At 41.7% G+C, this 144,179-nt stretch overlaps 1 protein-coding gene and 1 pseudogene across 1 annotated transcript; both read right to left on the bottom strand.

Moving 5' to 3' along the window:
* Positions 1 to 12,647: 12,647 nt before the first annotated feature.
* LOC138427329 (pregnancy-associated glycoprotein 1-like) lies at positions 12,648 to 21,564 on the bottom strand. Its single transcript, XM_069566682.1, has 9 exons — positions 21,512 to 21,564; positions 20,279 to 20,429; positions 19,185 to 19,302; positions 18,969 to 19,087; positions 17,587 to 17,780; positions 16,550 to 16,666; positions 14,681 to 14,822; positions 14,495 to 14,593; positions 12,648 to 12,797 (listed from the first exon to the last, which is right to left on the bottom strand). Exons 1-9 carry the CDS (start codon positions 21,562 to 21,564, stop codon positions 12,648 to 12,650), a joined length of 1,143 nt encoding a protein of 380 aa, XP_069422783.1.
* Positions 21,565 to 29,273: 7,709 nt separating this feature from the next.
* On the bottom strand, positions 29,274 to 96,378 carry LOC138426645 (pregnancy-associated glycoprotein 1-like; annotated as a pseudogene).
* Positions 96,379 to 144,179: the final 47,801 nt, after the last annotated feature.

A 144,179-nucleotide genomic window follows, 5' to 3' on the forward strand; every position in this document is an offset into this window, starting at 1 on the left:
GAGAAGGAAGGAGGAATTCAGAACCCAGGAACCAGAAGGTGGGCAGGTTGTACAGGACCCAGGCGGGAAGGAAGAAGCACTTGGAAAAGAATAGTGCTTACATGAGGGCCAGACCTACCTGAGTCTTCTGGTTAAACTTGAAGGTTATGTCCTTCCTGGTGAAATTCCTGCTAGAGAAGTGGAGGGGAGAGAGCTCTTCTCACTCCTACTGAATCACGGAGAGAGAGACAGCCTCCCCCAGAGCCCTTTGATTCCACTATAACTGTGGGTATCATCACAAGCAGAGAGCAATGGCAGGTCATGTATGGCAAAACCAATACAATATTGTAAAGTAAATAATAATAATAATTAAATAAAAAGAAAAAAAATGACCTACTTTAAATAGTATTTAAAATACTACAAAATTTGTCTAAGATTCCTGGCATATCTAGTCCCCCGAGTTTTTTACCAGAGATGATTCATCAGCCTAATTTGGGTTTCTGCTGAGGAATCTACAGACTTCCCCATGGGAACTTCTGACTTTTAAGTACCTGATCTCATCCCACAAAACCGTGGTGGATTCATGTCAATGTATGGCAAAACCAATAAAGTATTGTAAAGTAAAATAAAGTATAAATACATTTTAAAAAATGATGGTAAGTTCCACTGGTCAAGGCTTCTAAGGTCCTCGATGTCACAGCAGCTGTGTGCCAAATAGTCTACCACTCCCAATTCTGATCCCAGGACCCATGAACATCACCTGATAGTTACAGGCCCGTGCCCACCAGAGGCAACCACAGCATCCTCAGCAAAATGAGCCTCGTGTCCACTGACTGGTACTGAGCTTCAGTCGAGAACAAGTGCTCTGGAGCAAGTCCAGTCTCCCTCATCCAAGAGGTGGGAAATTGACCTTGGGTTGTATGACTCACTCTAAAGCTGCAAGTAAGTTAGTGAAGACTTGGGACCCAGGAACTCTGGTTCTCACACCAGAAGAATTTCAGGAAGGGAAAGATGAGAGAAACTCAATTGCATCCACTGAGGGGAAGCTCTCAGTTATCTGCACGGACCAGGGTGGAAGTTCCTTTCCTGTTGCCCCTCAAGTCTGCTTCTGATTTTATCAGCAGACCTGCCTTCTTGTAGCAGCAGGAAAGCAATATTTCAGGCTGCTTCTTCTGAGTTCCAGGAACAGTGGGGGAGCCCCAGCTGTAGACCCAGGAGGCTGACATGCCTCATTGCTGTATTTTTTGAAGGCTTGCTGTTCAGGATTTTTTAGCTGATATAAGCCCAGCCTTTAGACCAGGTTTACTATTCCCCACTAGTAAGGCAACATTGTCTTCAGGGCCATAATGATGTCATGGGAATAATTAGTAATTTCCATGCAGGTGGGTGGGGACATCACTGGACCTGGCGCAATTTGAAACTCAAGGGTTGTTCCCTATAATTCTGACCAGTACTATCAACACTCTGCTGACAACTAGAAGGGTATCACCTGTACACTCATACAGTTCTCTGTGTGTAGCTCTCTCCTATGAACTTTAACTATCTAGAGTCTCAAATCTGTCTTCCTGGGGATACCATTTGTCTCTGCCTAGATAGCCCTTCCATGTATGTGTTGGAAACCATTTCTAGAGTTGGGGCAGTTGTAGAACTCACCTTGCTTGCTCCCCGCCTCAGGAATCCATTCTCTGCTGCCTGACATTTGATGTAAAAAGCTGCTTTTTCATTTATCTCCTCTACTTTCAAGTTGTTTGAGACAGGAGGATGAATGGGTCTTTGGTTCCTCTATGTCTACTAAAATGGAGGTTCCACTGCCAAGAGAACTCACTGGATGCCTTGTTAGTGCTAGGTGGTGACTTCTGTGCATGGGTGCAGACTAACTAGGGATATGTGTTGTGGCTTTGGGGAGCCCTATCTTGCTGGAGAAACATGACAAGTACAAATAGCACATGTTGTAGGGTATGTTCAGTTCAGTTCAGCCACTCTTACTCTTTGCAACCCCATAGACTTCAGCATGCCAGGCTTCTCAGTCCTTCACCAACTCCTGGATCGTGCTCAAACTCATGTCATCGAGTCAGTGATGCCATCCAACTGTCTCATCCTCTGTCATCCTCTTCTCTTCCTGCCTTCAATCTTTCCCAGTAATAGGGGCTATTCTGAGTAAGTTGTTCACATCAGTTGGGCAAAGTATTGGAGTTTCAGCTTCAGCATCTGTCCTTCTAATGAATATTCAGGATTTTTCTTTTAGCATTAACTTGTTGGATCTCCTTGTAGTCCAAGGGACTCTCAAGAGACTTGTCCAACACGACGGTTCAAAACTTTCAATTCTTCATTACTCACCATTCTTTATGCTCCAACTGTCACATCCATACATGACAACTGGAAAAATCATAGCTTTGATTATACTGAATTTTTTCAGCAAATTAAAATCTCTGTTTTAAAAAATTCTGCTAGGCTTGAAATAGCTTTACTCCAAACAAGCAAGCATCTTTTAATTCATGGCTGCAGTCATCATCTGCAGTGATTTTGGACCCCCCCCCCCCAAAAAAAAAAAGTCTCTCTCCATTTCCATTGTTTCCCCATCTATTTGCCATGAAGTGATGGGATGAAATGCCATGATCTTCATTTTCTGAATGTGGAGTTTAAACAAAATGTTTTACTCTCCTCTTTCACTTTCATCAAGAGTCTCTTTAGTTCCTCTTCCTTTTCTTTCATGAGGGTAGTGTCATCTGCATATTTGTGGTTATTGATATTTCTCCCAGAAACTGTGATTCCAAATTGTGCTTCATCCAGTTAGGCATTTTACGTGATGTACTCAGCATATAATTTAAATAAGCAGGGTGACCATATACAGCCTTATATACTCCTTTCCTGATTTGGAACCAGTCTGCTGTTCCAAGTTCAGTTCTAACTGTTGCTTCTTGACCTGCAGACAGATTTCTCCGAAGGCAGGTAAGGTGGTCTGGTATTCTCATCTCTGGAAGTTTTCCACAGTCGGTTGTGATGCACATTGTCAAAGACATTTGCATGGTCAATAAAGTAGAAGTAGGTATATTTCTGGGATTCTCTTGCTTTTTCTCTGATCCAACGAATGATGACAATTTGATCTCTTGTTCCTCTGCCTTTTCTAAATCCAGCTTGAACATATGGAATTTCACAGTTCATGTACTGTTGAACACTTGCTTGGAGAAATTACTTTGGTAGCATGTGAGATGAGTGCAAGTGTGAGGTAGTTGAACATTCTTTGAAATCGCCTTTCTTTGGAATTGCAGTGAAAACGACTTTTCCAATCCTGTGGCTACTGCTGAGCTTTCCACATTTGCTAATGTTAAGTGCAGCACTTTAACAGCATCATCTTTTAGGGTTTGAAATAGCACAACTGCAGTTCCATCACCTCCACTAGCTTTACTCATAGTGATGCTTCTTAAGGCCCTCTTGACTTCACATTTCAGGATGTCTAGCTCTAGGTGAGTGATCACACCATTGTGTTTATCTGGGTCATTAATGTGCTTTATTGTATAGTTCTTTAGTATATTCTTTCAACCTCTTCTTAATATATTCAGCTTCTCTTAGGTCCATGTCATTTCTTTCTTTTATTTGGCCCATCTTTGCATGAAATGGTCCTTCCCTACCTAATTTTTTTGAGCAGATCTCTGGTCTTTCCCATTCTATTGTTTTCCTCTATGTCTTTGCAATGATAACTTAAGAAGGCTTTTTTATTTTTTTATTTTTATTTTTTTGTTTATTTATTTTTCCCCAAGCTTTCTTGGATTTTATTTATTTATTTATTTTTAATTTTTATTTTTACTTATTTTAATTTACAATGCTGTACTGGTTTTGCCATATATTGACATGAATCCACCACGGGTGTATATGCATTCCCAAACATGAACCCCCCTCCCTCCTCCATGTGTATAGCAGACTTTTGGACTCAGAGGAAGAGGGAGAGGGTGGATGACTTGGGAGAATGGCATTGAAACATGTATACTATCATGTAAGAATCGAATTGCCAGTCTATGTCCGATGCAGGATACAGCATGCTTGGGGCTGGTGCACGGGGAAGAAGGCTTTTTAAAAATCTCTTCTTGCTATCTTTGGAACTCTGCATTCACATTGGTATGTGCTTCTTTTCTCTTCTGCTTTTTGCTTCTCTTCTTTTCTAAGTTATTTCTAAGGTGTCCTCAGATAACCATTTTGCTTTTTTGCATTTACTTTTTTGGGGATGGTCTTGATGAGGTACATACATATCCAAAAACGAAGATCACTGCATCCAGTTCCATTATTTCATGACAAATACATGGAGAAACAATGAAAGCAGTGACAGACTTTATTTCTCTGGGTTCCAAAATCACTGCAGATAGTGAAAGGTTGATGTTAAATTACAACGCCACGATTCTTGATCCCGGAGGAGAAGAATTCAATCCGGGCCAAAGATGAGGCTTGATCGCTCAGAGCTTTTGTGTAATAAAGTTTTATTAAGTATTAATAACCTCAGAGATGCAGATGACACCACCCTTATGGCAGAAAGTGAAAAGGATCTAAAAAGCCTCTTGATGAAAGTGAAAGAGGAGAGCGAAAAAGTTGGCTTAAAGCTCAGCATTCAGAAAACGAAGATCATGGCATCTGGTCCCATCACTTCATGGGAAATAGATGGGGAAACAGGGGAAACAGTATCAGACTTTATTTTTTGGGGCTCCAGAATCACTGCAGATGGTGACTGCAGCCATGAAATAAAAGATGCTTACTCCTTGGAAGAAAAGTTATGACCAACCTAGATAGTATATTCAAAAGCAGAGACATTACTTTGCAGACTAAAGTCCATCTAGTCAAGCCTATGGTTTTCCCTGTGGTTATGTATGGATGTTAGAGTTGAACTGTGAAGAAGGCTGAGCACCGAAGAATTGATGCGTTTAAACTGTGGTGTTGGAGAAGACTCTTGAGAGTCCCTTGGACTGCAAGGAGATCCAACCAGTCCATTCTGAAGATCAACCCTGGGATTTCTTTGGAAGGAATGATGCTAAAGCTGAAGCTCCAATACGTTGGCCACCTCATGCGAAGAGTTGACTCATTGGAAAAGACTCTGATGCTGGGAGAGATTGGGAGCAGGAGGAGAATGGGATGACTGGGGATGAGATGGCTGGATGGCATCACGGACACGATGGACATGAGTCTGAGTGAACTCTGGGAGTTGATAATGGACAGGGAGGCCTGGCGTGCTGCAATTCATGGGGTCGCAAAGAATCGGACATGACTGAGCTACTGAACTGAGCTAAACTGAACTGAGAGTATAAAGAAGATAGAGAAAGCTTCTGACATAGGCATCAGAAGGGGGCAGAAAGAGTACCCACCTGCTAGTCTTTAGCCGGATGTTATATAGTCACAAGCAGCCTTTCAATGAAATAAAGGAATGTCTCAAAACTCAGAATGGAACCAGGCCCCTCACCCATAAGGTGTATTTTGGGATAATCTTGGCTCCAAATGGTTTATCTTGGGCCATAAAATGATTAAATTGAATCTTGAAGAAAGGCAGAGCACCAAACAAATAGTTCTATTTACATAGATTAGAGGAATAATATCGGAGTATAACATGCTGGTTTATCAAGTAGGTTCTGAGCCCAAAAGTCGGAACTGACTTGAAGACAGAGTTTGGGGTAAATGCATAGTACACTAGCATAGCTTAAGATAAACATTTTCGTAAGAAAAAGACAACGGTTAACTTCAAGTAAAACTAGGTGTCATTATGGGAACACAGAATTTTAAGAGAAACTCCTTTTTAATTTGTATAGAGAAGGAAAAAATGTCGCGTTTGTTTTCTCTTGCCGCTTAAGAGAGATAAAAATTTCTGACACTTTCAGGCTATTTCCTCCGTTTGGAGACCCCTGGCCATCCTACCTGTTACCCTCTCAATAGTGACTGCAGCTTTGAAAAAAAAAAAAAAAAGACAGTTGGTACTTGGAAGAAAAGCTATGAAAAACCTTGACAGCATACTAAAAATGAGAGACATTACTTTACCAGCAAAGGTCTGTATAGCCAAAGCTATGGTTTTTCCACAAGTAGTGAGCAGATGTCAGAGTTGGACCATAAAGAAAGCTGAGCACCAAATAATTGATGCATTTGAACTGTGGTGTTGGACAACTTTTGAGAGTCCTTTGGATTGCAAAGAGATCCAACCAGTCCACCCTAAAGGAAATCAGTTCTGAATGTTCACTGGACCAATGCTGAAGCTGAACCTCCATTACTTTGGCCAATTGATGGGTAAAACTGACTCATTATAAAAGGACCTGATGCTGGGAAAGATTAAAGGCAGGAGGCAAAGGTGAAGACAGAAGATGAAATTGTTGGGTGGCATCATCAACTTGATGAATATGAGTTTGACCAAGCTTTGGGAGTTGGTGATGGACAGGGAAACCTGGCATGCTGCACCCCATGATATAGCAGAGTTGAACATGACTGAGAGATTGAACTGAATTGATGTACAGAGTACAATCAGGGAGCAGGCAGAAGTCTTTAAGGAAGCTGGAAAGAACAATTCCTGGACAGGTGACAATTTGGGGTCAGCAGGCCGCTTCAAGCTGGAAAAGCTGTAGGGAAGCAATTCTATGCCAGGTGGAGAGAATGGTAAGAGAAAGGCCGGGTGGCAATGCTGGGATTTCCCAGAGGACTAGATCCCTCTTCTATTAAACTTTATCAATGTTCATTATTGTCAGGTGATTGGAAACATGAGTTTTGTTTTGGAAGTGGTAGAGCAATATTGAATGTAAGGACTGATGATGAAGATGAAGCTCCAACACTTAAGCCAATGATGTGAAGACTCAGCTCATTGGAAGAGACCCTGATGCTGGGAAAGATCGTTGACAGAAGGAGAGGGAATAAAAGGATGAGACTGTTAGATAGCATCGCCTACTCAAAGGACATGAGTTGAGGAAACTACACGAAATAGTGAAAGACAGGGAAGCCTGTTTTGTTGCCGAACATGTAAGCACAAAGAGACAGATATGACTTAGCAACTGAATGATACTAATGAGAACACAGGGTCCAGTGAAGGCTTTGGTCCTGGATGGAGTGGAGAAATATTTTGTTGGAAGGGGAGGCTTCCCAACCTCTGGTGCAGGTCCTTGTATCCAAGGCAAGGAGCACAAGATTTTGAATGTGTTACCAAACATTGTTTTCTAAAAAACACAACACAACAAAACAAAACAAATCAAACAAATAAACAAAAAAAAAACTGTTTTCTCAAGGAGAGAGAGCTTTGACTGAGTTGTGCTCTAGATGTTACTGAGGGATTTTAAAGGGATCTGGAGTGGGCTGAGTCTGCAAAAACCAGGTGACCAGTTGCTGGAGGACGAGGCTTGTGATAGACATTCTGCATTAGGTGGAAAACGAATCCAGAAAAAGTGACCTTTGTGGAGTGTGCATGCCAATGTATCATATTTTTTCAGTAGATCAGTTCAATGTTGTTTTGGGGCAAGCTTGAAATGTAGGATGGGTGGTTTGCTTTTGTCAATTCCTGTGGGTAGTTAGATGACTAAATGTCTGGTTACTTCATTGCTTTTTTGGAATCATGCTTGGGAAAGAAAACTAGATCATAGCCACACATATTTGGTCGTTAAACAGCAAGCATAGGAAGAGTTCTAAGGCAACTGTAGGTAATTTAAACATGAGGGGCCAAATGGGGACAGTTTCATTTAACAGGCTGAGATTGGACTGTACAGGTTACCAGATCTGTTGCTATGACAAGTAGCCATAACAGCTACTTCTTGCTACACTGGAGATGTGGGAAATGGAAAAGAGACCAGAAGTGTTACAACTCTCCTTGCAGAGTGATTTCAGTCTAGAAGTAGCTGACAAGGAGAAGCTGACTGGTAAGGCTGGGAACAGAGCAATCTGAGCCAGTAATCATTAGCTCTTGTTGGCGCCCGGAAAATAGAAGCATCAGCTCAGTCAGAGTTCTGGGTCAAGGTTCAGAAATAGATGTCATTTGGCTTGAATCAATAGTTAGCCTTGGGGATGGAAGCCATAACTTCTAAACAGAAGATTTCCTTCTCCCCAGGTGACAGAATAATTCATATTTGTTCCAGACTCAGGAACCCAGAAAACTCTCTCAGGGCCAATTGTTCTTAGCAGGCACACATGCATCTAGAGGTGAAATTATCATCATGGTGCCCATTGTCCAGATGAGAAAACTGAGGTTAAGGGACTTGATCAAGTTCACACAGCTAATCACATGAAAAGCCAAGCCAAAATCCAGGATAACAGTTCTCAAATTGTGTGATTTTGCTCCACACCTGCTGGGAGCCAGCATGGGAGATCCCACCCATGACAAGGTTATGTGGAAGAGAACTGTTAAGCAAGGCTTCAGGACTCAAGGGTCTCCCCGGGCCTGTTCAAGCATCTATCCCAAGACCAGAATCAGTCTGTTTCACTATCTTGTGTCTTTCACCAACTTTCCTGACATACAGGGGGCTATCTCCGACCACCTTTCTTTGGAGAAAATCAATTTAGGGTCCTAGCTAATAAGTCTCCTGGACATGAGAAAAATATTTCAAATCAAACCCCCTCTGTTAGTATTCTAGCTCGCTTGGTGGGTTTATCCAAACTCTTACAGCTCTGCATGTGTTTTTTTACAGCCTCCCAACTGTGAGAGGCATGGGAAGCCTAAAACATAGAGCCTTTCAAAGAGTTAAAAGTTATTAGAGTAGTGCTGGTATAGGATTTCATTATTGGGCCAATGCTTGTTGCTAAGTTCCTGTATCTCTTATCCACTGTGCACCTGGGAGTGCATAAGTTAACATAGTTGGAATGTAAGAAAAACAAGTGTAGCCTTGAAATTAACCACATCAGATCTTTGAGCTAATTGGTTCTTTCTTGTAACTCACTGCACCTTTGCTCCATGAGAAATATAACTCTGTTTAACTTTTTCTGAGGCTGACATAGATTAGAAATATAAAGTAAAAGCATTTCAAGGGAAAATAAGTTTTCTGGTTGAGCAGCCTTTATCAAAAGAGGGCCATAAAATGTTCACAGGTCTCCAAGGCCAGAAGATAATGTACACAATATTGTTTATGGGAAAGGTATGCAGAAAAAAAACCCTGGTTTCGATAAAGACAAAACAGATGTAATATTTGGGCTGACTCTGTATGATTTTGCAACTTTCATTTCCCTCTATGTACAAGCAAAGGTATAAAAGGCCCCTTTGAAAATAAAAATAATGGGCCTCGCTCAAAGAAGCTTGGTCACCCAGTCTCTCTCTCTCTCTCTCTCTCTCTCTCTCTCTCTCTCTTTATTTTATTTTTTTCTTTCTTTCTCTTTCTTACTCTCTTTCTCACGCTGATCCCTTGGAGCATAGAGGCTCCCTGCGTTCACTTATCTGCCCGGGTTTCTAAGACCAGAATGGGAAGACGTTTTGCATCTTCACACCTTCGGGAGACTGGGAGGGCACCTGTGGCCTCCATGAACTGGGCAAACTCCTTGTCTTGGAGTTTTATTGGCTTTCTATGTAAATTAAGGAATATCAGCCTCTTTCTCTCCTCTATTTTATTATCTACAATATTCTTTCCTTATCTCTCTCTAAATCATGTGCTGATGCCATTTTTCCTTCAGGTTCCCCTGGATCTTGTGGGGGCTGGACCTCAGTACACACTGACTGGGAGTGGTGGGTGGTGATCTGGCAACAATGCTTAGGCAGAAGCAAGCAGTATTCAGGCTTAAATTAAAGTCAATAAGGGAAACCAGTAGAAGATTCAGCTATGACCTAAATCAAATCCCTTATGATTTTAGAGCAAAGATGAAAAATAGATTCAATGGATTACATCTGTTAGCCTGAAGAACTATGGATGGAGGTTCGTAACATTGTATGGGAGGTGGTGACCAAAACCATCCCCAAGAAAAACAAATAGGAGAAGGAAAAGGGGTTGCCTGAGGAGGCCTTAAAAACAGCTGAGGAAATAAGAGAAGTGAATGGCAAAAGGGAAAGGGAAAGATATACTCAATGGAATAAAGACTTCCAGAGAATAGGAAGGGGATATAAGAAAGTCTTCATAAGTGAACACTGCAAGAATTAGAGGAAAATAATAGAATTGTAAAGAGTATAGATTGCTTCAGGAAAATTGGAGCTACCAGAGGAACATTTTATGCAAAGATGGGCACAATAAAGGACAGAAAAGTCAAAGACATAACAGAAGCAGATGAGACCAAGAAGAGGTGGCAAGAATGCACAGAAGAACTGCACAAACATGGTCATAAAGACCAGGATAGGGATGATGCTTGCGTCACTCATGTGAAGCCAGATATACTGGAGTATGAAGTCAAGCAGGCCTTAGGAATCATCACTACAAACAATGATAGCAGAGGTGATGGAATTCCAGCTGAGCTATTTGAAAATCCTAAAGAATGAGGCTGTAAAAGTACTGCATGCACTATGTCAGCAAATATGGAAGACACAGCAGTGGCCACAGTGCTGGAAAAGGTCAGTGTTCAATACAAAGTTAAGCTTCAACACTACAAGAACTGAGAACTTCCAGATGTACAAATTGGTTTGAGGAACCAGAGATCAAATTACCAACATCCATTGGATCATAAAGAAAGCAAGGGAATCCCAGAAAACATTTCTGTCTGCTTCATTGACTATGCTAAAACTTTTCAGTGTGTGGACCACAACAAACTGTGGAACATTTTTAAGGAAATGCTAGTAGCAGATCACCTTACAAGTCTCCTGAAAAGTCTGTATGTAGGTAAAAAAGCGGCAGTTCGAATTAGACACAGAATAACTGAAAAATTTAAAACTGGGAAAGAAGCATGACAAGGTGTACATTCTCACTCGAGTTATTTAACTTCTATACAGGATACATCATTCGATATGCTGGACTGCATAAATCTCAAGCTGGAATAAAGATTGCTGGGAGAAATATTAACATCCACAGATATGAAGATGACACTGCCCTAATGGCAGAAAGCAAAGAATTAAAGAGCCTCTTGATGAGGAGAGGAGATGCAAAAACTGGCTTAAAACTCAACATTCAAAAAACTATTCACAAAAATATACTCAATATTCATGGCATCCAGTCCCACCACATCATGGCATATAGATGAGGGAAAAGTGGAAACAGTGACAGATTTTATTTTCCTGGTCTTCAAAAACACTAAGGACCTTGAGTGCAGCTACAAAATTAAAAGACACTTACTCCTTGGAAGGAAGAAAGGCTATGAAAAACATGCACAGTGTATTAAAAAAGCAGAGACTCACTTTGATACAGAGGTCTCTAGTGTCAAATCTATGATTTTTTCAGTAATCATGTACAGATGTGCGATCTGGGCCATAAGAAATGGTGAATAGCAAAGAATTAAGCTTTTGAATGGTGGTGCTTGTGAAGATTCTTGAGAGTCTCTTACACAACAAGGAGATCAAACCATTCAATCTGAAAAGAAATCAACCTGTGACCCCTGCTGACTCGGCTGAGGCATCTACTGAGGGCCTCCAGATGGAAAGAATCGATGCTTCCTCTGCAAAAGTGCCTAACCATGGCAGCTCCAAGCAAATAGTTTGTAGCCCCACCCATGGAGAAGCTCAGAAAGGCTGAAGGCTCTGTATACTCTGGGTCCCCCGATACATGTGTTGCATTTTCCCCAGCAGCATTGAAAGCCAAGGAAGGGGCATTCTGTGTCCTGGAGGAGGGGTATGGCTCAGGGATCCACTGGGGCCACCACTTACCAACTAGGACTGGAAAGGACAGAGAAGGCATATGTGGCAGAGAGCTGGTGATTGGGGTGTGGGGACAAGAGGGAATCTTCTCTGCATGAAGTACCTCACCCAAAGTCCCCTGGAGGAGAAGCCCGGTGATAAGATCATCTGAGATGGGACAAAGAGAGACTATTTCATTGCCCCTTTTACTTCCTCTGAATGAAGAGGTGGTGGAGTTGGTGGGTCATCACAAACTCTTCCAGGGCCTAGACCATCTGCCGGTCGCTGTCCTTGGGGCTGCCTCTCCCCAGCTTCAGTTATGTAGTTCTGGAGGAAATTGACAATCATGTGTGCTGCCTGGTCAGGGCCTAAGACCATGTAAAACCAGTGATAAGACCCCATCTTCCTACCAGGTGGCTGATCTGGGGCTGCACATGTGATCTGAGGTGGGTCATTCAGAGAACACCCTTGAACTCTGATGTCTGCAAGCTTCTTTCATTACTAGGTGATGCCTTTGTAATTTAAAACCCTAGGGCAGGTAGCTTGGACTCCCTCACTAGGTGTAGAAGCCTTAAGGAAGAAAGCTGCCAGGCTAAGACCATCAAAGAAGTGTGAAGGGAAAGAGTGAGAGTGAGAGAGAATTGATGACTTCTGATTTCTTGGGTCCAATCACTGAGATCTTTGTATTTGCTCTGATTCTTGTATCTTGGATTCCCAGAATCATTTCAATAAGTCTCCCTTTTCCTTAAAGCCATTTGGAGTAGGGTTTCTCTCAATTTTGATTCAGACTTGGTTCTAGATCCTTCACTCCCAGACACAAACAGAGGTAGCCATTTTCTTCAGCACCATTACGAGTGAAACGCTTTATTCTTTACTGAGAATAGGGTGTGAAGACCAACAAATACAGTTCACAGCATCCTGGGCAGGAGTACCCCAAGTGTGATTTAGTGTTTGCTTGGAGCACCCTTACTGATTCCTGAACCACACCAAGCATTTATACTGCCTGTGCTAGGCCAATCCTGTCATTTCCTCGATCAAAGACTGAGAAATACACCCTCAGGAAGACTTCTCCCAGGATCCAGCTCTCTGTAGATTGACTCAAAGGGTTCTCTTGAAAGGTGGTATAGCAGTGGCCTCTAGAATCCTGGGGGAGTTGGAGACACACATCAGTCAGCATGAGCCCTTACCGGTGACTCCCCCCAATATCCAGACCAAGCACAATTCTTTGTTTTATTTCCCTCTTTTGGTAAGTATCAAGGGGTTTTCTCAGCAGCAGGAAATATGAGAGTTCATCCAAAACCAAAGAGGTCAAAGACATGAGGTTGTCTTGTGGAAGGGTGTGGTGAGTGGAGGACTAGGAGTTGGGGAAACAGAGGAAGGAAAAACAACAAAGTCCTACTGTAGAGCGTAAGGAACTATATTCAATATTCAGTGATAAACCATATGAAAAACATATATATATATGTGTGTGTGTGTGTGTGTGTGTGTGTATATAACTGAGTCACATTGTTGTGCAGGAGAACTTAATGCAACACTGAAGATATGCCACACTTCAATATAATTTTTTAGATAAGAACAAATGTGTCCCTAGTTCCCCTCACTCTCTGTTTCTTTCCTTCTGATTCCTGCTCCTTGTTTTCTGTGCAGAGAAAGCTGATCCTCCTCCTGCAAGCCACAATCCATACTTTATTGAAAAATATTATTTTGTATTGGAGTATAGCTGATTAACAATATTATGAATTTCAGGTGGACAGTAAAGGGGCTCAACTGTACATATATGAGTATCCTGGTCCCAAAGATAGCCCTCCCATCCAGGCTGTCATAAAACTGAGCAGAGTTCCCTGTGCTACAAAGTAACTTGTTGGTTATCCATCTTAAATAGAGCAGTGCCCACAACACGTTCTTGCAGACTTAACTCAGGAAATCTGAGAAGCATTCTTTGGCTCGGCTCATACTCGCCCTCTTTGGCCCCTCCAGGCTTGGTTGGATAATGTACTCTCGTTCCCCATTCCCACAGGTCAGTCCATAGCCCTCATCACCCCTAGTAAGTTCCCAGTGCCCCAGTGCAGACAACCTTGAGATGCTATTTGCATGGAATCCACTGCAGTTTTGCCTAGAACCAAGCAACCCTCCATATGGCTCAATGAGTTTGTGGTTTTAGAATTCCTGAAATTCCCTCTCTTCCTCAAAGTCTTTGAGCCCATCAGCCTGCTCTGAACTCCCGCAGGGAGCTTACGTGAAGCCTCCACCCTGTGCTGGGGCTGAGCAGTCCCTGTGCACCCTTCATTCTTCTTAGGATCCAACCTCCCCACAGAGGGGCCAGGTACCCCGACTCACAAAGGAGGCACCTGGCCGGAGCAAGGGGAAGAGGAAGCCGAAAACTAGGCTGAGCATGTAATTTATCTTCAAACCAAGAAAACTTCAAGAAGGGAACAGAGACTGTTAACTTATGCTGGGACATCACACTGGGACTGTCCCCAGCCATTCTCCTTGTAACATGGCCTATTTCCGGGACTGTGAGAGCTGAATTTCATGTTCATGCACGTACATGTTCAGAACTGAAGCTCTTTGAGAACTGAGGACCTTAGTGATCCCCTCTCCCTGACTCCCACCATGCCATATGGTGTGGCATCTCCACATTTATTTCAGGAAGATCAGTGTCCCACACAGCCCTTTTCTCTCAAGTGATTGTATTTGTGGGAGGCCCTGGCCCAGCCACAGGGCTCAGCAGCATCTGCAATGCTGCGACATGGCCTCCAGAGGGCGCCCTCCTCCCAGCATAGCCAAAAGGGTTCCTACAGGCTGCAGTTTGAGAACGAACCCTCAGTGTTGTCCCCTCACCTTGAGGATGTAGGCTCGACCTGGCACTGGGTAGTTGATGCCATTGATGGTGAAGATGATAGAGGGCAGGGTATTGACCACAGAACAATAAACGTAGTGCTGTTAGAGAGAGAGGGCAAGAGGTTGGCTCTGGAGATCCTTGTTGTGTATGGAGACTGGGAGTGACCCTGGGGTATGACCCTTTACCTTGGAACCCCGTGGCCTGGCGCCGATGAGATTCTGTATGTTATTGACCAGTTTTCTTGGGCCTCGGATCAGTGATGTCCCGGTGTCAACAATGGCCTCGCAGCCACTAGAACAAGCAACAACCTTTCTTTTCATGGTGATGCTGAGAGACAAAAGAAGAAAGCTGGCATTAAGGTCACTCTGAGTCTCCCCAGAGTTGTCCCCTTCCCGACTGTCTCCTAAACAGCCCTTCCTCTCTGGCCCTCTTTTCCTTTCCTCTCGACACAGCATCTTTCTTGACATCCTCGAATGCAGTACTTGAATACACCAGGATATTTTGTACCTTGACACAAGCTGGTCTTCATTCCTAGAATACTCCACTCCACTTTGACAAAAAAAAAAACAAACAAAAAACAACAACAAAAAAAAAAACTTCTAAACTTCCAGATCCCAGTTTAATTGTACAGTTTTTGGGAAGTCTTTCCCCCAGTATTTATCAGTCCCCTGTCTTGGTCAGTCTCTGTAGACCCTCCCTCATGTCTGCTGCTGCTGCTGCTAACTCACTTCAGTCATGTCCGACTCTGTGCGACCTTACAGAGGGCATCCTACCAGGCTCCACCATCCCTGGGATTTTCCAGGCAAAGTACTGGAGTGGGTTGCCATTACCTTCTCCTCCTCATGTCTAGCATGTACCAAAGTCAAAATTCACTATGTGAGCAAGTCACTTCATGTACATCTGCCTTCTTAGATGTGAGGGGGAGTTTTATTCTCCTTGCCTCACTAAAGTGCCTGGCACACAGTGGATGCCCAATGCTTGTCTGTTCAATGAGTGAATGAAAACTTAGAAAACAATAAGAAACCTCCAGAGAGCTGTATCTGGTGGGGAACAAATAACGGATCGCACACAGAGTGAGGATGGAGATTCGCAGGGGCAGCAGATTCTCATAGTAAGGGGAGAGAGGGGATCCTTTGGGAGAGGGTGTCTCCCAACACTGCTCCTACATCCAGCTCAGACCCTGAGATCCTGGTCAAGAAATACATGACTAGCCCACAGAAAAGCCAAAGGATAGGTCAGCTTTTGTCTGAGGGTATCACACAGAATCCTACCAATTATGCCTCTTGTCCTCAGGTCACTCCTGGATCCCACCTTCCTGAATCTCTGTTATAGACCCTGTCCCACTGTGTGCCCAAGAACGTGGGATATCATTTTCATTAGTTGCCTTCACATCTTAAGACTGCAGCCAAGCACTTTTCACTGCTGGGTAGTTGCTCCCTAGGAAGGCCAGTTTTCCCCATATTCTCAGGAATGTCCTTGTTTTTAAAATGACATTTATCTGTACTGAGAACTTTCTATGTCCAAGGTGCCCTGAAAGTCGGTCATCTTGTCATAGCTTTGTTCATACTTGTGAAATTCTCTCCGATCCTCTGTTCACCACATTGTAGAGTCCTCTAACCATGCTCCCCACCTCAAAGTGCAGTGGGTGCAGCCCTCTCCCAGCTGCACAGACCTCTCTGGACCCTTATAGGACCCTTGTCAGAGCCCTGGTCAGAGAGCCTGGGGATTATGAACTCATGGGTTGTTTGTGTATTTATGGGCTTTTGTGTTTGTTTGTATGTGTGTTTGTATGTGTCACTGTGTGTGCTTGTGTGTCTCTGACTAGCTATGCATGTTTTATGTGTCTCTGTGTATGTTTATGTGTGTCTGCTTGTGTGTTTCCATGTGTCTGTGTGTCTGTCTGTCATTGTGTGTGGTGTATATGTCTGTGTGACCGTGTGTCTGAAAATGCATTTGTGTGTGTCTGCCTGTGTCCATTTACGGTAGTTGGAGCATCACTTGGGCTGACCCTCAGAGGGAGGGTCATGTGGACACTCCCGTACACATGTGCTTACCGGTCCATGTAAACACTCCAGTCGCCCTCTTCAAACAATGGTATCCAGTTGAGCTCTCCCTTGTAGTAGCGGTGGTCCACTCCACCAAACATCACCACACTGCCCTCCCGCTCGTCTCTGTAGAGAGAAGTGAGGAGGTGATCCTTGGAGGACAGTAACAACAGCACTGTCTGAGAGCTGCACTTGTCCACCCATCAAGGCCCTAATAAGGTCTTCATGTACAGATGCAGAAATAGCTTCTAAGAGACATTGAGATCCAGACTGTCTGTTACTGACTAATGAGTGCCACAGAGGAGGTTAGAAGCTGAATCACTTGGCTGGACTCCACCCAGTGTGTCTTCTGAAGATGCCCTGGACCTCCAGCGACCTGAATGCTGAGACACTCTTAGAGGAGAGGGTGCTGAAGTGTTTTGGTTTTCTCCTTGTCCAGCTTGTCATTTTTCAGGAAAATCAAAGAATGAGAGTTCTAAGGGTGTGGGTTCAGGTCACCCAGAGTTGGCCTGTGACCTCTAATGTCCAAAGGGCCCACCCTCAGAAAGGGCCCCACCTCTTCTCTCCCTGTCTTTAAATTCCTAATATTTCTTTTACAAAGGGTCCCACACTTTTGTGCCCCAAACTTTCATTTCTCACTAGCTCCATAAATTGGGTAGCTGGTCCTGGGCTCCCAGTGAAATGCAAATGAGGAAGCAAAAATATCCACAATTTTCCATATCCACCTTTTCCTTCCATCCTTATCAAATTCATAAGCAAATCCTAATGCCTTTCCTTCAACTTGTTTCCTGTTGCCTTCCATTCGCCTTCTTCCTCACTCATCCCCCTAGACCAAGTTACTGGTCTTGAGCCCAGGAGTAAGGTTGTATTCAAATAAAATTTTATTTATAAAAGCTAGTGGTGAATCCAGGTAGGGCCTTGGGGCCATAGTTATCCTGGGTTAGATTATCTCTTAGGATACTCTTCTATCAAGTGTTCTAATTTTCATATAACTGAAAGCATCTTACAGCTAATTTGGATAAAGTGATTGTCCATCTCAGACTTACTTGCTGAAGTAGAAGGCAAAAACAGGCTCAGAAATGGCACCTTCATTCTTCAGCTTGTCAAAGATGGGGATGGCCCCTGAGCGGGATAGGTTGGGGTAGTTCAAGCCCAAGATGCCATCAAAAACTGTGCCCTCAAACCCGGATTCTGCCATGCTTAGACCAAACGGCTGGTCAGTACTTACAAGGTCCCCAATCTGTGGGAGAGAAGAGTGTTACCACTTACAGATACGTGAAGTAGGGCTAGGACTGGGCTGGAGTGCATTTTCATTAGATCCTCAGAGAAGAATTGAGGCTGTGCTCTGTCTTAAGTGCCCCATAGATGGTTAGACTAAGCTGGGAGGGTAATTTGGGTTCCTTTTGAGAGAGGCTGTGAATTTAAAAATCTGCCCTTCTGAAAAACACCACCTGAGTGAGTCAAAATTGCCTCCTGGCTTCTCTGCAGGTGGGTCAACCAAGAGTCAGGCCAGGTCCCATTGGTGCCTCCTTATGGACAAAACAATCAAGAGCAAGAGAGCCTTCTCTTTGGCTTCTCTGTGACCTAATGACAGGAATGGACTTCATTTTCTGTAATGTACTGTGGATTCTGCATCTGTCTTGGAAGACAGAAGCCGAAAACACAATCATTTTTGCAGGCGTCTATGCAATTACTGCCTGGGGATTTCACTCTTGGGGATATGTGTATATTTCTGTGAGTGTGTATGCGAGAGAAACAGAGAGAGAGGAATTACTCAAGTATTTTGAGGGAGGCAGGCCATAGGTTTATTAGACTCTCAAGGGTCCTCTAGAGTGAGAATTCATTTATCAGGCCCCTTGACTTCTCAGGCCTCCAATTTCCAACTCTGGATACCTGAAGCCTTGTCTGCCCCCAGGGTTCCCAGATCAGTTTTATCCTGTCCGCAAACACTGCACAGCAACTTCAGCCCTGAAGAGCCAGCCTAACTCCATCGTTTACCACATGTGTGCCCTCAGCAAGGCCCTTGCTGTCTGCACCTCAGTTTCCTCATATGTCTCATGAGCTAACCAGAGTACCTGCTGTGTCGGGTTGTTGCAGGATTAAACCGGTTATCACCTGAAAGTGCCTGAGTCTGTGAATATAAATGTGGGTGCTTTTATCACTTCTTGCTCCCAGCAAAATGAACTTTGAACTGTTCATGGGCAGAGGAGCTGCAAGTCCACAGCATAAGCCACTCTCTGGGTTAGCTAATTTGCTTGTTCGTGTGTCACCATGGGCACTGCCTCCCCAAAGACATGATCCTGTGGATAAATGGCCAATATCTATGGGAGTTAGACTAGGAAGGGTCCTGCCAGATGGTCCTGAATCTGTTTGCCAAGCAGTGGCAGCTTCATAGCCAGTCCTGACTCAGCGTTTGTTACACTGTTACCCGAACTGTGTCATGAACAATAACTCCTCTCATTGTCCCAGATCCATAGTTGATGCTGAAGGTCTTTCGGGTAGACCGGAAGGTGGAAGACTGATGTTGTCTGAACCTAACACGTGTAGCTGTAGACACAAGAGATGAATGTCATCATGTGCCACGGTGGAAATAGGGTGGCAGGGCAAGTGAAGGATGGTCTGGGTATGGGGTGTCTGTACTCACCACAGGCTGGACTGGTGCAAAAGAGGGAATGCACCCAAAAGTCAGCTGAGCCTGTGTCAAAGACAACCTGGAATTCCTGTGGGGGTGTTCCAATGGTGATGTTACCCATGTAGACCAACTACAGGGTGAAGGAGGAAATGGGTTAGTGCAGAACTGTCTACCCTCTATTCCCACACTGATGCCTCCCTCTGGGTGTCACATATCTCTTGAAATCACTTTCTAACCACAGTGCAGCTCACAGACTTTGGTTACACAGGTGTTTGTATTTGATATATATTTACCTGTGCTACATTGTATGCAGGATATTGACTCTATGACCAGGCTTTGAAGTGGTACCTCCTGCATGGGAAGCCCAGAGGCGTAACAACTGGGCCTCCATGACCACGGAACACCCAGGGAAGTCCTGGTTCCTTCATTTGACAAGCTCTGTTGTCCCTTCAAACCCAGCCTTAGCACCCCCTTCTCCAGGAGGTCCTTCTTGATCAACCCCAGATACTCCCTCTAAATTCAGACCACATCCAATCAACACCACATAAGTGATCATTTCATTTGACATGTATTTACTCTTTGCCTATCTCTCAGGCTGGCATGGGCATTCCTGAAGACAAATAAGCCTTTTTCTAATCTAAAAACTGTAAGAACTATGTTAGATTCTTATGGCCATAAACAGAATACAGGCTCAGTAACTTTTTACTGCTGTTTTTCTTGCATCTGTGGAAACTGAATTCCTCTACCTGGCAATTCACAATTACTTTGTAATTGTTTCTACCTTTTGTTAAGTGATGGTTCACTCTTCATCTGTAACTGAGTAGCTCACTTACTTCAGAAGGAAAAATCACCCTCAAACTAATGACACATATTTGACAAAGAAATGGATATTTACCAGCCACCTGTTAATTGTCAGGCCCAGTCACAAAGACCAACAGTTGAGGATGAGACTGCCTTCTCCTCTGGTTAGGGTCCCTGTTTTCCAGTGTCTCTGCCTTCTGCAGGAACCCTAACCCCAGCATCCCACCTGGCACCTCCAGATGAGCCCTATGCTAGGCTAGAGCACCAGGAGGTTTTGTGAGGCACCGTCCTCCCAAAATACTCACATCATAGATGTTTCTCAGTGGGTGAATAGTTAGATTTGAGCCACGAAAAGAAATCTGGGACTGTCTGTAAGCGTGCTTCTTCAAGAAATTATTCAGCATGTTTTTTCCACTGAGGGTGTTTCTCATGGTCTTCACTCTCCTTAGAGGTATTCTTTTACCAAGCATTTGACAAAGAAAACAAAGAAGATGCTACAATTAGCTGTCAGTGTTAAGGTATAACTATCATTGTAATGGCCCTGTGTATTTTCTAATCATTTTTATGAGGCACATTGTTATTATAATTTTATGCATATACCATGGCGAAGACATAGATTTGAATGCAGGTTCTTTTCTCCAATCTTGGGTAAGCCATAGGACCATGTGGTGTCTCAGTCTCTCCTTTGGTAAATGGTGGAATATAACAATACAAACCCCCCCAAATAGAATATCTTGGGGATAAGTGAAGCGATGGATACAAGGTACCTGATTAATAGGAAGTCTCAACAATGACAGCTATTAGCATTGCTGTTGCCATCCCACATATCCCTTCTCATAGAACCTCAAGGAAGGAGGTAGAAGGGGAACTCATATCCTCTTTTACAAGGGAGCAATTTGAAATGCAAAAGGTTTCTGAGTTTGCTCTGGTCACACTGCTTGTCAGGCACAAAACAGTGTATATAAAATAGCGAGCGTATCTTTCTCCAAGTTGAAAGAGAAGAGAAAGTTTAAAGAAGAATCCAAGATATAGGGAAGAAGGAAGGGAAATTCAGAGGCTTGAGAAGGAAGTACGAGTAAAATGAAAAATTAAAAGAAAACAACACTAAAAGAAATAGACTCCCAGTGACTTCCAAAGAGATGGAGAGATAAATAACAGTGATACAGAGATGCAGACATAGGCATATACACACTGAAGTAGACAGGGAAAAAAGAGAACATGTTGAATAAAATCTAGAAAAGTGCTATTCCAAAGGAACACATTTACATCTGCATAGACTGTGCACTGAACAGTTGCAAGGAGTTGTATTTTCAAGTCATGACATGAGTGGATCCCAATTTTGTTCAACCCAATACTACACCAAGACCTTGGGATCCACAGTTCCTCTAGCAAGTTACTTATCAATAAGTAAGAGTTGAACTTTAAGACTCTTAGGGAAATATTTCATTCCCTTCTAAACCTGATGTGTGGAAGAATAATCATATAAAAAGAAAAATCCAAGAAAGGAATATCATGTGACATACAGTTGCTGTACTTACTTGACTATGCACTCTGAGAAGGCCACCAGCCCGAGGAGTACAAGCCACTTCATGCTTCTTTCCTGGATCCAAGTATTCAGGGAAGTTTAGGTTCTTTGCATATAGTGCTGACTGGGAGCCCCTAGTTATATGTGCTCTGATCTACCCTAGTTTTCCCCTTTAGGCCACTAAAACATCTGGAAAAAAAAAAAAGGAAGAAACAAAACAAAACTCGTGATAAAATCTTTACCTTCATCAGTGTCCTTGGTGAGTGGACTTTGAAGCTTTTTAGAATACAGAGAATTGAACTGTCATCTCTTCCTTGATCCTTGGCTGGAAAATCAAACTGATCTTCATGGACATCTAAGAAGACGGAGAACCTTGCCTGCTTGGAGAAAAAACTGCTAAATACATCATGAAAATGGATACTAGGGGCCATGCTCAACACTTATGGTTTCATGTCGTCTTCCTAGCCACTTCATGCTGTCTTCATTGCTGTCTTCATGCTGTCTTCATGCTGTCTTCATTGGAGAAGAGATTGCTAGGAGGATAACTTCTCAAATGGCAAAGTGAAGACTTCAGGGACAGCCCAGGGACATACAACTGGCTTTAAGTAGTGGGTCTAATGGCAGACATCAGGGAAACCTATGATGCCAGTCTATATCATAGATTTAGGGCAGAACAGTACTTCAGTTGTATGGTTTCAGTATTGGAAGAAATGTCATCCGCATCCACAAGATATTTTATATCATCCAACAAATGTACAAGGAAGAACTGTGTGCTAGGCTCTGGGTTAAAGGCTTCAAAGTCAAAGTTGACCAAGACAAAAGTCGTCTTTATCTTCAGAGAGCTAGATGTCTCGTTCTGATAAACTCATAGCCTCTGGAGGCAGGAAATATGATACTAGGACTAGGTGGCCATGTTGGAATCTGGGCAGCACAGGCCTTATCTCTGTTAGCAGCCTTTCCTCCACTTCACCCATGCTGGAAAGCAGGCTAGACTGAATGCATACTAAACATGCTGACTCATTGGAAAAGACCCTGATATTAGGAAGGATGAAGGCAAGAAAAGAAGCAAAAGACAGAGGATGATATGATTGGATAGCATCACCAAGTTGATGGAGATGAGCCTGAGTAAGTTCCGAGAGTTGGTGATGCATAGAGAAGCCTGGCATGCTGCAGTCTATGGCACTTCAAAGAAACAGACACAACTGAAGGACTGAACTGAACTGAACAAATTGAGAACAAAAACTAATAAATCTAATTGCATCAAGTTGTTGACTAGCTACCTATAACAACACATTACTTAAGAGGTTTTAAAATTCAGACTTATGACTACATTCAGAGTGGAATATCTTCTAAGGAAAAACAAAAATCCTGCCCATCAAAAACAAAACCGAAGAAAACGAAAAGAAAAAGAGGAAAGAAATCTGACACTATGTTCAACAACTTCAGTTCAGTTCAGTTGCTCAGTAGTGTTCAACACTTTGTGAGCCCATGAATGGCAGCACGCAAGGCCTCCTTGTCCATCACCAACTCCTGGAGTCTACACATATTCATGTTCATTGAGTTGGTGATGCCATCCAACCATCTCATTCTCTGTTATCTCCTTCTCCTCCTGCCCTCAATCTTTCCCAACATCAGGGTTTTTCAAATGAGTCAGCTCTTTGCATCATGTGGCCAAAGTATTGGAGTTTCAGCTTCAGCATTGGTCCTTCCAGTGAACATTCATGACTGATTTCCTTTAGGATGGACTGGTTGCATCTCCTTGCAGTCCCAGGGACACTCAAGAGTCTTCTGCAACACCAAATTTCAAAAGCATCAATTCTTCAGGACTCAGCTTTCTTTATAGTCCAACTCTCACATACATACATCACCACTGGAAAAACCATAGCCTTGACTACACGGACATTTATTGACATAGCAATGTCTGCTTTGCAATATGCTGTCTAGCTTAGTCTTAACTTTCCTTCCAATGTGTAAGCATTTTATAATTTCATGGCTGCAATCACCATCTGCTGTGATTTTGGAGCCCAGAAAAATGAAGTAAACCACTGTCTCCACTGTTTTGCCATCTATTGGCCATGATGTGATGGGACAGGATGCCATGATCTTAGTTTTCTAAATGTTGAGCTTTAAGCCAACTTTTTCACTCTCTTCTTTCACCTTCATCAAGAGGTTCTTTATTCTTGTTTACTTTCTGCAATAGGATGGTGTCATCTGCATATCTGAGGCTATTGATATTTCTCCCCGCAATCTTGATTCCAACCTGTGCTTCTTCCAGCCCAGCGTTTTCATGATGTACTCTGCATATGAGTTAAAAAAGAGGGTGACAATATACAGCCTTAACGTACTTCTTTCCAATTAGGAACCAGTCTGTTTTTCCATGTACAGTTGTAACTGTTGCTGCATACAGGTTTTTCAAGAGGCAGGTCAGGTGGTCTGGTATTCCCATCTCTTTCACAATTTTCCACATTTTATTGTGATCCACACAGTCAAAGGCTGGCATAGTCAGTAAAGCAGAAGTAGGTGTATTTTTCTGGAATTTCTTGCTTTTTTGATAATCCATCAGATGTGGGCAATACGATCTGTGGTTCCTCTGTCTTTTACAAAACCAGCTTGATCATCTGGATGTTCATGGTTCACTTATTGCTGAAGCCTGGCTTGGATAATTTTAAGCATTACTTTACTAGCGTGTGAGATGAATGCAATTGTTCTGTAGTTTGAGTATTATTTGGCACTGCCTGTCTTTGGGATTGCAATGAAAACTGACCTTTTCCAGTCCTGTGGTCATTGCTGTGTTTTCCAAATTTGCTGGCGTATTGAGTACAGCACTTTCCATAGCATCATCTTGCAATATTTGAAATAGCTCAAATGGAATTCCATCACCTCCACTAGCTCTGTTCGCAGTTAGGGTTCCTAAGGTCCATTTGACTTCACATTCCAGGATTTCTGGCTCTAGGTGAGTGATCACACCATTGTGATTATCTAGGTCGTGAAGATCTTTTTTGTACAGTTCCTATGTGTATTCTTGCCACCTCTTCGTAATATCTTTTGATTCTGATGGGTCCATACCATTTCTGTCCTCTATTGAGCTCATCTTTGCATGAAATATTCCCTTGGTATCTCTAATTTTCTTGAAGACATCTCTAGTCTTTCCCTTCTATCGTTTCCCTATATTTCTTTGCATTGATCACTGAGGAAGGCTTTCTTATCTCTCCTTGCTATTCTTTGGAACTCTGCATTCAAATGGGTATGTCTTTGCTTTTCTCCTTTGCTTTTTGCTTCCCTTCTTTTCACAGCTATCTGTAAGGCCTCCTCAGACAGCCATTTTGCTTTTTTAGATTGCTTTTTCTTGGGGATGGTCTTGATTCCTGTCTCCTGTACAATGTCATGAACCTTCTGTCCATAGTTATTCAGGCACTCTCTATTAGATCTAGTCCCTTAAATATATTTCTCACTTCCACAGTATAGTCCTAAGAGATTTGTTTTAGCTCATAACTGAATGGTCTAGTGCTTTTCTCCACTTTCTTCAATTTCAGTCTTTATTTGATAATAAGGAGTTCATGATCTGAGCCATTGATATGAACCAAGTACAACATATGACTACATTATTTCAATAAACTGTGAAAAGACATCTGCTTTTTGAGAATCAGGGAAATTTGCACATGGATTGGATATAAAATGTTCATTTTCTTGGGGACAAAATATCATTTTTTTTTCATATCCTATCATTCTACCACAAATACTCATTATGTACATTTGGTGAAATGTTCATCTTGTCCCTAAAATCCTTCAGGAAAAATGAAGAAGGGTTAAAAGAGAGAATGAAATGACGGTCTGTCTTGATTTAAAAACAGATAGCTGCTATGCTATGCCTAGCTGCTATGGATTGAATTGTGTCCACCCTTGACTGCCAATGTGATGGTATTAGGAAGTAGGGCCTTTGGGACATATCCAGGTTGACATGGGGTTTTGATGCTTGTCCCTCATGATGGGAATAGCCTCTCCCTCTTTTTCTCTTATTCTCCCTCTTCCTCCTTCCCTTCAACCACCACATGTGAGAATATACTAACAAGAGAAAGACTGATGCAAGTCAAGAATGTCTTCACCAGGAACTCAATTGGCCACCACCTGGATGTTACATAGTCTCCAGTCTATGACAACCAGTGGGACTAAGAGGTTAGATTTGTGGTTATTGATGCCAAATAATGAAATACAGAGTTCATGATACTCTTCTTTATTATATTTCTTATGTTTGAAATATCGTTTTGCAGTAAGAAGTTTACAGAAAGTCCATTTTGAAGTTTCTGTCTTAGTGATAGCCCGAGGAGCCCAAGATAACAGATTCAGGCAGGTTCCCAATGAATGAGTTGTTGGAAGATCACATGTTCCTTATTCCAACTCATGTCTTGTCATCTGAAAACTGTCCCTCACACCTGACACCTTTACCACTCCCCTCTCCCACCTGCATCTCCATTCCTCTATTAAGCTGAATCATCTAGCAGGAGATGTTGATGATTCAGGACAGGGTCTGGAAGCAGAAGGAATACATACATTTTTAGAAAGAATGAACTGGGAACACCCGTCTTGGATTTCGCTTCCTTAGTGCCAACTGCAGGTGAAGGATTGGGCTTGGGTAGGGAGGGAGCCACAAGTGGGACTGCCAAGATATCCTCAAGTGAAGGGAGGAGGAATTCAGAACCCAGTAACCAGGAGGTGGGCAGCGTGCACACGACACAGGAGGGACGGAAGAAGCACTGGGAAAAGAATAGCACCTACCTGAGGGACAGACCTTCTTGAGTCTTCTGGTTAAACTTGGAGGTCATGTAATTCCTGCTCAAATTCCTGCTCCATATGTGGAGGGGAGAGAGCTGTACTCACTGATGAGTCATAGGGAGAAGGAAAGTCTCCCCAAGAGGCCCTTTGATTCCACTTTAAGAGTGGGCATTATCCGAAGCCAGAGAGCAAATGGCAGATCATCCAAAAGATGACCTACTTTAATGATATTTAAAATAGTACAAAATTTGTCTTAGAGTCCTGGAATATCTAGTTCCCAGAGTTTGTTTGGAGAGATGATTCATCAGCCTAATTTGGGTTTCTGCTGAGGAATCTACAAGCTTCCCCATTGGTAACTTTTGACTTATAACTACCTGATCTCATCCCACAGAACCCAAATGATGTAAGTTCCAGGGGGCAAGGCCTCTAAGACCTCGTGTCAAAGCAGTTGTGTGCCAAGTAGTCTACCACTCTCAGCCCTGAGCCCAGGACCCATGAACATCACCAGACAGTTACATCTCCCTGCCGACCATCATCCTCAGCAACAGCTACCTCTGAGCCACTTGTCCAGTGATTGGCATTGAGCCTCAATCTGGAATAAGTGTTCTGGAGCAAGTCCAGTCTCCCTCATCCAAGAGATGGGAAACTGAACCCTGCGTTGTACGACTCACATTAAGGCTGCAGGTAAGTTAGTGAAGACTTGGGACCCAAGAACTCTGGTTCCCATGCTAGGAGACTTCCAGGAAGGGAAAGATGACAGAAATCTCAATTGCATCCACTGCTGGGTAGCTCTAAGATGTCTGCAAGCACCAGAGTGGAAGCTTCTTTCCCATTGCCCTTCAAATCTGGTTCTGATTTTAGCAGCAGACCTGCCTCCGTATTGGAGCAGGAAAGCAATATTCAAGGCTGTTTCTTCTTGGTTCCAGGCACAGTGGGAGAGCCCCAGCTGTAGTGACTCTAAGAGGCAGTCCTGCAGGTGGTGACTGACTCATTCCCAACTCAGATCCCCAGAGCTCCAGCTCCTCATTCACACAACACAGAACCTTGGTTGATTGGGTAACATGAACCTGCATTCACAGCGAGAAATTTTCTCTTAGCCTTCTGGTAACTTAGATATGTGCCTTATGTTTTCTCAGGGAACCACTGACTGAGGGAGGTTGGAGTCTAAGACTAGCCTGATGCAGGTGATGTGTTGTCTCTTTGATGTTCCAAATACACCTTGGAGATTCAAAGGCCTTGAGAGAATTACAATCACCCTTATATTTTGTAGGGACTTTGCTTTACAAATCTAGTTGGAGGAAAAGGACAAAAACATAGGACAAAGCTGGACATCTTTGGGTCCCAGCTGACTGTGAATTGAATTCCAGACACCAGGCTTCTGAGCCAGGTGCTGATGTTATGCACAAGCCACCTTTGAAGACGCAAAAGAGGAAAGAGTTTTGGGCAGAGACCAGTGTGGTCAAAGGGCCATGGGAATCACATGGGGCAAGATTAAACAAAAGTCATTACTTGTTTCTTTGCTATCAGTTCCTTGGCGTTTTCACTCCTGAGACCAAGTATATGGAGATAGTCAGAGGCATTGGTGGTGCCCCTGGCAGGTGATGCTCCTGGGGATAACCAGTTTATGGACACATCCCTGAGTCTAGAGCATATTCAGCCTCATGATAGCCCCAGGTTCTCCCTTCTTGAGAAGGCTGACTTGCCTCATTGCTGCTAACTCATAACTGAAGCATGGGATGAGGTCATGGAGGGTAGCCATTTATTAAACTTGGTTACCTTGGACCTTAGCAGGGGCTACTTACCACATCTACAATGTTTTTCTCCCAGGTTTTGCATGGCCAGGTCCTTCTCAACATTTACCATCATCTCAAATGGGTCTCTCTCGGCTTGCTTTCCCTGGCCACTGCACTCTCACAAGTGCAGACCCTCACCCAAAAAGTACCTAAACCCTTCCCTCCATCTAAACAATAATTATACTTACCAAAGTGGAAAGGTGGGAGAGGGATAAATTGAGAGTTTGAGATTAATATATGTATACTACTTTATTTAATACACAATCAACAAAAACCTACTGTACAGTACAGGAATTCTGCTCAATAGTCTGCAATATCCTGTATGGGAAAAGAATCTAAGAAACAATGGATACATGTGTATGTACAAGGGATTTAAATTCCCATACAACTAATATTAATGAAATGTTTTAAATCAACTCTCCTCCTATATAAAATAAAACCTGAATTTTCTTTTTAACAATGCTTACATGTAGAGACCAATGGGGTTCTTTAAACTCGCAGGATTTCAGACATGATGCAAGAAACGGCAGACCGGTTGCAAAAATCTAGACATTATCTGAGGTTGCATTTTCCTGAGCTTTGGTGTCTTTTGCTTCTAGTGTCACCTTTGATTTGTCTTTGGAGATTCTAATACAAGGGCTTGGAGACACCAGTTAGGTGTTAGTTGAAGGATGAGAGGAAGGCTCTAGTTGGAGAGTGAAATCCCAGCTCCCTAGACTTGGGTTGGGGCACGTTTGAGGCACAACTTACGTCCCAAGTTCCTGTGAAAACAGGCTGTACCTTCCCTCTCCATGACTTGCATGATATCAGACCCAGACTGGTTTCATCCTTTTTCATGTCCTACATTCCATGAGACCTCACTGACTTCCCTGGGAGATTTTTTTTTTTTTTTGAACACTATGTCTTCATTGCGGAGAAGGCAATGGCACCCCACTTCAATACTCTTGCCTGGAAAATCCCATGAACGGAGTAGCCTGGAAGGGTGCAGGGGGTCGCTGAGGGTCAGACACGACTGAGCGACTTCACTATCACTTTTCACTTTCATGCATTGGAGAAGGAAATGGCAACCCACTCCACTGTTCTTGCCTGGAGAATCCCAGGGACGGCAGAGCCTGGTGGGTTGTCGTCTACTGGGATGCTCAGAGTCAGACACGACCAAAGTGACTTAGCAGCAACATCAGGTCTTCACTGCTGCTTGGGACTTATCAATTTTCAGCGAGCATAGTCTATTCTGTAATTGCAGTACACTGGCTTTTCATTCCTGTGCTTCTCTTGATGTAAATTACAGCCTCTAAGGCACTCAGGCCCAGTAGTTGCGGCCCACTGGCTTAGTTCCCCTGGGGCATTTGCAATCTTCACAAACCAGGTCTCAAACGCATATCTTAAGCACTGGGTCAAAAGGGAAAACACTCTGGGAAAAATTCGAAATAAATCACTTTTACATGAAACTTGGCACCATGGCCTATTTATGAGGAGACTGATGGAGGATTGTCCCTGCTTCAGGTAACCTCCTGAGATCAGGACTGATTCATGTTCCCCTCCTAAGAATTCCTACAGGATCTTGAAGCTGTCTTGCCATGAGGTTTTGTTCTTGCTTCAGTTTCTGAATCTCACACTAGAGCACAGCTTCCAGAGAACAGGGCTGTCACTTGACTCAATTCTAAGTATACATCAGTAGATATTGTCTCATTCAGACCCTAATGTCAAGACAATGCTAACACAAAGTTCAGTTATTCTATTATGAGTGTTAGGTTACAGGTTCAACGACTGTAATCAAATCCTAAAAAAAACCAAACAAACAAAAAAAAAAACAAAAAAAACACACAAAAAACCATTGTTTTAAATACAATACAATTTGAATTCTCTGTCATATAATGTTAGTGCAAGTTTCTCCACAGAGATGAGGGCCCAACTTCTTTCTTGTCACATCTTCCACCTGTGCTACTTACCTCTGGTCTAACATGGCTGCTCCAGCTCCTGTCATTACATCTGCCTTCCAGCTAGTGGGACAGAAAATAATACTTCCATTTGGAATTGACATATCACCTCTACTCAAATTCCACTGGCCGAAGTATCTTCCATGGTCATGACAAACCTGGGGGTGGTGGGCACACAGAAGGGCAAGGGAATGTGATCCTACTTCAGAACATTCATGATGAGTAACAAGGACCACCACCTTTCATTCAAGTCTCTGTAATTCATTCTTCTTTGGTTCTCACCACACAGATCTCAGCCTGTTTTGGCCTGCAGATATGGATATGGATGACGTTATAATAAAGGACATGGCTCAGGCTGTACAAATATGGAGAAAACAAGAAAGGAAAGAATATATAAAAGTATAAAAATTCAAAATCCAAAGGAAAGCATGCTTATAATCATACTTTTGCTTTATACAATATAGGCATAATGGTTGATGAATCAATTTATAAAATAAAAAATTAGCGAAATGCAAAATATAAAAATATTCACTAAAACAAACCAAATAATAAAGTTATATCATATTAAACATATAGTAGTAGCAGGATTAAGTTTGAATGCACATTACAAAAAATTAAAACAACAATTACTTTAGCAAGATTAACTTGATTTTTCTCTCTCACTGAAACAAATCTGGAGGTGGGCCAACCAGAGCTTGGGTGGTATCCATCTCCTAGGTTACATGATTGTCCAATACAACTGCAGGAGTTCCAGCCATCACCATTAAAATTCAAGTTGCAGTTAGGAAGAAAGTAGGGAAGGGAAGAGTCCCATCTCTCAGCTAAATCAGCTCCTTAAAACCAGTCTTCCAAGAAATTTCTCTTATAGATCTGCTTGAATTTCTAAGTCGCCAGTCATGACTAAGCACAGGTGGGTAGGAAGTGCAGTCCTGTAGCTACTGGACTCATTGTTATATAACATACTATTTTCAGTTTTGAAATAGAAGCAGAGAATAGATCATTTTGTAGGTAGACCCTAGTGCCTGCCTTAAAGAACAAAATAAAACAACAACAACAAAAAAAGAATGAAATAGGCTGAATGGCTGGGCACAGTGTGGGAGCCAGGAGAAAGGAGCAGCAATGAGAAACAGCTAGATGGATCTGAACTGTGCTCCAGAAAATAGAGGCAAACTGGTCAGTAATGATCTTCTAAGGACTGAAGTGAGGATTATACATACCACATGACCCTATTTGTCTTGAAAAGTGCTTTTTCAACCCAGGTCCTAAATCTCTCTCAATTCTTCAGCTTCTAAATACCTTCTTTTTGTTACCTCACATTCTGACCTACCTGTCTCACCTTCCTTATTTCTGTTCACATCACTTCTCCATGTAATCCACCAGCATTACAAGATCCAGTATTGAGAACTTAGCAACACTTTCTAGGAGTGGATCGAAACACAATGACTATTCCTACTTTAGCATTTGTTTGTCCCGATCAAGGTCTTTTGAAAATACTGAAATCGCAAGAATTATGGAGATCTCACGTTTCCTCTAAAATCCCAACCAAGAATGTTATTTCCTTTGACCTGGAGGGGATGTGTTCACTTTTGTATCCACAGGTCTTAGAAGAACAGTAAGTCCCCTGTATATGAATGAGTTACATTTCAAAAGGGTATTCAAAATCCCAATTTCTTCATAAATCCAGCAAAGTTACTTAGGTAGCCAACTAAGACAAATGGCTATGTATTACTGTAGTTTATTAGCTTTATGATCTTTTTCACACAAATATTACATAATAAACAAACACAAACAATAAAAGAAACATTTTTCATCTTGCAGTACCTGGATAGGGCATGGCAACCCACTCCAGTATTCTTGTCTGGAGAATCCGCATAGCAAGAGGAGCCTGGCAGACTGAGGTCCATATGTTGAAAATTCAGACACAGCTGAGCAACTAAGCACAACTTTAAAAATAGACTAGTAGTACCATCTACATTACCACTGCATTTATGCTTCTTTTCAGAAAGCGTAGGCTTGACATAAAGTCCTTCACTCTTTACACCATACAGTTCTGTACAGCAAAGTACACAAATGCACACCAACTTGTCTTGGATGTGCCCACGACAAAGTGAGTCAGTTCTGTGAACTAACTGATGTGATTGCACATGAAAATGCACTTTTACATGTTTGAAAGTTTTCAACTTGAACGTTTCTATGTAACAAACTTGCTAAACAGGTTTTCAGTGAATGTATGTAGTGAAGGAACAAGAGTGGAGAGTAAGGAGCTGCCTGTTCTTTCCTTTTTGGGTGTATTATGGCCACTCTGAATAGGAATTTCATTGGGTGAGACTGAGACCTGGTGTATGGGAACATGGCTGCAATTGACAGAGAACCAGCATCCCAGGAGGTAGGACAAGAGCCGTGGTTGGTTGAAAAGAGCCAAGTGTGCAAAATAGGAGAAAACAAGTTTTCACTGGTTTATGTGAAAGACATGCAAATGTCATCTGTCTTTGTGTGTAGTGATTGAGCTGTGGTTTAGAGGAGCAGTCCCTGTTGCCCAGGATGAGCAAGAGAGGAGAAGAGAGAGGAGACTGAACCGTGAAAATCAAACATGAATATCCAGTATTGTCTGTGTGTGTCAAGTATGTCTAGTGTTGATAAGATATAAGTCCTGTCAATTTATCTGCTCCCTCCTGAGAAGAATTAGAGTTGTAAAAGAGAGAAGGTCTGCACTATGCTAGCACCTTCTTCTGTCCAGTGAACATTCATTTCTAATGCCATTTCTTTATGAACAGAGGATGTACTTTATATGATTGAAGTCTTCTAATTTACTGTTCCATATAAAATTTTGGTGTTGTTCTGTGCCCAGGCACATGGGGCCCTGGCACCTGGCAGGCTCTGTTTCAGCTGCACAGTGCAGTGTATGGGGATGTCCGGGTTCACCTCCGAGGGATTAACTCTAGTTGGGTTTAATTCAATCATCTTGCTCTTTATCTTCGGTTTTTCCCATGTTCCTTTTTCCATGTCTCTTTTTATCCCTGACTTCTTTGCGACTGAGTAGTTTTTATAATTCCCTTTTATAGACTTTGTCACTTATTAACTGTAACTGTTTTATAAGTAGTTTTAAGATCCATGTTATACTCTTTTATTTGCCAGTCTATCATTATTAAATATGATCATTATTAAATTATTTATTCATTTGTCATTTCTTTATTTGTACTGTGTCTTAGTGTGGGATGCAGGATCTTCCTTGTGGTAGGGAATCTCTATATGAGGAGGACACGCTCAGTATTTGTAGCATGTAAACTCTATTTGAGACATGCAGGCTTAGTGGGTCAGTGGCATGTAGGACCTTAGTTCTCTGGCAAAGGGACTTGATACTTTGATACTTGCAAGTGCTTTGCATTGCAAAGCAGATCCTTAACCACTGGACTACCAATGAAGTCCCTATGTTTACCTTTTAATACGTATTATATGTGTATCATCTTGGGTACTGTTCATTCCCCCTGTAGATTCAGTTTTCATTTGGTTTTAAATTCCTTCTGACTTGAGATCTTTTTCTCTCAGCATTTAAGATGTGGCGCCAGTGTCCTCCAGCTAACATTGTTTCATTTGCCTAATCTGCTGTCATCCCCATTTTTTCTTCTACTGTGTCTGTTTTGCCTTCTGATTACATTTCTTTGGTTGATTGTCTTAAACCATGAATTATGATGTGCCTTATATAGTTGTCATAATTCTTGTCCTTGAATTAATTGAGTTTCTGTGTTAATAAGTTTAAGCTTTCATCATACCTGGAAATTTTTCAACCAGTAATTATGAAGTTCTTTGCTCTATTCTCCTGTCATTCACTTCCTGTGGGATCCCACTTATATATGTTTTAGCACTCTTAAAGTTACTTCAAAGGTCTCTGATGCACAATTAATTTTTTCCCACAGTCTTTGCATTTCTATTTTACATGTCTATTTAACATACTCAATATTCTTCAGTTTCATGAATGTAGGGATTATTGATGTAGAGGCACCTTAATGTCCTTCCCTGCTAATTATGTAATACATATTTTACTTGTGTTTTTGCTAATTGATTTTTCCCTCGTTATGGATATTTTCTTGCTCTATACACATCTGGATTTTTTTCTTTTTAAATTTATTTATTTATCTTAATCAGAGGATAATTACCTTATAATATTGAGATGAAACTAGGACAAATATTTTCACAATTTATATGGAAATTTTAAATTGGATTGTGAATGTGCTCACTTGACCTTTGGATACTGGATATTTTTTAATTTTTTATAAATTATTGCTTTCACTGTTTGCAAACACCATAAATTTCTTCGAAACAATTGCATTTTTTTGAAGGCTTGCTGTAAAGTTTTGTAAGCTGAGATGGAGCCAACCTTAGACCAGGTTTACTATTCGCCACTAGCAAGGCAATATTGTCTTCAGGGCCCTATTGATCTCATGGGAATTATGACTAATTTCAGGGGCAGTCCTATGATGGCTGAAGAATAGGACAGGGGGACCAATTTCTCCCTCAACAAACTCATCAAAAGAACATTTGAACACTGAGTAAATGCCACAAATAAACTTCTGAATGCAGGCAGAGGATGTCAGGTACCCAGAAAACAGCCCATTGTCTTTGAAAGGAGGTAGGAAAAAATGTAAAAGATAAAATAAGGGACAATGGAGGTAGGGATGGAGATCCAACCCAGGAAGGGAGTCTTAAAAAAGAGAAGTTTCCAAACACCAGGAAACATTCTCACTGGCGATTCTGTGATGAGCCTTGGAACCTCAGAGGGCAACATAACTTAGAGGAAAAATAAATAAATAATTTAAACCCACAGATTACATGCCCAAGGATAACTCCCAGCAGAGAAGCAGCACAGACGCCTGCATCCGACACTAGCAAGAGGGGGCTGGGCAGGGAGGTGCAGGCTGCATTGCTTAGAGTAATGAAGGACTGGGCTTGAATGCCCCATAGGACAATCTGAGGGAACTAACTTGAGATAGCAAACCAGACCCTGTGGTAGCTACCTCATTGCAAAGCCCTAAACTAAGACACCACCAGGCCTGCTCACTGAACAAAGGAGCAACCAGAGGTAGCCGGCTGCGGACTGGCCCATACCCTGCCAGGGACAGGGGATGGAGGCCAGCCAGAGCCGGAAGAGAGTAATCGCGGCCCCAGAGAGGCATCATCTACCTACCAAACTGCAAGCAGGCTTCGTTGCTAACCAAGACTTCTTGGGATTCTGGACTGTCAACATCTGCCTGAGAAGGTGTGCCGGTTATACACCCCGAAAACCGAGTGGCAGGGGTGGGAGAAGCGATAAGTCACAGCAACTGTGCTCACCAAACCACCTGGTCACCCGAGCGGCTCAGACCTGAGAAGGGCACAAAACGCAGGCCCAACAGAGTCTGTGCCTTTGAGGAGTACCCGAGTACCTGAGCCTGAGTGGCTTAGACCTGGGAAGTGCATGCAACTCAGGGCCTGCCTCAGAGAGTTCCCCACAGAGCAACCTAGAGCCTGAGCCGTGTAGACTGGGAAAACACACACGCCATGAGCAGGGGCAAACCCAGTGTGCCCGAGGCACTGGGAGCACTCCCCAAACATGCCAGTGATATTTGTTTGCAGTGTTCCTCCTTCCTCACAACACAACTGAACAAGTGAACCTAAAAAACTGTCTACCACCCCCTCCTTGGGTCAAGGTAGAAATTAAACACTGAAGAGACCAGCAAACAGAAGAAGGTAAAACAGAGGGAACTGCCCTGGAAGTGACAGGTGCAATAGATTAAAACCCTGCAGTTAGCACCAATTACATAGGAAGGGTCTATCCATCTTGAGAAGTATAAGCTGGATCAAGGAACTATCTGAAAGTGAACTGACCCCAAACTGTCCACAAGAACACCAAAGAAAGTCCTAGATTTATTTTACCATTTTCATCATTTAAATTTATTTTATTTTATTTTAAGTCCTCTGCTACTCCATTAAATTTAATTTTTATAAACTAATATAACTTTGAAAAAAAAGACCCTATTTCTTAAAGTATACTTCATATATATATATATATATATATATTGCATTTTTGAGAATCCAAACTTTACTCTAGATTTTTAATCTTTCATTTTTGGTATTTGTTATCAATTTTGTACCTTTAAGAACCAATCTTCAGTAATCATTTTTACTTCAGAACAAGATCACTGGCCTGATTGCTCTCTCCCCCTTTGGATCTCCTTTATCTCCACCAGGTCACCTCTATCTCCTCCCTCCCCCTTCTCTTCTTTGCCAAACTCTGTGAATATCTTTGTGTGTTCTGGACTGTGGAGAACACTTAGAGAACTGATTACTGGCTGGAAGTGTCTTTCTCCTTTTGATTCCCCCCTTTATCTCCCTGGCCACCTGTTTCTCCTTCCTCCCTCTTCTCTTCTCTGTTTAACTCTGTGAACATCTCTGAGGGATCCAGACTGTGGAGAGCACATAGTGAAGTGATTACTGGCTAGCTTCCTCTCTCCCCTTTTGATTCCCCCTCTTCTCCTCCTGGTCAGCTCTATCTCCGTCCTCCCTCTTCTCTTCTGTGTGAAAATCTGTGAATATCTCTGAGGGATCCAGACTGTGGAGAGCACATAAGGAAGTGATTACTGGCTAGCTTGCTCTCTCCTCTTTTGATTCCCCCTCTTCTACTTCTGGTCACCTCTATCTCCCTCCTCACTCTTCTCTTCTCCATGTAACTCTGTGAACCTCTCTGGGCGTCCCTCACTGTGGAAAAACTTTTCATCTTTAACCTAGATGTTTCATCACTGGTGCTGTATAGATGGAGAAGCCTTGACGCTATTGTAAGAATGAGACTGAAAAGCAGAGGCAGGAGGCTTAAGTCCAAATCCTCAGAACACCAGAGGACTTCTGACTCCAGGGAACACTAATTGATAGGAGCTCATCAAACACCTCCATACCTACACTGAAACCAAGCACCACCCAAGGGCCAACAAGTTCCAGAGAAAGACATACCATGCAAATTCTCCAGCAACACAGGAACATAGCCCTGAGCTCCAATATACAGGCTGCCCAAAGTCACTCCAATCCCATTGACTTCTCATAACTCATTACTGGACACTTCATCATACTTCAGAATGAAGAAATCCAGCTCCACCCAACAGAACACCGTCACAGGCTTCCCTAACCAGGAAACCTTGATAAGCCACCCGTTCAACCCACCCACAGAGAGGAAGCTCCACAGTAAAGATAACTCCACAAACTTCCAGAATATGGAAAGGCAAACTCAAACACAGCAATATACACAAGAAGAAGATACAGATAAATACCCACCAGTTAAAGGAACAGAATAAATGTCCACCAAATCAAACAAAAGAGGAAGATATATGGGATCTACCTGATAAAGAATTCCAAATAATGATAGTGAGAATGATCCAAAATCTTGAAAACAAAAGGAATTACATATAAATAGCCTGGAGACAAGGATTGAGAAGATTCAAGAAAGGTTTAACAAAGACCTAGAAGAAATAAAAAAGAGTTAATATATAATGAATAATGCAATAAATAAGATAAAAAAACACTCTGGAGAGAACCAAGAGTAGAGTAATGGAGGCAGAAGACAGAATAAGTGAGGTAGAAGATAGAATGATAGAAATCAATGAAACATCTAGGAAAAAGAAAAATGAATGAAAAGAAATGAGCATAATCTCAGAGACCTCTGGGATGATGTTAAATTCCCCAACATTTGAATCATAGGAGTCCCAGAAGAAGAAGACAAAAAGAAAGACCATAAGAAACTACTTGAGATAAGAGCTGAAAATTTCCCAAAGTTGGGGAAGGAAATAACCACACAAGTCCAAGAAACCGAGAGAGTCCCAAAAAGGATAAACCCAAGGAGAAATATCCCAAGACACATGTTAATCAAATTAATAAAGATCAAAGACAAAGAACAAATATTAAAAGCGGCAAGGGAAAAGCAACAAATAGCACACAAGGGGGTTCCCATAAGCATAACAGCTGATCTTTGAATAGAAACTCTTCAGGCCAGTAGGGAACAGAGGACATATTTCAAGTGATGAAAGGAAAAAACAAAACAAAACAAAACAAAACAACCTACAGCCCAGATTACTGTACTCAGCAAGGATCTCATTCAAGTTTGAAGGAGAAATTAAAAGCTTTACAGACAAGCAAACGCTGAGATAATTCAGCGCCACCAAACTGGCTCTGCAACAAATGCTAAAGGATCTTCTCTAAACAGGAAACACAGAAAGGGTGTGTAATCTCAAACCCAAAACAATAAAATAAATGGCAATGGGATCATACTTATCAATAATTACCTTAAATGTAAATGGGTTAAATTCCCCAAACAAAAGACAAAATCTGGCTGAATGGATGCAAAAGCAGACCCCTACATATGTTGTCTACAAGAAACCCACCTCAAAACAAAGGATACATACAGACTGAAAGTGAACGTCTGGAAAAAGATATTCCACGCAAACAGCGACCAAAAGGAAGCAGTAGTAGCAATACTCATTTCAGATAAAATAAACTTTAAAACAAAGGCTGTGAAAAAAGGAAAAGAAGGACCCTACATAATGATAAAAGGAACAATCCAAGAATAAGACATAAAAATCATAAATATAAATGCACCCAACATAGGAGCACCACAATAAGTAAGACACATGCTAACAAGTATGAAAGGGGAAATTAACAATAACACAGTAATAGCGAGAGACTGTAATTCCCCACTCACACCTATGTCTAGATCAACTAAACAGAAAATTAGCAAGGAAACACAAACTTTAAGTGATACAATAGATCTGTTAGGCCTAATTTATATCTATAGGATATTTCACCCCAAAATAAAGAATTTCACCTTTTCTCAAGTGCACACGAAACCTTCTCTAAGATAGATCGCATCTTGGACCATAAATCTAGCCTTGGTAAATTCAAAAAAATTGAAATTATTCCAAGCATCTTTTCTGACCACAAGCAGTAAGATTAGATCCCAACTACTGGAGGAAAACTGTAGAAAATTCCAACATATGGAGGCTGAACAACAATCTGATGAATAACCAACAAATCACAGAAGAAATCAACATATCCATAGAAAAGAATGAAAATGAAGAGCTAACACCTATCCTACTCAAACTCTTCCAGAAAATTGCAGACGAAGGTACACTTACAAACTCATTTTATGAGGTTACCATCATCCTAATAGCAAAACCTGACAAAGATGCCACAAAAAATAGAAAACTACAGGCCAATATCACTGATGAACATAGAGGCAAAAATCCTTAACAAAATTCTAGCAATCAGAATCCAACAACACATTAAAAAGATCATACATCATGACCAAGTGGGCTTTATCCCAGGGATGCAAGGATTCTTCATATCCACAAATCAATCAATGTAATACACCACATTAACAAATTGAAAAATAAAAGCCATGTGATTATCTCTATAGATACAGAGATAAAAACTCTTAAGAAAGCAGAAATAGAAGGAACATACCTCAACAAAATAAAAGCTATATATGACAAACCCACAGCAAACATTATTCTCAATGGTGAATATTGAAAGAATTTCCCCTAAAGTCAGGAACAAGACAAGGGTGCTCACTCTCACCAGTATTATTCAACATAGTTTTGAAGTATTGGCCACATCAATCAGAACAGAAAAAGAAATAAAAGGAATCTAAATTGGAAAAGAAGAAATAAAACTCACTGTTTTCAGATGGCATGATCCTATATAAAAAACTCTAAGGATCCACCAGAAAATTACTAGAGCTAATCAATGCTTTAAGGTTTAGTAAAGTTGCAGGATATAAAAGCAACACACAGAAATCACTTGTATTCCTATACACTAATAATGAGAAAATAGAAAGAGAAATTAAAAGGAAAATTCCATTCACCATTGCAACGAAAGAATAAAATACTTAGGACTATATTTACCTAAAGAAACTAAAAGCCTATATATAGAAAACTTTAAAACACTGGTGAAAGAAATCAAAGAGAACAGTAATAGATGGAGAAATCTACCGTGCTCATGGATCAGAAGAATCAATATAGTGAAAATGAGTACACTACCCAAAGCAATCTATAGATTTGATGCAGTCCCTATCAAGCTACCAATGGTATTTTTCACAGAACTAAAACAAATAATTTCACAATTTGTAAGGAAATACAAAAACCTTGAATGGCCTAAGCTATCTTGAGAAAGAAGAATGGAACTGGAGGAATCAACCTCTCTGACTTCAGGCTCTACTACAAAGCTACAGTCATCAAGACAGTATGGTACTGGCACAAAGACAGAACTATGGAACAAAATAGAAAGCCCAAAGATAAAACCACACACCTATGGACACCTTATCTTTGACAAAGGAGGCAAGAATATACAATGGAGAAAAGACACTCACTTTAGCAATTGGTGCTGGGAAAATTGGTCAACCACTTGTAAAAAAATGAAACTAAAACATTTTCTAACACCATACACAAAAATAAACTCAAAATGGATTAAAGATCTAAGCGTACAACCAGAAACTATAAAACTCCTCAAGGAGAGCATAGGCAAAACACTCTCTGACATAAATCACAGCAAGGTCCTCTATGATCCCTCTCCCAGAATATTGAAAATAAAAGCAAAAAGAAAACAAATGGGACCTAATTAAACTGAAAGCTTCTGCACAACAAAGGAAACTATAAGCAAGGTGAAAAGACAGCCTTCAGAATGGGAGAAAATAATAACAAATGAAGCAACTGGCAAATAATTAATCTCAAAAATATACAAGCAACTCCTACAGCTCAATTCCAGAAAAATAAACTGCCCAATCACAAAAAAAAAAGGGTTAAAGAACTAAACAGACATTTCTCCAAAGAAGACATACAGATGGCTAACAAACAGATGAAAAGATGCTCAACATCTCTAAATATCAGAGAAATGCAAATCAAAACTACAATGAGGTACGATTTCACACCAGTCACAATGGCTGTCCAAAAGTCTACAAGCAATAAATACTGAGTGAAGTAAGCCAGAAAGAAAAACACCAATACAGTATACTAATGCATATATATGGAATTTAAAAAGATATTAATGATAACCCTGTATGTGAGACAGCAAAAGAGACACAGATATATAGAACAGTCTTTTGCACTCTGTGGGGGAAGGAGAGGGTGGGATGATTTGGGAGAATGGCAGTTAAACATGTATATCATCATATGTGAAATGAATCTCCAGTCCAATTTCAGTGCATGATACAGGATGCTTGGTGCTGGTACACTGGGATGACCCAGAGGGATGGTATAGGGAGGGAGGTTGGAGGGATGTTCAGGATGAGGAACACATGTATGCCCATGGAGGATTCATGTCAATGTATGACAAAATCAATACAATATTGTAAAGTAATTAGCCTGCAATTAAAATAAATAAATTTATATTTTTAAAAAATGAGTAATTTTCATGCTGGTGGGTGGGGACAAAAGTAGACTTCATGCAATTTGAGACTCAAAGATCGTTCCCTATAATTCAGAGCAGTAATATCAACTCTCTGCTGAAAACTGGAAGGGTATCTCCTGTACCTTCCTACAGTTCTCTGTAGGTAGCTCTCTCCTGTGAACTCTAACTATATAGAGTCATAAATCACTCTTCTTTGGGAGACTGTCTCTGCCTAGTTACACCTTCCATGTATGTGTTGGAAACTATTTCTAGAGTTGAGCCAATTGTAGAACTCTCCTTGCTTGCTCCCCGTCTCAGGAACCCATTCTATGCTGCCAGATGTTTGACGTAAAACAATGCTCTTTCATTTGTCTTTTCTACTTTGGAATTATTTGAGACGGGAGGATAAATGTATCTTTTGCTCCTCTATGTCTACCAAAATGAAGGTCCCCCTGCAATCAGAACTCACTGAATGCCTTGTGAATGCTAGGCACTGACCTCTGTGCATGGGTGCAAACTTGATTGGGGATATGAATTGGGGCCTTAGGGAGCCCCAGTCTTGCTGGAGAAACATGCCAATTACAAACAGCATTTGCTATGTGGTATGTTCAGTTCAGTTCAGTCGCTCAGTCATGTCCGACTCTTTGCAACCCTATGGACTGCATCATGCCAGGGCTTGCTGTTATTCACCAACTCCTGGAGCTTGGGCAAACTCATGTCCATGGAGTTGGTCATTCCATCCAACCATCTCATCATCTGTCATCCTCTTATCCTGCCTTCAATCTTTCCCAGTAACAGGGTCTTTTTTATGAGTAAGTATTTCAAATCAGTTGGCCAAAGTATTGGAGGTTCAATCTCAGCATCTGTCCTTCCAATGAATATTCAGGATTGATTTCCTTTAGCATGACTGGGTGGATCTCCTTGCAATGCAAGGGACTCTCAAGATTCTAGTCCAACACAACAGTTCAGAACCGTCAATTATTCATCACTCACCATTCTTTATGGTGCAACTGTCACATCCATACATGACAACTGGAAAAATTATATCTTTGATTATACTGATCTTTTTCAGCAAAGTAAGGTCTCTACTTAAAAAAAAAATGTATAGGTTTGTCATAGTTTTTCTTCAAATGTGCAAGCATCTTTCAATTTCATGGCTGCAGTCATCATCTGCAGTGATTTTGGAGGCCCTGAAAATAAAGTCTCTAACTATTTCTATTGTTTCCCCATCTATTTACCATGAAGTGATGGGACCAAATGCCATGATCTGCATTTTCTGAATGTTAAGTTTAAACCAGGTGTTTCACTGTCTTCTTTCACTATCATCAAGAGGCTCTTTAGTTCCTCTTCAATTTCTGCTGTGAGGGTGGTGTTTTCTGCATAGCTGAGGCTATTGATATTTCTCCCAGAAATCTTTATTCCAACTTTTGCTTCATCCAGTTGGGCATTTCACATGGTGTACTCTGTATATAAGTTAAATATGCAGGGTGACAATATACAACCTTTATGTACTCCTTTCCCGATTTGGAACCAGTCTGTATTTCCTTATTCAGTTCTAGCTGTTGGTTCTTAACCTGCATACAGATTTCTCAGAAGGCAGGTAAAATGGACTGGTATTCCCATCTCTGTAAGTTTTCCACAGTTTGTTGTGGTCCACTCAGTCAAAGGCTTTTGCATGGTCAATAAAGCAAAAGTAGGTGTTTTTCTAGAATCCTCTTGCTTTTTCTATCATCCAACGAATGTTGGCAATTTGATCTCTGGTTCCTCTGCCTTTTCTAAATCCAGCTTGAACATACGGAATTTCACAGTTCATGTACTGTTGAAGACTTGCTTGGATAAATTACTTAGGTAGCATGTGAGATGAGTGGAACTGTGAGGTGGTTGAACATTCTTTGAAATCCCTTTTTTTGGGGACTGCAAGGAAAATGACCTTTCCAGTCCTGTGGCCACTGCTGAGTTTTCCACATTTGCTGGCACATTGAGTGCAACACTTTAACAGCATCAACTTTAAGGACCTGATATAGCTTGACTGCAATGCCATCACCTCCACTAGCTTTGCTCTTAGTGATGCTTCTGAAGATCCATGTGACTCCACATTTCAGGATTGTCTAGCTCTAGGTGAGTGATCACATTACCATGGTTATCCGGATCATTAATATCTTTTTTGTGCAGTTCTTCTATGTATTCTTTCAACCTCTTCTTAATATATTTTTCTTCTGTTAAGTTCATCACATGTCTCTCTTTTATTGTGCCCATCTTTGACTGAAACATTCCCTCCCTATCTCTAATTTTCTTGAAAATATCTCTAGTTTTTACCATTCTAATGTTTTCCTCTATACTCTTTGCACTGATCACTTAGGAAGGCTTCTTCTTCTTCTTCTTTTTCTTTTTTAAAATCTTTTCTTGCTAGTCTTTGGAATTCTGCATTAAGATGGGTATGTCTTTCTTTTCAACTTTTTATTTTGCTTCTCTTCTTTTCTAAGTTATTTGTAAAGCCTCCTCAGGCAACCATTTTGCCTTTTGCATTACTTTTTGTTTGGGATGATCTTGATGTGGTATGTACAGATCAAAAAACCAAGATCATGGCATCCAGTTCCACCACTTCATGGCAAATACCTGGAAAAACAATGAAAACAGTGACAGACTTTATTTTCCTGGGCTCCAAATTCACTGCAGATAGTGACCACAGTTGTGGAAAAAAAGAAAAAAAGTCGCTAGCTCCTTGGAAGTAAAGCCATGAAAAAGCCGACAGCATACTAAAAAGCGGAGACATTGCTTTATCAGCAAAGCTCTGTATAGTCAAAGCTATGGTTTTATCAGAAATCAAGATGGGATGTGAGTTGTTACAAAAGAAAGCTGAGTACCAAAGAATTGATGCTTTTAAACTGTGGTGTTGGACAAGACTCTTGAGAGTCCCTTGCACTGCAAAGAGATAAAACCAGTCCATGCTAAAGGAAATAAGTCCTGAATATTAATTGAAAGGCCCAATGCTGAAGCTGAACCTCCAATACTTTGGCCACCTGATTTGAAGAACTGGCTCATTAGGAAACAGGCTGATGCAGGGAAAGATTAAAGGCAGAAGGCAAAGGGGAAGACAGAGATGAAATTATTGGGTAGCATCATCGATTTGATGAACATGAGTTTGAGCAAGCTCCAGGAGCTGATGATGGACAGGGAACCCTGGAATGCTGCACCTCATGATATAGCAAAGAGTGGGACATGACTGAGAGACTGAACTGAACTGATGTACAGAGGATATCAGGGAGCAGGCAGAAGTCCTTAGGGTCCAGTCAAGCCTGTGGCCCTGGTGGAAGTGGTGAAAGATTTAGGTGGAAGGGGAGGCTTCCCATCCTCTGGTGCTGCTCCTTGAATCCAAGGCAAGGAGCACAAGATTTTGAATGTATTACCAAATATTATTTTCTTAAAACAAACAAACAAACAAACAAACAGACAAACCTGTTTTCTACAGGAGTGAGAACTTTGACTGAGTCTGTTCTCTAGATTTTACTGAGGGATGTGGAAGGGATCTGGAGTGGGCTGAGTCTGCAAAAGTTAGGTGACCAACTGCTGGAGGCCCAGGCTTATGGTAGATATTCTGCATTAGATGGAAAACAAATCCAGAGAAAAAAGTGTCCCTTCTGGAGTGTACATGCCAGTGCATTACCTTTTTTCATCAGATCACTTCAGTGGTGTTTTGGGGCAAGCAAGTATACATGATGGGTGATTTGCTTTTGTCAGTTCCTGTGGGTAGTTAAATGACTAAATGTTTGGTTACTTCATTGCATGGTTGGAATTATGCTTGGGAAAGAAAGCTAGATGAAATCCACACATATTTTGTCATTAAACAGCAAGTGAAGGAAGGTTATTAAAGCAAATATAGGTAATTTAAACATGAGGGGCCAAATGGGGAAAGATTCATTTAACAGGCTAAGATTGGACTATACAGGTTGCATAGTTGTTGCTATGACAGTAGCCATAACAGCTACTTGTTGCTATGCTGGAGGTTTGGGAAACTCACCAGAAACCAAGAGCTTTTATGACATTCCTTGCAGTGTGATTTCAGGGGAGAAGTAGTTGAAAAGGAAAGGCTGACTTGTAAGGTTAAGAAGGGAGTAATCTGAGACAGTAATCATTAGTTCTTCTGTGAGCCCAGAAAAGAGAAGCATTGACTCAGTCAGAGTTCTGGGTGAGGGTTCAGAAATAGATGTCTGAACATCTACTGGCTTCAATATTTAGCCTTGGGGATGGCAGCCATAACCTCTAAACAGAAGATTTCCTTCTCCCAGGTGGCAGAATAATTCATACTTGTTCCAGACTCATGAACCCAGAAAGCCCTCTCAGGGCCACTGGCTCTTTGCAGGCACACATGCAATATAGAAGGTGGAATTATCATCATGGTGCCCATTTTCCAGATGTGAAGACTTAAATCAAGTAACTCGATCAAGCTCACACAGCTAAACATATGAAAAGCCAAGCACAAACCCAGGGTAACAGGCCTCAAATAGTGTGTTTTTGCTCCACACCCACTGGAAGTGGTGGGTGGTGATCTGGAAGCAATGCTTAGGCAGAAGCAAACAATATTCACGTTTAAAATGAAGAAAGTAAGGAAAACCACTAGAACATTCAGCTATGACCTAAAGCAAATCCCTTATGATTATATAGTGGAGTGAAAAATAGATTCAAGGGAGTAGGTCTGTTAGACTGGACAACTATGGATGGAGGTTTGTAACATTGTATGGGAGGTGGTCATCAAAACCATCCTCAAGAGAAACAAAGGTGACAAGGCAAGGTGGTTGCCTGAGGAGGCCTTAAAAATAGCTGAGAAAATAAGAGAAGTGAAAGGCAAAGGAGAAAGGGAAAGATATATCCAATGGAATGCAGACTTCCCAGCGAATAGCAAGGAGAAATAAGAACGTCGTCATAAGTGAATAATGAAAGAATTAGAGGAAAACAATAGAACTGTAAAGAATATAGATCTCTTCAAAAACAGTGGAGATACCAGAGGAAAACTTCATGCAAAGATGGGCACAATAAAGGACAGAAAAGTCAAAGAACTAACAGAAGCAGATGAGATTAAGAAGAGGCAAGAAAGCACAGAAGAACTATACAAAAATCATCATAATGACCAGGATAGGGATGATGCAGGGGTCACTCACATAAAGCCAGATATACCAGAGTATAAAGTGAAGTGGGCTTTAGGAAGCATCACTATAAGAAAAGCTAGGGAAGGTGATGGAATTCCAGCTGAGCTGCTTAAAATTCCTAAAGAAAGAGGCTGTAAGTATGTTGCATTCAATGTCACCAAATTTGGAAAACTCAGCAGTGGCCACAGTGCTGGAAAAGATCAGTTTTCATTCCAATTCAAACAAAAGGCATTTCCAAGTAATGTTTTATATATATATATATATATATATATATATATATTTTTTTTTTTTTTTTTTTTTTTTTTCTGTTTATAGTCATTTGCACAGGCGGCTACAAGCCGGCACACTAAGCACTGCTGAGAGGAGCTACCCCACGTCCGAGGTCAGGGGCAGTGGCCTAGACTGCCAGGTTGCGACGGCACAGGAACAGCCAAGAGGAGCTACCCTGCGTCATAGGTCAGGGGTGGCGGCTGAGAGGAGCTACCCTGTGTCCAAGCTCAGTGGTGGCCAGGAGGAGCTACCCCATGTCCGAGGTCAGGGGTGGTGGCCGAGAGGAGCTACCCCGCCTCCCAGGTCAGGGGCGGTGACCCTGAGGAGCCACCACGAGCCTGAGGCCAGGGGCAGCAGCAAGGAGGAGCCACCCACGCCCGAGGCCAGGCCCGGCGGCCGGGAGGAGCAACCCGAGGAGTGGTGGCTTTGCAGGCACAGGAGGGCCTAGAGGAGCTATCCCACATTGAAAGTCAGGAACAGTGGCAGTAAGGAAATACCCCTCGTCCAAGGTAAGAAGCACCGGCTATGCTTTGCTGGAGCAGCCGTGAGGAGATACCCTACGCCCAAGGTAAGAAAAACTCCAGTAAGATGGTAGGTGTTGCAAGAGGGCATCAGAGGGCAGACACACTGAACCCATACTCACAAAAAACTAGTCAATCTAATCACACTAGGACCACAGCCTTGTCTAACTCAATTAAACCAAGCCATGCCTGTGGGCAACCCAAGATGGGCAGGTCATGGTGGAGAGGTCTGACAGAATGTGGTCCACTGGAGAAGGGACTGGCAAGACACTTCAGCATTCTTGCCTTGAGAAACCTATGAATGGTATGAAAAGGCAAAATGATAGGATACCAAAAGAGGAACTCCCCAGGTCATTAGGTGCCCAATATGCTACTGGAAATCAGTGGAGAAATAACTCCAGAAAGAATGAAGGGATGGAGCCAAAGCAAAAACAATACCCAGCTGTGGATGTGACTGATGATATAAACAAGGTTCGATGCTGTAAAAAGCAATATCGCATAGGAACCTGGAATGTCAGGTCCATGAATAAAGGCAAATTGGAAGTGGTCCAACAAGAGATGGCAAGGGTGAATGTCGAAACCATAGGAATCAGCGAACTAAAATGGACTGGAATGGGTGAAATTAACTCAGATGACCATTATATCTACTACTGCGGGCAGGAATCCCTCAGAAGAAATGGAGTAGCCATCATGGTAAACAAAAGAGTCTGAAATGCAGTACTTGGATGCAGTCTCAAAAACGACAGAATGATCTCTGTTCATCTCAAAGGCAAACCATTCAATATCATAGTTATCCAAGTCTATGCCCCAACCAGTAACGCTGAAGAAGCTGAAGTTGAACGGTTTTATGAAGACCTACAAGATCTTTTAGAACTAACACCCAAAAAAGCTGTCCTTTTCATTATAGGGGACTGGAATGCAAAAGTAGGAAGTCAAGAAACACCTTGAGTAACAGGCAAATTTGGCCTTGGAATGCAGAACGAAGCAGGGCAAAGACTAATAGAGTTTTGCCAAGAAAATGCACTGGTCATAGCAAACACCCTCTTCCAACAACACAAGAGAAGACTCTACACATGGACATCACCAGATGGTCAACACCAAAATCAGATTGCTTATATTCTTTGCAGCCAAAGATGGAGAAGCTCTATATAGTCAACAAAAACAAGACCAGGAGCTTTCTGTGGCTCAGATCATGAACTCTTTATTGTCAAATTCAGATTGAAATTGAAGAAAGCAGGGAAAACCGCTAGACCATTCAGGTATGACCTAAATCCAATCCCTTATGATTATACAGTGGAAGGGAAAAATAGATTTAAGGGCCTAGATCTGATAGTTAGAGTGTCTGATGAACTATGGAATGAGGTTCGTGACATTGTACAGGAGACAGGGATCAAGACCATCCCCATGGAAAAGAAATGCAAAAAAGCAAAATGGCTGTGTGGAGAGGCCTTACAAATAGCTGTGAAAAGAAGAGAGGTGAAAAGCAAAGGAGAAAAGGAAAGATTTAAGCATCTGAATGCAGAGTTCCAAAGAATAGCAAGAAGAGATAAGAAAGCGTTCTTCAGTGATCAATGCAAAACAATAGAGGAAAACAACAGAATGGGAAAGCCTAGAGATATCTTCAAGAAAATAAGAGATACCAAGGGAACATTTTATGCAAAGATGGGCTCCATAAAGGACAGTAATGGTCTGGACCTAATAGAAGCAGAAGATATTAAGAAGAGGTGGCAAGAATACACGGAAGAACTGTACAAAAAAGTTCAAGACCCAGATAATCATGATGAGGTGATCACTAATCTAGAGCCAGACATCTTGGAATGTGAAGTCAAGTGGGCCTTAAAAGCATCACTATGAACAAAGCTAGTGGAGGTGATGGAATTCCAGTTGAGCTGTTTCAAATCCTGAAAGTTGATGCTGTGAAAGTGCTGCACTCAATATGCCAGCAAATTTGGAAAACTCAGCAGTGGCCATAGGACAGGAAAAGGTCAGTTTTCATTCCAATTCCAATGAAAGGCAAAGCAAAAGAATACTCAAACTACTGCACATTTGCACTCATCTCACATGCTAGTAAAGTAATGCTCAAAATTCTCCAAGCCAGGCTTCAGTAATACGTGAACCGTGAACTCCCTGGTGTTTAAGCTGGTTTTAGAAAAGGCAGAGGAACCAGAGATCAACTTGCCAACATCTGCTGGATCATGGAAAAAGCAAGAGAGTTCCAGAAAAACATCTAGTTCTTCTTTATTGACTATGCCAAAGCCTTTGACTGTGTGGATCACAATAAACTGGAAAATTCTGAAAGGGATGGAAATACCAGACCACCTGACCTGCCTCTTGAGAAATCTGTATGCAGGTCAGGAAGCAACAGTTAGGACTGGACATGGAACAACAGACTGGTTCCAAATAGGAAAAGGAGTATATCAAGGCTGTATGTTTTCACCCTGCTTATTTAATTTATGTGCAGTGTACATCATGAGAAATGCTGGGCTGGAAGAAACACAAGCTGGAATCATGATTGCTGGGAGAAATATCAATAACCTCAGATATGCAGTTGACACCACCCTTATGGCAGAAAATGAAGAGGAGCTAAAAAGCCTCTTGATGAAAGTGAAAGAGGAGATTGAAAAAGTTGGCTTAAAGCTCAACTTTCAGAAAACGAACATCATGGCATCTGGTCCCATCACTTCATGGGAAATAAATGGGGAAACAGGGGTAATAGTGTCAGACTTTATTTTTTTGGGCTCCAAAATCACTGCAGATGGTGACTGCAGCATGAAATTAAAAGACACTTACTCCTTGGAAGAAAAGTTATGACCAACCTAGACAGTGTATTCAAAAGCAGAGACATTACTTTGCCGACTAAGGTCTGTCTAGTCAAGGCTATTGTTTTTCCTGTGGTCATGTATAGATGTGAGATTTGGACTGTGAAGAAGGCTGAGCGCCGAAGAATTGATTCTTTTGAACTGTGGTGTTGGAGAAGACTCTTGAGAGTGACTTGGACTGCAAGGAGATCCAACCAGTCCATTCTGAAGGAGATCAACCCTGGGATTTCTTTGGATGGAATGATGCTAAAGTTGAATCTCCAGTACTTTGGTCACCTCATGCGAAGAGTTGACTCATTGGAGACTCTGATACTGGGAGTGATTGGGAGCAGGAAGAGAAGGGGATGACCAAGGGTGAGATGGCTGGATGGCATCACAGACTCGATGGACATGAGTCTGAGTGAACTCAGGGAGTTGGTGATGGACAGGGAGGCCTGGAGTGCTGAGATTCATGGGGTCTCACAGAGTTGGACATGACTGAGTGACTGAACTGAACTGAACTGAGCTGATCATGCCATTGTGCACATCTCACTTGCTAGCAAGGTAATGTTCAAAATCCTTCAAGCTAAGTTTCAACAATACATGAACTGAGAACTTCCAGATATACAAACTGGTTTGAGGAACCAGAGATCAAATTGCCAACATCCACTGGATCATGGAGAAATAAGGGAATCCCAGAAAAACATTTCCAACTGCTTCACTGACTATCCTGAAGATTTTCACTGTGTGGATCACAACAAACTGTAGAAAATTCTTAAAGAAATGGGAGTTGCAGATCACCTTACCTTTCTCCTAAGAAGTCTCTTACATAGTCAAAAAGCAGTAGGTAGAATCAGTCATAGAACAACTGAAAGATTTAAAACTGGAAAAGAGAATTTCAATGTGTACATTGTCACTTGATTATTTAACTTATATGTAGAATACATCATTCAATATGCTGGTCTGAATAAATCCCAACTTGGAATCAAGATTGCTGGGACAAGCAACATCCATAGATATGAAGATGACCCTGCCCTAACAGCAGAAAGCAAAAAAGAGCTAAAGAGCCTCTCGATGAGGAGAGGAAATGAAAAAATTAGCTTAAACTCAACATTCAAGAAACTATTCACAGAAAGACACTCAACATTCGTGGCATCCATTCCCACCACTTCATGCCATATAAAGGTGGGAACAGTGGAAACAGTTGCAGATTTTACTTTCTTGGGCTCCAAAATCACTATGGACCTTGACGGCAGTGGCAAAATTAAAACACACTTGCTCACTGGAAGGAAGAAAGGCTATGAAAAACCTGCACAGTGTATTAAAAAGTAGAGACTCACTTTGCTACAGAGGTCTGTAGTGTCAAAGATATGGTTTTTCTGGTAATCAGGTACAGATGTGATATCTGGACCATAAAAATGGTGAATGCCAAAGAGCTGAGCTTTTGAACTGTGGTGCTTGAGAAGATTCTTGAGAGTCCCTTATACAACAAGATCAAACCAGTCAATCTGAAAGGAAATCAACCTCTAATCCCTGCTGTCTCAGCTGAGGCATCTACTGAGGGCCTCCAGGTGGAAAGAACTCCACTTCAAGAGTGCCTAACTATGGCAGCTCAAAGCAAATAGTTTGTAGCCCCACCCATGGAGAAACTCAGAAAGCCTGAAGGCTCTGTGCACCCTGGGTCTCTCAATACATGCGTTGCATTCTTCCCAGCAGTATGGAGGCCAAGGAAGGGGCATTCTGGGCCCTGCAGGAGGGCGATGGCCCAGGGATCCACTGGGGCCATCACTTAACAATAGGACTGGAAAGGACAGAGCAGGTATACGTGGCAGTTTTCTGCTGACTGGGTGTAGGACAAAAGGGAACCAGCTCTCCATGAAGTACGTCACCCAACATCCCCTGGAGGAGAAGACCAATGATAAGTGCATATGAGACGGGATGAAGAGAGTCTATTTCATTACCCCTTAAAATTCCTCTGAATGAGGAGGTGGCGGAGTTGGTGGGTCATCACAAACTCTTCCATGGCCTAGACCACCGCCCAGGCATAATCTTTAGGGCTGCCTCTCCCCAGCTTCAGTCATGTAGTTCTGGAGGAAATTGACAATTTGTGTGCTGCTGTGTCAGGGCCACAAGACCATGTAATGCCAATCATAGGACCCCATCGCCCTGACAGGATGGCTGATCTAAGACTGTACATGTGATCTGAGGTGGGTCATTCAGAGAACACCCTCTAACTCTGATGTCTTCAATCTTTTCTTTCATTATTGGAGATGCCTTCAGGATGTAAAACCCTAGGGCAGGTAGCTTGGACTCCCTCACTAGGTGTAGATGCCTCAAGGAAGAAAGATTTCAGGCTAAGACCATCAGAGAAGAGGGAAGGGAAGAGCCAGGATGTGAAATAGAGAACTGATGACTTCTGATTTCTTGTGTCCTGTCACTGAGATCTTTGTATTTGCTCTGAGTCTTGTGTCCTGGATTCCCAGAATCATTTCAATGAATCTCCCCTTTCCTTGAAGCCACCTGGACGTGGGCTCCTCTCAACTGTGATTCAGACTTTGTTCTAGATCCTTCTCAATCATTGTACATCTCCCAGACAGAAACAGAGGCACCCGATTTTTTCACCCCCATTACGAGTGAAACCCTTTATTCTTTATTGAAAACAGAGTGTGCAGACCACCAAATACAGTTCACCAGCATACTGGGCAGGGGTACCCTAAGTGTGATTTAGTGTTTGCTTGGAGCGGCGCCTTACTGATTCTTCAATCACTCCAAGCATTTACACTGCCTATGCCAGGCCAATCCTGTCATTTCCTCAATCAAAGACAGAAATACAGCCTCAGGAAGATGTCACCCAGGATCCAGGTCTCTCTAGATGTCCTCACTGTGTTCTCTTTAAAGGTGGTAAAGCAGTGGCTTCTAGAATGCTGGGGGAGGCTGACACACACCTGAAAGCCTCAACACTTACCTGTGACTCCCACAAATATCCAGATCCAGCACAATTCTTGATTTTATTTCCCTCTTTTGGTAAGTATCAAGGGATTTTCTCATAGCAGGGGATATGAGAATTCATCCACAACCAAAAAGGGCCAAGACATGAAGTTGATATGAGGAAGGGTGTGGCGGAGGGGTGGACTGGGTGTTGGGGATACTGAGGAATTCTAAACAACAAAGTCCTACTGAAGAGCATAAGGAAATATATTAACTATCCAGTCATAAACCACAGGAAAAATACTAAGAAAAATAATATATATTTCTCTATGTGTATAACTGAGTCATATTGCAGTGCAGCGGAACTTAACACAACACTGAAGATTAACCGCACTTCAATATAATTTTTAGAAAAGAAAAAGAGTGTCCATAGTTCTCCTCTCTCCCTGTTTCTTTCCTTCTGACTCCTGCTCCTTGTTTTCTCTGCAGAGAATGCTAGTTCTCCTCCTGCATCGCCACAATCCATACTTTACTAAAAAACTTTATTTTGTATCGGAGTATAGCTGATTAACAATATTCTGAGTTTCAGGTGCACAGTACATGGACTCAAACATACGTATCCATGAATCCTGGTCCCCAAAATACCCCTCCCATCCAGGTTGTCACATAATTAAGTGGAGTTCCCCGTGCTACACAGTAACCCCTTGTTGGTTATCCATCTTAAATAGAGCAGTGCCCACAAAACGTTCTTGAAGACTTAACACGGGTCTCTGGGAAGCCTCCATTGGCCCACAATCACCCTCTTTGGCCACTCCAGGCTTGGTTGCATAACATACTTTGGTTCCCAATCTCCACTGCTCAGTCTGTAGCCCTCATCACCCCTAGTAAGTCCCCAATTCCCTAGTGCAGAGCACCTTAGGATGGCATTTGCATGGATTCAGGGCAGTTTTGCCTAGAACCAAGCCACCCTCCATATGGCGACTTGAGTTTACAGTTTTAGAATTCCTGAAATTCTCTCCCTTCCTCAAAGTCTTCTTTGAGCCCATCAGCCAGCTCTGAACTCCACTAGGGAGCTGACATGAATCCTCCACCCTGTGCTGGGGCTGAGCAGTCACTGTGCACCCTTTATTCATATTAGCATCCATCCTCCCCACAGACGGTACAGTAGCCTGACTCACAAAAGGGGCACCCGGCAAGAACTAGAGGAAGATGCATCTGAGAACTAGGGTGACCATGTAATTTATCATTCAAACCTAGAAAACGTCAAGAAGGGAAGGGAGACTGTTTATCCCTATGGTGGGACAGCACATTGGGACTGTCCCCAGCCATTCTCCTTGTCACATGACATATTTCAAGGACTGCTAGAGCTGACTTTCCGTGTTCATCCATCTGAAGATTCAGATTGAATTTAAGCTCTTTGAGGACTGAGGACCTGAGTGTTCCCCTCTCCTTGTGACTCCTGCCATGCCAGCATGGCATGGTGTCTCCACATTTATTTTAGGATGATCAGTGCCCCAGATGGCCCTTTACTCTCAAGTGGTTTGTTCTGTGGGAGGCTCTGGCCCAGCCCCAGGGATCAGCAGCATCTGCAATAGTGAGAGATGGCCTGCAGAGGGCCCTCTCCTCCCAGCAGCAGCCCAAAGTTTCCTTCAAGATCCTATTTGAGAACCACCCCTCATGGTTCTCCCCTCACCTTGAGGATGTAGGTTGTGCTGGGCCTGGGTAGTTGATGCCATTGATGCTGAAGATAATAGAGGACAGGTTATTGACTGAAAAACATGAAAAAGTAGTGCTGTTAGAGAGAGAGGGAGAGAGGTTGGCCCTGAAGATCTTTCTTGTGTGTGGAGACTGGGAGTGACCCTGGGGCATGATCTTCACCTCAGAACTCCGTGGCATGGCACTGATGAGCCATGTTATTGACTCAGTCGTCTTGAGCCAATGGTCAGTGATGTCCCAGCATCCACAAGGGCCTCACAGCCGCCAGAACAAGCAATAACCTTTCTTTTCATGGAGATGCTGAGAGACACTGTGACCAAGCAGCCATCAAGATCATTCTGAGTCTCCCCAGATTTGCCCCCTTGCAGACTGTCTTCTAAACAGCCTTTGTCTCTTGCCCTCTTTTCCTTTGCTCCCAACACAGCACCTTCCTTGACATTCTTGAATGCTGTACTTGAATACACCAGGCTCTTTTGCACCTTGACACAAGCTGGTCTTCCTTCCTAGAGGACCCCCTCCACTTTGACTAGCAAATTTCTTCTCATCTTCCAGATTTCAGGTTAATTGTCATGGTTTCAGGGAAGTCTTTCCCCCAGTGTTTATTGTTTCCTTTCTTGACAGTCTCTGTAGACACTTCCTCATGTCTAGCATGTACCAAAGTCACAATTCACTATGTGTGTGTCTCATTTCCTATGCATCTGCCTTCTTAGACATGAGGGCAAGTTTTATTTCCATTGCCTCCCTAAAGTGGCTGGCACACAGTGGATGCCCAAGGCTAATCTGTTTAGTGAGTGAAAAAAGACTGTGAAAACAATGAATGAGAAACATCCAGAGAGCTGTTCCTGGTGGGGAACAAATAACGGGTCAATCACAGAGTGAAGATAGAGATTCACCGGGGCAGCAGGTTCTCATAGTCGTGGGAGAGAGGGGCTCCTCTGGGAGAGGGTGTCTGCCAGCACTGCTCCTACAACCAGCTCAGACCCTGAGACCTTGGCCAGGAAATACATGACTAGCCCACAGAAACTCCAAAAGATGGGTCAGCTTTTGTCTGAGGGTATCACACAGAATCCTATCATTATACCTCTTGTCCTCAGGTCACTCCTGGATCCCACCTTCCTGATTCTTTGTTATAACCCCTACCCCACTGTGTGCCCATGACCAGGGGTTCTTTTTATTAGTTGCTTTTACGTCTTATGACTTCAGCAAATCTCTCTACACTATTCAGTAGCTGCTCCCTTAGAAGAGCAGTTCTCCCCATTTGCTCAGGACTCTCCCTGTTTTTAAACAGACATTCATCTGTACTGAGAACATCTTATGTCCCAGGCAGCCCCGGACAGTTTGCCATTTTATATCTTTTTCAGGATGGAGAAATTCTCCATGATCCTCTGTTCACCACACTGTAGAGTCCTCTAACCATGCTCCACGCCTCACAGGGCAGTGGGTACAATCCTCTCCTAGCTGCACAGACCTCTCCGGACCCTTTTAGGACCCAGGTCAGAGCCCTGGTCAGAATACCTGGGGATTATGAACCCATGGGTTGTTTACATATCTATCTGCTTGTGTTTTAGTTTGTATATGTGTTTGTACATGTGTTTGTATGTGTCTCTGTGAGTGCTTGTGTGTCTCTGACTAGCTATGCATGTTTATATTTGTCTCTGTGTATGTTTTTGTGTCTGCTTATGTGTTTCCATGTGTCTGTGTGTCTCTCTGTGTCGTTGGGGGTGGTATATATGTCTGTGTGACTGTGTGTCTGAGGATTTATTTGTGTGTGTCTGCCTGTGTTCATGTACAATAGCAGGAGCATCACTTGGGCTGACCCTCAGAAGGAGAGGTTACCAGTCCATGTGTATACTCCAGTCACCTGCGTGGATCAATGGTACCCAGTTGAGCACTCCCTGGTAGTAGGATTTATCAACCCCACCAAATATCACCACACTGTCTTTCACCTTGCATGTGTAGAGACAAGAGAGTGGGGGATCCTTGGAGGAGAGTAACAATGGCACTGTCTGAGAGCTGTGCTGGTACACTCATCAAGGTCCTAATAAGGTCCCCATGTACAGATGCAGAAATCGAGTTTAGGAGAGATTGATCCAGACCGAGGTCCATTACTGGCTAATGAGTGACAAAGAGGAGGTTAGAAGCTGAGTCAACTGGCTGGGCTCCACCCACTATAGCTTCTGAAGATGCCCTACCTCCTGTGACCTGAGTGCTCAGACACACTCAGAGGACAGGGTGCTGAAGTGTTTTTGCTTTCCTCTTGTCCAGCTTGTCATTTTTTCAGGAAAATCAAAGCCTGGGAGTTCTCAGGGTGTGGGTTCAGAAAACCCAGAGTTGGCTCCACTGGCCTGTGACCTCTACTGTTCAAAGGGCCACACACTCAGAAGGCACCCCACCTCTGCTCTTTCTGTCTTGAAATGTCTCATATTTCTTGAACAAGGGGTCCCACATGTTTGTTTTGTGTCCCACACTTTCATTTTCCCTGGCTCCTGCAAATTGGGTAGCTGGTCATCAGCCCCCAGTGGTATGCTAATGAGGAAGGAAAGATATCCACCATCTTTCTCCTCCCTTCCTTATCAAATTCATAAGCAAATCATATTGCTTTTTCCTCCAACTTGTTTTCTGTTTTCTTCCACTAGTCTCCCTCCTCACTCACCCCTCTAGACTAAGTTACGGGTTTTGAGACCAGGAGCAGCATTGTACTCCAATAAAACGTTATTTATAAAAGCCAGTGGTGAAGCCAGGTATAGCCCTGGCACTATATTTATCCTGAGTTAGATTATCTCTCAGGATTCTTCTTTATCATGTGTTCTGTAATTTTTGTGCAACTGAAAGCATCTTAAAGCTAATTTGGAGAACGGGATTGTCCATCTCAAACTTATTTGCTCAAGCAGAAGGCAAAAACAGGTTCAGAAATGGCACCTTGATTCTTCAGGTTGTCAAAGATGGGGATAGCTCCAAAGATGGATATGTTGGGGTACTTCAAGCCCAAGACACCATCAAAAGGTGCACCCTCACACCCGTATTCCACAATGCTTAGACCAAACAGCTGATCAGTACTTACAAGGTCCCCAATCAGTGGGAGAGAAGAGTGTTCCCACTTACAGATATGTGAAGGGGGGCTAGGACTGGGCTGGACTGCATTGCCATTAAATCCTCAGAGAAAAATTGAGGCTGGCCTCTGTCTTTTGTGGACCTCAGATGGTTAGACCAAGCTGGGAGGGAATTCGGGTTCCATCTGTGAGAGGCTGTGAATGTTAAAACATCTGCCCCTCTGAAAACCACCCCCTGCATCAGTCAAAGTGGCCTTGTGGCTTCTGTCCAGGTGGGGCAACCAAGAGTCAGGTCAGGATCATTGCTGCCCCCTTGTGGCCAAAATGAGTCGAGAGCAAGGTAGCCTTCTCTGGGATCACTATGACCTAATGACAGGAATGGACTGAATTCTCTGTAAGGTATTGTGGATTCTGAATCTGTCCAGGAAGACAGAAGCCAAAAACACAATCGTGCTTGCAGGGATCTATGAAACTACTGCCTGGGAAATTCACTTTGGGGGATATAAGTGTGAGTGTGTATGAGAAAGAGAGAGAGGGGAACTACTCAAGTGCTTTGGGAAGGCAGGCCATATGTTCTATGAGACTTTCAAAGGCACTCTAGAGTGAGAACTCATTTATCAGGCCCCTTGACATCTCTGGCCTCCAGTTTCCCACTATGGATACCTGAAGCTCTTGACTGCCCCTAGGGTCCCCAGATCAGTTTTATCCTGTCCCTAAACACCTTACAGCAACTTCCATCCTGAAAAGCCAACCCAGCTCCACCATTTACCACATGTATGACCTCAGCAAGGCCCTTGTTGTCTGCACTTTAGTTTCCTCATATGTCTCATGAGCAAATCAGACTACCTGCTGTGTGGGGTTGTTGCAGGATTAAACCAATTATTACCTGAAAGTGCCTGGAACAGTCTGTGAATATAAAAGTGGGTGCTTTTTCCTCCCTCTTCTTGCTCCCAGAAAAATGAACCTTGAACTTCTCATGGGCAGAGGAGCTGCAAGTCCACACCTCAAGACACTCTCTGGGTTAACTATCTGTTTGCTTGTGTGTCACCACGGGCACTGCCTCCCCAGGGACAGGATGCTGTGCATAAGATGGCCAATATCTATGGGAGTTAGGCTAGGAAGGGTCCTGCCAGATGGTCCTGCATCTGTTTTTCAAGCAGGGGTCACTCCATAGCCAGTTCTGACTCAGCTTCTCTTTACACGTTACATGAACGGTGTCATAAGCAAGAAATCCCATCATGCTCCCAGATCCATAGGCGATGCAGAAGGTCTTTTGTGTAGGCCGGAAGGTGGAAAACTTGCAATGTCTGAACCAACTTGTGTAGCTGCAGACACAAGGGATGAGTGTTATCCGGTGCCAAAGGTGGAAATAGGGTGGCAGGGCAAGTGAAAAATGGCCCGGGCAGGGGGTGTCTGTACTCGCAACAGGCTGGACTGGGGCAAAAGAGGGAAGGCACCCACCAGTCAGATGAGCCTGTGTCATAGATAACCTGGAATTCCTGAGGGTGTCTTCCAATGATGATGTTACCCATGTATTTCATCTACAGGGAAGAGGGAGTGGGTTAGTGCAGAACTGGCTACCCTCTATTCCCACACTGCTGTCTCCCTCTGGGTGCTATATATCTCTTGAGATCACTTTCCAACCACTGAGAAGCTCACAGCCTTTGATTACACAGGTGCTTGCATTTGATATTTTTTTCCTATGCTGTACTGTATGTAGGATATTGATTCTAAGACCAGGCATTGAAGTGGTACCTCCTGCATGGGAAGCCCAAAGACATAACCACTGGGTCTTCCTGACCGTTGGATATCCAGGGATGTCCTGGTGCCTTCATTTGAGAAACTCTGTAGTCTCTATAAACCCATCCTTAGCATCCCTTTCTGCAGGAAGTCTTTCTTGATCAACCCCAGCCACTCCCTCCAAACTCAGACCACATCCAATCAATACCACACAAGCGACCCTTTCATCTATTTACTCTTTGCCTATCTCTCAGGCTGGCATGGACTTTCTTGAAGACAAAATAAGCCCTTTTGCTAATCGAAAAACCGTAACCACTGTGTTAGATTCTTATGGACTTACACGGAATACTGGTTCAGTAACTTTTTACTGCTGTGGTTCTTGCATCTGTGGAAACTAAATTCCTCTGCCTGGTCATTCACAATTGCTTTGCAGTTGGTTCTAACTTCTGATCAGAGATGGTTCACTCTTCATCTGTAATTAGTTCAATTCCTTAGTTCAGAAGGATGTGCTGCTGCTGCTGCTGCACCTGCTGCTTCTGTTAAGTCACTTCAGTCGTGTCTGATTCTGTGCAACCCCACAGACAGCAGCCCACCAGGTTCCACCGTCCCTGAGATTCTCCAGGCAAGAACACTGGAGTGGCTTGCAATTTGCTTCTCCAATTCAGAAAAGTGAAAAGTGAAAGTAAAGTCGCTCAATAATGTCCGACTCTTAGCGATCCCATGGACTGCAGCCTACCAGGCTGCTCCGCCCTCGGGTTTTTCCAGGAAAGAGGACTGTAGTGGGTTGTCATTACCTTCTGCTCAGAAGGAACACTCTCCCTCAAACTAATGACACATCTTTGACACAGAAATGGATGCTTACCTGCCACCTGGTAATTTCTGGGCCCAGTCACCAAGACAAGAGTTGAGGATGATAGTGCCTTCTCCTCTCCCAAAGGGGTGTGGGGCTCCTCTGGCCCAGTGTTTCTGCCTCTGGCAGGAACCCCACCCCAACATCCCACGTGGTATCTCCAGATGAGCCCCATGCTAGGTTAGAACACCAGGGGGCGCTGTGGAGCACCATCCTCCCAAAACACTCACATCCATGTTCCACAAGGCATGAATAGTTATATTTGACCCATGAGAAGAAATCTGAGACAGTCTGTAAGCATGTTCCTTGAGGAAATTGTTCAGCATTTTTTTTCCCACTGAGTGTATTTCTCATGGTCTTCAATTTCCTTAAAGGTATTCTTTCACTGAACATTTGACAAAGAAAACAAAGAAGATGCTACGTTTACCTGTCAGTGTTATCCTATAACTGTCATTGTAATGGCACTGTGTATTTTCTAATCATTTTCATGAGTCACCTTATTGTAAGAATTTTCAGCATATTCCATTGGAAAGACATAAGTTTTAATAAAGATTCTGTTCTGTAATGTTGGGTAAGCCATATGACCATGTGGGGTCTCAGTCTCCCCTTCAGTAAAATGGTGAATATAATGATTCAAACCCTCCAAATTAGGATATCTTGGGGATAGTGAAGTGATGGATATAAGGTGCCTGATAAATAGGAAGTTTCAAGAATGACTGCCACTATCACTGCTGTTGCCACCCCACTGTATCCTTCTCACTGAAGCTCAGGGAAGGAGGTGGAAGGGGGATTCCTATCCTCTTTTACAAGGGAGGAATTTGAAATGCAAGAGGTTTGTGATTTGGTTGTGGTCACATTGCTGGTCAGATATAAAACAGTGTATAAGTAGCTCTCCCAATTTTTCTCCAACTTGAAAGAGAAGAGATAGTTGAATGAAGAATCCAGGAGATAGGGAACAAGTTAGGGAAATGTAGAAGCTCGAGAAGGAAGGATGAGTCAATTGAAAAATTAAAAGAAAACAACACAGAGAGAAATACACTCACAAAGACTTTCAAAGAGATGGAGAGATAAATGATAGTGATACAGAGATACAGACGTAGACATATAAACACTGAATTAGAGAAGGAACAAAGAGAACATACTAAATAAAAGGGAGAAAAGTGTTATTCCAGAGGACCACACCTACATCTGCACTGACTCTGCACTGAGCAATTGCAAGGAATTCAATTTCAATAGTTCATGACATGACTGGGCCCCAGCGTTGTACAACTATGAAAATCTACACCAAAAACCTTGGGTCCCACAGTTCCTATAGCAAGGTAGTTATCAATAAGTAAGGGCTGAACTTTAAGACTGTCAGGGAAATATTCCATTCCCTCTAAACCCGATGAGTAGAAGAATAATCAGATGAAAAGAAAAATCACAGAAAGGAAGATGATGTGGCTTACAGTCTCCATACATAAATGACTCTGCAATCTGAGAAGGCCACCAGCCTGAGGAGCTCAAGCCACATCATGCTTCTTTCCTGGCTCCAAGTACTGAGGGAAGTTCAGATTCTTAGCATGTAGTGGTGACCTGGAGCCCCTAGTTATATATGCTCTGACATGCCCTAGTTTAGCCCTTTAGGCCAATAACAGGTCTGAATAAACACAAAGGTCTTGATAAAATCTTTACCTTCATCAGTGTCCTTGGTGAGTGGACTTTGAAGCTTCACAGAATATGGAGAATTGAACTGTAATCTCTTCCTTGAAGTTTGGCTGGAAAATCAAACTAATATGCATGGACATCTAAGAAGATGGAAAACCTTGACTACTTGGAGAAAAAAAAAAAACTGCTAAGAACATCATAAAAATGGATACTAAGGGCCATGCTCGACATTCATGGTTTCATGCCATCTTCCTAGTGACTTCATGAGATATGCATTGCTGTCTTTATCGGAGAAGAGATTGCTAGGATGATAAGTCGTCAAATGGCAATGTGAAGACTTCAGGGACAGCCCAGGGACATACAATTGGCTTTAGGTGGGGGGGGGGGGGCTAATGGCAGACATCAGGGGCACTATGATGCCAGTTTGCATCAAAGATTTGGGACAGAGCAGTACTTCAACTGCATGCTTTCAGTATTGGAAAAAATGTCATATGCATCCGCAAGATATTGTATAGCATCCAGCAAACATACAAGGAAGAACTGTGTGCTAGGTTCTGGGTTAAAGGCTTCAAAGTCAATGTTGATGAAGACAAAATTAGTCTTTATCTTAAGAGAGCTAGCAGCCTAATTCTCACAAACTCATGGCCCCAGGAGGCAGGAGATATGATACTAGGACGAGGTGGCCATGTTGAACACTGGGGCGAACAGGCTTTACCACTGGGAGCAGCATTTCCTCCACTTCACTCATGCTGGAAAGTGGGCCAGTTGGCCATGCTTTCAAGAGAATCAGAAGTTTGGATATTTATGTACAATCTACTGATTTTAATATTAGCAACTAATTTTTTTTTCCCAAAAACAATGGGAACAAAATCTCCCCAACAATGTGCTAGAATAAGTCTTCAGTCTCTGCAGTTTTTTTTTTTGTTTGTTTGTTTGTTTTTGTTTCTAGCCTAGACTTGGGAGTGCAGTGGTGACCGAGAGAAATTTAATTCATATTGGTTGATTTACAAAGAGACTGAATGAATACTGAACATGTGTGTTTCCTTTCTACTTATAATGAAAGGTCATCAGGGACATGCAAGCCAATAAAATTTAACTGTTGAAGATAAATGGATATATTTCTGATATAATTTCCCCATAGGGTCTATGTCATGAAAAATTTTGTCTGCCAAACCAAGCATACAGAAAACAATTCTGAAATGTCTTCCCAATTCAAGAAGACAAAACAACTGTGGCAGCCAAAGTAAAGAAAATCATGTTTATTGACTCATCCAGGACTCCCAGGGCCTATTCCTGCTTGAGATCTTTCCATGCCTGTCCCTTGAATACAACAGGAGCCTCTCCTTTTGCCAGGTGTGTTTAAATGGGGCACTGTGACTTAATCCTCATTTTTGCATGTTATTTAAATTCAGTTCTGGTGGTTAAATCCCAACAGAAGGAATGTTACATCACTGACAAATGATACACATATATTCCTTTGAAATATGGTATTGGAGAAGACTCTTGAGAGTCCCTTGGACTGCAAGGAGATCAAAGCAGTCCATCCTAAAGTAAATCAGTCCTGAATATTCACTGGAAGGACTGATGCTGAAGCTGAAACTCCAATTATTTGCCCACCTGATGGGAAGAACTGACTCATTAGAAAAGACCCTGATGTTAGGAAAGATTGAAGGCAGGAAGAGAAGGGGAACACAGGACGAGATGGTCGGATGGCATCACCAAGTGATGGACATGAGCTTGGGTAAGCTCTGGAAGTTGGTGATGGATAGGGAAGCCTGGCATGCTGCAGTTGATGGCATTGCAAAGAGACCGACATGACTGAAAGGCCTGAACTGAACTGAACAAATTGAGAACAAAGAGACTGATAAATCTAATTGCATTGAGCTGGTGACTAGCCTCTCATAAAAAACACATTACTGAAGTGGCTTTACAATTCAAAATTATGACTACATTCAGAGTGGAATATCTTCTAAGCAAAAACAAAAATTCTGCCCATCCAAAACAAAACCAAAGAAAATGAAAAGATATATAGGAAAGAAATCTGAAACTATATTCAACAACTTATTGTTCCTCATAACTTCTGTTATTGTAACAGCATCATATGCATGTTAACAGGTAAAAGCAAGACAATACTTAAAACTAATGTTTTGAAGTAAGCCTTTCAGTGGCTAGAAAAACAAGTTCGCATGAAACATAAAGAAGTTTAATTAAAACCGTGCTGTCTTAAATCTTGAATTGAAAGCATAAGTTTGTACTAACTAAATATATTCATTTTTATTTTATGTTTTTAAGGAAAATGCATACTTCCTACTCTGACCACTGTAAAGCCTACAAGCAATGACAACTTGATGACAGTGACTATTCTGAGGTCTAACATGTAGCTTCTAAATACATTTCCCATCAGACGATGCATGGATTCTTAACTTGATGGCTGATTTCAGGACTGGGTAAAGAAATGCACAAAATAAACTTGGGAATCATGTAGGACCAGAAATGTAAGGGGCTTCAAAGACCAATCGGGACTGGACAGAAAGTTTAGGAATCCTAATGAAAAGGCCAAACATCTACCAGTTTGTTGGGCAGAATGATGTTTCCATTTCTCATCACACTGTTTATATTTGTCATAGCTTTCCTTCCAAGAAGCAAACGTCCTCTGATTTCATGGATGCAGGCAGCATCCACAGTGGTTTTAGAGGCTAAGATATAGAAATCTGTCACTGCTTCCACCTTTTGTCCTTCTATTCACCATGAAGGATGGGGCTGGATCCCATGATTTTAGTTTTTTAATATTTAATTTTAAGCTGGCCGAATGCGTCCAAATGTCAATAAGCAACATCTAATTTGTCACTGTAATAGATTGCTAGGGCACCAACTCAACATTCTGAGCACTGAGAAAGGAAAATAATCATCAATATTTAAGCTATTTTTGTTTCTATTAAGCATAGATCATGTAACTACAAAAGTTCCAGGAAAACAAGCTAGAGTGTCCCTTCTGGGGGTGATGAGAGAGTGATGGAGAACAGCTATAACACAGATGAAGCCTCACTCAGCTCCTGCTGTGGAGGTCTGGTTCCTAATAGACCAAAGACTGGTCCTGACCCATTGTGCTGGTATTGTGGACTCCTGCTCCAAACCCAAGAGTGGGACATTCTGTAAAACAAACCACCCTGCTTCTGCCCAGTTTCTGAACAAATAAATGGCAACCAAGTGCAAAATATGACTACATTCTTTCAACAAACTGTGAAAACTGCTTTTTGAGAATCAGGGAAATTTGTACATGGACTTGATATTAGATGTTAATTTTATTGGGATCAAATGAGCATTTTTTAAACATCCTATCATTTTACCCCAAATACTCATTATGCATATTTTGTGAAATATTCATCTTGTCCCTAAAACACTTCAGGAAAAAATGAATAAGGATTAAAAGAGAGAATGAAATGATGGTCTGTCTTGATTTAAAAACAGATCTGCATAGCTGCTAAGGATTGAATTGTGTCCACCCTTGAATCCCAATGTGATGGTATTAGGAAGTAGGACATTTGGGGGGTACGCAAGTTGAAATGGGGTTTTGATGGTGGTCCCTCTAGATGGGATTATCCTCTCCCTCTTTTTCTCTATTATTCTCCATCTTCTTCCTTCCCTTCCCCCACCACAAATGAGAACATGGCAAGAAGAGAAAGACCTGATGACAGTCATGAATGTCTTTACCGGGAACTCAATTGGCCACCACCTTGGTGTTGCATAGTCTCCAGTCTATGACAACCTGTGGGACAAAGAGGCTAGTTTTGTAGTTATTGATGCCAAATGATGAAATATAGGGTTTATGACACTCATTATATTTTTTATGTTTGAAATCATTTGTAGTAAAAAGTTTATAGCAAGTCCATTTTGAATTTTTGTCTTAGAGATTCCCTGAGGAACACAAGATAGCAGATTCAGGCAGGTCCCCAATGACTGAGTGTTTGGAGGACAACATGCTCCTTACTCAGACTCATCTCTTGTGGTCTGAAAACCGTCCCCCACACCTGACAACCTTAATGCTCCCCCATCTGCATCTCCATTACCCTGCTAAGCTGAGTCATCTAGCCTAGCCGGAGATGTTAATGATGCAGCACAGGGTCTGGAAGCAGAAGGAATGCGGACAGTTTTAGAAAAATGAACTGGGCAGACCTGTCCTTGGTTTTCCCTTCTTTACTGCCATCTGCATGTGAGGGATTGGGCCTGGGTAGAGAGGAAGCCACAAGTGGGACTTCATGGATATTTGCCAGAGAAGGGAGGAGGAATTCAAAACCCAATAACCAGGAGTTGGGCAGCTTGCCAAGGACCCAGGATGGAAGAAGCAAGGAAAAAGAATAGCACCTACCTGAGGGCAAGACCTACCTGAGTGATCCTGTTAAACTTGGAGGTTGTGTCCTTCCTGGTTTAATTTCTGCTCCAGATGTGGAGGGGGTAGAGCTGTACTCACTGTTAGTGAGTCACGGGGAGAGGGACAACCTCCCCCAGGAGCCCTTTGATTCCACTCGAAATGTGGGTGTCATCGCAAACCAGAGAGCAAATGGCAGGTCATTCAAAAGATGACCTAATTTAAATAGTATTTAAAATATCTCAAAATTAGTCTAAGAGTCCTGGCATATCTTGTTCACAGAGATTTTTAGGGGAGATGATTCGTTAGCCTAATTTGGGTTCTGCTAAGAAATCTACAAGCTTCCCCATTGGTAACTTCTAACTTATAACTATCTGATCTCATCCTACAGAACCTAAATGATGGTAAGTTACAGGGGGCAAGGCCTCTAAGGTCCTCGGTGTCACAGCAGCTATGTGCCAAGTAGTCTACCACCCCCAATCCTGAGCCCAGGACCAATGAACATCACCAGACAGTTACAGCCCCCTGCCCACCAGAGGCAGCCTCAGCTTCCTCAGCCACACCCACCTCTGAGCCACTTGTCCACTGGTTGGCACTGAGCTTCAGTCTGGAACAAGTGTTCTGGAGCAAGTCCAGTCCCCCTCATCCAAGAGATGGGAAACTGAACCCTGAGCTTTATGATTCACCTTAAGGCTACAGGTAAGTTAGTAAAGACTTGGGATACAGGAACTATGGATCCTTGGCTAGGAGACTTCCAGGAAGGAAGAGATGAGAGAAAGCTCAATTGTATCCACTGCTGCGTAGCTCTCAAATGTCTGCAAACACCAGAGTGGAAGTTTATTTCCCTTTGCCCCTCAAGTCTGGTTCCCGTTTTATCAGCAGACCTGCCTCCATGTAGTAACAGAAAAGCAATATTCAGGGCTGTTTCTTTTGGGTTCCACGCACAGTGGGGGAGCCCCAGCTGTAGTGACCCCAGGAGGCAGTCCTGCAGATGGTGCCTGACTCACTCCCAACTCAGAATCCCCAGAGCTCCCGCTCCTCATTCACACAACAGAGACCTTGAGTGATGGATAACATGCACCTGCATTCAAGCAGGAAGCATTCCTTTCTCAGCCTTCTAGTAACTTAGATAAATGTCTTATGTTTCCTCAGGGAACCCATGGCTGAGCGTGGCTGGGGTCTGAGACTAGCCTGGATGAAACAGAAATGTTCCCTCTTTGATGCTCAAAATAGACCTTGGAAATTCAAAGGCCTTGAGAGGGTTACAATCACACTTATGTTTTTTCAGGACTTTGCTTTATGAATCCGGTTGGAGAAAAAGGACAGAAACACAGGACAAGGCTGGACTTCTCTGAGTCCCAGCAGACTGAGAGTTGAGTTCCATCCACCAGGCTTCAGAGCTAGGTGCTGATGTTATTCACAAGCCACCTTTCAAGAAGGAATAGAGGAAAGAGTTTTTGGACAATGAACAATGTGGTCAAAGGGTCATGGGAATCACGTGGGCAAGATGAAACCTGAGTCATTACTTGTTTCTTTGCTCTATCAGTTCCTTTGTGTTTCTACTCATGAGAACAAGTACATGGAGATAGTCAGAGGCATTGGTTCTTCCCCAGCACCTGATGCTTCTGGTGATAATGTTTGGGTAAACATCCCTGAGTCCAGAGCATATTCAGCCCCATGATAGCCTCAGGTTCTCCCTTTTTGGGAAGGCTGACATGCCTCATTGCGGCTAACTCACAACTGAAGCATGGGATAAGGTCATGGTGGTTGACCTGCAGGCCAAGTTCCAAGCATGAAAGGAAGGTTGGCAGTGGAAGGGTAGCCATTTATTAAGCTTGGTTACCTTGGTCCTTAGCAGGGGCTGCTTCCTACATCTACCATAGTTTTCTCCCAGCTTTTTACATGGCCAGGCCCTTCTCAACATTTACCATCATCTTCAATGAGTCTCTCCAGGCTTGCTTTCCTTGGCCCCTCCCCTCTCACAAGCACTGACCCTTGATCCCAAAAGTACCTATAGACACTTTCCTCCATCAAAACAATAATTATAGTTACCAAAGTGGAAAGGTGGGAGAGGGATAAATTGAGAGTTTGAGATGAATATATGTATACTACTTTATGTATGTAATAGACAATCAACAAAGACCTACTGTACAGCAGAGGAATTCTTCTCAGTAGGCTGTAATAGCCTGTATGGGAAAATAACCTAAAAAAGAATGGATACATGTGTATGTATAAAGAATTAATTTCCCATAAAACTAATATTAATACAATACTGCAAATTAACTATATACCTATATAAATTAAAAGCTGAATTTTGAAAAACACTTATGTCTAGAGACTCATGGAGTTCTTTAAACTCACAGGATTCCAGATATGATGCTGGAGATGCCAGAGTGGGTGCGGAAATTGAGACATTATCTGAGGTTGCATTTTCCTGAGCTTTGGTGTCTTTTTGCTTCTAGTGTCACCTTTGATTTGTCTTTGGAGGATCTAATACAAAGGCTTCAAGACACAAGTTTGGTGTTAGTTGAAGGATGAGAGGGAGATGCTAGTGGGAGTGTGAAATCTCAGCTCCCTAGCCTTGGGTTGGGGCACGTTGTCCCAAGTTCCCATGAAAACAGGCTATAGCTTCCCTCTCCACGACTTGCATAATATCAGACCCAGAATGTTTCATCTTTTTTCATGTCCTGCTTCCCCTGAGACCTCACTGATTTCTCTATGAGAATATTTTTTAATATAAATTGATTTACCTTTTAATTGGAGGCCAGGTACTTTACAGTTTGGTAGTGGTTTTGCCATACATTGACATGAATCTGCCACAGGTGTACATGTGTTCCCCATCCTTAAACCCCCTCCCACCCTTCTCACCATCACATACCTCTAGGTCATTCTAGTACACCATTCCCAAGCACCCTGTCTCGTTCATCAAACCTAGACTGACCATCCATTTTACATATGATAATATACGTGTTACAATGCCATTCTTTGAAATTCTCCCACCCTCGCCGTCTCCCACAGAGTCCAGAAGACTGTTCTACACATCTGTGTCTCTTTTGCTGTCTTGCGTATAGTGTTATCATTACCATCTTCAAAATTACATATATTCAGTTCAGTTCAGTTCAGTTCAGTTTAGTCACTCAGTCGTATCCGACTCTTTGCGACCCCATGAATTGCAGCATGCCAGGCCTCCTGTCCATCACCAACTCCCGGAGTTCACTCAGACTCACGTCCATCGAGTCAGTGATGCCATCTAGCCATCTCATCCTGTGTTGTCCCCTTCTCCTCCTGTCCCCAATCCCTCCCAGCATCAGAGTCTTTTCCAATGAGTCAACTCTTCACATGAGGTGGCCAAAGTACTGGAGTTTCAGCTTTATAATCATTCCTTCCAAAGAAATCCCAGGGCTGATCTCCTTCAGAATGGATTGGTTGGATCTGCTTGCAGTCCAAGGGACCCTCAAGAGTCTTCTCCAACACCACAGTTCAAAGGCATCAATTCTTCGGCGCTCAGCCTTCTTCACCATCCAACTCTCATATATATACATGACCACTGGAAAAACCATAGCCTTGACTAGATGGACCTTAGTCGGCAAAGTAATGTCTCTGCTTTTGAATATGCTACCTAGGTAGGTCATAACTTTTCTTCCAAGGAGTAAGAGTCTTTTAATTTCATGGCTGCAGTCACCATCTGCAGTGATTTTGGAGCCCCCAAAAATAAAGTCTGACACTGTTTCCACTGTTTCCCCATCTATTTCCCATGAAGAGATGGGACCAGATGCCATGATCTTCATTTTCTGAATATTGAGCTTTAAGCCAACTTTTACTGTATTGGTGTTTTTATTTCTGGCCTACTTCACTCTTTATAATATGCTGCAGTTACACCCACCTCATTAGAACTGATTCAAATGTATTTTTTTAATGGTTGAGTAATACTCCATTGTATATATATACCATGGCTTTCTCATCCATTCATCTGCTGATGGACATCTAGGTTGCTTCCATGTCAGGGCTATTATAAACAGTGCTGTGATGAACATTGGGGTACACGTGTCTCTTTCAATTCTGGTTTCTTCAGTGTGTATGCCCAGCAGTGGGATTGCTGGGTCATAAGGCAGTTCTAGTTCCAGTTTTTCAAGGAATCTCCACACTGCTCTCCAGAGTGGTAGTACCAGTGTGCATTCCCACCAGTAGTGTAAGAGGGTTCCCTTTTCTCCACATGCTCTCCAGCATTTATTGTTTGTAGACTTTTGGATAGCAGCCATTCTGAATGGTGTAAAATGGTAACTCATTGTGGGTTTGATTTGCATTTCTCTGGTAATGAGCGATGTTGAGCAACTTTTCATGTGTTTGTTAGTCATCTGTATGTATGTCTCCTTTGGAGAAATATCTGTTTAGTTCTTTGGCCCATTTTTTAATTTGGTCATTTATTTTTCTGGAATTGAGCTGAAGGAGTTGCTTGTATATTTTTGAGTTTTATCATTTGTCAGTTGCTTCATTTGTTATTATTTTCTACCATTCTGAAGGTTGTCTTTTCACCTTGCTATTCTTTCCTTCATTGTGCAAAAGCTTTTTAGTTTAATTAGGTCCCATTTGTTTCCTTTGGCTTTCATTTCCAAAACTGTGGGAGTTGGGTCCTAGAGGATCCCACTGTGATTTATGTCAGAGTGTTTTGCCTATGCTTTCCTCTAGAAGTTTCATAGTTTCTGGTTGTAAGTTTAGGTCCTTAATCAATTTAGAGTTTATTTTTGTGTATGGTTTTAGAAAGCATTCTAGTCTCATTCTTTTACAAATGGTTGACCAGTTTTCCCAGCAACACTTGTTAAAGAGTTTGTCTTTTCTCCATTGCGTATCCTTGCTTCCTTTGTCAAAGATAAGGTGTCCATAGGTGCATGGGTTTATCCCTGGGCTTTCTATTTTGTTTCACTGTTCTATATTTCTGTCTTTGTGCCAGTACAATACTGTTTTCATGACTGTAACTTTGCAGTAGATCCTGAAGCCAGGCAGGTTGATTCCTCCAGTTCCATTCTTCTTTCTCAAGATTGCTTTGGCTATTCCAGGTTTTTTGTGTTTCCATACAAACTGTGAAATTATTTTTTCCAGCTCTGTGAAAAATACCATTGGTAGCTTGATAGGGACTGCATCGAATCTACAGATTGCTTTGGATAGTATACTCATTTCCACTATATTGATTCTTCTGATCTATGAACACAGTATATTTCTCCATCTATTAGTGTTCTCTTTGATTTCTTTCACTAGTGTCTTATAGTTTTCTATATATATGTATTTTGTTTCTTTAGGTAAATATATTCCTATGTATTTTATTCTTTCCATTGAAATGGTGAATGGGATTGTTTCCTTAATTTCTTTTTTATTTTCTTATTATTTGTGTATAGGAATGAAAGGGATTTCTGTCCATTAATTTTATATCCTGCAACTTTGCTATTTGCATTAATTAGCTCTAGTCATTTTCTGCTGGAGTTTTTAGGTTTTCTATATAGAGGATCATGTCATCTGCACACAGTGAGAGTTTTACTTCTACTTTTCCAGTCTGGATTCCTTTCATATCTTTTTTTTTTTTCCCCTCTGATTGCTGTGGCCAAAACTTCCAAAGCTATATTGAATAGTAATGATGAAATGGGACACCCTTGTCTTATTCCTGACTTTAGGGGAAATGCTTTCAATTTTTCACCATTGAGGATAATGTTTGCTGTGGTATTGTCATACATAGCTTTTATTATGTTGAGGTGTGTTCCTTCTATTGCTGCTTTCTGGAGGGTTTTACCATAAATGGATGTTGAATTTTTCAAATGTTTTCCCTGCATCTATTGAGATAAGCATATGGTTCTTATCTTTCAATTTGTTTATGTGGTGTAAAATGTTGATTGATTTGTGCATAGTGGAAAATCCTTGCATCCCTGGGATAAATCCCACTTGGTCATGTAATATGATCTTTTTTAATATGTTGTTGCGTTCTGTTTGTTAGAATTATGTTAAAAGATTTACATCTATGTTCCTCAGTGATATTGTCCTATATGTGGCATCTTTGTTTGGTTTTGGTGTTAGTGTGATGGTTGGCCTCATAGAATGAGTTTGGCAGTTTGTCTTAGTCTGCAATTTTCTGGAAGTGTTTGAGTAGGATATGTGTTAAGGCTTCTCTAAATTTTTGGTAGAATTCAGCTGTGAAGCCATCTGGTCCTGGGCTTTTGTTTGCTGGAATATTTCTGATTACAGTTTCAATTTCTGAGGTTGTGATGGGTCTCTTAAGATTTTCTATTTCTTCCTGGTTCAGTTTTGGAAAGTTTATTTTCTAAGAATTTATCCATTTCTTCCAAGTTGTCCATTTTATTGGCGGAAGTTGCGGATAGTAGTGTCTTATGAGACTTTGTATTTCTGTGTTATCTGTTGTTATCTCTCCATTTTCATTTCTAATTTTGTGATTTGATTCTTCTCCCTTTGTTTCTTGATGAGTCTGGGTAATGGTTTTTCAATGTTATTTATCCTTTCAAAGAACCAGCTTTTGGCTTCGTTGATTTTTCTTATGGTTTCCTTTGTTTCTTTTGCATTTATTTATGCCCTAATTTTTAAGTTTTCTTTCTTTCTACTAACCCCGGGGGTTCTTCATTTCTTCCTTTTCTAGTTTCTCTAGGTGAAGAGTTAGGTTGTTTATTTGACTTGTTTCTTGAGGTAGGCATGTATTGCTGTGAACCTTCCCTTTAACATTGGTTTTACATTGTTTTTACATTTTCCCATAGTTTGGGGGTTGTTGTGTTTTCATTTTTATTCATTTCTATGCATATTTTGATTTCTTTTTTATATATTCTGTGAATTGTTGGTTATTCAACAGCGTGTTGTTCAGCCTCCATATGTTAGAATTTTTAATAGTGTTTCTCCTGTAATTGAGATCTAATCTTACTGCATTGTGGTCAGAAAAGATGCTTGGAATTATTTCAATTATTTTGAATTTGCCAAGCCTAGATTTATGTCCCAGGACGTGATCTATCCTGGAAAATGTTCCATGTGCAGCTGCGAAAAAGTTGAAACTCATTGTCTTGGGTTTAAATGTCCTATAGATATCAATTAGGTCTAACTGGTCTATTATATCATTTAAAGTTTGTGTTCCCTTGCTATTTCCCTGTTAAGTTGATCTATCCATAGGTGTGAATGGGATATTAAAGTCTCCCACAATTCTTCTGCTATTGTTTTTTTCCCCCATATATATATATATATATATATATATATATATATATATATATATAAATTAGGCTGCACTAGTTCTTCATTGCTTCTTCACTGCTTCATTGCTTCTCTATTTGCAGTGAGCTGGGGCTACTCTGTAATGGCAGTGCACTGGCTATTCAATCCTGTGCTTCTCTTGATGCAGATCACAGACTCTTGGTCAGTCAGGCTCAGTCGTTGTGGCCCGTGGGTTTAGTTGCCTTGGGGCATTTGAAATCTTCCCAAGCCAGATGTCCAATGCATATTTTAAGCACTGGATCAAAAGGGAAAACACTCTGGAAGGAATTTGAAATACATTACTTTTACATGAAATTTGGCACCATGGTCTATTTTTAAGGAGACCAATAGAGGATTGTCCACCACTTCAAGCAACTTCCTGAGACCAGGACTGATTTAGGTTCCCCTCCTAAGTGTTCCTACAGCATCTTGAAGCTGTCCCCATCATGTCGCTTTGTTCTTGCTTGAATTTCTGAAATGCACACTAGACTACAGCTTCCAGAGGGCAGGGCTGTCACTTGACTCACTTGTGAGTATACGTCAGTAGGTCTTGTCTCATTATACCACACTCTAAAGTCAAGACAAGGCTAACACAAAGATCAGTTATTCTATTATGAGTGTTAGGTTACAGGTTCAACTACTGTAATAAAACCTTAAATAACATTGTCTTAAATACAATATAATTTCAATTATCTTTCAGATAATATTAGTGCAGTCTCTCCAGAGAAATAGGGACCCACTTCTTTCTTTTTACATCCTCCACCTTTGCTACTTACCTCTGGTCTAACATGGCTGCTCCAGCCCCTGTCATTACATCTGCATTCCAGCTAGTGGAGCAGAAAATAATACTTCCATTTGGAACTGAAATATCATCTCTACTCAAATTCCACTGGCCAAAGTATCTACCATGGTCATGGCAAACCTAGAGGTGTGAATCCACAGAAGGGCAAGGGAATGTAATCCTACTACAGAATATTCATGATGAGTAACAAGGGCCACCACCCTTCATTCATGTCCCTGTAATTCATTCTTCTTTGATTCTCCCCACACAGCTTTCAGCCTGTTTTGGCCGGCAGATATGGATATGGATGAGGTTGTAAGAGAGGAAATGACCCAGGCTGTACCAATATGAAGAAAACAAGACAGGAAAGAAGATTAGAAAGTATGAAAATTAAAAATCTATAGGACAGTATGCTTATAATCATAATTTTGCACTTATATACTTTAGATATACCTGTGGTTGATGAATCAATTTATAAATTAAAAATAAGATAAATGTAAAATATAAATATATGCACTACACCCAACAAAATAATAAGGCTATATCACATTAAACACATAGTAGTATCAAGATTAGTTTGGATGCACATCGCAAAAATCTAAAACAACCAAAACTTTAGCAAGATAAATTTGATTTTTTGTCTTCCACTGAAACAAAGCTGGAAGTGGGCCAGTGAGAGCTTGGGTGGTATCCATCTCCAAAGTTACATGATTGTCCAACACGACTGCAGGCGTTCCAGCCATCACAACTAAAATCCAGGGAGCATCTAGGAAGAAGGTGGGGAAGGGAAGATACTTTTCTCTCAGCTAAATCAGCTCCTTGAAAGCAGTCTTCCAAGAAATCCCTCTTACAGGTCTGCTTGCATCTCAGTCACCAGTCTTGACCAAGAGCACAGGTGGGTGGGACATGCAGTCCTGTAGCTACTGGGCTCATGGCTATATAACAAACTATTTTCAGTTTTGAAAGAGAAGCAGAGAATAGATCATTTTGCAGGCAGCCAGTGGTGTCTGCCTTAAAGAACAAACCTTTTCTGAATATATTAGGCTGAACAGCTGGGCACAGTGTGGGAGCCAGGCGGAAGGAGCAGCAATGAGACAGCTGGATGGATCGGAACTGTGTTCCAGGAAAAAAAAAAAAAAAAAAAGACAGACTGATCACTAGAGATCTTCTAAGGACTGAAATGAGGATACATACCACAGGACCCAATTTGTTTTGAAAACTGCTTTTCCAAATCTGGTCCCAAATTCCTCTCAATTCTTCAGCTTCTAAATACCTTGTCTTTATTACCTCACATTCTGATATACCTGTCTCACCTTCCTTACTTCTGTTCACATCACCTCACCATCCTGTCACCAGCATTACAAGATCCAGTACTGAGGAGTTAGCAACACTTTCTAGAAGTGTGTAGAAACACAATGACTATTTCTACTTTCATATTAGTTTCTCTTGATCAAGGTCTTTTGAAGGACTGATATGGCTAGAATTATGGAGATCTCACATTTCCTCTAAAATCACAACCAAGATATCATTAGAATTATGGAGATTAGAATGACTAATTATGGAGGTTAGAATGGCTAGAATTATGGAGATCTCATGTTTCCTCTAAAATCCCAACCAAGATGTGGTTAGAATTATGGAGATTAGAATGATTAATTATGGAGGTTAGAATGGCTAGAATTATGGAGATCTCACTTTTCCTGTAAAGTCCCAACCAAGATGTGGTTAGAATTATGGAGATTAGAATGGCTAATTATGGAGGTTAAAATGGCTAGAATTATGGAGATCTCGCGCTTCCTCCAAAATCCTAACCAAGAATGTTACAACTAAGAATGGACCTGGAGGGGATGTGCTCACGTTTGGATCCACATGTCTTAGCAGGACAGTAAGTCCCCTGTGTATGAACAAGTTACATTTCAAAAGGGTGTTCAAAAATCCCAATTTCTTCGTAAGTCCAGCAAAGATTCTTAGACAGCCAACTAAGACAAATGGCTATATATTGCTCTAGTTTAATAGCTTTATGATACTTTTCATGCAAATCATGCATAAAAAACAAACACAATAAAATAAACATTTTAAATCTTGCAGTACATGGATAGTGCATGGCAACACACTCCGGTATTCTTATTTGGACAATCCCCATGGCAAGATGAGCCTGGCTGACTACAGTCCATATGTTGCCAAAGTTGAACACAGCTGAGCAAATAAGCACACTTTAAAAAATAGAATAGTAGTACTATCTATATTATCACTGCATTTATGCTTCCTTTCAGACATCGTAGGCTTGAACTAAAAATACTGCACTATTTTACTCCATCACTTTCCCTTGTAGCTCATTCAGTAAAGAATTTGCCTGCAGTGCAGCAGACCCAGGTTTAGTCCCTTGATTGGGAAGATCCCCTGGAGAAGGAAATGGGAACACACTCCAGTATCCTTGCTTGAAAAATCTTATGGACAGTGGAGCCTTGTGGGCTGTAGTCCATGGAGTCACAAAGAGTCAGGCCCGATTGAGTGACCAACACTTATTGTACTCCGTAGAGTTCTGTACAGTAAAGTACACAAAAGCACACCGACTTGCCTGGGATGTTCCCATGACAATGTATGTGAGATCTGTGAACAAACTGATGTGATTGCACATGCAAATGTACTTTTACATGTTTGAAAGTTATCAACTTGGAGGTTTGTTTGTAACAGGCTTACTACACAGGTGTTCAGTGAATGTATGTAGTGAATGAACAAGAGAGGAGTGTAAGGAGCTCCCTGTTCTTTCTATGTTTGCATGTATTATGACCACTCTGAATAGGAATTCCATTGAGCATAATTGAGGCCTGATGTAAAGGAACATTGCTGCAAGCGACAGAGGACCAGGATTCCAGGACTTGGCACAAGAGCCATGGTTGGTTGAAAAGACCCAGGAGTTCAAATTAGGAAGAAACAAGTTTTCACTGGTTTATGTGAAAGACTGCAAATATCATCTGGATTTGTTTGTAGTGATTGAGTTTTGGTTTAGAGGAGCAGTCTCTGTTGCTCAGTGTGAGCAAAGAAAATAGAATGAACCATGAAAATCGAACATGTGTCCCAGGTCAAGTATATCTAGTATTGAAGAGATGTAAGTCCTGCCAATTTATCTGCTCCTTCCTGGATAGAATTACAGTAGTAAAGGAGGGAAAGTCCGCACTATGCTAGCACCTTCTTCTGTCCAGTGAACATTGATTTATAATGCCATTTCTTTACAAACAGGATGCACTTCATATGACTGAAGTCTTCTAATTTACTGTTCCATAAAAACTTATGGTGCTGCTCTGTGCCCAGGCACATGGGGGCCCTGGAGCCTGGCAGGCTCTGTTTCAGCTGCAGAGTGCAGTGTATGGAGATCTGCTCTCATCAGGGGCCTGGAGTATATCTTCAGTCTGGGTTCCCATCTGAGGGGTTAACTCTAGTTGGGTTTAATTTGATCATCTTGCTCTTTATCTTCAGTTTATCCCATGTTCTTTCTTCCCATGTCTCCTTATATCTCTGACTTCTTTGTAAGTGAAAAGATTTTATGTTTCCCTTTTATAGACTTTGTCACTTTATTAAATGCATCTTTAACTTGCCAGTATGTCATTATTAATTATCATAAATATTGATAATTATTAAATTATATATTTATTTATCATTTCTTTGGCTGTGTTGGGTCTTAGTGTGGCATGCAGCATCTTTCCTTGTGGTAGAGACTCTCTATTTGAGGAAGGCAAGCTCATTACTTGACGCATGTAAACTCTCTTTGAGACATGCAGGCCTAGTTGCTCAGTGGCATGTGGAATTTGAGTTATCTGGCAAAGAAACACACCAGCATTCCCTCCATTGCAAAGCAAATCCTTAACCACTGGACCACTGTTAAAGTCGTTATATTTGCCTTTTAATATATATTACTTGTATATCATTTGGGGTACTGTTTCTACCTCCTGTAGATCCAGATTTCCCCTTCCGTTCAAATTCCTTCTGACTTGAGACCTTTTATAAAACATTTATTACGTTGGTCTGTTGGTGGTGATGCAATCTTGTAGTTGTTGTACGTCTGAGAAAGTATTTATCTTGTTTTTGATATGTATTTTTCTTGGGTATAGAACTCTGAGTCTATATTTCTCTCAGCACTCTAAGATTTGGTGCCAGTGTCCTCTGCCTAACATTGTTTCATATGCCTAATCTGCTGTATTTCCATTTTTTTGTTCTGCTGTGTCTGTTTTTCCTTCTGGTTACATTTCTTTGGTTGATTGTTTTAAGCAATGAATTATGATGTGCCTTTGTATAGTTGTCATACTTCTTGTCCTTGAATTAATTGAGCTTCCGTGTTTATGAGTTTAAAGCTTTCATCATATCTGGAAAAATTTCAGCCAGTAATTATGAAGTTCTTTTCTCTATTCTCCTGTCTTTAACTTCCTGTTGGATTCCATCTACATATATTTTAGTATTCTTAAAGTTGTTTCAAGTTCTGTGATGGACAATTAATTTTTTTTTCCCACATTCTTTCCCATACTATTTTCCATGTCTCTATTTAACATACTCAGTACTCTTCACCTTCATGAATATAAGGATTATTGTTGTAGTAAGTATTTTAATATCATTCTCTGCTAATTATGTAATGAATATTTTTAACTGTGTTTACTAATTGATTTTTCTATCATTATGGATATTTTCTTCTTCTTTGCACATCCAGAATTTTTTTCTTTTTACATTCATTTATCTTAATTTGAGGATAATTACTTTACAATATGCTGATGGAACTAGGACATCACTGCAAGTGACAGAGGACCAAGATTCCAGGACCTGGCACAAGGGCCATGGTTGACTGAAAAGAGCCAGAAGTGCAAAGGAGGAGGAAAAAAATTTTCACTGGTGTATGTGAAAGACTAGGCAAATATCATCCGGATATTTTTGTAGTGATTGAGCGTGTTGTTACTGATTGATTTTCCCTTCATTTTGGATATTTTCTTGCTTCTTTGCACATTTGGAAATTTTATTTTTACATTTATATATCTTAATTCGAGGATAATTACTTTGCAATACTGTGAAGAAACTAGGACAAATACTTTCACAATTTATATGGAAATTTTAAATTGAATGTTGAATGTGGTAGTTTTTACCCTTTGGATGCTGGACGTTTTTTTAATTATTATAAATTATTCCTGGCACTGTTTGCACATACTGTTAATTTCTTGGAAACAGTTGTATGTTTTGCAGGCTTGCTGTTCAGTTTTTTAAGCTGAGGTGCAACCAGCATTTTTTTTTTAATTTTTATTTTTACTTTATTTTACTTTACAATACTGTATTGGTTTTGCCATACATTGACACGAATCCACCACGGGTATACATGCGTTCCCAAACATGAACCCCCCCCTCCCACCTCCCTCCCCACAACATCTCTCCGGGTTATCCCCATGCACCAGCCCCAAGCATCCTGCATCCCCCATCAGACATAGACTAGCGATTCATTTCTTACATGATAGTATACTTGTTTCAATGCCATTCTCCCAAATCATCCCACCCTCTACCTCTCCCTATGAGTCCAAAATTCCACCCTACACATCTGTGTCTCTTTCACTGTCTTGCACACAGGGTCATCATTGCCATCTCTCTAAATTCCATTTATATGTGTTAGTATACTGTATTGGTGTCCTTCTTTCTGGCTTACTTCACTCTGTATAATCGTCTCCAGTTTCATCCATCTCATTAGAACTGATTCAAATCAGTTCTAATGCGACCAGCCTTTAGACCAGGTTTATTATTCCCCACTGGCAAGGCAATATTGTCTTCAAGGCCCTACTGATGTCATGAGAATTATGAATAATTTCCACTCTGATGGGTGAGGACACAATTAGACTTGGCTCTACTCGAGGCTCAAGGGTTTTCCCCTACAATTCTGAACAGTACTGTCAACTCTTCACTGAATACTGGAGGGGTATCATCCGTACCTTCCCACAGTTCTATCACAGCTTTCTCCTGTGAACTCTTAACTATCTAGAGCCTCAAATCTCTATTTTTGGGGAGACTGTTGGTCTCAGCCTAGATATCCCCTCCAGGTATGTGTTGGAACTATTTCTAGAGTTGGGGCAATTGTAGAACTCACCTTGCTTGCTCCCCACATCCTCTCCCCAGAAATCCATTCTCTGCTGCCAGATGTTTGATGTAAAAAATTACTCTTTCATTTATCTTGTCTATTTTGGAGTTATTTGAGACAGGAGGATAAATGTGTCCTTTGCTCCTCTATGTCTACCAAAATGGAGGTCCCACTGCGATCAGCACTCACTGAATGCCTTGTGAATGCTAGGCACTGACTTCTGTTCATGGGTAGAAACATGATTGGGGATAAGTGTTGGGGCCATAGGGAGCCCCAGTCTTGCTGGATAAACATACCAATTACAAATAGTATTTGCCATGGGGTATATCCAATTCAGTTCAGTCGCTCAGTCATGTCGAACTCTTTGCAACCCCATGGACTATAGCATGCCATGCCTCCCTGTCCTTCACCAAATCCCAAAGCTTGCTCAAACTCATGTCCATCAAGTCAGTGATGCCATCCAACCATCTCGTTCTCTGTTGTACTCGTCTCCTCCTGCCTTCAATCTTTCCCAGCAACAAGGTCTTTCCTAATGATTCTGTTTTTTACACCAGTTGGCCAAAGTATTGGAGCTTCAGGTTCAGATTCAGTCCTTCCAATGAATATTCAGAATTGATTTCCTTTACCATTGACTGGTTGGAGCTCCTTGCAGTCCAAGGGACTCTCAAGAGTCTTATTCAACACCACAGTTCAAAGGCATCAATTCTTTAACACTCACCGCTCTTTATGGTGCAACTGTCACATCCATACATGCCAACTGGAAAATCATAGCATTGATTATACTGAACATTTTTAGCAAAGCAATGTCTCTGCATTGAAAAATGCTGTCTAGGTTTGTCACAGCTTTTCTTCAAACAAGCAAGCATCTTTTAATTTCATAACTGCAGTCATCATCTGCAGTGATTTTGGAGCCCCTAAAGACAAAGTCTCTCACTGTTTCCATTGTTCCCCCATCTATTTGCCATTAAGTGATGGGACCAAATGCCATGATCTTCATTTTCTGAATGGGGAGGTTAAGCCAGATGTTTCACTCTCCTCTTTCACTTTCATCAAGAGGCTGTTAGTTCCTCTTCACTTTCTGCCATGAGGGTAGTGTCATCTGCATATCTGAGGTTATTGATGTTTCTTCTGGAAATTTTATTCCAGTTTGTGCTTCTTCCAGTTGGGAATTTCTCATGAGGTGCATATAAGTTAAGTAATCAGGGTGACAATATAGAGCCTTGACATACTCCTTTCCTGATTTGGAACCAGTCTGTTGATCCATGTTCAGTTCTCGCTGTTATTTCTCTACCTGCATCCAGATTTCTCAGAAAGCAGATAAGATGGTCTGATATTCCAGTCTCTGTCAGTTTTCCACAGTTTGTTTTGATCCACACAGTCAAAGGCTTTTGCAAATTCAATGAAGCAGAGGTAGGTGTCTTTCTGCAATTCTCTTGCTTTTTCTATGATCCTGTGGATGCTGGGAATCTGATCTCTGGTTCCTCTGCCTTTTCTAAATCTAACTTGAACATATGGAATTTCACAGTTCATGTACTGTGTAAGGCTTGCTTGGAGAAATTACTTTGGTAGCATGTGAGATGAGTGCAGCTGTGTGGTAGTTGAGCATTCTTTGAAACTGCCTTTCTTTTCGATTGGAATGAGTACGACCTTTCCAGTCCTGTGGCCACTGCTGAGTTTTCCACATTTGCTAGCATACTGAGTACAGCAGTTAAACAGCATCACCTTTTAGGATTTGAAATAGCTCAACTGCAATTCCATCATCTTCAATAGCTTTGCTCCTAGTGATGCTTCTGAAGGCCCACTTGATGTGCATTTCAGGATGTCTAGCTCTAGGTCAGTGATCACACCATCGTGGTTATCTGGATCATTAATATCTTTTTGTACAGTTGTACGAATTCTTTCAACATCTTCTTAATATCATCTGATTTTGTTAGGTCCACATAATTTCTGTCCTTTATTGTGCCCACCTTTTCATGAAATGTTCCCTCCCTATCTCTAATTTTCTTGAGCAGATCTCCGGTCTTTCCTGTTGTTTTCCTTCTATTTCTTTGCACTGAGAACTTAGGAAGGCTTTTAAAAAATCTCTCCTTGGTATTCTTTCGCACTCTACATTCAGCAGGGTATGTCTTTCTTTTCTCCTTTGCCTCCTGCTTCTCTTCCTTTCTAAGTTATTTGTAAGGCCTTCTCAGACAACATTTTTGTATTTATTCTTAGGGAAGGACTTGATATGGTGTGTACAAATCAAAAAACATAGATCATGGCATCCCATTCCATTACTTCATGGCAAATACATGGAGAAACAATGAAAACAGTGACAGGCTTTATTTTCCTGGGCTCCAAAAATCACTGGAGGTAGTGACTGCAGCTGTGAAAAAAGAGACACTGATCCTTGGAAGATAAAGCTATGAAAAACCTAGACAGCATACTAAAAAGCAGAGACACTGCTTTACCGGCAAATGCCTGTATAGTCAAAGCTATGGTTTTGCCAGAAGTTGTGATGGATGTGAGAGTTGGACCGTAGAGAAACCTGATCACCAAATAATTGATGCTTTTAAATTCTGGTGTTTGACAAGACTCTTGAGAGTCCATTCGACTGCATGGATATCCAACCAGTCCACACTACAGGAAATAAGTTCTGAATATACATTGGAAGGACAGATGCTGAAGCTCAACCTCCAATACACTGGCCACCTGATGGGAAGAACTGACTTAGTAGAAAAGTCCCCAATGCTGGGAAAGATTAAAGCCAGGAGGCAAAGGGGAATACAGAAGATGAAATTTTTGGGTGGCAACAAGCTCCAGAAGTTTTTGATGGACAGGGAAGTCTGACGTGCTGCACCCATGATATAGCAAGAAGTTGCATGATATAGCAAGTGCTCTGAACTGATGTACAGAGAACAATCAGGGAGCAGGCAGAAGTCTTTGGTGAAGGAGGAAGGAACAGTTCCTAGATAGCTGACAATGATAGGTTGATAGGACTTTTCAAGCAAGAGTAGCTGTAGGGATGCAATTTTCTGTCAGGTTCAGAGAATGGTAAGAGAAAGACAAGGCAGCAGTTCTGGGATTTCCCAGGGCACAACAACCCTGTTCTATTAAACTTTATCAATGGTCAATATTGTTAGGTGATTGGAAACATGAGTTTTCTTTTGGAAGTAGTAGAGCAATATTCAATGCAATGACTGATGCTGATGATGAAGCTCCAACATTTAGGCCACCTGATGTGAAGAGCTGAGTCATTGGAAGAGACTCTGATGATGGGAAAGATTGTTGGCAGAAAGAGAGTTGTCAAAAGGATGAGATGGCATCAGTAACTCAATGGACATGAGTTTGAGGAAACTCCACAAAATAGTGAAAGACAAGGAAGCGTGTTTTGCTGCCGTACATGTAATCACAAAGTGTAAGGCATGACTTAGCAACTGAACAATACCAATGAGGTCAAAGTGTCCTGTGAAGCCTCTGGCCCTGGTGGGAGTAGAGAAAGACTTAGGTGGAAGGGGAAGCTTCCCATCCTCTGGTACAAGTCCTTGAATCCAAGGCAAGGAGCACAAGATTTTGAATGTGTTACCAAAGATTGTTTTCTAAAAAAAACCAAAAGCTGTTTTCTGCAGAAGTGAGAGCTTTGACTGAGTTTGTTCTCTAGATTTTACTGACAGATGTGGAAGGGACCTGGAGTCAGCTGAGAAAACCAGGTGGCCAGATGCTGGCGGGCCAGGTTCATGGTAGACATTCTTCACTAGGTGGAAAACAAATCCAGAGGAAAAGTGTCCCGTCTAGAGTATACATGCCAATGTATCAGATCATTGCAGCAGATCACTTCAATATTGTTTTGAGGTAAGTGAGAAATGCACGATGGGTGGTTTGCTTTGTTAATTCCTGTGGGTAGTTAGATGCCTAATGTCTGGTTCCCTCAATGCATGGTTGGAATCATGCTTGGAAACATAAACTAGATCAGGTCCACACATATTTCCTCATTAAACAGCAGGCATAGAAATGTTTCTAAGGCCAATGTAGGTATTTGAACCATGATGGGCCATACGACAGTTTAATTTAACAGGCTGAAATTGGACTGTGCAGGTTGCCATAGTTGTTGCTATGAGAAGCAGCCATAACAGCTACTTGTTGCTATGCTGGAGATGTGGGAAATGGTTACAAGTAGTAGGCAAGGAAGGGCTGACTGGTAAGGCTGAGGAAGGGAGTAATCTGAGACAGTAATTATTAGCTCTTGTGGGACCCCAGAAAACAGAAGCATTGGCTCAGTCAGAGTTCTGTGTCATGGTTCAGAAATAGATGTTATTTGGCTTGAATCAATATTTAGCCTTGGGGATGGCAGCCATTACCTCTAAAGAGAAGATTTCCTTCTCCCCAGGTGGCAGAATAATTCATATTTGTTCCAAAGTCAGGAACCCAGAAAGCCCTCTCAGGGCCACCTGCTCTTTGCAGGCATGTATGCAATCTAAACTTTTGAAGTATCATGGAGCCTATTTTTCAGAAGAAAAAAACTGAGGTTAAGGGACTTGATTAAGGTCACACAGTTAAATATGTGAAACACCAGAACAAACCTAGGGTCAGTTCAGCACAGTCACTCAGTCGTGTCAGACTCTTTGGGACCCCATGAATCACAGCAAGCCAGGCCTCCCTGTCCATCACAAACTCCCGTAGTTAGCTCAGACTTATGTCCATCGAATTGGTAATGTCATCCAACATCTCATCCTCGTCGTCTCCTTATCCTTCTGCCCCCAATCCCTCCCAGCATTAGAGTCTTGAAAATGAGTCAATTCTTCGCATTAGGTGTCCAAAGTATTGGAGTTTCAGCTTCAGCATCAGTCCTGCCAATGAGCACCCAGGACTGATCTCCTTTAGGATGGACTGGATGGATATCCTTGCAGTCCAAAGGACTCTCAACAGTCTTCTCCCACATCACAGTTTAAAAGCATCAATTCTTTGGTGCTCACTTTTCTTCACAGGACAACTCTCACATCCATACATGAGCACTGGAAAAACCATAGCCTTGACTAGATGGACCTTGATTGGCAAAATAATGTCTCTGCTTTTGAATATGCTATCTACGTTGGTCATAGCTTTTCTTCCAAGGAGTAACCATCTTTTAATTTCCTGGTTGCAGACACTATCTGCAGTAATTTTGGAGCCCCCCCAAAATAAAAGCTGACACTGTTTCCACTCTTTTCCCATCTATTTCCCATGAAATGATGGGACCAGATACCATCGTCTTCGTTTTGTGAATGTTTAGCTTTAAGCCAACTTTTTCACTCTCCTCTTTAACTTTCATCCAGAGAATTTTCAGATCCTCTTCAGTTTCTGCCATAAGGGTGGTGTCATCTGCATATCTGAGGTTATTGATATGTCTCCCAGCAATCTTGATTCCAGCTTGTGCTTCTTCCAGCCCAGCGTTTCTCATGATGTATTCTGCATAGAAGTTAAATAAGCAGGGTGACAATATACAGCCTTGATGTACTCCTTTTCTATTTGGAACCAGTCTGTTGTTCTATGTCCAGTTCTAACTGCTGCTTCCTGACCTGCATACAGATTTCTCCAGACGCAGGTCAGGTGGTCTGGTATTCTCATCTCTTTCAGAATTTTCCACTGTTTATTGTGATCCACACAGTCAAAGGCTTTGGCATAGTTAATAAAGCAGAAATAAATGTTTTTTCTGGAACTCTCTTCCTTCTTCAGTCATGTTCAACTCTTTGTGAGCCCAAGAATGTTAACCTCCAAGGCCTCCTTGTTCATCACCAACTCCCGGAGTCCACACATATTCATGTCCATTGAGTGGGTGATGCCATTCAACCATCTCATCCTCTGTGATCCCCTTCTCCTCCTGCCCTCAAATTTTCCCAACATCAGGGTTTTTCAAATGAGTCAGCTCTTTGCATCAGGTAGCCAAAATATTGGTATTTCAGCTTCAGCATCACTCTTTCCAGTGAACATTCAGGACTGATTTCCTTTAGGATGGACTGGTTGGATATCCTTGCCATCCAAGGGACACTCAAGAGTCTTCTCCAACACCACAGTTCAAGAGCATCAATTCTTCGGGAGTCAGCTTTTTTTACAGTCCAACTCTCACATCCACACACGACCACTGGAAAAACCATAGCCTTGACTACACAGACTTTTGTTGACATAGTAGTGTGCTGGAGACCAGCTCCAGTAACCAGGAAATCAGCTTGAAGGGATGAGCGATGTCAGCAAGTAATGATGCAGGTCAGAGATTTGACAGTTTTCAATTTCCCCTCACCCAGATTCATTGTCTCCATAAATCATTATTGCCCTTCAAGCAGAGTTTCTGCTTCAGGGGTTCTCTCATTATTATGGTTACTTTAGCTTGTGATTACATTGTAACTTGTGTTTATATCTGGACTGCATACAAAAAAACCTCAGTTTATTTCTTATCTTTCTAAGTACTGTTTTCCCCTAGTATCCTGGTCTCACTATCTCTTAAAAAGGCTTCTAGCTATTAGAAGCTAAAATTCCTAATCTGTATAAGCTGCAGTAAAACATGCTAACACTACAACATTCGTTAAATCTTTTGCTTCTAACAATTTTTAATTATTCTTAAGCCCTAAATTCAGAAAACTCCGTTGCTATAAAGATTTCCTTCACAAATAAGTTTCAGATAACAATCCCTCCCATGGCCTCAAGCTGCAGCCTACATGCTTATCCTGCAACACTCTTTTGTAAAGATCTTTGAACAAATGTCAATGATTAACTTTATGAATTATTCTCTGAGCACAACTTCAGAAGGCTCTGTGCCTTTTCATACTCCTCTGAAGAACAATAAGCACCTTAATATTCTTTTCAGTCAACCCAGCCAAGGAAAGGCAAAAACATTCAGAATCACAGGACCTAGCTCCTTCATCCCAGGTCTATGCCTGCGGGACAAGAAGAGGGGTTTGGGGCTGTGCCTCCATTTTGTTAGTAATGCCTAATGTGGTTCCTGATATCCCTCCCTTTTTATTTTTTAGAGCATAAGTATGAAACTCAGTAGATAGAGCAGAAACACTTCAGTTGAGTACTCTGCAAAGGCACGGGGCTATTACACAAATCAGAACTAACAGGCAAAAGCACATGGCCACATTTAATCATTATTGTAGAAAAGGATCCATGGGTAAGATATCCCTCCAGATTTTTAAAAAGGGAATTAGAAAGCCATTGAGAAGAAAAGTCAGGCTCTGCCTGCTTCAAATTCTGAATATCCTGATGTAACTTAGAAATATCAGTACTAAAATCTGAATGATTTAAGACGCCTAAAATATGATTCCTAATGTTTTCCCAAGAATGTATGGACACATTCACTTGTAGAGGGGTAATGAACATCCATTTAAATTCAGCATGGCACCTTAAAGACAACTTAATTTTTTAAATTTGTAATTTCATGTCCCATAAGCAGGACTGCTTCTTCTAAAACAATGACCTTATTTTCTATTTTCTTATCTATAATTTCCTTCATAGTAAGAGCTACAGAGACATTTTAGGACAGCTGATTGACAAACAAGGCAATATGCACTTCTTTGGACAGGGAAACAGCAGAAACTGTAACTGAAGCAATTGTGGCAATCAAGGCAGTTATTCCCACAATCAGAGCTGCAATAAATCTCTTAGGTCGAGAAATTAAGCCATTAAAATCATATAAAACTTTCAATGCATAATCATCAAACCATTGACCCTCTAATTTTACAGCAATCATCAAGTATGGTGATTGTTTTACAATCATCACAGCCTTATAATTATTATAATTATTCCCATCAACACAATTTTATACAAAACAATTCACACATACAACATTTTAAACAGTTTCTCTTTTAAAAATTTCCAAATCACTCTGATTTCTGGCCAACAAAAAGGCATAGGGAGAATGTACACAGGCCCATACAATATATCTTTGTTCATTTAAAGATCTATGTATAATCACAGGTGCCATAGCAGCCAATGCTCTCCATAATTCAGGCTGCAAGGGACCTGTTCCATTGAAGCTCACTAAAGGAGGAAGGCATCCATTAAAATGCCACCTAGTAATTAGTAAAGGCATAGGGAGAAATGCATTGTTCCATGCGGACCTATAAGGTTCTAAATAAATCAAGTCCCATTGTTTATTCGGAAGATAGGGGCACCCCCATTCGGTCAGAAAATGTCTGATGGCAACAATGGGAATAGATAACCTTATGGCATACAAACATCCCTTCCAATGAGGAATGCCAGAACTTCTGCTTACGCTTTCCCAGGGCTGCAGTCCTTGTTCATCAGAACCCGGAGGGGGCAGTGCACAGCTCAGAAAGTCCTTTAAATGAAGAGCTGCCCATTTTATGGCATCATATAATCTTTTTTGCACCCACAGCATTAACAGCTGTAAGAACCAAAAGTCTCTCTTGCCATTGCTTCTCAGAGAATCAGTAAGCATGCCTTTCAAGGAAGTGCTAACACATCCATTCAGAACTGGAGCTTATCCTTGTAAGGAAGAAGGTATGGCAAAGCAAATAGGTAGATAAACTGACACGCCTGAAAAATTGAAGGGAACACTGACCACTGTTTTAGCATTACTAGGATAGATGGAAGACTCGCCCATAAGATGAGTATCAGTAACAAATACATTAATGGGCTCATTCATTGAATTGACAGGCTGAAAGGAAGGTGGATTAGGCAAGTAGGCCCAGTGAACTGGTTCTGCGCTGGAGGGCCTTGGTTGACAAGCCAACACAGCAAGTATAGCCACAAACATTACCATAGGAGTGGCCTCATGTTTCTCCCCTTCTATTAATTCTTCAGCCCACTGAGCGAGATGTTTTAGCTGGCCCCAAGTTGGCACCATGCTGGAGGTAGTTGTGTGAGTACGATGATGGCGATGAGATGGAGCAGAATATGGCTGGACTCGATCAGCATGTCTCTCCTAAAGTGCCAGGTTCTTGAAGTGATGTACTAGCAGTGAAGCCTCTGGTGAAGGGTCACTCACCCTTTGGCTTTTCCTTGGCTCCCTCAGGTCTGAACTTGATGAACTTCTGGTCTCCCCATCTTTCCTCAGTCCAGGGCTCCAGGACTCCAGGGATGCCAGTGACTTCGGGGGTCTCTGTGATTTCGGAGAGCTCATGGGACAGAACATGTCGAATCAGTCTGTCAGGAATCCAAACAGGAGAATGGGAACCTTGTAGAAACACACAAGCATACCCTTTCCTGCAAATTAACAACACATCTGGCCCTTTCCATTCTCCTGTAAGGAGGTCTTTTCACTTTATCAGGGGCCGAGTCATAGCCCCTTCAGGAGTCCAGTGTCTCATCGTTGCAGTTTGCCCCTGTGTGTCCACGTTTAAATGGTTAATTACAAACAAAGCATGGTGTAGAACATGACATGGTGAGGAATACTTAAATTATCCCTGCCTTAATTTAGCTATCTGACTTTTTAAAGTCTGGTGTGCCCTTTCCACTATGGCTTGGCCTTGGGGGTTATAAGGTATTCCTGTTGAATATACTATGGAAAATTGTTGACAAAATCTCTTAAAAGCAGTAGAAATATGTTGCTAAGTCACTTCAGTCATGTCCGACTCTGTGCGACCCCATAGATGGCAGCCCACCAGGCTCCACCATCCCTGGGATTCTCCAGGCAAGAACACTGGAGTGGGTTGCCATTTCCTTCTTCAATTCATGAAAATGAAAAGTGAAAATGAAGTCACTCAGTCATGTCAGACTCCTAGCAACCCCATGGATTGCAGCCTACCAGGCTCCTCCATCCATGCGATTTTCCAGGCAAGAGTACTGGAGTGGGGTGCCACTGCCTTGTCCGAGTAGAAGTATAACCTGAGGCATTATCTGTGTTTATCTGTTCAGGGAATCCTATTTGGGAAAAGCATTGAAACAATTGCTGAATTACATCTTGTGTTGTTTCACCTGATCTAGCAGAGGCTACAATAGCATGGGAAGAGGTATTCAGGTTAAAATGCACAAAAGACACTTTCCCAAAGGCTGGGGTATGAGTTACATCCATTTACCAGACAGCATTAGGCATAAGGCTTCAGGGATTTAGTCCTAACAGTCAGTCAGTTCAGTCACTCAGTCATATCCGACTCTTTGTGACCCCATGAATTGCAGCACCCCAGGCCTCCCTGTCCATCACCATCTCCCAGAGTTCACTCAAACTCATGTCCATCGAGTCGGTGATGCCATCCAGCCATCTCATCCTCTGCCCTCCCCTTTTCCTCCTGCCCCCAATCCCTCCCAGCATCAGAGTCTTTTCCAATGAGTCAACTCTTCGCCTAAGGTGGCCAAAGTACTGGAGTTTCAGCTTTAGCATCATTCCTTCCAAAGAATACCCAGGGCTTATCTCCTTTAAAATGGACTGGTTGGATCTCCTTGCAGTCCAAGGGACTCTCAAGAGTCTTTTCCAACACCACAGTTCAAAAGCATCAATTCTTTGGCACTCAGTTTAACATTGGATAATTTGCATAGAACTTGACTATTTGTCTAGCTGCCTCCCTAGGGATATGAAATTCATATCTTAAACTAGGTGCATTTTGATGGTGAATTTTGTGAGAAATTTTTGTCTTGTCAATCTTTTCATGTAAATTTAAAGCAATTACTTTAGTTAATGCATCTGCCAAAGCATTTCCTTCATGCAAAGGGCCAGGCATGCCAGAATAAGCTCTCATATGGCCTACAAAATATTTTTTATCTCTATGTTTAATCTCCTCTTGTAAATCAGATAACAAGGAAAAGATGGTAGTTTTATTTTCTGGAATATTAGCAGTCTCAATATGAGGAAACAACCCTACAATATATCGGGAGTCAGTCAAAAGATTGAAGGTTCGGTCTCCTAAATGTTGAAAAACTCAAATAACGCTCTCAATTCGGCTCTCTGGGCAGATGTCTTTTATTTTTCTGAACATGGGATTTTCCATTAATAATAATGACTGCTTTACCATTAGAGGAACCATCTGTAAAAACTAAAGTTGCCCCTTCCAGAGGTTGAATAGAAAATTTCCTCTGAAAAATCACAGAGTGTGTCTTCAAAAAATGCGAAAGGGGGCTTGAGGGCAAATGAAACACAATTTGACCCCTGAAATCTATCAGGGTAACTTGGAAATCATCACTATTTTGTAAAAGAAATTGCAATTGATCCTTATTGAATGGAATCATTATATTTGCTACTTCCTTTCCAAAAAGTTCCACACTTCTTTTTCTACCTTTTATAATTAATTGTGCCACAAAGCTGGGATAAAATAAAACTATTTTTCTTGGGGTCACTGATAGATGGAGCCAATGGGCCTTCTTGCCACAAGCATCCTGTAGGAGTACGTTCTGTGGCAAGAATAATTAAATCCCATCCTCTGGTAATATTAATCCTAATTAAAGCCTCATCCACTTTAACAAGAGCTGACTCTGCCTCACTAGTCAGTTCTCAGAACTGGGATCAGGATCGCCTTTTAAGCAATCAAACAGAGGCTTTAAATCTGCCATAGTCAGTCTTAAATGTGGGTGTATCCAATTAATATCCCCTAATAATTTCTGAAAATAATTTAAAGTTAGTAAATGATCTCTCTTCAGCTGCAAAGGGGCATGACTCACAGTATGGGTATTTAATACCCTCCCTAAATAAGAAAAAGGAGGATTTACTTGTATCTTATCTGGAGCTATCTTTAAACACAGGTTTTCTAAGACCTCAATCAATTCAGATAAGATTTGTTACAATAAGGCTCTATCCTTATGAGCAGCCAAAATATCATCCATATAATGTATAAATATAAAACTTTATACTTTCCTCTAACATTTTGCACAGCTTGATCCACAAAATTCTGACACAAGGTGGGGTATTTTTCATTCCCTGAGGAAAAACCTTCCAATCAAACCTTCTATAGGGCTGTTTAAAATTAGCTGAAGGGAGACTGAAAGCAAACCGTTTACAATCCTGAGCAGCCAGGGAGATGGTAAAGAAACAATCCTGTAGATCTATAACTATCACACTATATTGAAAGGGCACAGCCACTAAGGAAGGGAGTCCCAGCTGGAGGGCCCCCATGTCTTCCATAGTTGTGTTAATAGCTCTTAAATCTTGTAACAATCTCCATTTTCCAGGTATCTTCTTAATAACAAAAATAGGAGTATTCCAGGGGCTATTAGAAGGCTCTATGTGGCCGGCTGCCAGCTATACCATAACTAAATCCTCAGCTGCCTACAGCTTTTCAGCTGTTAAGGGCCATTGCTCTACTCATACCAGATCAACAGATTTCCAGGTAATGGGGTCGGCAGCAAGAACAACAGCCTCTAGGATAAATTTGAATATCCCAGATCTTCTCTATTCTTGTTAAGAACCGCGTCTAATAGAGAAACAACTCCCTGTTGATCTTTGCCAAAACCCATATCAGGATTATACCACATTTGCAGCATTTGATTAGTAACCTTTTCACCTGGGCTATATAAAAGCATTCCCATCTGAGATAATACATCTCTCCCCCATAAAGAAAAAGGTAGTGAAGGAATCACATATGGACAAAAAGTTCCTTGTGCCTTCTTCTCATCTGGCGATGTCAAAATCTGTGAGCTCTTAGCAACCGAGGGCATTGACTCTATTCCTGCCAAGCCAGCACTGGTCAAGCATGTCGGCCAGGATGAAGGCCAATCTTTTCCAGCAATGTAAGAGACGTCTGCTCCAGTATCTAACCGCCCTGACATTTTATTTCCTTGAATTAAAAGACCTTTCAAAGGCCTTGAAGCTGTAATTTCCTGTACCTAAAAGGCTAGATCGCTAGATCCAAATCCTCTGGGGCCCCTAGCTTGAGAAGTCAAGGTTTTTCCTGTCTGATGATAGGGTAAAAACAAAAGCTGTGCTATTCTTTGACCTTTATTAATTTGTACAGTTTTGGTAGGTGGTGAGATAAAAACTTTAATTTACCCAGTATAGTCAGAACCTACTACACCAGGCACCACTGAAACTCCTTGAAGGGAGAACGAGCTGCACCCCTGCACAAGTCCTACAATAACCTCAGGTAAGGGGCCAGCCACTCCTGTTGGAATCAGAGTAACCAGTATATCGGGGGTTAATATTGTTGTGGTGGTGGAACTGAGGTCCAGTCCTGCGCTAACTGGGGTTGCTCTGAGGAGTTCTGAGATGGGACAAAGGGAATAAAGGGATTCAACGTGGCTACCACTATTGTTGTCTGGGGCCCAGGCTGCCCTTGCTGCCCATTTCCTTGAAACTGGGAAAAATTACTTGCCTGTACTTGGGGGCTGAGCGTAGTCCCATCCTTATGGAATTTAAACCCAAAGACTTTTGCCCAATGATACCCATTCTGGCATTGGGAGCAAGGTACATTTGCTGCTGCTGCTGCTGCTGCTGCTGCTAAGTTGCATCAGTTGTGTCCGACTCTGTGTGACCCCAGAGATGGCAGCCCACCAGGCTCGCCCATCCCTGGGATTGTCCAGGCAAGAACACTGGAGTGGGTTGCCATTTCCTTCTCCAATGCATGAAAGTGAAAGTGAAGTTGCTCAGTCGTGTCGGACTCTTCGCGACCCCATGGACTGCAGCCTACCAGGCTCCTCCGCCCATGGGGGGTTGTTATTAGTCTGTATTGTTGTCCCTGCTTGGCAGGACAGCAAAAATGCCCCATTTGGCCACAAGAGAAACACCTTTTATTTGTAAAATCATTTCCGTTAGAATTAATCTTTTTTGTCTTTCCCTGAATAACCCGGGCAGCTATTTCTCCCTTCAAGGCTGTGGCTAAGGCAACTCCCTGCATAAAGGAGGCTCCTACTTCCTGGCAGGTCTGTATGTAAGTCCAAAGACTTCCTTTGGACTTACTTCTTTTTCTTTTTTTTTAAATTTATTTATTTTTTATTTTTTAAATTCTAAAATCTTTAATTCTTACATGCGTTCCCAAACATGACCCCCCCCTCCCACCTCCCTCCCCACAACATCTCTCTGGGTCATCCCCATGCACCAGCCCCAAGCATGCTGCACCCTACGTCAGACATAGACTGGCGATTCAATTCTTACATGATAGTCTACATGTTAGAATTCCCATTCTCCCAAATCATCCCACCCTCTCCCTCTCCCTCTGAGTCCAAAAGTCCATTATACACATCTGTGTCTTTTTTCCAAACTGGTCAACCACTTGTAAAAGAATGAAACTAGATCACTTTCTAACACCACACACAAAAATAAACTCAAAATGGATTAAAGATCTAAATGTAAGATCAGAAACTATAAAACTCCTAGAGGAGAACATAGGCAAAACACTCTTAGACATAAATCACAGCAGGATCCTCTATGATCCACCTCCCAGAATTCTGGAAATAAAAGTAAAAATGAACAAATGGGATCTAATTAAAATTAAAAGCTTCTGCACAACAAAGGAAAATATAAGCAAGGTGAAAAGACAGCCTTCTGAATGGGAGAAAATAATAGCAAGTGAAGCAACTCACAAACAACTAATCTCAAAAATATACAAGCAACTTCTGCAGCTCAATTCCAGAAAAATAAACCACCCAATCAAAAAATGGGCCAAAGAACTAAATAGACATTTCTCCAAAGAAGACATACGGATGGCTAACAAACACATGAAAAGATGCTCAACATCACTCATTATTAGAGAAATGCAAATCAAAACCACAATGAGGTACCACTTCACACCAGTCAGAATGGCTGCGATCCAAAAAATCTGCAAGCAATAAATGCTGGAGGGGGTGTGGAGAAAAGGGAACCCTCCTACACTGTTGGTGGGAGGACTTATTCTAACAGGTCTAAGCAAAGCCTGATAGGTAAAATTAGCATTCTCACAAGCCAATTGTTTAAGAAGTATCCCTGCTGGCTCAGTACTCTTAATAGTTCTTTCTACAGCAGTTTTCAATCTGGCCACAAAGTCTTCATATTTCTCATTGGGTCCCTGTTTGATACTACTCAAAGTGGACAACTTTCCATCTGAAGGGGGCAAAGATTTCCATGCAAAGATACCTATAGTCATAATCTGATTAAGTGCTTCTTTAGACAACCTTGCTTGGACTAGGTTAGATTCGTATTCTCCAACTCCTGTTAATGTTGCAGATCCCACTGTCCTGAGCTGTGCATCATTAGAGGTTTTGTTTTCTGCTAACTGTAGTTTAGCCAACTTATGGTACCCTGTCAACCACAGGATGAACTCTCCTCCAGGAAGGCAAGCCTTTGCAACCATTCTCCAATCATATGGTGTCATCCACCTTGCAGCCAAGGCATCTAGCTGAGTAAGTGCATAAGGGGAGGTAGACCATAATCATGACAGGCTTGTTTAAGCTCTTTCAGTAGCTTATATGTGATTGGTTCCCATTTTCCTTTTTCTGTGTCATCCCCTTCCATCTAGGTAAAAGCTACTGGAAAGGCCATTGAAAATTCCAAGCCTCCCTGTTTTTCTGCCTCCCTTCTAGCCTAGGTGAGGACCCCCTGAGGGGGTTTACTCCAAAGAGCACTCTCTGCATATTGTCCACGCTTCTGCTTCAAAGGCTTTTGTTGCAGAAAATTCTTTATCCTCCTCAGCCTCAGGCAATGCTCTGGGAGGCTTTGGGGGCGAAGTGGGGAACTCCTGGGCCCTGGGAGGTGCAAACGGAGGCAGCAGTGATCACCTGAAATCAGAAAGTGGTGGATAAATTTTTAAAGGTTTGCGTAGAGGGGGAAGGGGCTCACTAGGGTCCCCGGCTGCAGCATCCTGCAAGCCCCCTCCTTCCTCAGGAGGTCGAGCACACGCTCCCTCCTTTTCTTCGTCAGTGGGAGGAAACATGATCTGTGCAGAAAGCGGAGACCCAACATTCACCGCTGCAGCCTCTCCCATAGGCTGTCTAACAGCCTCATGCCGAGGGTCCAGGACGTCCCTAATCATATTTCACAGACCAAAAGCATCTACAGGAACCTTTTCTGGCCCATGCAAAGTATAAAACAACTGTAACTGATCTCCAACCTTAGGCCAGGTTTTTAGATTTATGGTACCTTCCTCAGGAAACCATGGGCATTGCTCTTGGACAAAAATTAGAAACCTAGATAGCTTTCCTTTGCTTACTTTAATGCCTCTATCGGCTAACATGTGAAGTAATAATTCAATAAGCATTTATCTATTCTTGGATGCAGAGAGACCCATTTTCCTAGAGAATATTCTTCATGAATTCTGTACCCTCCTCACCCTGCCTAAACTGCAGAGGGGTCCCGGCCACCCACAGGTACAATCCTAACCACCCTGCATTAGAGTCACAAAGTTACTTACCCTTCAGATCTGTTTGATATCCCTATTTGGGTGCCACCTGCTGGAGTTCAGCTCCAGCAGCCAGGAAATCAGCCTGAAGGGATGAGACGTGTTGGCGAGTCACGATGCAGTCTTTCATTCAGCTTTCTTGGATTGCGGTTTATTTCAAGATTTAGGTTCTCTTTTATACTTTGACAAAAGCATTAGGTCAGAGGTTTGACATTTTCCATTGCCCCTCACCCAGATTCACTGTCTCCATGAATCACTGTTGCCCTTCAAGGAGAGTTTCTGCTTCAGCAGTTCTCTCATTCCTGTGTTTATTTAACTTGTGATTACATTGTAACTCGTGCTTATATCAGGACTGCATACCACAAGTTTAGCTCAGTTCAGTCGCTCAGTCGTGTCTGATTCTTTGAGACCCCGTGAATTGCAGCACACCAGGCCTCCCTGTCCATCACCATCTCCCGGAGTTCACTCAGACTCATGTCCATCAAGTCAGTGATGCCATCCAGCCATCTCATCCTCGGTCGTCCCCTTCTTCTCCGGCCCCCAATCCCTCCAAGCATCAAAGTCTTTTTCAATGAGTCAACTCTTTGCATGAGGCGGCCAAAGTACTGGAGCTTAAAATTTAGCATCATTCCTTCCAAGGAAATCCCAGGGCTGATCTCATTCAGAATAGACTGGTTGGATCTCCTTGCAGAACAAGGGACCCTCAAGAGTCTTCCCCAACAGCACAGTTCAAAAGCATCAATTCTTTGGCGCTCAGCCTCCTTCACAGTCCAACTCTCACATCCATACATGACCACAGGAAAAACCATAGCCTTGACTAGATGGACCTTAGTCAGCAAAGTCATGTCTCTGCTTTTGAATAAACTATCTAGGTTGCTCATAAATTTTCTTCCAAGGAGTAAGCATCTTTTAATTTCATGGCTGCAATCACCATCTACAGTGATTTTGGAACCCCCCAAAATAAAGTTTGACACTATTTCCACTTTTCCCCATCTATTTCCCATGAAGTGATGGGACCAGATGCCATGATCATCATTTTCTGAATGCTGAGCTTTAAGCCAACTTTTTCAGTCTTTTCTTTCACTTTCATCACGACGCTTTTTAGTTCCTCTTCACTTTATGCCATAAGGGTGGTGTCATCTGCATATCTGAGGTTATTGATATTTCTCCAGGAAATCTTGATTCCAGCTTGTGTTTCTTCCAGTCCAGCATTTCTCATGATGTACTCTGCATTTAACTTAAATTAGCAGGGTGACAATATACAGCCTTGATGGACTCCTTTTCCTATTTGGAAGCAGTCTGTTGTTCCATGTCCAGTTCTAAGTGTTGCTTCCTGACCTGCATACAGATTACTCAAGAGGCTGGTTAGGTGGTCTGGAATTCCCAACTCTTTCAGAATTTTCCACAGTTTATTGTGATCCACACAGTCAAAGGCTTTGGCATATTCAATAAAGCAGAAATAGATGATTTTCTGGAACTCTTGCTTTTTCCATGATCCAGAGGATGTTGGCAATTTGATCTCTGGTTCCTCTGCCTTTTCTAAAACCAGCTTGAACATCAGGAAGTTCACGGTTCATGTATTGATGAAGCCTGATATGAAGAATTTAGAGCATTAATTTACTATCATGTGAGATGAATGCAATTGTGCAGTAGTTTGAGCATTCTTTGGCATTGCCTCTCTTTGGGAATGGAATGAAAACTGACCTTTTCCAGTCCTGTGGCCACTGCTGAGTTTTCCAAATTTGCTGGCATATTGAGTGCAGCACTTTCACAGCATCATTTTTCAGGATTTGAAATAGCTCAACTGGAATTCCATCACCTCCACTTGCTTTGTTCATAGTGATGCTTTCAAAGGCACACTTGACTTCACCTTCCAGGATGTTTCGCTCTAGATGAGTGATCACATCATCGTGCATATCTGGGTCATGAAGATTTTCTTTTCGTACACTTCTTCTGTGTATTCTTGCCACCTCTTCTTAATATCTTCTGCTTCTGTTAGGTCCATAGTATTTCTGTCCTTGATGGAGCCCATCTTTGCATGAAATGTTCCCTTGGTATCTCTAATTTTCTTGAAGAGATCTCTAGTCTTTCCCATTCTGTTCTTTTCCTCTATTTCTTTGCATTGATCGCAGAAGAAGTCTTTCTTATCTCTTCTTGGTATTCTTTGGAACCCTGCATTCAGATGCGTATATCTTTCCTTTTCTCTTTGGCTTTTTGCTTATCTTCTTTTCATAGCCATTTGTAGGGCTTCTCCAGACAGCCATCTTGCTTTTTTGCATTTCTTTTTCATGGGGATTGTCTTCATCCCTTTCTCGTGTACAGTTTCACGAACTTCATTCCATAGTTCATCAGGCACTCTAATCTATCAAATCTAGGCCCTTAAATCTATTTCTCACTTCCACTGTATAATCATCAGTCAGTTCAGTTCAGTTGCTCAGTCGTATCCGACTCTTTGCGACCCCATGAATCGCAGCACGCTAGGCCTCCCTGTTCATCACCATCTCCCAGAGTTCACTCAGACTCACATCCATCTAGTCAGTGAGGCCATCGAGCCATCTCATCCTCGGTCGTCCCCTTCTCCTCCTGCCACCAATCCCTTCCAGCATCAGAGGCTTTTCCAATGAGTCAGTTCTTCTCATGAGGTGGGAGGTTCAGCTTTAGCATCATTCCTTCCAAAGAATCCAAGGGTTGATCTCCTTCAGAATGGACTGGTTGCATCTCCTTGCAGTCCAAGAAACTCTCAAGAGTCCTCTCCAACACCACAGTTCAAAAGCATTTATTCTTCGGCGCTCAGCCTTCTTCACAGTCCAACTCTCACAACACACATGACCACCAGAAAAGCCATAGCCTTGACTAGACGGACCTTAGTCAGCAAAGTAATGTCTCTGCTTTTGAATAAACTATCTAGGTTGCTCATAAATTTTCTTCCAAGAAGTAAGTGTCTTCTAATTTCATGGCTGCAGTCACCATCTGCAGTGATTTTGGAGCCCAAAAAAATAACGTTTGACACTGCTTCCACTGTTTCCCCGTCTATTTCCCATGAAGTGATGGGACTGGATGCCGTGATCTTCATTTTCTGAATGCTGAGCTTTAAGCCAACTTTTTCACTCTCTTTCACTTTCATCAAGAGGCTTTTTAGTTCCTCTTCACTTTCTGCCATAAGGGTGGTGTCATCTGCATATCGGAGGTTATTTGTATTTCTCCTGGAAATCTTAATTCCAGCTTGTGTTTCTTCCAGTCCAGCATTTCTCATGATGTACTCTGCATATAAATTAAATAAGCAAGGTGACAATACACAGTCTTGACGTGCTCCTTTTCCTATCATAAGGGATTTGAATTAGGTAATACCTGAATGGTCTACCGGTTTTCCCTGCTTTCTTCAATTTCAGTCTGAATTTGGTAATAAGGAGTTCATGGTCTGAGCCACAGTCAGCTCCTGTTTTTTTTTTTTTTTTGTTGACTCTATAGAGCTTCTCCATGTTTTGCTGCAGAGAATATAATCAATCTGATTTCGCTGTTGACCATCTGATGATGTCCATGTGTAGAGTCTTCTCTTGTGTTGTTGGAAGAGGGTGTTGGCTATGACCAGTGCCTTTTCTTGGCAAAAGTCTATTAATCTTTGCCCTGCTTCGTTCTGCATTCCAAGGCCAAATTCGCCTGTTACTCCAGGTGTTTTTTGACTTCCTACTTTTGCATTCCAGTCCCCTATAATGAAAAGGACAGCTTTTTTGGGTGTTAGTTCTAAAAGGTCTTATAGGTCTTCATAGAACCATTCAACCAGCTTCTTCAGCGTTACTGGCTGGGCATAGACTTGGATTACTGTGATATTGAATGGTTTGCCTTGGAAACAAACAGAGGTCATTCTGTCATTTTTGAGATTGCATCCAAGTACAGCATTTCGGACTCTTTTGTTGACCATGATGGCTACCCCATTTCTTCTGAGGGATTCCTGCCCGCAGTGGTAGATATAATGGTTGTCTGATTTAATTCACCCATTCCAGTCCATTTTAGTTTGCTGATTCCTAGAATGTCGATGTTCACTCTTGCCATCTCCTGTTTGACCACTTCCAATTTGCCTTGATTCATGGACCTGACATTCCAGGTTCCTGTGCAATATTGCTCTTTATAGCATCAGACTTTGCTTCTATCACCAGTCACATCCACAGCTGGGTATTTTTATACTTTGGCTCCATCCTTTCATTCTTTCTTGAGTTATTTCTTCACTGACCTCCAGTAGCATATTGGGCACCTACTGACCTGGGGAGTACCTCTTTCAGTATCCTATCATTTTGCCTTTTCATACTGTTCATGTGGTTCTCAAGGCAAGAATACTGAAGTGGTTTGCCATTCCCTTCTCCAGTGGACCACATTCTGTCAGACCTCTCCAGCATGACCCTCTCATCATCTGTTGCCCCGTGGGCATGGCTTAGTTTCACTGAGTTAGAAAAGGCTGTGATGGTAGAGTGATTAGATTGACTAGTTTTCTGTGAGTATGGTTTCAGTGTGTCTGCCCTCTGATGCCCTCTTGCAACACCTACCATCTTACTTGGTTTCTCCTACCTTGGGTGTGGGGTATCTCTTCACGGCTGCTCCAGCAGAGCACAGCTGCTGCTCCTTACCTTTGATGAGGGGTATCTCCTCCCCGTGCCCTTCTTGACCTTTAATGTGAGATGGCTACTCTAGGCCCTCCTGCGCCTGCTTGGCCACCACTCCTTGGACTTGGGGTTGCTCCTCCCGGCCACTGCCCCTGGGCTTGGGAGTGCGGTTTTTCCTCCCAGCCACAGCCCTGGCCTCTGGCATGTAGTAGCTCCTCCCGGCTGCCTCCCCTGCCTCGGGCACTGCCCCTGGCCTCGGATTCGGGGTGGCTCCTCCCGGCCGTTGCCCCTGACCTTGGACGTGGGGTAGCTCTCGCTACGCTTAGTGTGCAGGCTGCCACCAACCTCAGTTGTTTCTTTTCTTTCTAAATCCTGTTTGCCCCTAGTGTCCTGATCTCACTATCTCTTAAAAAGGCTTCTAGCTATTAATATCTCTAAAATTCCTATTCTGTATAAGCTGTAGTAAAATATGCTAACATTACAACATTCCTTGAATGTTTAGCTTCTAACTATTTTTAATTATTTTAAGCCCTAAATTCAGCAAACTCCTTTGCTATAAACATTTCTTTCACAAATAATTTTCAGATAACAATCCCTCCCGTGGCCTCAAGCTGTGGCCTAGGTGCTCATCCTGGAACACACTTTTGTAAAGATCCCTGAACAAATGTCAATGGTTAACTTTATGTATTATTCTCTGAGCACAACTGCAGAAGGCTTTGTGCCTTCTCATGCTCCTCTAGAGAACAATAAGCACCTTAATATTCTTTTAGTCATGCCAGCAAAGGAACAACAACAACAACAAAAAACCAAGTCAGAATCACAAGACCTAGCTCTTTCATTGAGGCCGTGCCTCCATTTTGTCAGTAATGCCTAACGTGGCTCCTGACAGTAATGTCTCTGCTTTTCAATATGCTGTCTAGATTGGTCTCAACTTTCCTTCTGAGGTTTAAGCATCTTTTAATTTCATGGCTGCAATCACCGTCTACAGTGATTCTGGAGCCCAGAAAAATGAAGTCAACCACTGTCTCCACCGTTTCCCCATCTACTGGCCATGAAATGATGGGACCAGATGCCATGATATTAGTTTTCTAAATGTTGAGCTCTAAGCCAAATTTTAACTCTGCACTTTCACCTTCATCAAGAGATTCTTTACTCCTCTTCAATTTCTGCAATAAGGTGGTGTCATCTGCATATCTGAGGTTTTTTATATTTCTCCCAGCAATCTTGATTCCAGCCTTTGCTTCCTCCAGCCCAGCGCCTTCATGATGTACACAGCATATAAGTTTAATAAGCAGGGTGACAATATACAGCCTTAACGTACTCTTTTCCTGTTTGGAACCAGTCTGCTGTTCCATGTCCAGTTCTAACTGTTGCTTCCTGACCTAAATACAGGTTTCTCAAGAGGCAGGTCAGGTGGTCTGGTATTCCCATCTCTCAGAATTTTCCACATTTTATTGTGATCCACACAGTCAAATGCTTTGGCATATTCAGTAGAGAAGAAGTAGGTGTTTTTCTGGAATTTCTTGCTTTTTTGATAATCCATCAGGTATGGGCAATACGATCTGTGGTTCCTCTGTCTTTTCTAAAATCAGCTTGATCATCTGGAAGTTCATGGTTCACATATTGCTGAAGCCTGGCTTGGAGAATTTTGAGCATTACTTTACTAGCATGTGAGATGAGTGCAATTGTGCTGTAGTTTGATCATTATTTGGCACTGCCTTTCTTTGGGATTGGAATGAAAATTGACCTTTTCCAGTCCTGTGGCCACTGCTGAGTTTTCCAAATTTGCTGGCCTATTGAGTACAGCATTTTCACAGCATCATCTTTCAGGATTTGAAATAGCTGAACTGGAATTCCATCACCTCCACTAGCTTCGTTCATAGTGATGGTTCCTAAGGCCGATTTGACTTCACATTCCGGGATATCTGGCTCTAGGTGATTGATCATACCGTCATGATTATCTGGGTCATGAAGACCTTTTTTGTACAGTTGTGTGTATTCTTGCCACGTCTTCTTAATATTATCTGCTTCTACTAGGTCCATATCATTTATGTTCTTTATTGAGCTCATCTTTGCATGAAATATTCGCTTGATATCTCTAATTTTCTTGAAGAGATCTCTAGCCTTTCCTGCACTGTTGTTTTCCTCTATTTCTTTGCATTGATTGCTGAGCAAGGCTTTCTTATCTCTCCTTGCTATTTTTTTTGAACTCTGCATTCAAATGGGTATATCTTTGCTTTTCTCCATTGCTTTTTGCTTCCATTCTTTTCACAGCTATCTGTAGCACTCCTCAGACAGCCATTTTGCTGCTTTGCATTTCTTTTTCTTTGGGATGGTCTTGATTCCTGTCTTCTATAAAATGTCATGAACCTCCGTCCATAGTTCATCAGGCATTCTGTCTATTAGATCTAGTCCCTTAAATCTATTTCTAACTTCCACCGTATAGTCCAAAAGGATTTGATTTAGGTTATACCTGAATGGTCTAGTGCTTTTCTCCACTTTCTTCCATTTCCGTCTGAATTTGGCAATAAGCAGTTCATGATCTGAACCATCTTCAGATCCCAGTCCTGTTTTTGCTGACTGTATAGAGCTTCTCCATCTTTGGCTGCAAAAATATAATCAATCTGATTTTGGTTCCAACCATTGGTGATATCCATGTGCAGAGTCTTCTCTTGTGTTGTTGGAAGAGGGTGCTTACTATGACCAGTGCCTTTTCTTGGCAGAACTCTATTAGCCTTTGCCCTGCTTCATTCTGTACTCCAAGACCAAATTTGCGTGCTACTCCTGGTGTTTCTTGACTCCTACCTTTGCATTTCAGTCCACTATAATGAAAATGACATCTTTTTTGAGTGTTATTTCCAGAAGGTCTTTAAGATCTTCATAGAACTGTTCAACTTCAGCTTCTTCAGCATTATTGATCAGGGCATAGACTTGAATTTCCATGGTATTGAATGGTTTGCCTTGGAAACAAACAGAGATCATGCTGTCATTTTGAGATTGCATCCAAGTACTGCATTTCAGACTCTTTTGTTGACTATGATGTCTTCTCCATTTCTTCTAAGGGATTCCTGCCCACAGTAGTAGATATAATGGTTGTCTGACTTAAATTCACCCATTCCAGTCTGTCTTAGTTTTTTGATTCCTCGAATGTCTCTATTCACTCTTGTCATCATCTGTTTGACCACTTCCTATTTGCCTTGATTCATGGACCTAACAATCCAGGTTCCTATGCAATATTGCTATCTACAGCATCAAATCTTGCTTCTATCACCAGTCCCATCCTCAACTGGGTGTTGTCTTTGCTTTGGCTCCATCCCTTCATTCATTCTGGAGTTATTTCTCCTCTGATCTCCAGTAGCATATTGGGAACCTACCAACCTGGGAAGTTCATCTTTCAGTGTCCTGTCTTTGCCTTATCATACTGTTCATGGAGTTCTCAAGGCAAGAATACTGAAGCAGTTTGCCATTACCTTCTCCAGTGGACCACATACTGTCAGACCTCTCCACCATGACCCGTCCGTCTTGGGTGGCCCCACATGGCATTGCTTAGTTTCATTGAGTTAGACAAGGCTTTGGTCCGTGAGACAGGTGGGCTAGTTGTCTATGAATGTAGGTAGTCTGTCTGCCCTCTGATGCCCTCTCTCAGTGCCTACCATCATATTTGTGTTTCTCTTACCTTGGACATGGGGTATCTCTTCACGGCTCCTCCAGCAAAGTGCAGCCCCTACTCCTTACCTTGGAAGTAGGGTACCTCCTCTCAGCTGCTGCCCCTGATTTGGACATAGGCTAGTTCCTCTCTGCTATGCTTCTGTGCTGCTGTTGTAACTCCCATTCATCTGAACCACCATCACAGCTGTGGCGAGCCATAATTCAACAACTTATTGTTCCTCATATTGTTTCTGTTATTGTGACAGAATCGTATGTATGTTAACGGGTAAAAGTAAGGCAATAATTAAAATTAATGTTTTGAAGTAAGCCTTTCAGTAGCTAGAAAAATACGTCCCAACATAACATATAGAAGCTTAATTCAAACCCTGCTGTCTTAAATCTTGAACTGAAACCACAAGTTTGTATGAACTAATTATATTCCTTTTTATTTTAATTTTTAAAGAAAATTTGTTCTTCCTCCTCCAACCACTGTAAAGCCTAGAAGCAGTGACAAGTTGATAACAGTAACTATTCTGAGGGCTAAGATGTAGCTTCTAAATACATTTCCCTTCAGACGATCTTAAAGAAATGGCTGATTTCAGGACTGGGTAAAGAAATGCACAAAATAGTCTTGGGAATTGTGAAGGACCAGAAAACTGAGGGACTTCAAAGACCAACAGACCCTGGACAGAAAGTTTAGGAATCCAAATGAAAAGGCCAAACATCTACCAGTCTGTTGGGCAGAATGATGTTTCTGCTTCTCAACACACTGTTTATGTTTCTCATAGCTTTCATGCCAAGAAGTTAATGTCTTCTGATTTCATGGCTGCAGGCACCATCCACTGTGGTTTTAGAGGCTAAGATGAAGAAATCTGTCACTGCTTCCACCTTTTCTACTTCTATTTGCCTGGAAGGATGGGGCTGGATCCCACGACCTTAGTTTTTTAATATTTAATTTTAAGCTGGGCTAATGTGTCCAAATGTTAATAGGCTACATCTAATTTGTCACTGTGATAGACTGCTAGGGCACCAACTCACCATTCTGAGCACTGAGAAAGGAAAATAATCATCAATATTTACACTAGTTTTGTTTCTATTAAGCATAGGTTATGTAACAACAAACAGTTCCAGGAAAACAAGCTAGACTCCCTTCTGGAGGTGATGGAGAGCAGCTATAATACAGATGAAGCCTCACTCGCTAGACTGCAGCTTACCTCCTGCTGTGGAGGTCTGGTTCCTTATAGACCAAGGACTGGTACTGGTTCTAACCCACCGTGCTGGCATTGTGGACTCCTTCTCTAAACGCAATAGTTGGGCATTCTGTAAAACAAACCACCCTGCTTCCTCCCTTTTTATGAACAAATAAATGGCATTAAAATTGGGAGAGGAACAGTTATTTCGTCTTAAAAGAGAACAACCAAGTGCAACATATGAGTACATTCTTCAATTAGCTGTGAAAAGACATCTGCTTTTTGAGAATCAGATAAATTTGCACATGGACTGGATGTAAACTATTTATTTTGGGGGGAACAAAAGAGCATTTTTTTTTTCATATCCTTTCATTCTATCACAAATACTCAGTATGTACATTTGGTGCAATATTCATCTTGTCCGTAAAATACTTCAGGAAAAATGAATAAGGAGTAAAGGAGAGAATGAAACGACGGTCTGTCTTGATTTAAAAACAGATAGCTGCTTTGCTATGCATAGGTGCTATGGATTGCGTTGTGTCCACCCTTGACTTCCAATGTGATGGTATTAGGAAGTAGGGCATTTTGGAGGTACCCAGGTTAACATGGGGTTTTGATAGTAATCCCTCATGATGGGATTAGCCTCTCCTACTTTTTTTCTTTTATTTGCCCTCTTTTTCCTTTCCTTCAACCACCACATGTAAGAACATAGCAAGAAGAGAAAGACTGATGCAAGTCAAGAATGTCTTCTCTGGGAACTCAATTGGCCACCACCTTGATGTTGCGTAGTCTCCAGTCTATGACAAGCTATGGGACTAAAGTTAGCTTTGTAGTTATTCATGCCAAATGATGAAATATAGGGTTCATGACACTCTTCTTTCTTATGTTTGTTATGTTCGAAATTGTTCTGAAGTAAGAAGTTTATAGAAAGTCCATTTTGAAGTTTCTGTCTTAGTGATATCCTGAGGAGCCCAAGATAACAGATTCAGGCAGGTCCCCAATGAATGAGTGGTCGGAGGACCACATGCTCCTTACTCCAACTCATCTCTTGTCATCTGAAAACTGTCACCACCACCTGACACACTTACTGCCCCTCCCCCACCTGCATCTCTACTGCTTTGCTAAGTTGAGTCATCTAGCTGGAGAAGTTAATGATTCAGGACAGGGTCTGGAAGCAGAAGGAATGCGGATATTTTTAGAAAGAATAAACTGGGCAGACCCCTCCTTGGTTTTCCCTTCTTTAGGGCCATCTGCCGTTGAGGGATTGGGCCTAGGTAGAGAGGAAGCCACAAGTGGGACTGCATGGATATTTTCAAGGGAAGGGAGGAGGAATTCAGAACCCAGTAACCAGTAGGTGGGCAGCTTGTAAATGTTCCAGGAGAAAAGGCAGACGCACTGGGGAAAGGATAGTGCCTACCTGAGGGCCAGAACTGCCTGAGTCTTCTGATTACACTTAGAGATCATGTCATTCCTGCTGGATTTCCTGCTCCAGATGTGGAGGGGAGAGAGCCTTACTCATTGCTGACTCACGGGGAGAGAGAGAGTCTCCCCCAGAGGAGCTTTGATTCCACTCTAACTGTGGGTATCATCCCAAGCCAGAGAGGCAATGGTAGGTCATCCAAAAGATGACCTACTTTAAATGGTGTTTAAAATACTACAAAATTTATCTAAGAGTGTGGCATATCTAGTTCCAAGAGTTTTTTTGAGTGATGGTTCATCAGCCTAATTTGAATCTCTGCTGAGGAATCTACAAGCTTCCCCATTATAACTTCTGACTTATAACTACCTGATCTCATCCCACAGAACCCAAATGATGGTACGTTCCAGTGAGCAAGGCCTCTAAGGTCCTCAGTGTCACAGCATCTTTGTGCTAAGTGGTTTACCCCTCTCAGTCCTGAGACTTGGACTCATGAACTTCACTAGACAGTTACATCACCCTGCCCTCCAGAGGCAACCTCAGCATCCTCAGCAACACCCACCTCTGACCCACTAGTACACAGACTGACATTGAGCCTCAGTAACTAGGGTTCTGGAGCAAGTCCAGTGTCCCTCATCCAAGACATGGGAAACTGAACGCTGGGGTGTATGACTCACCTTTAGGCTGTAGGTAAATAAATGAAAACTTGGGACCCAGGAACTCTGGTTCTCAGGCTAGGAGACTTCCAAAAAGGGAAAGCTGAGAGAAAGATCAATTGCATCCACTGCTGGGTAGCTTTAAGATGTCTTCAAGCACCAGAGTGGAAGTTTCTTCCCCTTTGCCCCTCAAGTCTGGTTCTGATTTTATCAGCAGAGCTACCTCCAGGTAGCAGCAGGAAAGCAATAATCAGGGCAGTTTCTTCTGGGTATCAGGCACAGTGGGAGTGTCCTAGCTGTAGTGACGCTAGGAGGAAGTCATGTACGTGGTGACTGATTCATTCCCAACTCAGATCCCAGAGTTCCCGCTCCTCATTAACACAAGACAGACCCTTGGCTGACTGGGTAACATAAACCTACATTCACAGTGAGAAGCTTTCTCTTCTCAGCCTTCTGGCAACTTAGATGTGTGCCTTAAGTTTCATCAGGGAACCACTGGCTGAGTGAGTTCATGGTCTGAGACTAGCCTGGATGCAGGGGATGTGTTCCCTCTTTGATGCTCCAAAGAGACCTTGGAGATTCAAAGGTCTTGAGAGAATTATAATCACCCTTATATTTTGGAGGGACTTTCCTTTATGAACCTGGTTGTAGAAAAAGGACAGAAACACAGGACAAGGCTGGACATCTCTGGGTCCCATCTGACTGTGAGTTGAGTTCCAGCCATCAGGCTTCCCAGTCAGGTACTGATGTTATTCACAAGCCACCTTTGAAGAAGTAAAAGTGGAAAGAGTTTTGGGCAAAGAGCAGTGTGGTTAAATGACCATGGGAATCACATGGGGCAAGATGAAAAAGAGTCGTTACTTGTTTTTTGCTCTATCTGTTCCTTCGTGTTTCTACTCCTGAGAACAAGTACATGGAGATAGAAGCACTGATGGTGCCTCTGGCACCAGACGCTCCTGGTGATAACCAGTTTGTGGACAAGTCCCTGAGACCAGAGCATATTCAGCCTTGTGATAGCCCCAGGTTCTCCCTCCTTGGGAAGGCTGACATGCCTCATTGTGGCTAACTCACAACTGAAGCATGGGATGAGGTCATGGTGGTTGACCTGTAGGCCAAGTTCCAAGCAGGGAAGGAAGGTTGGCAGTGGAAGGGTAGCCATTTATTAAGCTTGGTTACCTTGGTCCTTAGCAGGGGCGACTTCCCAAATCTAGAATGTTTTTCTCCCAGCTTTTTGCATGGCCGGGTCCTTCTCAACATTTATCATCATCCCAAATAAGTCTATCTCAGGCTTGCCTTCCCTGGCCACTGCACTCTCACAAGCACATATCCTCATCCAAAAAAGTGCCTAGACCATTCCTTCTATCAAAACAATAATTATAGTTACCAAAATTGAAAGGTGGGAGAGGGATAAATTGAGAGTATATATGTATGCTACTTTATTTAATAGATAATCAACAAAGACCTCCTGTACAGCACAGGAATTCTGTTCAGTAGTCTGTAATATCCTGTATGGGAAACGAATCTAAGAAATAATGGATACATGTGTCTGTATATGGAAATTAATTTCTCATGCAATTAATATTGATACTATGCTGTAAATCAACTACACTCCTATATAAATTAAAACCTGATTTTTTTTTTTTCTAATGCTTACATGTAGAGACCCATGGAGTTCTTTAGACTCACAGGATTTCAGATATGATGCTGGAGATGGCAGACTGGGTGCAGAAATCGAGACATTCTCTGAGGTTACATTTTCCTGAGCTTTGGTATCTTTTGCCTCTAGTATCACCTTTGATTTGTCTTTGGAGGATCTAATTCAAGGGCTTGGAGACACCAACTGGGTGTTAGTTGAAGGATGAGAGGGAGGCACTAGTGGGAGAGTGAAATCCCTGCTCCCTAGCCTTGAGTTGGGGCACGTTTAAGGCACAACTTATGTCCCAAGTTCCCTGTGAAAACAGGTTGTAGCTTCACTCTCGATGCTGAGCATGATACCAGACCCAGACTGGTTTCATCCTTTTTCATGTCCTGCTTCCCCTGAGACCTCACAGGTTCCTCTGGGAGAAATTTTTGTTTTGTTTTGTTTTTTGTTTAGTTTAGGTTTTTTTTTTGTTGTTGTTGTTTGTTTGTTTGTTTGTTTGTTTTGCAGCACTAGTCTTCATTGCAGAGAAGGCAATGGCACACCATTCCAGTACTCTTGCCTGGAAAATCATGTGAATGGAGGAGCCTGGAAGGCTGCAGTGCATGGGGTCGCTGAGGGTCAGACACGACTGAACGACTTAAGTTTCACTCTTCAATTTCATTCATTGGAGAAGGAAATGGCAACCCACTCCACTGTTCTTGCTTAGAGAATCCCAGCAACAGTGGAGCCTGGTGGGCTGCTGTCTGTGGGGATGCACAGAGTCAGACACGACTGTAGTGACTTAGCAGCAGCAGCAGGTCTTATCTATTTGCAGCGATCAGGGGCTACTCTGTAATTGCAGTGCACTGGCTTTTCAATCCTGAGCTTCTCTTGATGTAGATCACAGGCTCTAGGGCACTCAGGCACAGTTAGTTGCCCTGGGGCATTTGCAATCTTACCAAACCAGGTCTCAAACACATATCTTAAGCACTAGATCAAAAGGGCAAACACTCTGGAAGGAATTTGAAACGAATCACTTTTACATGAAAAATGGCACCATGGCCTATTTATGAGGAGACTGATAGAGGATTGTCCCTGCTTCAAGCAACCTCCTGAGATCAGTACTGATTGAGGTTCCCATCCCAAGGGTTCCTAGAGGATCTTGAAGCTCTCCTGCCATGTGGCTTTGTTCTCACTTCAGTTTCTGAATCCACGTTAGAGCACAGCTTCCAGAGTGCATGGCTGTCACTTGACTCACTTGTAAGTATACATCAGTCGGGTCTCATTTAGACCCTAATGTCAAGACAAGGCTAACATAAAGATGAGTTTTTCTATTATGAGTGTTAGGTTACAGGTTCAACGACTGTAATCAAAACCGGAATAACATTGTCTTAAATGCAATACAATTTTAATTCTTTTTCATAGAATGTTGGTGCAGGTCTCCCCAAAGAGATGAGGACCACCTTCTTTCTTGTCACATCTTTCACCTGTGCTACTTACCTCTAGTCTAACATGGCTACTCCAGCTCCTGTCATTATATCTGCATCCCAGATAGTGGGACAGAAAATAATACTCCCATTTGGAAGTGACATATCACCTCTACTCAAATTCCACTGGCCAAAGTATCTTCCATGGTCATGGCAAACCTGGGGGTGGTGGACACACAGAAGGGCAGGGGAATGTGATCCTATTGAAGAATATTCACGATGAGTAATAAGGGCCACAAACCTTCATTCATGTCTCTGTAATGCATTCTTCTTTGGTTCTCCCCACCCAGCTCTCAGTATGTTTTAGCCTGCAGATATAGATATGGATGAGGTTATAAGAGAGAACATGGCCCAGGCTGTACAAATATGTAGAAAACAAGAATGGAAAAAAGATAAGAAAATATAGAAATTCAAAATCTGAAGGAAAGCATGCTTATAATCATAATTTTGCATTTATACAATTTAGGTATAATGTTTGGTGAATCAATTTATAAAATAAAAATTAGAGAAATGTAAATTATAAATATATCCCCTAAACCCAACAAAATAATAAGGCTATATCATATTAAATACACAGTAGTATCATGATTCAGAGAAGGCAATGGCATCCCACTCCAGTACTCTTGCCTGGAAACTTCCATGGACGGAAGAGCCTGGTAGGCTGAAGTCCATGGTGTCACTGAGTCAGATACGACTGAGTGACTTCACTTTCACTTTTCACTTTTATGCGTTGGAGAAGGAAATGGGAACCCACTCCAGTGTTCTTGCCTGGAGAATCCCAGGGATGGCGGAGCCCAATGGGCTGCCGTCTGTGGGGTTGCACAGAGTTGGACATGACTGAAGTGACTTAGCAGCAGCAGCAGTATCATGATTAAGTTTCGATGCACATTGCAAAAAACTAAAACAACTATAATTTAGCAAGATAAACTTGATTTTTCTCTCCCTCTGAGACAAAGTTGGAGGTGGGCCAGCCAGAGCTTGGGTAGTATCCATCTCCAGGGTGAGGTGATTTTCCAATACAACTTCAGGAGTTCCAGCCATCACAACTAAAATCCAGACAACAGTGAGGAAGAAAGTAGGAAAAGGAAGAGTCCCATGTCTCAGCTAAATCAGCTCTTTGAAAGCAGTCTTCCAAGAAATCCCTCTTACAGATCTTTTTGCGTCTCTAAGTCACCTGTCATGACTAAGAGCATGGGTGGGTAGGAAGTGCAGTCCTGTAACTACTGTGCTCATGGCTATATAACAAACTATTTTCAGTTTTGAAAGAGAAGCAGAGAATTGATCATTTTGTAGGTAGCCTGAAGTGAATGCCTTAAAGAACAACAATGAAAAAAATAAATGAATGGAATAGACTGAATGGTTGGGCACAGTGTGGGAGCCAGGAGTAAGAAGCAGCAATGAGCAACGGCTAGATAGATATGAACTGTGGTCCAGAAAATAGAGGTAGACTGGTCAGTAGTGATCTTCTAACGACTGAAGTGAGGATTACACATACCATATGACTCAATTTTGTTTTGAAAACTGCTTTTCCAACTCAGGTCCCAAATCTCTCTCAATTCTTCAGCTTCTAAATACCTTGTCTTTGTTACCTCACACTCTGACATGCCCGTCTCACCTTCCTTATTTCTTTTCATAGCACTTCTCCAGCTATTCCACCAGCATTACAAGATCCAGTATTGAGAACTTAGCAACACTTTCTAGAAGTGGGTAGAAGCACAGTGACTGTTTCTACTTTAGTATCTGTTTGTCCTGATCAAGGTCTTTTGAAAAGACTGAATGGCTAGAATTATGGAGATCTCACGTTTCCTCCAAAATCCCAACAAAAATGTGACTTCCTTGGGCCTGGAGGGGATGTATTCACTTTTGGATCCACAGGTCTTAGCAGAACAGTAAGTCCACTATATATCAACAAGTTACATTTGAAAAGAGTTTTCAAAAATCTCAATTTCCTCATAATTCCAGCAAAGTTATTTAGGTAGCCAACTAAGACAATTGGCTACAGTAGTTTCATAGCTCTATGATACTTTTCACACAAATAATACATAAAAAAAAACCAATAAAAGAAACATTTTAAATATTTCAGTACCTGGATAGGGCATGGCAACCCTCTCCAGTATTCTTGTCTAGAGAACCCCCATGGCAAGAGGAGCCTGGAAAACTGCAGACCATATGTTGAAAATTCAGATACAGCTGAACAACTAAGCACACCTTTAAAAATAGAATAGTAGCACCATCTATATTACCACTGCATTTATGCTTCCTTTCAGACAGCATAGTTCTGTTCAGTTCAGTCGCTCAGATGTGTCCGACTCTTTGAGACCCCATGAATCACAGCATGCCAGGCCTCCCTGTCCATCACCAACTCCCGGAGTTTACTCAGACTCATATCCATCGAGTCAGTGATGCCATCGAGCCAACTCATCCTCTGTCATTCCCTTTTCCTCCTTTCCTAAATCCCTCCCAGCATCAGAGTCTTTTCCAATGAGTCAACTCTTCACACGAGATGGCCAAAGGACTGGTGTTTTAGCTTCAGCATCATTCCCTCCAAAGAAATCCCAGGATTGATCTCCTTCAGAATGGACTGGTTGGATCTTTTTGCAGTCCAAGGGACTCTCAAGACTCTCCTCCAACAGCACGGATCAAAAGCATCAGTTCTTCGATGCTCAGCTTTCTTCACAGTCCAACTCTCACATCCATACATGACCACTGGGAAAACAATAGCCTTGACTAGACAAACCTTTCAAACAAAGGCTGGAAATAAAAGTCCTGCACTATTGTACTCCATACAGATCTGTACAGAAAAGTACACAAATGCACACCAACTTGTCTTATATTTGCCCAAGACAATGTGCATCAGATCTGTGAATTAACTGATGTGATTGCACATGCAAATGCCCTTTCACATGTTTGAAGGTTTTCAACTTGAACGTTTCTATCTAACAAACTTACTACACAGGTTTTCAGTGAATGTATGTAGTGAAGGAACAAGAGAGGAGAGTAAGGAGCTGCCTGTTCTTTCCATTTTTTGCATGTATTATGGCCACTCTAAATAGGAAATTCATTGGTTGTAATTTAAGCCCAGTGTATGAGAACATGGCTGCAAGTGACAGAGGACCAGGATCCCAGGAGGTAGGACAAGAGCCGTGGTTGGTTGAAAAGAGCCAAGAGTGCTAAATAGGAGGAAACGAGTTTTCACCGGTTTATGTGAAAGACTCGGCAAATGTCATCTGTCTTTGTGTGTAGTGATTGAGCTGTGGTTTAGAGGAGCAGTCCCTGTTGCCCAGGATGAGCAAGAGAGGAGAAGAGAGAGGAGACTGAACTGTGAAAATCAAACATGAATGTCTAGTATTGCTGATGTATGTCACTTATGTCTAGTATTGAAGAGATATAAGTCCTATCAATTAATATGCTCCTTTCTGGAAAGAATTAGAGTTTTAAAAGAGGAAAGGTCCCTTCTATGCTAGCACCTTATTCTTCTTCTGTCCAGTGAACATTGATTTCTAATGCCATTTTTTTATAAACAGAGGTTGTACTTTGTATGATTAAAGTCTTCTAATTTACTGTTCTGTATAAACTTTTGGTGCTGTTCTGTGCCCAAGCACATGGGGCCTTGGGGCCTGGCAGTCTCTGCTTCGGCTGCACAATGCAGTGTATGGGGATCTGCTGTCATCTGTGCCCTGGGTTATATCTTCAGTCTGGGTTCACATATGAGGGGTTAACTCTAGCTGGGTTTAATTCAATCATCTTGCTCTTTATCTTCAGTCTGTCCCATGTTCTTTCTTCCCATGTCTCTTTTTATCCCTGACTTCTCTGTGACTGAGTAGTTTTTCTGATTCCTTTTTATATCCTTTCACTTCATTAACTATAACTATTTTTTAAATAGTGTTAAGATCCATGGTATGCACCTTTAACTTGCCAGTCTATCATTATTAATTATGATAAACATTAAATTATTTTTTCATTTATCATTTCTTTATCTGTACTGGGTCTTAGTGTGGCATGTAGGATCTTCCCTGTGGTAGGGACTCTCTATTTGAGGAGGGCAAGCTCAGTACTTGCAGCGTGTAAACTCTATTTGAGACATGCAGACTTAGTTGCTCAGTGGCAAGTGGGATCTTAGTTCTCTGCTAAAGGAACAAACCTTTGCCATTTGCAAATGATTCACATTGCAAAGCAGATCCTGAACCACTGGACCACCAAGGAAGTCCCTATACTTACCTTTTAATGCATATTACATGTTTATCATTTTGGGTACTGTTCATTCCCCCTGTAGATCCAGATTTTCGCTTCGTTTCAAATTTCTTCTAACTTCAGACCTTTTAAGAAACTTTATTACTTGGTCTGTTGGTGGTAATGCAGTCTTGTAGTTGTTGCATGTCTGAGAAACTATTTTATCTTGTTTTTGATATGTATTTTTCTTGGGTGTAATATTCTGAGTCAATTATATTTCTCTCAGCATTTAAGATGTAGTGACAGGGTCCCCTGGCTAACATTGTTTCATTTACCTAATACGCTGTCATCCCCATTTTTTGTTCTACTGTGTTTGTTTTTCCTTCTGGTAATATTTCTTTGGTTGATTGTCTTAAATCATGAATTATGATGTGCCTTTATATAGTTGTCATATGTCTTATCCTTCAATTAATTGAGCTTCTGTGTTAATGGGTTTAAAGCTTTCATCATACCTGGAAAATTTTCAGCCAGTAATTATGAAGTTATTTGCTCTAATCTGTCTTTCACTTTCTGTGGGATTTCATTTACATATGTTTTAGCACTTTTAAAGTTACTTCAAAGCTCTCTGATGCACAATTAATAGTTTTCCCACAGTCTTTTCACTTCTATTTTACATGTCTCTGTTTAACATACTCAATATTCTTCAGCTTCATGAATATAAGGATTATTGATGTAGCCGAGAGGAGCTACCCTGCATCCAAGGCCAGGGGCGGCAGCCGGGAAGAGCAACCCAGAGTCCGAGGCCAAGGGTGGCGGCCCGGAGGAGCCACCCCACTTCCGAGGACAGGGGCAGCAACCGAGGCCAGGGGCAGTGGCCAGGAGGAGCAATCCCATGCCCAAGGAGTGGTGGCTGTGAGGGCGCAGGAGGGCCTAGAGGAGCCATACCACGCTGAAGATCAGGAAGGGTGGTGGGAGGAGATACCCCTCGTCCAAGAAAAGGAGCAGTGGCTGTGCTCTGCTGGAGCAGCCATGAAGAGATACTCCACGCCCAAGGTAAGAGAAACTCAAGAAAGATGGTAGGTGTTGCAAGAGGGCATCAGAGGGAAGACATACTGAAACCATACTCACAGAAAACTAGTCATTCTAATTACACTAGGACCACAGGTTTTTCTAACTCAATGAAACTAAGCCATGCCCTCGGGGCAAACCATGATGTGTGTGCCATTCTGGAGAGATCTGACAGAATGTGGTCCACTGGAGAAAGGAATGGCAAACCACCTCTGTATTCTTGCCTTGAGAACCACATGAACAGTATGAAAAGGCAAAATGATAGGATACTGAAAGAGGTACTCCCCAGGTCAGTAGGTGCCCAATGGGCTACTGGAGGTCAGTGCAGAAATAACTCAAGAAAGAATGAAGGGATGGGGCCAAAGCAAAAACAACACCCAGTTGTGGACTTGACTGGTGAAAGAAGCAAGGTCCGATGCTGTAAAGAGCAATATTGCACAGGAACCTGGAATGTCAGGTTCATGAGTCAAGGCAAATTGGAAGTGGTCAAACAGGAGATGGCAAGAGTGAACGTCGACATTCTAGGAATCAGCGAACTAAAATGAACTGGAATGGGTGAATTTAACTCAGACAACCATTATATCTACTACTGCAGGCAGGAATCCCTCAGAAGAAATGGCGTAGACATCATGGTCAAAAGAAGAGTCGAAATGCTGTACTTGGATGCAATCTCAAAAACGACAGAATGATCTCTCTTTGTTTCCAAGGCAAAACATTCAATATCACAGTAATCCAAGTCTATGCCCTAACCAGTAACACTGAAGAAGCTGAAGTTGAATGGTTCTATGAAGACTTACAAGACTTTGTAGAACTAACAGCCAAAAAGATATCCTTTTCATTATAGGGGACTGGAATGCAAAAGTAGGAAGTCAAGAAACACCTGGAGTAACAGGCAAATTTGGCCTTGGAATGTGGAATGAAGCAAGGCAAAGACTAATAGAGTTTTGCCAAGAAAATGCACTGGTCATAGCAAACACCCTCTTCCAACAACATAAGAGAAGACTCTACACATGGACATCACCAGATGGTCAACACTGAAATCAGATTGATTATATTCTCTGCAGCAAAAGACGGAGGAGCTCTATACAGTCATCAAAAACAAGACCAGGAGCTGACTGTGGCTCAGACCATGAACTCCTTATTACCAAATCCAAACTGAAATTGAAGAAAGCCGGGAAAACTGCTAGACCATTCAGGTATGACCTTAATCAATTCCCTTATGATTATACGGTGGAAGTGAAAAATAGAGTTAAGGGCCTAGATCTGATAGATAGAGTGCTTGATGAACTATGGAATGAAGTTCGTGACATTGTACAGGAGACAGGGATCAAGAACATCCCCATGGAAAAGAAATACAAAAAAGCAAATTGGCTGTCTGGGGAGGCCTTACAAATAGCTGTGAAAAGAAGAGAGGTGAAAAGCAAAGGAGAAAAGGAAAGTTATAAGCATCTGAATGCAGAGTTCCAAAGAATAGCAAGAAGAGATAAGAAAGCCTTCTTCAGCGATCAATGCAAAACAATAGAGGAAAACAACAGAATGGGAAAGACTAGAGATCTCTTCAAGAAAATTAGAGATACCAAGGGAACATTTCATGCAAAGATGGGCTCCATAAAGGACAGAAATGGTGTGGACCTAACAGAAGCAGAAGATATTAAAGAGAGATGGCAAGAATACACAGAAAAACTGTACAAAAAGGATCTTCACGACCCAGATAATCATGATGCTGTGATCATTCATCTAGAGCCAGACATCCTGGAATGTGAAGTCAAGTGGGCCTTAGAAAGCATCACTACGAACAAAGTTAGTGGAGGTGATGGAATTCCAGTGGAGCTATTTCAAATCCTGAAAGATGATGCTGTGAAAATGCTGCACTCAATATGCCAGCAAATCTGGAAAACTCAGCAGTGGCCACAGGACTGGAAAAGGTCAGTTTTCATTCCAATCACAAAGAAAGGCAATGCTAAATAATGCTCAAACTTCTGCACAATTGCACTCATCTCACATGCTAGTAAAGTAATGCTCAAAATTCTCCAAGCCAGGCTTCAGCAATACGTGAACCGTGAATTTCCTGATGTTCAAGCTGATTTTAGAAAAGGCAGAGGAACCAGAGATCAAATTGCCAACATCTGCTGGATCATGGAAAAAGCAAGAGAGTTTCAGAAAAACATCTAGTTCTTCTTTATTGACTATGCCAAAGCCTTTGACTGTGTGGATCACAATAAACTGTGGAAAATTCTGAAAGGGATGGAAATACCAGACCACCTAACCTGTCTCTTGAGAAATCTGTATGCAGGTCAGGAAGCAACACTTAGAACTGGGCATGGAACAACAGACTGGTTCCAAATAGGAAAAGGAGTACATAAAGGCTGTATATTGTCACCCTGCTTATTTATCTTATATGCAGAGTACATCATGAGAAACGCTGGACTGGAAGAAACACAAGCTGGAATCAAGTTTGCCGGGAGACATATCAATAACCTCAGATATTCAGATGACACCACCCTTTTGGCAGAAAGTGAAGAGGAACTAAAAAGCCTCTTGATGAAAATAAAAGAGGAGATTGAAAAAGTTGGCTTAAAGCTCAACATTCAGAAAATGAAGATCATTGCATCCGGTCCCATCACTTCATGGGAAATAGATGGGGAAAAAGTGGAAACAGTGTCAGAATTTATTTTTTAGGGCTCCAAAATCCCTGCAGATGGTGATCGCAGCCATGAAATTAAAAGACACTTACTCCTTGGAAGAAAAGTTATGAACAACCTAGATAGTATATTCGAAAGCCGAGATATTACTTTCCCGACTAAGGTCCATCTAGTCAAGGCTATGGTTTTTCCTGTGGTCATGTATGGATGTGAGAGTTGGACTGTGAAGAAGGCTGAGCGCTGAAGAATTGATGCTTTTGAACTGTGGTGTTGGAGAAGACTCTTGAGAGTCCCTAGGACTGCAAGGAGAGCCAACCAGTCCACTCTAAAGGAGATCGGCCCAGGGATTTCTTTGGAAGGAATGATGCTAAAGCTGAAACTCTAGTACTTTGGCCACCTCATGAGAAGAGTTGGCTCACTGAAAAAGACTCTGATTTCTGGGAGGGATTGAGGGCAGGAAGAGAAGGGGACTTCAGAGGATGAGATGTCTGGAATGCGTTACTGACTCAATAGGCGTGAGTCTGAGTGACCTCTGGGAGTTGGTGATGGACAGAGGCCTGGCGTGCTCTGATTCATGGGGTCGCAAAGAGTCGGACACGACTGTGCGACTGAAGTGAACTGAATATTCCAGAAAGTAAAACTATTTTCTTCTCCTTGTTATTTGATTTACAGAAAGAGGTTATGCACAGAGATAAGAAATATTTTGTGGGACATATTAGAGCCCATTCTGGCTTCCCCGGCCTTTTACATGAAGGAAATGCTTTGGGAGATGCATTAACTAAAGTAATTGCTTTAAACTTACATGAGAAAATTGACAAGGCCAAAAATTCTCACAAAATTCACCATCAAAATGCAGCTGGTTTAAGGTATGAATTTCATATCCCTAGGGTAGACAAATAGTTAAGTTATGTCCAAATTGCCCAATATTTAGTCTATCTCCACCATTAGGAGTTAATCCTCGAGGCCTTAGGTCTAATGCTCTCTGGCAAATGGACGTAACTCATATCCCGACCTTTGGAAAACTGTCCTTTGTGCATGTTACCATGGATACGTTTTCTCATGTTGTTATAGCCTCTACTAGATCAGGTGAAGCAGCAAGAGATGTAATTTAGCATTTTTTTCAATGTTTTTTTTTTTTCCCAAATAGGACTTCCCAAACAAATAAAAACAGATAACACCCCAGCTTATACTTCTGTTGCTTTTAAGAGATTTTATCAACAATTTTCCATGGTACATTCAACAAGAATACCTTATAATCCCCAAGGTCAAGCCATAGTGGGAAGGGCACACCAAACTTTAAAAAAATCACATAGCTAAATTAAAGCAAAGCGAATTTAAGTATTCCTCTCCATATAATGTTTTACACCATGCTTTGTAATTACTCATTTAAACATAGACACACAGGGGCAGACTACAATGATGAGACACTGGATTCCTGAAGGGGCTACAACTCGGCCCCTTGTCAAGTGAAAAGACCTCCTTACCAGAGAGTGAAAAGGGTCAGATGTGTTGCTAACTTGTGGGAGAGGGTATGCTTGTGTGTTTCTACAGGATTCCACTTCTCCTGTCCAGATTCCTGACAGACTGATTTGACATGTCCAGCCCCATGAGACCTCCAGGATCACAAAGACCCCCAAGGTCACTGAAATCCCTGGGGCCCTGGAGTCCATGGCGAAAAAATGATGGGGAGACCAAAAGCTTGTTGAGTCCAGGCCTGAAGGAACCAAGGAAAAGCCAAAGGGCGAGTGACTCTTCACCTGAGGTTTCGCCACTCGTACATCGCTTCAGGCACCTGGCACTTCAGGAGAGACATGCTGATCGACTTCAACCATATTCTGCTCCACCTTGTCACCGTCATCATACTCAAACAACTACCTTCAACACAGTACCAACTTGTGGCCAGCTAAAACATCTCTTTCAGTGGGCTGAAGAATTAATAGAAAGGGGGATATATGAAACCACTCCTACAGTAATGTTTGTGGCTATGCTTGCTGTTTTGGCTTTTCAGCCAAGGCCCTCCAGCACAGAAAATGTTCATTGGGTCTATTTGCCTAATCCACCTTCTTTTCAGCCTGTTGATTGGATGAATGAGCCCATTCATGTTTTTGTTAATGATATTCTTCTTTTGGGCAGGGCTTCCATCTATCCTAATTATGTTAAAACAGTGGTCAGTACTTCCTTCAATTTTTCAGGCGTGTCCGCTTATCCACCTATTTGCTTTGCCATACCTTCCTCTTTACAAGGATAATCTCCGGTTTTGAATGAATGCATTAGCACTTCCTTGAAAGGCATGCTTACTGATTCTTTGGGAAGAGATCGCAAGAAAGACTTTGGTCTTTACAGCTGCTGATGCTGGGGGTGCAAGAAAGACTATTTGGTGCCATAAAATAGGCAGCCCCTTATTTAAAGGATTATCTGAGCTGTGCGCTCCCCACTCTGGACTCTGGTGAACAAGGACTGCAAGTCTGGGAAAGCATAAGCAGAACTCTGGCTTTCCTCGTTGGAAACAATGCTTGATGCCCTAAGGTCACTTATTCCCATTGTTGCCACCAGGCATTTTCTGATCGAATGGGGGTGCCCCTATCTTTCAAATGAATGATGGGGCTTGATTTATGTAGAAACTTATAGGTCCACATGGAATAATTCATTTCTTCTTATGCCTTTAATAATCACTAGGTGACATGCTAGTGCATGAGTTCCTCCTTTAGTGAGCTTCAGTGGAATGTGTCCCATGCAGCCTGAGGTAAGGAAAGCATTGGCTGCTATGGCACCTGTGATTTTACTCAGACCTTTAAAAGAACAAAGATACACTGTACAGGCTTCCTAATGGCTTTCTAATTCCCTCTTTGAAAATCTGGAGGAGTATCTTTCCCATGGATCCTTTTCTACAATAATGATTAATGCGGCCATGTGCTTATGCCTGTTAGATCTGATTTGGGTAATAGCCCCATGCCTTTTCAGAATACTCAGCCAAAATGTTTCTGCTCCATCTACTGAGTTTCATACATATGCTCTAAAAAAATAAAAAAAGGGGGAGATGTCGGGAGCCGCATTAGGCATTACTGACGGAGGCAATAATGGAGGCATGGCGCTAAACCCCCTCCCTTTGTTCCATAAGCACAGTCCTGGAATGGAGTTAGGCTTTGTGATTCTGACTTGTTTTTTCCTTTACTCGGCTGAGTTGACTGAAGAGAATATTAAGGTGCTTATTGTTTTTGAGAGGAGCATGAGCAGGCATAAAACCTTCTGGAGCTGTGGTCAAAGAATAATTGATAAAGTTAATCATTAGCATTTGTTCAAGGACCTTTACAGAAGACTGTCCCAGGGTGGGCATGCAGGCCACAGCTTGAGGCCATGGGAGGGATTGCTATCTGGAGCTCATTTGTGAGAAAAGTGTTTATGGTATAAGAGGTTGCTGAATTTAGGGCTTAGTAAAAATTAAAATAGTTAAAAGCTAAAGATTTAAGAGATGCTATCAGTTCAGTTCAGTTCACTCAGTTGTGTCCGACTCTTTGGGACCCCATGAATCACAGCACGCCAGGCCTCCCTGTCCATCACCAACTCCCGGAGTTCACTCCAACTCATGTCCCCCGAGTCAGTGATGCCATCCAGCCATCCCATCCTCGGTCATTCCCTTCTCCTCCTGCCCCCGATCCCCCCCAGCATCAGAGTCTTTCCAATGAGTCAGTTATTTGCCTGAGGTGGCCAAAGTACTGGAGTTTCAGCTTTAGTATCATTTCTTCCAAAGAAATCCCAGGGCCGATCTCCTTCAGAAAGGACTGGTTGGATCTCCTTGCAGTCCAAGGGACTCTCAAGAGTCTACTCCAACACCACAGTTCAAACACATCAATTCTTTGGTGCTCAGCCTTCTTCACAGTCCAACTCTCACATCCAACATGACTACTGGAAAAACCATAGCCTTGACTAGACGGACCTTAGTCAGTAAAGTAATGTCTGCTTTTGAATATGCTAACTAGGTTAGTCATAACTTTTCTTCCAAGGAGTAAGCGTCTTTTAATTTTATGTCTGCAGTCACCATCTGCAGTGATTTTGGAGAACAAAAAAATAAAGTCTGACACTGTTTCCACTGTTTCCCCATCTATGTACCATGAAGTGATGGGACCGGATGCCATGATCATCGTTTTCTGAATGTTGAGCTTTAAGCCAACTTTTTCACTCTACTCTTTCACTTTCATCAAGAGGCTTTTTAGTTCTTCTTCACTTTCTGCCATATGGTGGTGTCATCTGCATATCTGAGGTTATTGATATGTCTCCCGGCAAACTTGATTCCAGCTTGGGTTTCTTCCAGTCCAGCGTTTTTCATGGTGTACTCTGCATATAAGATAAATAAGCAGGGTGGCAATATACAGCCTTGACGTGCTCCTTTTCCTATTTGGAACCAGTCTGTTGTTCCATGTCCAGTTCTAACTGTTGCTTCCTGGTCTGCATACAGATTTCTCAAGAGGCAGGTCAGGTGGTCTGGTATTCCCATCTCTTTTAAAATTATCCACAGTTTATTGTGATCCACACAGTCAAAGACTTTGGCATAGTCAACAAAGCAGAAATAGATGTTTTCCTGGATCTCCCTTACTTTTTCCATGATCCAGGGGATGTTGGCAATTTGATCTCTGGTTCCTCTGCCTTTTCTAAAATCAGCTTGAACATCAGGAAGTTCACGGTTCACGTATTGCTAAGCCTGGCTTGGAGAATTTTGAGCATTACTTTACTAGCATGTGAGATGAGTGCAATTGTGCAGTAGTTTGAGCAGTCGTTGGCATTGCCTTTCTTTGGGATTGGAATGAAAACTGAACTCTTCCAGTCCTGTGGCCACTGCTGAGTTTTCGAAATTTGCTGGCATATTAGTGCAGCACTTTCACAGCATCATCTTTCAGGATTTGACATAGCTCAACTGGAATTCCATCATCTCCAATAGCTTTGTTCGTAATGATGCTTTCTAAGGCACACTTGACTTCACATTCCAACATGTCTGGCTCTATATGAGTGATCACACCATCCTGATTATCCAGGTCATGAAGATCCTTTTTGTACAGTTCTTCTGTGTATTCTTTCCACCTCTTCTTAATATCTTCTGCTTCTGTTAGGTCCATAGCATTTCTGTCCTTGATCGAGCCCATCTTTGCATGAAATGTTCCCTTGGTATCTCTCATTTTCTTGAAGCGATCTCTAGTCTTTCCCATTCTGTTGTTTTCCTCTATTTCTTTGCACTGATCGCTGAAGAAGGCTTTCCTACCTCTTCTTGCTATTCTTTGGAACTCTGCATTCAGATGCTTATATCTTTCCTTTTCTCCTTGGCTTTTCGCTTCTCTTATTTTCACAGCTATTTGTAAGGCTTCCCCAGATAGCCATTTTGCTTTCTTGCATTTCTTTTCCATGGGGATGGTCTTGATCCCTGTCTCCTGTATAGTTTCACGAACTTCATTCCATAGTTTATCAGGCACTCTATCTATCAGATCTAGGCCCTTAAATCTATTTCTCAGTTCCATGGTATAACCATAAGGGATTTGATTTAGGTCATACCTGAATGGTCTAGCGGTTTTCCCTGCTTTCTTCAACTTCAGTCTGGATTTGGTAATAAGGAGTTCATGGTCTGAGCCATAGTCAGCTCCAGGTCTTGTTTTTTTTTTTTTTTTTTTTAAATTCTATAGAGCTTCTCCATCATTTGCTGCAGAGAATACAATCAGTCTGATTTTGGTATTGACCATCTGGTCATATCCATGTGTAGAGTCTTCTTTTGTGTTGTTTGAAGAGTGTGTTTGCTATGACCTGTGCATTTTCTTGGCCAAACTCTGTTAGTCTTTGTCCTGCTTCATTCCTCATTCCAAGGCCAAATTTGCCTGTTACTCCAGGTGTTTCTTGACTTCCTACTTTTGCATTCCAGTCCCCTAAAATGAAAAGGACATCTTTTGTGGGTGTTAGTTCTAAAAGGTCTTCTAGGTCTTCATAGAGCCATTCAACTTCAGCTTCTTCAGCATTACTGGTTGAGGCATAGACTTGAGTTACTGTGTTATTGAATGGTTTGCCTTGGAAACGAACAAAGATCATTCTGTCATTTTTGAGATTGCATCCAAGTACTGCATTTCAGACTCTTCTGTTGACCATGATGGCTACTCCATTTCTTCTGAGGTTTTCCTGCCCACAGTAGTAGATATAATGGTCGTCTGAGTTAAATTCACCCATTCCAGTCCATTTTAGTTTGCTGATTCCTAGAATGTCGACGTTCACTCTTGTCATCTCCTGTTTGACCACTTCCAATTTGCCTTGATTCATGGACCTGACATTCCAGGTTCCAATGCAATATTGCTCTTTACAGCATCAGACCTTGCTTCTTTCACCAGTCAAGTCCACAACTGGGTATTGTTTTTTCTTTGGCTCCATCTCTTCATTATTTCTGGAGTTATTTCTTCACTGACCTGGGGAGTACCTCTTTCAGTATCTTATCATTTTGCCTTTTCATACTGTTCATGGGGTTCTCAAGGCAGAATTCTGAAGTGGTTTGCCAGTCCCTTTTCCAGTGGACCACATTCTGTCAGATCTCTCCACCATGACCTGCCCGTCTCGGGTTGCCCCGCTGGCATGGCTTAGTTTCATTGAGTTAGACAAGGCTGTGATCCTAGTGTGATTAAATTGACTAGACTTCTGTGAGTATGGTTTCAGTGTGTCTGCCCTCTGATGCCCTCTTGCAACACCTCCCATCTTACTTGGGTTTCTCTTACCTTGGGCGTGGAGTATCTCTTCACGGCTGCTCCAGCAGAGCACAGCCGCTGCTCCTTACCTTGGATGAGGGGTATCTCCTCCTGCCACCCTTCCTGACCTTCAATGTGGGATGGCTCCTCTAGGCCCTCCTGCGCCCCGGCAGCCACCACTCCTTGGACGTGGGGTTGCTCCTCCCGGTTGCCACCCTGGCCTCGGGCGCCAACCCTGGCCTTGGACATGGGATGGCTCCATATTCTACTATAGCTTATAGAAATTAGGGACTTTAGATATATTATTAGCTAGAAGCCCTAATAGTGAGCTTATGATACTAGGGGCAAACAGGACTTAGAAAGATAAGAATTAAACTGAGGAATGTGGTACGCATCCCAGACATTAATATGAGTTACAGTGTATTCACCAGGACATGAGAAAAAGTAGATAAGAGAATCACTGAGGACGGAACTCCTTTTGAGGGGCAACAATGATTTCGGAGAAAAATAAATCTGGATCAACAGGAACTAAAAATATCAAACCTCTGACCTAATGCTTTTGTAAAAGTATAAGAGAGAATCATAAGCTTGAAATAAACAGGCAGTCCAAGAAAAACAAGAGGCTGCCTCAGTTTCTCATTAATACCACTCACCCCTTCAGGTTGAATCCCTAGCTGCTGGAGCTGGACTCCAGCAATCATATGGTTCTTATCTTTCAATTTTTTAATGTGGTGTATTATATTGATTGATTTGTGGATAAGGAAGAATCCTTGCATTCCTGGGATAAAGCCCACTTGGTCATGATGTATGATCTTTTTAATATGTTGTTGGTTTCTGTTTGCTAGAATTTTGTTTAGAATTTTTGCACCTATGGCCCATATATGGCATCTTTGTCTGGTTTTGTTATTAGGGTGATGGTGGCCTCATAGAATGTGTTTGGCAGTTTGTTTTCATCTGCAAATTACTAGAAGAGTTTGAGGAGGATAGGTGTTAGCTCTTCTCTAAATTTTTGATAGAATTCAGCTGTGAAGCCATCTGGTCCTGGGCTTCTGTTTGCTGGAAGATTTCTGATTACAGTTTCAATTTCCGTGCTTGTGATGGGTCTGTTAAGCTTTTCTGCTTCTTCCTGGTTCAGTTTTTGAAAGTTGTACTTTTCTAAGAATTTATCCATCTTGTCCATTTTACTGGCGTATCGTTGCTGAGAGTAGTCTCTTATGATCCTTTGTATTTCTGTATTGTCTGTTGTGATCTCTCCATTTTCATTTTTAATTTTGTTGATTTGATTCTTCTCCCTTTGTTTCTTGATGAGTGTGGCTAATGATTTGTCAATTTTATTTATCTGCTCAAAGAACCAGCTTTTGGCTTTGTTGATTTTTCTTATGGTCTCCTTTGTTTCTTTTGCATTTATTTAGGCCCTAATTTTTAAGTTTTATTTCCTTCTCCTTACCCTGGGGTTCTTCATTTCTTCCTTTTCTAGTCGCTTTAGGTGTCGAGTTAGGTTATCTTTGACTTTTTCCTTGCTTCTTGAGGTAAGCCTTTATTGCTATGAATCTTCCCCTTAACTCTTCTTTTACAGTGTCCCATAGTTTTGGGGTTGTTGTGTTTTCATTTTTATTCATTTCTATGCATATTTTTTATTTCCTTTTTTATTTCTTCTGTGAATTGTTGGTTATTCAGCAGCATGTTTTTCAGCCTCCATATGTTGGAATTTTTCATGGTTTTTCTCCTGTAATTGACATCTAATCTTACTTCATTGTGGCCAGAAAAGATGCTTCAAATTATTTAATTTATTTTGAATTTGACAAGGCTTGATTTATGGTCCAGGATGTTATCTATCCTGGAGAAGGTTCCGTGTGCACCTACAAAAAAGATGAAATTCGTTGTTTTGTGGTGAAATGTCCTATAGATATCAATTAGGTCTAACTGGTCTATTGTATCATTTAAAGTTTGTGTTTCCTTGTTATTTCCCTGTTTAGTTGATCTATCCATAGGTGTGAGTGGGATATTAAAGTATCTCACAATTCTTGTGTTATTGTTAATTTCCCCATATTAAAAAAGAAAAAAAAATTGGCTGCACTAGGTCTTCATTGTTGCTCAAGACTTTTCTATTCACAGCGAACTGGGCTTCTTTGTAATGGTAGTGCACTGGGTTTTCAATCCTGTGTTTCTCTTGACGCAGATCACAGGCTCTAGGGCACTCAGTCTCAGTAGTTGTGGCCCGCCAGTTTTGTTACCCTGGGACATTTAAAATCTTCCCAAGCCAGGTTTCAAGTGCATATCTTAAGCACTGGATCAAAAGGGAAAACACTCTGAAAGGAATTTGAAATACATCACTTTTACATGAAACTTGGCTCCATGGACTATTTTTAAGGAGAACAATAGAGGATTGTCCGCTAATTCAAGCACCCTCCTGAGACCAGGACTGTTTTAGGTTCCCCTCCCAAGTGTTCCTACAGCATCTTGAAGCTCTACCCGCCATGTCGCTTTGTTATGCTTGAGTTTCTGAAACCCACACTAGACCACATCTTCCAGAGGGCAGGGCTGTCACTTGACTCACTTGTAAGTATATGTCAGTAGATCTTGTCTCATTATACCAGACTTTAATGTCAAGACAAGGCTAACACAAAGATCAGTTATTCTATTATGAGGGTTAGTTTACAGGTTCAACTACTGTAATCGAAACTTAAATAAATTGTCTTAAATATAATACAATTTCAGTTATCTTTCATATAATATTAGTGCAGGTCTCTCCACAGAAGTGGAAAGAGACCTTCTCTCTTGTTAGTGCAGGTCTCTCCACAGAAATGGAAAGAGATCATTTTTCTTGTCACATCTTCCACCTGTGCTACTTACCTCTGGTCTAATATGGCTGTTCTAGCCCCTGCCATTACATCTGCATTCCAGCTAGTGGAACAGAAAATAATACTTCCAATTGGAAGTGACATATCACCTCTACTCAAATTCCACTGGCTGAAGTATCTTCCATGGTCATGGCAAACCTTGGGGTGGTGGGTCCACAGAAGGGCAGGGGAATGTGATCCTACTACAGTACATTCATGATGAGTAACAAGGGCCACCACCCTTCATTCATGTCCCTGTACTTCATTCTTCTTTGGTTCTCCCCACACAGCTTTCAGCCTGTTTTGGCCTGCAGATATGGATGTGGATGAGGTTACAATAAAGGAAATGGCCTAGGCTGTACATATATGGAGAAAACAAGAAACGAAAGAAGACTAGAAAGTATAAAAGTGCAAAATCTAAAGGAAAGCATGCTTATAATTATAATTTTACAATTGTATAATTCAGGTATACCTGTGATTGATGAATCAATTTATAAAATAAAAAATAAGAGAAATGTAAAATATGTATATATTCACTAAACCTAACAAAATAATAAGGCTATATCACACTAAACACATAGTAGTATCAAGATTAGTTTGGATGCACATTGCAAAAAACTAAAACAAGCATAACTTTAGCAAGATAAACTTGATTTTTCTCTCGCACTGAAACAAAGCTGGAGGTGGGCCAGTGAGAGCTTGGATGATATCCATTTACATGGTTACATGACTGTCAAATAAAACTGCAGGCGTTCCAGCCATCACAACTAAAATCCAGGGAGCAGTTAGGAAGACGTTAGGGAAGGGAAGAGACTGTCCTCTCAGTTAAATCAGCTCCTTGAAAGCAGTCTTCCAAGAAATCCCTCTTACAGGTCTGCTTGCATCTCAGTCATCAGTCATGACCAAGAGCACAGGTGGGCAAGACATGTAGTCCTGTAGCTACTGAGCTCATGGCTATATAGCAAACTATTTTCAGTTTTGAAGGAGAAGCAGAGAATAGATCGTTTTGTAGGCAGTCAGCAGTGTCTGCCTTAAAGAACAAATCTTTTCTGAATATATTAACTTGAACAGCTGGGCACAGTGTGGGCGCCAGGAAGAAGGAGCAGCAATGACAGACAGCTGGATGGATCTGAACTGTGCTCCAGGGGAAAAAAAAAAAAAAAGACAGACTGGTCAGTAGTGTCTAAGAACTGAAGAGAGGATTATACATACCACAGGAACCAATTTGGTTTGAAAACTGCTTTTCCAACTCAGGTCCCAAATCTGTTTCAATTCTTCAGCTTCTAAATACCTTGTCTTTGCTACCTCACATTCTGACCTACCTGTCTCACCTTCCTTACTTCTGTTCACATCACTTCACCATCCAGTCACCAGTATTACAAGATCCAGTACTGAGGAGTTAGCAACACTTTCTAGATGTGTGTAGAAACACAATGACTATTTCTACTTTAATATTAGTTTCTCCTGATCAAGGTGTTTTGAAGGACTAATATGACTAGAATTATGGAAATCTCACATTTCCTCTAAAATCTCAGCCAAGAATGTGACTTCCTTGGACCTGGAGGGAATGCACTCACTTTTGGATCCACAGGTCTTAGCAGGACAGTAAGTCCCCTTTGTACGAAGAAGTTAAATTTCAAAAGGGTGTTCAAAAATCCCAATTTCATCATAAGTCCAGCAAAGTTTCTTAGTCAACTAAGATAAATGGCTATATATTACTCTAGTTTAATAGCTTTATGATACTTTTCAAGCAAATAATACATAACAAACACAAACAATAAAAGAAACATTTTTAAACTTGCAGTACTTGTATAGAGCATGGCAACCCACTCCGGTACTCTTGTTTGGAGAAGACCCATGTCAAGAAGCCTGGCTAACTACAGGCTATATGTTGCCAATGTTGAACACAGCTGAGCAACTAAGCACACTTTTAAAATAGAATAGTAGTACCATCTATATTACCACTGCATTTATGCTTCCTTTCAGACATCGTAGGCTTAAAATAAAAATATTGCACTTTGTACTCCATCAGCTTCCCAGTCAGTAAAGAATCTGCTTGCACTGCAGGAGACCCGTGGTCAATCCCTTGTTTGGGAAGATCCCCTGGAAAAGGAAATGGCAACACACTCCAGTATCCTTGCTGGAAAAATCTTATGGACAGTGGAGCCTGGTGGGCTGCAGTCCATGGTGTCACAAAGAGGCAGGCCTGAATGAGTGACTAACACTTATTGTACTCCATACATATCTGTACAGTAAAGTACACAAAAGCACACCCACTCTTCTTGGATGCACCCACAACAATGTGTGTCAGATACGTGAAATAACTAATGTGATTGCACATTAAAAGGCACTTTTACATGTTTGAAAGTTTTCAACTTGAAGGTTTGTTTGTAACAGACTTGCTACACAGGTGTTCAGTGAATATATGTTGTGAATGAACAGGAGAGAAAAATAAGGAGCTGCGTGTTTCTTTCCATTTTTGCATATATTATAGCGACTCTGAATAGGAATTCCAAGGTGCATAATTGAGGCCCAGTGTATGGGAACATCACTGCAAGTGACAGAGGACCAGAATTCCATAACATGGCACAAGAGCCATGGTTGGTTGAAAAGAGCCAGGAGTGCAAATCAGGAGGAAACAAGTTTTCACTGGTTTATGTGAAAGACTCAGCAAATATCATCTGGATTTGTTTGCAGTGATTCAGCTGTGGTTTAGAGGAGCAGTCTCTATTGCTCAGTATGAGCCAAGAGAGGAGAATGAACCATGAAAAGCGAACATGTATCCCAGGTCAAGTATATCTAGTATTGAAGAGGTGTCATTCTTGTCAATTTATCTGCTCCTTCCTGGAAAGAATTAGAGTAGTAAAGGAGGGAATGTCCACACTGTATAGCACCTTATTCTTCTTCTGTCCAGTGAACACTGTTTTTTCTAATGCTATTTCTTTATAAACAGAGGATGTGCTTCATATGATTGAAGTCTTCTAATTTACCATTCCATATAAACTTTTGGTGCTCTTCTGTGCCCAGGCCCATGGGGCCCTGGAGCCTGGAAGGCTCTGTTTCAGCTGCAGAGTGCAGTGTATGGGGATCTGCTGTCATCTGTGGCCTGGGATATATCTTCAGTCTGGGTTCACATCTGAGGGGTTAACTCTAGTTGTGTTTAATTCTATCATCTTTCTCTTTATCTTCAGTTTGTCCCATGTTCTTTCTTCCCATGTCTCTTTTTATCCATGGCTTCTTTCTGACTGAGTAGTTTTTATGATTCACTTATATAGACTTTGTCACTTTGTTAACTGTAACTTTTTTTTAAAGTAGTTTTAAGATCCATGGTATGCATCTTTAACTTTCCAGTCTCTCATTAAGAATTATGATAATTATTAATAATTATTCAATTGTATATTTATTTATCATTTCTTTGGCTGTGTTGTGTCTTCGTGTGGCATGCAGGATCTTCTTTGTGGTAGGGACTCTCTATTTGAGGAGGGAAAGCTCAGTACTTGCAACATGTAAACTCTATTTGAGACATGCAGGCCTAGTTGCTCAGTGGCATGTGGGATTAGAGTTCTCTGGCAAAGAAACAAACCAGCATCCCCTGCATTGCAAAACAGAGCCTTAACCACTGGACCACTGGGAAAGTTGTTATATTTACCTTTTAATATATATTACATGTTTATCGTTTGGGGTACTGTTCCTTCCCCTGTAGATCCAGATTTCCCCTTCCTTTTGAATGCCTTCTGACTTGAGACCTTTTACAAAACATTTATTACGTTGGTCTGTTGTTGGTGATGCAGTCTAGTAGTCATTGTACGTCTAAGAAAGTATTTTATCTTGTTTTTGACATGTATTTTTCTTGGGTATAGAATTCTCAGTTAATTATATTTCTCTCAGCACTCTAAGGTATGGTGCCAATGTCCTCTGGCTAACATTGTTTCATATGCCTAATCTGCTGTCATTCCAATTTTTTGTTCTGCTGTGTCTGTTTTTGCTTCTTGTTACATTTCTTTGGTTGATTGTTTTAAGCAATGAATTATGATGTGGCTCTGTATAGTTGTCATACTTCTTATCCTTGAGTTAATTGAGTTTCTGTGTTTATAGGCTTAAAGCTTTTATCATATCTGGAAAATTTTGAGACAGTAATTAAGTTTTTTTCTCTGTTCTCCTGTCTCTAACATCCTGTTGGATTCCATCTACATATATTTTAGTATGCTTAAAGTTGTTTTAAGTTCTGTGATGGACAATTAATTTTTCTCCTACATTCTTTCCATTCCTATTTTCCATACTCAATACACTTCAGCTTCATGAATATAAGGATTGTTGTTGTAGTAAGCATTTTAATGTCCTTCTCTGCTAATTATGTAATGTATATTTTTAACTGTGTTTTTACTAATTGATTTTTCCATCATTATGGATATTTTCTTGCTTCTTTGCACATTCAGAATTTTCTTTTTAAATTTATTTATTGTAATTTGAGGATAATTGTTTTACAGTATACTGATGGAACTAGAACATCACTGCAAGTGACAGAGGACCAAGATTCCAGGACTTGGAACAAGAGCCATGATTGGTTGAAAAGAGCCAGAAGTGCAAAAGAGGAGGAAAAAATTTTTCACTGGTGTATGTGAAAGACTTGGCAAATAGCATCCGGATTTGTTTGTAGTGATTGAGCGTGTTTTTACTGATTGATTTTCCCCTCATTTTAGATATGTTCTTGCTTCTTTGCACATCTGGAAATTTTATTTTTAAATTTATATTTAAATTGAGGATAGTTACTTTACAATATTGTGAAGGAACTAGGACAAATACTTTCACAATTTATATGGAAATTTTAAATTGGATATTGAATGTGGTCATTTTTACCTTTTGGATGCTGGATCTTTTTTAATTATTATAAATTATTCCTGGCACTGTTTTCAAACACTGTTAATTTCTTGGAAACAGTTGTACATTTTGAATGCTTGGTGCTCAGGTTTTTAAGCTGAGATGAGACCAGCCTTTAGACCAGATTTATTATTCCCCACTAGCAAGGCAATATTGTCTTCAAGGCCCTACTGATGTCATGGAAATTATCAATAATTTCCACTCTCGTGGGTGAGGACACAACTAGACTTGGCTCAGTTTGAGGCTCAAGGGTTGTTCCCTATAATTCTGACCAGTACTATCAACTCTTCACTGAAAACTGGAGCAGTATAATCTATACCTTGCCACAGTTCTATCTGTGTAGTTTTCTCCTGTGAACTCTTAACTATCTAGAGTTTCAAATCTCTTTTCTTGGGGAGACTGTTGGTCTCTGCCTAAATACCCACTCCATGTATGTGTTGCAAATTCTTTCCAGAATTGGGGCAATTGTAGAACTCACCTGCTTGCTCCCCAACCCCTGCAGAAATCCATTCTCTGCTACCAGATATTTGATATAAAAAACTAATCTTTCATTTATCTTGTCTATTTTGGAGTCGTTTGAGACAGGAGGATAAATGTGTCCTTTGCTCCTTTATGTCTACCAAAATGGAGGTCCCCCTGCAATCAGAATTCAGTGAATGCCTTGTGAATGCTAGGCACTGGCTTCTGTGCATGGGTGGAGACATGTTTGGAGATAAGTGTTGGGGCCTTAGGGAGCCCCAGTCTTTCTGGAGAAACATGCCAATTACAAATAGTATTTGCTATGCTGCTGCTAAGTCACTTTAGTTGTGTCCAACTCTGTGAGATCCCATAGATGGCAGCCCATCAGGCTCCCCTGTCCCTGGGATTCTCCAGGGAAAAACACTGGAGTGGGTTGCCATTTCCTTCTCCAATGCATGAAAGTGATAATGGAAGTGAAGTTGCTCAGTCGTGTCCGACTCTTCGTGACCCCAAGGACTGCAGCCCACCAGACTCCTCTGTCCATGGGATTTTCCAGGAAAGAGTACTGGAGTGGGGTGCCATTGCCTTGAGGAATGTTCAATTCAGTTCAGCCACTCAATCATGTCCAACTCTTTGCAACCCCATGGACTGCAGCACACCAGGGCTCCCTGTCCTTCACCAACTCCAGAAGCTTGCTCAAACTCATGTCCATCAAGTCAGTGATGCCATCCAACAATATCATCCTCTGTCATCCTCTTCTCCTCCTGCCTTCAATCTTTCCCAGCAACAGGGTCTTTCCTAATGAGTCTGTTCTTTACATAAGTTGGCCAAAGTATTGCAGCTTCAGGTTCAGATTCAGTGCTTGCAATGAATATTCAGGATTTATTTTCTTTAGCATTGACTGGTTGGAGCTCCTTGCAGTCCAGGGGACTCTCAAGAGTCTCATCCAACACCACAGTTCAAAACCATCAATTCTTCATAGCTCACCTCTCTTTATGGTGCAGTTGTCACATCCATAAATGACAACTGGAAAAATCAGCTTTGATTATACTGAACTTTTTCAGCAAACTAATGTCTTTGCTTTTAAAAACACTGTCTAGGTTTGTCATAGCTTTTCTTCAAAAGAGCAAGCATCTTTTATTTATTTTTTATTTTTTTTCTTCAGTATTTTATTTTATTTTATTTTATTTTCATTTAGTTTTTTATTTTTTAAATTTTAAAATCTTTAATTCTTACATGTGTTCCCAAACATGAACCCCCCTCCCACCTCTCTCCCCATAACATCTCTCTGGGTTATCCCCATGGACCAGCCCCAAGCATGCTGCACCCTGCGTCAGACATAGACTAGCGATTCAATTCTTACATGATAGTATACATGTTAGAATGCCATTCTCCCAAATCATCCCACCCTCTCCCTCTCCCTCTGAGTCCAAAAGTCCGTTATACACATCTGTGTCTCTTTCCCTGTCTTGCATACAGGTTCGTCATTGCCATCTTCCTAAATTCCATATATATGTGTTAGTATACTGTATTGGTGTTTTTCTTTCTGGCTTACTTCACTCTGTATAATTGGCTCCAGTTTCATCCATCTCATCAGAACTGATTCAAATGAATTCTTTTTAATGGCTGAGTAATACTCCATTGTGTATAGGTACCACAGCTTTCTTATCCAGTCATCTGCTGATGGACATCTAGGTTGTTTCCATGTCCTGGCTATTATGAACAGTGCTGCGATGAACATTGGGGTACATGTGTCTCTTTCAATTCTGGTTTCCTCGGTGTGTATGCCCAGCGGTGGGATTGCTGGGTCATAAGGTAGTTCTATTTGCAATTTTTTAAGGAATCTCCACACTGTTCTCCATAGTGGCTGTACTAGTTTGCATTCCCACCAACAGTGTAGGAGGGTTCCCTTTTCTCCACCCTCTCCAGCATTTATTGCTTGCAGATTTTTGGATCGCAGCCATTCTGACTGGTGTGAAGTGGTACCTCATTGTGGTTTTGATTTGCATTTCTCTGATAATGAGTGATGTTGAGCATCTTTTCATGTGTTTGTTAGCCATCCGTATGTCTTCTTTGGAGAAATGTCTATTTAGTTCTTTGGCCCATTTTTTGATTGGGTCGTTTATTTTTCTGGAATTGAGCTGCATAAGTTGCTTGTATATTTTTGAGATTAGTTGTTTGTCAGTTGCTTCATTTGCTATTATTTTCTCCCATTCCGAAGGCTATCTTTTCACCTTGCTTATATTTTCCTTTGTTGTGAAGAAGCTTTTAATTTTAATTAGATCCCATTTGTTTATTTTTGCTTTTATTTCCAGAATTCTGGGAGGTCGATCATAGAGGATCCTGCTGTGATTTATGTCTGAGAGTGTTTTGCCTATGTTCTCCTCTAGGAGTTTTATAGTTTCTGATCTTACATTTAGATCTTTAATCCATTTTGAGTTTATTTTTGTGTGCGGTGTTAGAAAGTGATCTAGTTTTATTCTTTTACAAGTGGTTGACCAGTTTTCCCAGCACCACTTGTTAAAGAGATTGTCTTTACTCCATTGTATATTCTTGCCTCCTTTGTCAAAGATAAGGTGTCCATATGTGTGTGGATTTATCTCTGGGCTTTCTATTTTGTTCCATTGATCTATATGTCTGTCTTTGTGCCAGTACCATACTGTCTTGATGACTGTGGCTTTGTAGTAGAGCCTGAAGTCAGGCAAATTGATTCCTCCAGTTCCATTCTCCTTTCTCAAGATTGCTTTGGCTATTCGAGGTTTTTTGTATTTCCATACAAATCTTGAAATTATTTGTTCTAGTTCTGTGAAAAATGTGGCTGGTAGCTTGATAGGGAGTGCATTGAATTTGTAAATTGCTTTGGGTAGTATACTCATTTTCACTATATTGATTCTTCCAATCCATGAACATGGTATATTTCTCCATCTATTAGTGTCCTCTTTGATTTCTTTCATCAGTGTTTTATAGTTTTCTATATATAGGTCTTTAGTTTCTTTAGGTAGATATATTTTAATTTCATAGCTGCAGTCATCATCTGCAGTGATTTTGGAGCCCTAAAAATAAAGTCTCTCACTGTTTTCATTGTTTCCCCATCTATTTGCCATGAAGTGATGGGAGGAAATGCCATGATCTTCATTCTCTGAATGGGGAGTTTAAGCCAAATATTTCATTCTCCTCTTTTACTTTTATCCAGAGGCTCTTTAGTTCCTCTTCACTCTCTGCACTGAGGATGATGTCACCTGCATATCTGAGTTTATTGATATTTCTCCCAGAAATCTTGATTCCAGTTTGTGCTTCCTCTAGTTGAGCATTTCTCATGATGTACTCTGCATATGAATTAAGTAATCAGGGTGACAGTATACACCCTTGACATACTTCTTTCCTGATTTGAAACCAGCCTTTTGTTCCATGTTCAGTTCTTGCTTTTGCTTCTCGACCTTCATACAGATTTCTCAGAAAGTAGACAAGATGGTCTGGTACTCTGTAAGTTTTCCACAGTTTGTTGTGATCCACACATTCAAGGGCTTTTGCAAAGTCGACGAAGCAGAGGTGGGTGTTTCTCTGCAATTATCTTGCTTTTTCTATGATCCAGCGGATATTGGCAATTAGATTTCTTGTTCCTCTGTCTTTTCTAAATCCAGCTTGAATATATGGAATTTCACAATTCATGTAATGTTGAAGACTTGCTCAGAGAAATTACTTTGGTAGCATGTGAGATGAGTGCAACTGTGTGGGGGATGAACATTCTTTGAAATTGCCTTTCTTTTGGATTGGAATGAATACGACCTTTCCAGTCCTGAGGCCACTGCTAGTTTTCCAAATTTGCTAGCATACTGAGTGCAGCAGTTTAACAACATCATCTTATATGATTTGATATAGCTCAACTGCAATTCCATCACCTCCACTAGCTTTGCTCCTAGTGATACTTCTGAAGGCCCACTTGATGTGCAACTTAGGATGTCTAGCTCTAGGTGAGTGATCACACCATCATGGTTATCTGGGTCATTAAAATTTTTTTGTACAGTTCTATGTATTCTTTCAACCTCTTCTTAATATCTTCTGATTCTGTTAGGTCGATATCATTTCTGTCCTTTATTGTGCCCACCTTTGCATGAACAGTTCCCTCCCTATCTCTAATTTTTTTTGAAGAGATTTCTGGTCTTTGTCATTTTGTTGTTTTCCTCTATTTCTTTGCACTGAGAACTTAGGAAGGCTTTTTTTAAATCTCTCCTTGCTAATCTTTGGCACTCTGCATTCAGATGGGTATATCTTTCTTTTCTCCTTTGCCTCCTGTTTCTCTTCTTTTCTAAGTTATTTGTAAGACCTTCTCAGACAACCTTTTTGATATCTTTTTCTTAGGGATGGTCTTGATATGGTATGTACAGATCAAAAAACCAGGATCATGGCATCTTATTCCATTACTTCATGGCAAATACATGGAGAAACAATAAAAACAGTGACAGGCTTTATTTCCCTGGTCTACAAAATCACTGCAGAAACTGACTGCAGCTGTGAAAAAAGAGACATTGATCCTTGGAAGATAAAGCTATGAAAAACCTAGACAGCATACTAAAAAGCAAATATATCACTTTACCAGCAAAGGTCTGTATAGTCAAAGCTATGGTTTTGCCAGAAGTTGCAATGGAGGTGAGAGTTGGACCATGAAGAAAGCTGAGCATCAAAGAATCGATGCTTTTAAATTCTGGTGTTGGACAAGACTCTTGAGAGTCCCCTGGACTGAAAGGAGATCTATCCAGTCCACCTTAAAGGAAATAAGTCCTGAATATTCATGGGAAGGACCAATGCTGAAGCTCAACCTCCAATACTTTGGCTACCTGATGGGAAGAACTGACTTATTAGAAAAGTCCCTGATGCTGGGGAAGATTAAAGGCAGGAAGCCAAGGGGAATGCAGAAGAAAAATTGTTGGGTGGCATGACCAACTTGATTAACATGAGTTTGAGCAAGCTCTGGAAGTTGGTGATGGACAGGGAAGTCTAGTGTGCTGCACCCCATGATATACAGGAAGTTAGCATGATATATCACGTCCTCTGAACTGATGTACAGAGAAAAATCAGGGAGCAGGCAGAAGTCTTTGGGGAAGGAGGAAGAAACAGTTTCTGGATAGCTGACAATGATAGGTTTGTAGGCCTTTTCAAACAAGAGAAGCTATAGGGAAGAAATTCTATGCCAGGTTCAGAGAATGGTAAGAGAAAGGCAGGGCGGCAGTGCTGGGATTTCACAGGGCACTACATCTCTCTTCTATTAAACTTTATCAGTGCTCAATATTGTTAGGTGATTGGAAACATGAGTTTTGTTGTGGAAGTGGTAGAACAATATTGAATGCAAAGACTGATTCTGAAGATGAAGCTCCAACATTTAGGCCACCTTATTTGAAGAGCCAGCTCATTGGAGGAGACCCTGATGCTGGGAAAGATTGTTGGCAGAAGGAGAGGTGTCAAAAGGATGAGATGATGAGATGGCATCATTGACTTAATGGACATGAGATTGAGGAAACTCCACAAAATAGTAAAAGACAAGGAAGCCTGTTTTGCTGCCGTAGATGTAATCACAAAGTGTCAAACATGACAGCATCTGAACAATACCAATGAGGACACAGGGTCCAGTGAAGCCTCTGGCCCTGATGGGATTAGAGAAAGATTTAGGTGGAAGGGGAAGCTTCCCATCGTCTAGTACAAGTCCTTGAATCCAAGGCAAGTAGCACAAGATTTTGAATGTGTTACCAAACATTGTTTTCTAAAAAAACAAAAGCTGTTTTCTGCAGAAGTGAGAGCTTCGACTGAGTTTGTTCTCTAGATTATACTGACAGATGTGGAAGGGATCTGGAGTGGGCTAAGTCTGCAAAAACAAGGTGGCCAGATGCTGGAGGGCCAGGCTCGTGGTAGACATTCTGCACTAGGTGGAAAACGAATCGAGAGGAAAAGTGTCCCATCTACAGTGTACATGCCAATGTATCAGATTGTTGCAGCAGAACACATCAATATTGTTTTGAGGTAAGTGAGAAATGCACGATGGTTGGTTTGCTTTGTCAATTCCTCTGGATAATTAGATGACTAAATGTCTGGTTCCTTCAATGCATGGTTGGAATCATGCTTGGGAAAGCAAACTAGATCAGGTCCACACATATTTCATTAAACAGCAGGCATAGGCAGGTTTCTAAGGCCAAGGTAGGTATTTTAACCATGAGGGGTCATATGGGGACAGTTTAATTTATCAGGCTCAGATTGGACTGTGCAGGTTGCCATAGTTGTTGCTATGACAAGTAGCCATAGCGGCTACTTGTTGCTATGCTGGAGATGTGAGAAACTGACAAGAGAGCAAGAGCCTTACGACGCTCTTTGCTGTGTGATTTCACTGTAGAAGTAGTTAGCAAGGAAAGGGTGACTGGTAAGGCTAAGGTAGGGAGCTATCTGAGACAGTAATCATTAGCTCCTGTGGGACCCCAGAAAACAGAAGCATTGTCTCAGTCAGAGTTCTGTATCATGGTTCAGAAATAGATGTCATTTGGCTTGAATCAGTATTTAACCTTTGGAATGGCACACATACCTCTAAAGAGAAGATTTCCTTCTCCCCAGGTGGCAGAATAATTCATTTTTGTTCCAGACTCAGGAACCCAGAAAGCCCTCTGAGGGACACCTGCTCTTTTCAGGCACATATGCAATCTAAAAGGTTGAAGTATCATGATGATGCCCATTTTCCAGATGAGAAAACTGAGGTTAAGGGACTTGATCAAGGTCACACAGCTAAGTATGTGAAACACCAGAACACAATTAGGGTAAGTTCAGTTCAGTCGCTCAGTCGTGTCCGACTCTTTGCGACCTCATGAATCACAGCATGTCAGGCCTCCCAGTCTGTCACCAACTCCCAGAGTTCACTAAAACTCATGTCCATTGAGTTGGTGATGACATCCAGCCGTCTCATCCTCTGTCGTCCCTTCTCCTCCTGCCCCTAATCCCTCCCAGCATCAGGGTCTTTTCCAATGAATCAACACTTCTCATGAGGTGCCCAAAGTACTGGAGTTTCAGCTTCAGCCTCGGTGCTTCCAATGAACACTGAGAACTGATCTCGTTTAGGATAGATTGGTTGGATCTCCTTGCAGTCCAAGGAACTCTCAAGAATCTTCTCCAACACCATAGTTCAAAAGCATCAATTCTTTGGCACTCAGCTTTCTTCACAGTCCAACTCTCACATCCATACATGACCACTGGAAAAGCCATAACCATGACTAGATGGACATTTGTTGGCAAAGTAATCTCTCTGCTTTTGAATATGCTATATTGGTTGGTCATAACTTTCCTTCCAAGGAGTAAGTGTCTTTTAATTTCATGGCTGTAGTCACCACCTACAGCGATTTTGGAGCCCCCAAATAAAGTTTGACAGTTTCCATTGATTTGCCATCTATTTCCCATGAAGTGAAGGGACTAGATCTTAGTTTTCTGAATATTGAGCTTTAAGCCAACTTTTTCACTCTCCTCTTTCACTTTTATCAAGAGGCTTTTTAGTTCCTCTTCAATTTCTGCTTTAAGGGCGGTGTCATCTGTATATCTGAGGCTATAGATATTTCTCTCATAAATCTTGAATACAGCTTGTGCTTCTTCCAGCCCAGCATTTCTCATGATGTACTCTGCATAGAAGTTAAATAAGCAGGGTGACAATATACAGCCTTGACGTATCCCTTTTCCTATTTGGAACCATTCTTGTTCTATGTCCAGTTCTAACCGTTGCCTCCTAACCTGCATACAGGTTTCTCAAGAGGCAGGTCAGGTGGTCTGGTATTCCCATCTCTTTCAGCATTTTCCACAGTTTATCGTGATCCACACAGTCAAAGGCTTTGGCATATTCAATAAAGCAGACATAGATGCTTTTGTGGAACTCTCTTGCTTTTTTGATGATTCATCAGATGTTAGCAATCTGATCTCTGGTTCCTCTGCCTTTTCTAAAACCAGCTTGAATATCTGGAAGTTCATGGCTCACATACTGCTGAAGACTGGCTTGGAGAATTTTGGGTATTACCTTACTAGTGTGTGAGATGAGTGCAATTGTGCAGTAGTTTGAGAATTCTTTGACACGATGTCTCTCTGGGATTAAAATGAAAACTGATTTTTTCTCCAATCCTGTAGCCACTGCTGAGTTTCCAAATTTGCTGGCATATTGAGTTCTGCACTTTCACAGCATCATCTTTCAGGATTTGGAATGCTCAACTGGAATTCCATCACTTCCACTCGCTTTGTTCACAGTGATACTTTCTAAGGCCCACTTGACTTCACATTTCAGGATGTCTGGCTCTAGGTGATTGATCACACCATCATGATTATCTGGGTCGTGAAGCTCTTTTTGGACAGTTCTGTGTATTCTTGCCACCTCTTCTTAATATCTTCTTCTTCTGTTAGGTCCATACAATTTCTGTCCATTATTGAGCTCATCTTTGCATGAAATGTTCCCTTGGTATCTTTAATTTTCTTGAAGAGATCTCTAGTCTTTCCCATTCTGTTGTTTTCCTCTTTTATTTGCATTGATAGTTGAGGAAAGCTTTCTTGTCTCTCCTTGCTATTCTTTGGAACTCTGCATTCAGATGCCTATACTGCTACTGCTAAGTCGTTTCAGTCGTGTCTGACTCTGTGAGACCCCGTAGATGGAAGCCCACCAGGCTCCCCTGTCCCTGGGATTCTCCTGGCAAGAACAATGGAGTGGGTTGCCATTTCCTTCTCCAATGCATGAAAGTGAAAATGGAAGTGAAGTTGCTCAGTCGTGTCCGACTCTTCACGACCCCGTGGACCGCAGCCCACCAGGCTCCTCCGTCCATTGGATTTTCCAGGCAAGAGTACTGGAGTGGGATGCCATTGCCATCTCTGATATCTTTCCTTTATCCTTTGCTTTTCACTTCTCTTCTTCTCACAGCTATTTGTAAGGCCTCCCCAGACAGCCATTTTGCTTTTTTAGCTTTTCTTTTCCATGGGGATGGTCTTGATCCCTGTCTTCTGTACAATTTCATGAACCTCCATCCATAGGTCATCAGGCACTCTGTCTATCAGATCTAGTCCACCAAATCTATTTCTCACTTCCACTGTATAGTTCTCAAATTGTGTTTTTTGCTCCATACCCACTGGGAGTGGTGGGTGGTATTCTGGCACTATTGCTTAGGCAGAAGAAAGCAATATTCAGGTTTCAATTGAAGAAAGTAAGGAAAAGCACTAGACCATTAAGCTATGATGTAAATCAAATCCATTATGATTATACAATGGAGATGAAAAACAGATTCAAGGATTTAGGCCTGGTAGCCTGAAAAACTATGGATGCAGGTTTGTAACATTGTATGGGAAGTGGTGACCAAACCATACCCAAGCAAAAACAACTGTAAGAAGGCAAAGGGATTGCCTGAGGAAGCCTTCAAAACAGCTGAGAAAATAAGAGAAGTGAACAGCAAACAAGAAAGGGAAAGATTACTCAATGAAATGCAGACTTCCAGAGAATAGTAAGGAGAGATAAGAAAGTCTTTGTAAATGAAACATGCAAGAATTAAAGGAAAATAATACATTATAAAGAGTATAGATCTCTTCAGGAAACTTGGAGATACAATAGGAATACTTCATGCAAAGATGGGCACAATAAAGGACAGAAAAGTCAAAGAGAGATTAAGCAAAAGCAGATGAGATTAAGAAGAGGTAGCAAGAATGCACAGAAGAACTATACAAAAATGTTCATACTGATCCAGATAGAGATGATGTTGGTGTAACTCATGTAAAGACAGATATACTAGAGCATGAAGTCAACTGGGCCTTAGAAAGCATCACTACAAGCATAGCTAGTGGAGTTGATGGAATTCCAGCTGAGCTGTTTTAAACATGCTAAAGAATGTGACTGTAAAAGTGCTGCATTCAATATGTCACCAAATTTAGAAAACACAGCAGTGGCCACAGTGCTGGGAAAGGTAGTATTCATTCCAATCCAAAAGAAAGGCAATTCCAAAGAATGTTCAACCTATCATGCCATTGTGCTCATCTCACTTGCTAGCAAGGTAATACTCAAAATCCTTCAAGCTAA

The sequence above is a fragment of the Ovis canadensis genome, chromosome 21 (genome assembly GCF_042477335.2).
Source record: "Ovis canadensis isolate MfBH-ARS-UI-01 breed Bighorn chromosome 21, ARS-UI_OviCan_v2, whole genome shotgun sequence".
Classification (NCBI taxonomy): Eukaryota; Metazoa; Chordata; class Mammalia; order Artiodactyla; family Bovidae; genus Ovis; species Ovis canadensis.

Coding starts and splice junctions, on each gene's coding strand:
- LOC138427329 (XM_069566682.1), bottom strand. CDS start 21,564: ATGAAGTGGCTTGTACTCCTCGGGCTGGTGGCCTTCTCAGAGTGCATA. Junction 20,430..21,511: donor TTCTCAGAGTGCATAGTCAA/GTAAGTACAGCA, acceptor GCTTGGTAAAAG/AATACCTCTAAGGAGAGTGA. Junction 14,594..14,680: donor CCAGGCCACGGGGTTCCAAG/GTAAAGGGTCAT, acceptor TCTCTCTAACAG/CACTACGTTTATTGTTCTGT.